Below are 144,179 nucleotides of genomic sequence, written 5' to 3'. Positions count from 1 at the left end.
CTCAGCCCGATCACCATACCCCTCGTAAAGTCGTCTGTCTGCTGGAAATGCCTCCGTTGACGGCGGCCTGGCATTCTTAGCTATACACGTGTCCTGTGGCACACGACAACACGTTCTGCAATGACTGTCGGCTGAGAAATCACGGTACGAAGTGGGCCATTCGCCAACGCCGTGTCCCATTTATCGTTCGCCACGTGCGCAGCACAGCGGCGCATTTCACATCATGAGCATACCTCAGTGACGTCAGTCTACCCTGCAATTGGCATAAAGTTCTGACCACTCCTTCTTGGTGTTGCATTTGCTCTGTCAGTCAGTGTATATCACTATTCCCCCACACCACTGTCAAGTGTCGCCTAATCACAAACGAAAATAAGAGTACGTACAGGGTACCTGAGTAAAAATCAATAAACGGCAAAATTCTCCGCACTGGCGTATCCGCTAGGACACTAACTTCGCGGATATCCGCGGATTTGTTACAACGATGTAGAAGTATAACGGGAATGATATATCAGCACTCTGTTATCTATGAGTATGAGGTGAGGAAGTATCTACGATGAGGAACGTGTGGCTGTTAGTAGTGGCGATCTGATGGAGCGAAGCCTAGCACACCTATTCCCCCCGATCCCCACACCTATCGGACATTCAGCAGCAAGCCGCGTGATGTGGGTTGAGAGGAGAGGGACGCAGAGTCTGGGCTGCGATATCAGTCTCCGATGCCTTGCTCTCAAAAATACGTGCGACGTTTAATCTCATTGCTTTCAAGTTTTGTAAATGGAACAATGTGTCAAATGCTTACACTATAATGTGCTTTAGATTTCTATCGTTCTCATTTCAGGTTTGGGCTTCACCGACAGCCTCGGCAGCCCTCAGTATACGCCACTGGTTCATTTCTTCCTTTAAGATATAGAAAACCCTCTTATGGTGCTGGACTCCACTAGAAAGTTCAACTTTGAACCTCGTTTTCCACAAGTTTACTTCTTTGTCATATAAGGAACATTTTCTCCTAAACTATTAGAGATACAGACCTCAAATTTTCAGGGATTGTAAACAATGCCAATATACCTAAACCTTCTGTCATAGGTCTTTTGTTCCACTTAATTGATGACAGATTTTATTCGAAGATACTGTGTCAAAATGTGTCAATTATTTTCAGTAACGAAATAAATAATAAAATAATTAATATCTTCCCAGAAAATACCAGTACATTGAAATCACTACAGTACATGATGGTAAATAAATGTAATATAATACTGTAAAAGTTCCATTATTCTAGTGTTACTAGTTTAGAAGAAAATGTTCCTTACATTTAACATTGGAAGTGTAGGAAGGTCCGGGCCCTTTTAAATTGTTGTCATTAAGTCAGAAAAGAGATTAATCAATCTTCTTACAAACTCGGAACTGTTTGCAGAGTGTGTGATTTTTACTTGTGGGGTAAAATGAAAGAAAAAGTGTATCGAACAAATCCTCACACATTGGAGGAACAGAAAGAAGACATTTTGAATGAAATCATAAACATTACAGTGGCAGAACACACTCGTATCAGCCAGATACAAGGCTTGTCTAACCCAGCAAGGACGACACTTCCAGCATCTTTTATAAGGTAAAATTCCATATAAGACTGCATACACGCTTAAAGCAGGGCGGCCGCGCGCGATATAAGTTCGGCTGAGGCAGCTACCGTAGCGCAGAGTACTAACACGGTGCGTTCGGTCTTAGTTTATATGAGAGACCCTGTACTGTATACTTTTTGATGCAGTATCCTTGATGTGTTTGAGGAGAGGGGATGAGCATTCCAGCACCCCCAAGGCGGTCACGGTGAGTGATCGATGGCATGTAGTTGTGCGGTGGACAGGCATTTCTATGAGGGGCACTGAGCGAGTATCATGGAGATATAAAGAACCAAGGTGACGAAAATTGCTGGAGAGATAAGCAGGGATATCTTCTGAAAGCACCTGGTACACAAGAATGGTTGAATGTAGCTTACATCTGTCGTCTAGTCTTAACGAATATAATTGTTTATAGTAGGGAGAAACTCGAATATGGCATGAGAGTGAAATGAATTTATTTCTTCTTTCCCCATTCGGAGGCTGCCAAGAAGACAAAGCTTACATAAAGAAATGGATTGACAAGTACAAAGACGTTGTACCACATATTGTCTATAAATGATCAGTATACAACATTATATCTATTGCTCAATAAAAATCGTATCGATCAACAATTTTGAAACCTATGAGGAAATACTTATAGGACAAAAATATAGCTAAGAGAGACTACGTGTGTGTGTGTGTGTGTGTTTAGTCATCAGCCCGAAGGCTGGTTGGATCCTCAACAGTTCCGCCATGAGCTGTCATAGATGGCCTAGGCATCACTGAAGAGGCGTACTAGGGAAATGAGGAGTGAGGTAGTTTCCCGTTGCTTTCCCCACCGAGCCAGAAGTTGCTATTACATATCAGTCTGCCAAGCCCACTGAAATGCATGCACCAACCGACCCTATGAGCAACATTTTCACACCATTCATAGCAGGGACTGGCTGCAGAAGGAATGGCATTACTAGCATCGCTCATACCTTAGTCACTTTCATATTGTCAAAGCCAAGGATAAGACAGAGACAGATCAATGAAAGTAACAAAATTGCTCTACCCCATACCAGAAGACATAGTGCACTGTAAACACTAGGTCCTGTCAGCAAAGGCATAAGAGAGAGAGATAAGGTGTATAAATTAATTCTGACTATTGTTAAATAGCTTTCCAGGGAAGCTAACCCAATGTCCTTAATACATTGATTACCCAAATTAAATTTCTTGCAAAAGTTGTGAAATATGTGAGCAATGGTGCCTCTTGCTCCTATATCATCAATCCTAATTCCTCTATGGAATGCAGATGATATTTCTAAGCGTAATATGGAATTGTAAGTTCATATATATCATATTTCTCCTTGTGTACATCATGTGGTTGAGTAGATGGTGCCTTGATTCTAATTGTGGCATCTAAGCTTATCAGACAGAAAATTAGTCGGCTTAGTGCGCACACACAGATGGATCGTTAAGCCTGTACAGGTGGCGCAGCGAACGAGCCTTGTGCTCAACCGCACACGCACTGCCTGTACGTGAGCATAAGGCAGTAGCGATCAGTGAGACATTGATGTTTCAAGGGGGCTGTGCGTCAACTCCATCAATTCTTCGCAACCCCGTCACCTCTCCTGGCCAGAGAGAGGGCGTCACCCTCTAGGTAGCCCGCCCCTTCCCTTCGGGAAGGGGAATGAAAACATCCCCCTAGGTCCCCAGTGTGCGTCAACACGGGTAGATGTAAGGAGTAACAGAGTGGCAAAAAGAGGCAATCATATTTGGCCGTGCCCATGAGCATACGGTGTGTGAAGTTGCTAGATTTGTTGGTGTTGCGCAGCGGACTGTTCAACGTGTCCACAAGCTGTGGTGTACTACACTGGCCACGAAACACGACGTCAGATCGGGAAAAGATCGTAACGGAAGGGACCGGAGACACATTTCACGGCTTGTGAATCAAAATCGCTTCCAAACCCGACAGGAATTGCTGCAGTCAGTGAATGAAGGTCCATCCCAACTAAAGTGTCTCTCAGATCTTACAATTTGAAAACCCCTGGATTAGAAGGATTCTCCTGTAATAGTTGCAGAGTCATAAAGTTCAGGATTTCTTCTTCTTTTTTTTTTCCTTCATCGCGAATGGGTCTCTTAGTACCACGCGGATTCATTATTTGTTGGCTTTACCTTTTAGCCCATTATTCCTTCATAAATCATATGAAATGGGTGTGTCTTCGTTTCAGGAACCATACATGTCGGTTAGTCTTTCTCTCATAATCCTCAAAACCCCGTGTGAGTGTGATTTTTCTGATTTCGTCTCGGTCCAGTAGATTTGGTGATCCTAAGTGAGTCGATCCGTTTGAGTCCGTTCTTTCTAAGTGCCCCATGAATTGTATTCCTCACATGCGCAATGTGTCTCTAATTTTGAGATTCTTTTATATATTTCCGCATTTGGTTTAGGAAAATGTAGTCCTTCTTTGATTCTCGGACCTAGGATCTTTCTCATTATTTTACTTTTCTTCACTTCTAATTATCCTCTTAGCGTTTTGTGTTAGAGATTGAGAGTTATCATGCGTAGAGAGCTTCGGATTTGTTTACAGTAGTATAGAGTAGGATTTTGTAGTTCTAGGAGAGACTTTTTTGATAACTAAAATGCAGTCTCCCTTTTCTGGAGTCGCGATTCAATAGATTTCTTTTCATTGCAATGTTCAGTAATCCATTTACCTAAATATTTGAATTCTTTCACTCGAGAGATGTGGCAGAAGCTAATTTGGAGTTCAGATGGGAGAATTTTGATGTCTGCCCTTCTTTTTTTTCTTTCTTGCAAATGAAATTTGTACGGCAAACCAATTTTCGCTGCTTGTTCTTGCAGGAGTTTTTATTGGTTTTGTCCATCGGGGATGTTTTGGGCAAATTGTGCCGTGTCGTCTGCAAATGCTAAACAGTCCAATTTTATGCCTTTATGTTTTGTTCCGACTGGGTGTATTGGTGCATCTGTTTTTCGCCTTTCTCTTACGACAGTCAGTCAATCAATCAATACTAATCTGCATTTAGGGCAGTCATCCAGATGGCAGATTCCCAATCTGTTGTTTTTCTAGCCTTTTCTTAAAGATTGCAAGGAAATTGGAAATTCATTGAACATCTCCCTTGGTAAATTATTTCAATCCCTAACTCCCCTAAACCCCTACCTATAAACGAATGTTTGCTCCAATTTTAATTCCAATTTTATCTTCATATTGTGATCTTTCCTACTTTTAAAAACACCACTCAAACTTATTCGTCTATTTATGTCATTCCATGCCACCTCTCCACTGACAATTCGAAACATACCACTTCGTCGAGCAGCTCGTCTCCTTTCTTCCAAATCTTCCCAGTCCAAAATCTGCAACACTTTGGTATCGCTACTCTTTGTCAGAAATCACGCAGACCAAATCGAGCTGCTTTCATTGTTTTGTTTTTTCCAGTTCTTGAATCAAGTAATCCTGGCGAGTGTCCTATACACTGGAACCATACTCTAGTTGGGGTCTTACCAGAGATTTATATGCCCTCTCCTTTATATCTCACTTTTTTGTTGCTGTTTTGCTTTACGTCGCACCGACACACATAGGTCTTATGGCGACGATGGTATAGGAAAGGCCTAGGAGTGGGAAGGAAGCGGCCGTGGCCTTAATTAAGGTACAGTCCCAGCATTTGCCTAGTGTGAAAATGGAAAACCACGGAAAACCATCTTCAGGGCTGCTGACAGTGGGATTCGAACCCACAATTTCCCGGATGCGAACTCACAGTTGCGCGACTCTAATCGCACGGCCAACTCGCCCGGTACATCCTACTACAACCCCTAAATACCCTCACAATCATGTGCAGAGATATGTACCCTTTATTTACAATCCCATTTATGTGATTCCTTATATCAACACCTAGGTGCTTACAGTGATCCCCGTAAGGAACTTCCACCCCATCAACACAGTAATTAAAACTGAGAGGACTTTTCCTAATGCTGGAACTCACAGTCTGACTTTTAAACCCGTTTATCCTCATGCCATTGCCTGCTGTCCATTTCCCAACATTGTCGATGTCTTTTTGCAGTAGCTCACAATCTTGTAACTTATTTATTATTACTCTGTACAGAATAACGACTTCTTCAAGTGCACGATTAAAGAGTAATGGGGATAATGCATCTCCTTGTCGTAACTCCAGTATTTTTGGAAATTCTCCCATCAATTTTACCTCAGATATTTAATATTGCCCTTTTGTTAAAATTATGAACGTCGTCAACAACTTCATTGTCGTCTGATTTTTTGTCCTATACATTACGTCAGCGACACCGGAACTCGGGGAAGAACTGTTATCTGACAGAGCTTTGGCAAGGAACAGATGATTGACGTAATTGAGTGGAACATGTGGCGAGAGATGATAAGAAAAACCAAGCGTTACAAAATACTGTTTCAGCCTGTCATCTTGTTAATATGTGGATCATGCCAGTAATTTTCTCGTACTGGGGGAAGTACCGTACTCACGTAAGCTCATGGCTTTGCAGTGCCCGTATGCCCTTAGTTCATAGACGAATAAATTCCGCGAATGAATAGTTGAGTTTTTATCAAATAGGCCATGAATTTAGTGTCCGGTAGAGTTGTCGTCCTTTAGAGTTCCAAGATAGGGGGTTTAACATTTATTTATTTATTTATTTATTTATTTATTTACTTATTTTACAATTAGCTTTACGTCGCACCGACACAGATAGGTCTTACGGGATAGGAACGGGCTAGGAGCGGGAAGGAAGTGGCCATGGCCTTAATTAAGGTACAGCCCCAGCAGTTGCTGGGGATGAAAATGGGAAACCACGGAAAACCATCTTCAGGGCAGCAGGCAGTGGGGTTCGAACATACTCTCTCCCGAATGCAAGCTCACAGCTGCGTGACCCTAACCGCACGGTCAAATCGCTCGAGTTTAACCTTTCCCATCCCATGTCTGAGTGAACTCAGATGTCAACATGTCTCCCACTGTCCGAAACACGAGTTAAACTCGGATTTCAGGCAATGCGCTCTTACGAGTTCAGTCTGATGTAATTTTGTTGTTCATCACATGCTTTGTTCAGACAACGGACGATTCACAAATCACCGTACCTTCTTCTTCTTTTTTTTTTTTTTTGCAATTGGCTGTACGTCGCACCGGCACAGATAGGTCTTATGGGACAGAACAGGCCTAAGGGGGAGAAGGAAGCGGTCGTAACGTTAATTAAGATACAGCCTAGTGTGAAAATGGGAAACCACGGGAAACCATCTTTAGGGCTGCTGACAGTGGGGTTCGAACCCACTATCTCCCGAATGCAAGCCCACAGCTGCGCACCCCTAACGGCAAGGCCACCTTGTTCGGTAATCACTTTTTTCTGAAAATGACTATCTAATATCTAATATCTCGTTTCCTGTGATACCCAGCTTAGCCATATCCTGTTCAATTTTGAAGAACCATCAGACTTGTGTTTGGTAACTTTTTTTTTTAGAAATTAACAAATATTCCCTTCATTAGCCTCTCTGGATTCATCCCCACCAAATGATACTGTCTAGAAGACCGAGCTCGATAGCTGCAGTCGCTTAAGTGCGGCCAGTATCCAGTATTCGGGAGATAGTGGTTACGGAGTTCATTTCTTTATGCGATTCCTAGAGCTTACCGAGTTTTGTTCTTTGCGTCAAGGGGCTTAAAATGAGCTTTGTCTCGTCCTTGTACGACAAATTCGATATTTCGCCTATAGTATATATTAGCCTAGTATTTTTTTTATCTCCCCACGTTACCCCTCCCCATGAATTGTTTTGAAAATAAAATATAGCCTATAGCACTTAGGGATAATGTATCTTTCTATTAGTGAAATAATTTTTAGAATCAGTCCAGTAGTTCCTGAGATTAGGCATTACATACAAACAAACTTTACCTCTTTATATATTAGTGTACCGGTTGGTACACCCCGACCCCGCAAATTTAAATTGTGCGCCTACAAGTAATCCCCTACAGGAGAAACCCTGAACTTTAATAACTGAAGCAACTCTACAGTTGCCCAGAAGATGTCACCATTGTAAATTTTGTAATTTTGAAGTGTTCTGAACAGTGTCTATTTTGATTTGTGTTTGTTTTGCCCTGTATCAAGAAGTGTGGACATTCTCTTCTAGATGTCTCTACAGAAAAAAGACTACGATTGTGCACTCTGGTGCGAAGTGAAGGGACTGTTTTTGAAGAAACTTTGTATCCATAAGTTTGTTCTTTGTTAAATTTCTTTCTTTCATTTTTTGGGTTGGCAATATTGCTCTCTGTTTCCGCCAGTTTTGAATTCAGCCAATCCCGAATTTTCTAAATTAATTTCCCTCCAGTCCTAGGTTTCTTGTTCATGTTGTGTGTAACTTTTGATGTTAGCCAATAAAGGGAGGGGGTGTGGCGCTTTTATTTCATGAAATGTCTCGAAGCTTCCTTGTGGGTATAAAACTGCTGAGGTTCATGGCTCGTGGCCACTCCATCGACATTTTGCTTAGTGTGTGAATATGTAGCAGGGGGCGGGAAGCGCCTCTTTCTTCGGGCAGCAGTTCATCAACAAGGTAATTACCGTTTAATAACTTTATTTCTTGCTAGCTCAGCAGTTTAACCCACGGGGCGGGTTCGAAACTTTTCTCATGTAACCTACCTTTAAAATGTAAAGACATTTGGTAAAAATTCCGTCTCTTTAACTACAAATTGGGATAGAGAGTGCCTAACCCTCTCGAGCTCCCACTCATATTGTTTTGAGGTGACTACGTTTTTCATTACCGATTTTCTTTTTTCTTAATGTAATAAAGTTTTCTTATACGAGTCACCTCCCTAGTATGGGATTAGCCCTTGTGTAAGCGGCCTAGAGCCGAGTAGGTTTTAATAGTGTAATGTAGGAATGCAAGCTACGCCTCCAGTCATTTTGTATTTTGGGCCATTTAATTATCCTGTTCTTTTTCGGTCGAGGCCCAGTAGATTGGGTACTAATACCCCTGTTTCATTTGGTGCGGTAGCGGCAATTGATTTGTAAGGTCGGGTATGCCTTAAATAGGCTTGACAGATAGAGAGCGGGACAGCTCTTTATAGTGTTGTGGTAAAAGGGCCTTAGAGAAGCTTGAGATGTAAGGTTGGGAGCTAAGGCTCCATGTAATTAAGGGTGTTCTGCCCTTTTGTATTTTTGTTGTTGTGAGCTGAGAGCTCAGAAATTATACTTGGGGCTCGAAGCCCAGATCTTGTAATAACCCCCGAAATCTTGTGATGTCTTTGTACCTGATTTTGGCTTGTTGTTGACTTGTTATGTTTCGAATTCTATGTCGCCAGTGTTAAGTTTTGAAAAATATAACCTTTGTTGAAATTTTAATTCATTTTTCGAACTTGTAGTTAGACCCATTCCAGCCCGCACCTTCTTTCACCTCTGCTGAACCACCAAAATTCCGTAACAATTAGTATAGATGAATTTCATTTAACCCAGTCAAAAGAGTTTTCATTGAAACGTCTAGATGGTTCCGCCGAAACCCCTGTTCAAAACGCGAGCTTTGAGGACAGGCTGTCTGAACCTGCGGCGGCCTTATAGTGGGTGTACTACGAACTAAGGAGGGAGGCTGTCTCCTTCAGAAGCCGTGAGGCGGATTTTCGACATCATGACATCATAAATAAACAACGTATGGCAGTCTGTTTTATTATACAATTTAAACCGTATTTTTTTCTTTCTTAGACCCAGTAGCGTGGGCCGTATGCCTCTGTAAATCTTTTCCATTTTTCGAGAGTAGCTTTCGTATTAGTTGTGTAAGGGTAATTGTACAGCAGTGTACTACTGCTTTCTACTATGGTGATGACCGAGGCGGTCATGGTTGAAGATTCGTAGCCCACAAGGGGCAAACTGTACTGTGATGTAAAGCAAACTCTCGGGTTTAGAAACCCTGCGTATTTTAAATCATGGGGAAGCTAAGGCTTCTATCCTCTGACTGTAAATTCTAGAAGGGGTCACCTCCCTCTTGCAAGTTTCTGAAGACCTGCGGGTCAACGACTTTGACTGTGCCACTCAATTCGAGTTCAGTTTAATTCATTGCACTATTGTAAATCTTTTGAGCCTTCGAGCTTCTCATCTGTACATTTTCCGGATTAACCCACGTGAATTCTAGAGCGGCCCAGCTCTTTTAAGAATAACTGAAGGTACCTTCCAAACTGCAATTATTGTTTAATTTTGTTCAAGATAGTGAAATAAAGAAAATAAACTTCAAATGTTATTTTGTTAACGATACTTAAATTCTGGTAAGTCTTTGTGCAGAAATTCACCCCTTACGCTTTTTTTTCTCTCTGCTCCGCAGAAATAAACCATGTAATTATTATTATTATTATTATTATTATTATTATTATTATTATTATTACTGTTTAATTGCTATAGATTTTAAGACACGCTAGGGGGTCTCGATTTGTTCCCACAAACTTTCCTTTAAAGTGTTCTAATCTATATTCCGCACGGCCTTACTTCTAAATTGAAGTTTCGCAAAACAAATGAGCATCGCCTTCCCTCTGTTGCCAGCGCGCTACGCCTGCGAGAACAGCTGATGCAATACGACCGCGGTAAACAGCCCTTTTAAATTATAATACAGTACTCAGAAAAACGAATGAATATGGATTGAAAACAAATTCACAAGAACTACACTTTCTAACAATATCTGGCACTAAAAGAGAATATATTATTAACAATAAAAGAGAATGAGGAAATAACAACACATCACTAACGGCTTATGGCTGGCACAGAAAGGAGATTATGGCCTACAATGGGAACACTCTACTGATCTGTCACTAGAACCCTCCAACAATATGAAAAACACACTAAATATTGAAGGAAAATGCAAAAGATCGCGAACCGTACCGAATACCATACACGCTGAGCGAGATAGGTTAACCACGTGGCGAATGTAAATATTGGAGTTGGCAACTAGGTTTCGAGATCATGCTCTGCCGATATAAATCAATATGAATGGCAGCATGGGATTGGTCGGATGTCTATGCTTCAGCGCATAACCACCAGACAGAGCCAAAATCTGCTGAAACGACTCAGACCAGAAGAAGAAGAAGAAGAAGAAGGAAACGCCGGTCATCAGCGCCTCAGACTTCTTCAAGCACCGAACCAGCCCCACCGCCTCAACCCTCCCCTCCCCCTCACCCCTCCCTGGTCATCCAATGTTATAACTGCTTGCAGTTACATCACACAGCTGCGACGTGCACCAATTCCACCCGGTGCAATAGGTGTGGTGGTGATCATCACCACACTGTCTGCGAGGTACCTCGTACCCAGGCGAGGTGTGCGAACTGTGAGGGGAATCATGCGGCCTCTTTCCCTGGGTGCCCGTTCATGAAGAAGGCCATACGGTCTCACTACAAGAATGCCAGACACCTCCGCAAACCAAGTTCTCCACCACCACATTTCAATAGCTTCACTCCTCATCTCTCTCAACCAAGCAATAGCAACCCTGCTCTACTCTATCTTCTACTCAACCTTCTCTCTTCCCAACTTTCTCATCTCCCAGCCATGCCCCCACGACAACTCATCGTACCCTAGTCCCCCCCCCCCACCAAGAAATATCGCCTTGCCCTCACTACTTGCCTTCTTCTTCTTGCAATTTAAAATCACATTAATAACTTCCATCTCCTACCTTGCCAACTAGCACTAGCATACTTGACTTTTTAACAGCTAAGCGAAGAGGGGTTTTCATTTCTGACATGGTGGACTTGCTCCACCATAGACAGATCGATTTTTCCCCGCTAGTGACTACTCCCTGCTGTCTTCACGTCATCGTCACCGATAAGTAGAGTGGCCGAAGTGTGCCACGGGACTTCCAATTACTTGATTAAAAAAAAAAAAAAAAAAAAAAAAAAAAAAAAAAAAAAAAAAAAACGTCAATTTAGAAGTAGAGCCGTAGGTACTGAGTTTAACGGTATGAAGGTATCGCATTTAAACTTCTTCAGATGCATTGACTTCGCATGGTATCGTACCCACTCACGCTCTTGTGAACTGAAGGACATCTACTAACCGATTGCGCTAACCCCCTGTGGGTGGGGGACGCAGACGAAAAATACACCCACGGTATCCCCTGCCTGTCGTGAGAGGCGACTAAAAGGAGCGACCAAGGGATGATTGAATTAGAACCATGAAACTGCTTTTGATTCGTACCATCACGCGGGGAACACCATGGGTTGTCTGTACTTGCGAGTAGTACCACTATATTAGGTTCGAAATAGGTTTGTGATTAGTAGCAGCAGAAAGTGGTTCACTGTAGGTTTCCAGTACCCGTGAGCAACACCACGGGTCTGGGCGTTGCCTGCGCTTAGTACCCACTATGTGAGCAACACCACGGGTCTGGGCGTTGCCTGCGCTTAGTACCCACTATGTGAGGAACACCACGGGTCTGGGCGTTGCCTGCGCTTAGTACCCACTATGTGAGGAACACCACGGGTCTGGGCGTTGCCTGCGCTTAGTACCCAATATGTGAGGAACACCCTCGTCCGTGATTAGTACACCTAACTGAAGAACACCATCGGTTTTCGTTGCCTATGTGTGGCGCCATTATGTGAGAAACACCATAGGTCTGCGTTACTTGTACGACGTCCAATACTTGTGAGTAGTACCATCATGTGTGGAACACCGTGAGTCTACGCTACTTTTGAATAGTACCCCAACATGACAAATACCGTGGTTCTACTTTACTAGCGATAAGTACTATTGTGAGGGGCCGTTGACCTGTACTTTGTACCCCTTTAGACAACAAGCATCCTCGATTCAGGATTGTGCTTTAGAAGTGGTCTCTTGGTCAGTTGTACTAATTTTTGTCGTAATTTTTGGGTAGGATCCACTGATTGTTTTAAATTCATATTCATCCATTCATTCTTCATGCCATTTTTTTTATTTTGGTCATTGGATGATTATGAACTTTTAATTTGTCATTTCATTTTGAGCCATCAGGGGCCGATGACCTAGATGTTAGGCCCCTTAAAACTACAAGCATCATCAAGCGATTGCGCTAATGAAGTCAGTTCTGATTGTCAACATTTTAACACTTATTGGAGTATGGTTCATTTGCAATGAAACATAATATCACGATAAGGAAACTCACCAGGTACCGGTATTTTAACATTTGAAGGTTGAGAAACGGTGAAGTGATATTCTTCTTTTTGTCCCACTTGTTCACCGGGAACGGGGACCCTCGGTCTCTTGTCTAGTACATATGTGTTTTGATGACCTCACATGCGTTTAACATTATGTAACTCTGATGATATCCCACGATGTGCGGTAGTGACATTAGGGTATTGCTGTACTTAAGGGCTTCCCCTTAGGAGTAATGTGTGTATAACCCCAACCCGTAACAAACTCATTAGACTATCCCCAAAAAATCAATTAAAAATACGAATATAGTTCCACGGAATCCGTAACCCCCTGTGGGTGGGGGCGGTAGAATAACACCCACGGTATCCCCTGCCTGTCGTAAGAGGCGACTAAAAGGGGCCGCAGGGGCTCTGAACTTTGGAGCGTGGGTTGGCGACCGCGGGGCCCTCAGCTGAGTCCTGGCATTGCTTCCACTTACTTGTGCCAGGCTCCTCACTTTCATCTATCCTTTCCGACCTCCCTTGGTCAACTCTTGTTCTTTTCCGACCCCGACGCTATTAGGCTTGCGAGGGCTAGGGAGTCTTTCATTTTCACGCCCTTCGTGGCCCTTGTCTTCCTTTGGCCGATACCTTCATTTTTCGAAGTGTCGGACCCCTTCCAATTTTCCGTCTGATTAGTGTTATATAGAGGATGGTTGCCTAGTTGTACTTCCTCTTAAAACAATAATCACCACCACCACCACCACGGAATCCGTAATAATAATTGTACCAGGGTTACACCTTCTCCGGCTAGTTAACCTGCACGCCTTCTCTAAGGCCGTCTACGTCAATGGACTTGAACTTGTAAACTTCCAAAGATTTTTCTCGTCTACCGCTAGATGTCTAGACCATCGACTGATAGAGTTATGTTTATTTTGAAGTTTTTTTTTTTTTTTTTTTTTTGCTATTTGCTTTACGTCGCACCGACACAGATATGTCTTACGGCGACGATGGGATAGGAAGGGCCTAGGAATTGGAAGGAAGCGGCCGTGGCCTTAAGTAAGGTACAGCCCCGGCATTTGCCTGGTGTGAAAATGGGAAACCACGGAAAACCATCTTCAGGGCTGCCGACAGTGGGGCTCGAACCCACAATCTACCGATTACTGGATACTGGCCGCACTTAAGCGACTGCAGCTATCGAGTTCGGTTATTTTGAAGTTTGTAAACCTGGTTCTGAGGATTTCTTTTTAAAATGTACCTAAGTTGTCAGCACTTCAGCTGGTTCCTCCTGGATTGTAATCAACCTATCAGATTCTTGGAAATATGTTCTCTAGCCAATTAAAATCGGGCGTGTGTGCAGGAATCCAGCCGGTCAGTAATGTTCTGGAAACTTCCCGTTAGGGTACTATAAAAGCAGGACACTTCAGGGTCGTATTGCCTGAATTGATCCAGTGTCTAGGGAGTGCGTCTTATCCGAAGGGAGGCAGGGGCGAGGCCTGGATGAGGAAGATCCAGCGGCACAAGCTTATGGCAGAATTTACGTAGGCATGTGATAGTTTAAGGGGGGATGGTTTCAACCTCTTTTCATTTAGTGTAATTTTATAAACTGGTGGTTTTAAATGTAGAATTGTTCGGCAAGTCTGAGGACTCTGGTTCTATTCCCTAATGGGAAATATCTAATGAAAGGGAACAAAGAGTGACGACCCTCTGTCGTTTCCCATCCAACCTTGCATTGGGTGACTAAAGCTTTCTACCTCTAAATTTCTTAAATTTTGTCTTGACATTAATGTTTCTTCTTTAGTCATCGCCGGCGTAGCATAGGATTAGCCACTGTATGTTCGGGCCGTAAACCCACTTAGGGTTTTAACAATTTCTAGAAGGAGTGCAGGTGTTACGACTCCTTGGATCTTGTTTATGGCAGTTTGTGTGCAACATTTTCCTTTTTACTATTAAGGCCACGTAGTATGGGCAACTACGTCTCTGTATATCGTGTATTATTAGATTTTCTGTTTTTTACTGTTAAGGCCACGTAGTATGGGCAACTACGTCTCTGTATATCGTGTATTATTAGATTTTCTGTTTTTTACTGTTAAGGCCACGTAGTATGGGCAACTACGTCTCTGTATATCGTGTATTATTAGATTTTCTGTTTTTTACTGTTAAGGCCACGTAGTATGGGCAACTACGTCTCTGTATATCGTGTATTATTAGATTTTCTGTTTTTTCGATTTTGGTTCCCTTTCTGGAACAGTGATCAATGCTAGTGTAGATCAGTTGATGAAATTTTAAAGCGAGGTCACTCGATGTGATCTACTATAGTGTAATTTTCAGTGTATCAAAGGAAACTGATTGCCTCCACGAAGCTAGACTATGGTTTTTCATAGTTCAGACTTCTGATTAATGTACTTTCTTGGAGCAAATCCTGCTCTTATAAACTGTTTGTACCTATCAAGAAGAATAATGCTCTTTTCTGTGTAAATCAATAAATTGATCATTATCTCAAGTTTTGTACCTGATTTTCGGACTTCTAAGACCCTGTTATAGTTAGAGCTGACCAGCTCATTAATAATTAGTTCTATTTGCTTGCTATTCTTTCTCATTCTCTATCTGTCCATTTTATACTAGAAAAAAGAAAAGGAAAGAAAGAAAATTTCCAAATTTGTTGTGTTAAGTTCAGCTCTAGTTAATTCCTTGTCCAGCCATCTAACCTAGACGCTTCTTATCCCTCTGTGAACCACGGAAATCCCGTATCGATAATAATCATAATAATAATAACGGTTACTGATGAAAGCGCTAAAATAGAATTAAAATAAAATATGACGCAGTGTGTCATTGATGTAGCAGAGGAGAGGGGCATGGTATGGCCAAAGTAAGTTAACAGACGGCAAGCTTTTGCACCCACGCCAATGACAGAGAAAAGGTTTTTAAAAAACCTCGCAGTAAATGCTGGAGTACAGTGACAGGAGGACACCATTAAGATAAGTTCCAGATTTCGAGTTCCTAAGTATTAAACAGAAATAAACATAAATATTCTAAATATTTGAATGTGACTTTGTGACGATAGAATCTGAAGATATTCTTCTAAGAACGAAACATGTTAGTCTTTGTTTAATCGTGTGTATTTTTATTCCTTGTTTAATAATGTGTCGCGACCGGGCGAGTTGGCCGTGCGCGTAGAGGCGCGCGGCTGTGTGCTTGCATCCGGGAGATAGTAGGTTCGAATCCCACTGTCGGCAGCCCTGAAAATGGTTTTCCGTGGTTTCCCATTTTCACACCAGGCAAATGCTGGGGCTGTACCTTAATTAAGGCCACGGCCGCTTCCTTCCAACTCCTAGGCCTTTCCTATCCCATCGTCGCCATAAGACCGATCTGTGTCGGTGCGACGTAAAGCCCATAGCAAAAAAAAAAAATAATAATGTGTCGTTTTACCGGTATGTGATAATGTAATAGCTATAGTGCATTTAACTTGTGCTCGACAGACTGAAAAGTTCTTAGGTTATATTTATGTACAGTATATAACGGGCCCTGAGACGAGCTCTTGTGGAACTCCAGGGTTTCCATACCTTTCTTGACAGCCACCATCGGTGACGCAGCCTGTTAATCGTTGGTCCTACGTTAGCGAATTCCAGTAGCTAACCTAACTTTGTGGATAAAGCCTTACATTTTATTCCATTTTAGCCAGCTGAAAGTAGGAATCATACTAATTATTAAAAAAAGGCAATTTGTACTGTCCAAGCCCTGTTGTCTTATGAGGTAATTATTACGTTTAATTTGTTTAATTATTAACAAAATTATCAGCGGAAATACGCACAAAATATCTTTCGCCGTGGCTAACCGATCTGCGGAGACTCGCTAAGCAGCGTATAACATGTTCTGTGCGGAAGGGTAGCAGGGCTGTAATTTTTTTTTTTTTGCCAAGGTCATGGATACTAAGGTGTGATTCACCCGCCTGCCGCGCGCATTCGTCAGTCTGGCAGTTTCTTGGTGTGTAGTCAACTACTAAATGATTTTTTAACTATATGATCACGCCGTAATTATATGATTATACCTTCTCACTCAAGTTGAAATGCGCGCCTTCTAGAAGGCCATCTGTGCTACGATTCTCGAACTAATGTAACTCAAGATACTTGGACCTTTAACCATTGGATGTCTTTACCATCAGCCTATGTGCCCCCCTCTGGCGGGTTTAAGGTCAATTAATTCTGAAGGTAATTTCAAGTTTTGAAGGTGACAAACGTGACAAACCTTAAGTTTTTGTAGACTGTATCTATGTTGTCAACACTCCTACGGCTTCCTTCTTCCTTAAGTTATTAACCAATCAGAAATTTCGTGTATATTTCTCTAGCCAATTAAAATTGGGGGTGTGAACAGGCATTCTGCCTGTATCAAGCGAGTTCTGGAATATTCCCCTCTGTGATGCTATAAAGGCTGGGCTTCTTAGGGCCTTATTATCATCTTCATCACTCCGGTCTAGTGAGTGCGGCGTAATTAGGAGGCAGGGGCAGCCTGCCGTCGTACAGAAGGCCCAACTATTCAAAGTAATGGCAGAAATTTTTTAACATGTGATAACTTCAAACATATAACTTTTTGAGAAGGTATCAAACTTCTTTGATTAATGTAAAGGTCTAAAGTCATTGTTTAAATGTAAACTTTTGGCAAGTCTGAGGACTCTGTTGAAATCCCTGCTGGGAAACATTTAAATTAAGGAAACTAAGCCACCAGCGCAGTAAGTCACTACACTAGCGGTTAGCAAACATGCACCGGTCGGTACTACCTATAAACCGGTGTTAAATAAACAATGTTTATTAAACAAATTAAGGAAATCAGTCACAAGGATAGGAAAATTACATCCAACAGTTACTTACCCAGCAAGGCCCAAATAAAACTCCCAGAGGAAATGGATAAAAATTCCTTGTTTCGGCGCTGAACCACACAGATAATAAAAGGAGACACTGGTTTCAATCAAATAAACTTTTAATTAAAGAATGAAAACTTAACATGAAACCAAAAGAACATCGTCCTATCTGAGGGAATAAAAGTATTTTAAGTAGTTCAAAAAACAATTAGTGAATAATAGAAAATACACAGATGAAACTGAAAAACGTAGTCCTTTTCAGAAAATGATACTGATGGAAATCATTAACTTAAAAACAGAAAATTGTACTAATTAAAGACACTAAATCCATTACCAGAAATAGTACACTTTGATAACATTACCATAATAACAGAAAATGATTCGAATTAAAACTTAAATTGTTCACAGAAGGTTTAAACGGGGCCCGTTTGTTAGACTTACTAAAATGAAATTAAAACTAACGTATTAAACCCAGGGAAAGCCACTCAATTAACGAGTTTCATTGAACTTTCTTAATAAGAGGAGGCTTCGCAGGAGCATAGAACTCTAGCCCAATTAATAAACTACGAGGGGTCAAATAAGATTAGCGAACGGAAAACACACACAGTAAACAGGGGGGAAAAGGAAGAAAACCGTAAGAGATCAAGTGAGGAGCAAAGAAATCTTCCACATAAATCGAAAATTCTTAAGTAAACTCAGGGTCCACAATAAACACGCAAAACCCACAGGCAACAATCACCATCATGCCCCCAAAGGCAAATCGTTACCATAGCAACGAAAACATACGCCCGCAAACCAATCATGGTACAAGGCACAACAAAGGCAAGAAACAAAAAAAATAAAATCAGGAAACACAAAAGTTTAAAATACCAGAAAAATAGAAGCAAGGTTTTTTTTTTTTTAAACCAAGGAAACCAGAATTATATGCTTCTGCGGAACCTCACGCAGTATAAAGGGCACTAAGTGCCCGTCACATTTTGAATTTACATGATCAATGAAGTTCATTAACGGGTGAAAATGATAGTTAATTTAAAAAGGATTTCCTTATTTTCGTAGTCTTTACATACCAATAATTTTGATATATTATTAGAATTAACCACACGTCCGTCCGCTTAGTAATTTCCAAATTAATTATTTTCACGAAATTCCACCTTGAAAGAGTTAATTTTTAAGACACGAATCACACGAATTTCCTTGCAGTTTCATAATCACAGGATATAACTTGCCAAATGATGAAGCCACTTACTTGGGTGAAGCTGACGCTCAGGCATGATGAGCTAGTTCCTCACATACTTACAGATGCTTGCTGATGAGTTTGGTTTCCCTGGTCGGAATTAGTTGAAAATTATCATAATAGGACGATGCAGGAAACAAAGTAATTTGGGTTTAAAACCCACATCTCAAGACCCTCAGCCGGGGTGTATACTCCAACATGACGCCAACATCTTAAGAATCCAATTAACACAACCGCATGCCATGACTTCCCAATGCGTACTGTCGGGGGTCAAAATGGCGAGGTTTGCTCCATCAGGAAGTAGCCGCGCTCTGATAGGTAGAAGAGCGCTTGGGGAGGGGAAACTCATTGTGGGTGTCTGGCGGAAGATTGCAGCACTTATTAGAAGAGAAATGAAACAGTCCGTACAATTCAGAAATGCGATAATCCAAAGACGTTGCCATCAGTCCACAATAAGAAATATAAATAAGTTCGATGAGTATCACCAAAGCACGTAGTAGTACGAGGGAAACCATCCGCTTAGACATATAGAAAGATTAAGATTTTCTACGGCGATATTGCCAGTTCAAAATAGGTTCACAGGGTAGGGTAAATTGCGTTACACCGTAACAGCCCTCTCCCCCCGAAGCCTAGTGTATTCACTGATATAGCTTCCAGTTCAGTTTAGTGGTCAAGAAGTAAGCTAATTTTCAAATCAAGTCCACATTAGATAGAGACCACAAATGACGACTTCATGTATGCATAACAATAACACACCGACCTTGAGTCATATTAATATCACAATCCTCACTTCAGTTCAAGTTTGTGGTGGCAAGAGTTTAGTGAAGAGATCACGCTTCCCTCAACCAGGATTCCATTTACCCAACGTTTAAAACAGCTAGGTTTAGCTGAATTTACACTCTTTAGGCAGCGCGCTTCTAGTAAAGCCTGTTACATATTACAATTCACCCGTTTAAAGAATATTAAGATTAAGTACTTTATTACAGGTTAGGAAATAAATATTCTCTAGATTATCAAGAAATGCAGCCTCTTGTTTCATTAACATAATTAAAATTTACCATAACCGCAAAAGAGCAAAGAAGGAAAACAGAGAAAAGATGGGCTAAATTGGTGACTACGTTCCGACGGATACTAAGATCCAACTGTCAATTAAATTTAAAATCTCAACTACAATCGACTGAGTCAGGGCCAGAGCATACCACTTAAGAGTATCGGTTTGCCGACGGAGCAGTACATGAGTAAACCGCACAAACATGAGCAATACGACAAATACCACCCATACAGAATGAACAACACTTAAAATACGTGCACACGTCCAAGATTTAGAAAATAGAAACTTTGACACCAATTTCAATGAGCAATGTAATAATCAGGTTCAGATTCACCACATAACGGAAGTCCATTACCCGTTAACATCACCACAATATATTAAAAATCCACAACCTCAAGTTAAATAACAGTACCTTACAGAACACTTAACTAGGTAATACACTAAGTTAAGGCATACATCGCATGTACTTACCAAACCAGGTCACGACCAACCACATCACAGTGAACATAAAATAACCCCCGGTATTTTCAGAGGTACAAAATTCCTAACCATAACACATTACAGGAGCGGACATTCCGAAGGTACACTTAATTTCAAATTATTAGAACAAAACCACCTCAATACTACCGCTCGGTGAGCAATTAATGCATTTTAAAATTTCTCAAGACATTATCACAGACATCAAGTAAAATTTGCACCCATTACTGGTTCAACATTCCCAATCACAACACATCACCTGATTGAATAACAGAACTGAGAGGAAACAGAACTTCAACTCAAGAATATCACACACCTACGGCAAGTTTAGGAAAATGAAAATATCCTAGGGTTAGAGGAAAAGTCTTCGAGACAAGATAACGTTGGCAGTACGGAAGGAGACTTCTGATTCAATAAGATGGTGAGGTGCGCAAACGTTTGTCATCAACAACCGAACAAGCGACAACAATACCAAGCCAAGATTAATTTTGGGATGGATAATATTAAATACATAATGGTTGCTTCGATAACACCATTGGAATAACGGAATAGAAAATGGATGAAAGAAATTCAGTAGGGAAAACCAATCCGAAGTCACAAAACCTCAAACTTCATAGAATTCACAACAACATGCTTTCACGCAGGACACCTGATTAAGTAAGAAAAGGCGATGAAATCCACCTCAAACCAAGTGACCATCAGGAAATTAGAGCAATGACCTACGCAACCTAATCTACCGGTTGTCTTTTACAAGACCTCGGAGCTAGCCGGACTAATAATATATGACATCCGCAGATTCATACTGCCGCATTACCGCTAAGCAGGTACCCTTCCATACAACCAGGAAACAAGGTAAAATAAAATATACATGGCAGAAAAGATGGCAGGACGTTAGCAAATGCTCAATGATAATGAAGAATAAAGGAACTCAACACGTAGACCCCATAATCTAACAGTTGGGCGACTTCGGTACCGCCTATGAACTAATAATCCGTCCCATACCAGATTAATAATCCCATAGAACGGCAAGATGACCAAACAACCTTGTCAAAAGACAAATTGGATCCACTGAAGAGAAAAGATGTCAAAGAGAGACAGGTGAACATTAACTGAGCTTTAACAAGAAGTACCAAAAGAACACAAGATAACGTCAGATCAATAGGTAATGCACTGAGACCAAAAGCGAAGAAACCAGGACACACAAAACCAACAAGTTACATAACACAAGTTAAAATCATTCCATCAGAGCAAAAGATCTACACCGAAGGGTATTTCCAAATCTACGAAGACACAAGGTACAATAATAAGACCAACAACCAGTCCATACCTGACATGTCATAATGAGCCAACAACACAACGCAGAAACCATAAAATAACCATGACTACAGCTCCAACATGCATGCGCCAGACCCCGATAGGGAAAAAGGGACACTTGCAACCCTCAACGACATGCTGCGAAACTATCATGCCCACCCCGAAATATAAACCCCAAACAACTAATACTTGGTACCAATATCATCACCCAACACCGATCTGCACCCAATCCTATTAGATTAAGAGGCTTTTCCATCCTCAGGCTACAGACCACATTAGCTCAACAGCAATCCAACACAGTAGAAATGGTAGGGAGGCCGATGGAATCCACAACTCAAAATGGAATGCAATTAAATACAAATAGGTTATAAATTTTCACAACATAGGAATTCCATTAACACAATGACCATGACAGAGTACCACAAACCATACAAGAAACTACTAGCCACCTAAGAATATCCACACATGAACCAGACCTAACCGCAAGGAGGTTAACAGGACAACCTTTTTCAGAAATCATAAGTTAACTAAAGCAAGACCAAAATGTATTGAGCCAGAAACTTGAGGAAAGCCACACACTAACCGACCACACTACAACAAGGGAACAGGTTAAATTAATAGGAGAGCACGGTATCCGTTAGAAATAGAAGACTACCAGCAACCAATAACCAGCACAGATGAACTAGTAAAGACCTGAATAGGTCCTGACACAGGGTCACAAGGCATCCACACAGTTACGGCCTGACAGAATTCAACCATAACGAATGCATACACAATAACCCCACACCAACAGAATCCTTGGTTAAATAACTCGAATGACCCCTGACCAACTCACCAGCCCACACCAACAGCGAGACAGGGTAAGAATAGTACATATTCACGCCATAGGCGAACACCAGTCCCACAATCAGCATAGGCCAGCAATCGCCCAGCAGGCACACGAACACATCACCAACGACAGCCCCCAGAACTCCAGAAAAAAATTATACAGGTGATATAATTTCAATACTCAGTCAAGATATCACCACAAGAAAATATGACCGAACCTCAAGTAGCCCAGAAAGGTTACCAAACAATTTTCAACAGTAGATCTCAATAAATTTTCAAAGGAAGCAAGGCGAGCATAAGAACGATATCAATTAGGCCAAAGGTAGTTTCCAACAGCACATTATCACATACATCGCAGGTAAAAGGTTCACAAGTTAACCGTATACAACCGTAACCAATGCTTTCCCCATAACACATAATATTAAGGACGAGGTGGGTGAATGACTCAAACCTCTGCCCAGCAGTTCGCCAATCCATACCAACCGTGAGACAGGGTAAAAATGAAATACTTCATTCATGCAATTTTGCAAACCCCAACCTCACAGCTAGCACAGATCAGCAAACACGCAACAAAAGCAGAGCCATCACATCAACAGGCCATAAATAATCAAAACAGATGCTACACAGGTTAATACAGGCATTACAGGCTTGCCAAGCTATCACACCAGTAAATGACGTAACTGGCCACAAGACACTGCATGAAAACGTAAAACAATAATGGTTAAATAAGGTTGCCAGGCCAAGGTTACTGATACACAATAGAGCGTATTAAATCCAAAACCAGCATAAATAATTCACCACCGGTTAGGTTTCACTTAATTTAGAAAAATCAGAGCTAGCATGAAAACCGTACGAGCAAGCCCAAGGTCGATATTATACATAAATATGCACAAAGGGCACGGAAAACACGACCACCAGGGAAATCACACTACATCAGAAACAATTAAAATACGTGGCACCAGGTAATAACGATGCTAGGAGAAGATAATTTCCGATATATGATGGTACAATACCAGTGGCACAAATGAATGACACACGATGCTTAGGCCTAAATTTAGGTTAAGTAAAATTTCCGTTCACACGCCAGTACTAGTACAGCAGAACACACTAAGAAACAGTAGTTTCTCATATAAAATGTTGGTACACACCTTGACAAATACACAGGCCAGGGAACAACACTAATTATAATCACCACACTAAATCTGGGAATCAAAACACAATGCTAGGACAAATAATATAATAAAGCGTTCCCAGATCACGAACTATCACATCATACTTTAAACCAAAAACCAACTGCACTTCACACGGAGAATAAAATGACACGAGCTTACCAAGTAGAAATTACAATTAATGCACACCGAAGTAGTATAGAGAACACACACGTTGTTTTTAAAATATCAAAACAGATATGTCACACGAATCACGGAGAGCACACTGCAAACCGTAGCATGCTCAAAGCCCAAGCTCAATCGATTTGTGTCCAAATATAAATACTAGCAACAGTTTCAAGGTTTACAATAATACACCAAATTCCAAATTAAATCAATAATGCCGTACTCACCAATTTATGAAGAAACAAGAGAGGAAAAGATACAGGTCACCTGAGAAGCAGGAAACGAGGAAGCAGCTACACCGGAACCAAACAGCTGGTAGAGGAGAGCTACCAACTGTACACATGACCCGAAACACCAAAACACCACGAAGGCGAAAGACACAGAACTCCATGAAGATAATCACATGAAACAAAAGGTAATACCTTTAAACAAGATGAATGCATTTCTTTTCACAATTATGCATATAATTACCATACTCAGTCATCCTTCATAATCCAGCGCTTCAACGCCATCACAAGTACAATTAACCAGGAAATGGGGGAAAAGGAAAAAATATGGTTACCAACGCGCCTAAGGAAAAAAAAAACAACCACGCTCTGCTACCACTTTACTAAGCCACCAGCGCAGTAAGTCACTACACTAGCGGTTAGCAAACATGCACCGGTCGGTACTACCTATAAACCGGTGTTAAATAAACAATGTTTATTAAACAAATTAAGGAAATCAGTCACAAGGATAGGAAAATTACATCCAACAGTTACTTACCCAGCAAGGCCCAAATAAAACTCCCAGAGGAAATGGATAAAAATTCCTTGTTTCGGCGCTGAACCACACAGATAATAAAAGGAGACACTGGTTTCAATCAAATAAACTTTTAATTAAAGAATGAAAACTTAACATGAAACCAAAAGAACATCGTCCTATCTGAGGGAATAAAAGTATTTTAAGTAGTTCAAAAAACAATTAGTGAATAATAGAAAATACACGGATGAAACTGAAAAACGTAGTCCTTTTCAGAAAATGATACTGATGGAAATCATTAACTTAAAAACAGAAAATTGTACTAATTAAAGACACTAAATCCATTACCAGAAATAGTACACTTTGATAACATTACCATAATAACAGAAAATGATTCGAATTAAAACTTAAATTGTTCACAGAAGGTTTAAACGGGGCCCGTTTGTTAGACTTACTAAAATGAAATTAAAACTAACGTATTAAACCTAGAGAAAGCCACTCAATTAACGAGTTTCATTGAACTTTCTTAATAAGAGGAGGCTTCGCAGGAGCATAGAACTCTAGCCCAATTAATAAACTACGAGGGGTCAAATAAGATTAGCGAACGGAAAACACACACAGTAAACAGGGGGGAAAAGGAAGAAAACCGTAAGAGATCAAGTGAGGAGCAAAGAAATCTTCCACATAAATCGAAAATTCTTAAGTAAACTCAGGGTCCACAATAAACACGCAAAACCCACAGGCAACAATCACCATCATGCCCCCAAAGGCAAATCGTTACCATAGCAACGAAAACATACGCCCGCAAACCAATCATGGTACAAGGCACAACAAAGGCAAGAAACAAAAAAAAAAATCAGGAAACACAAAAGTTTAAAATACCAGAAAAATAGAAGCAAGGTTTTTTTTTTTTAAACCAAGGAAACCAGAATTATATGCTTCTGCGGAACCTCACGCAGTATAAAGGGCACTAAGTGCCCGTCACATTTTGAATTTACATGATCAATGAAGTTCATTAACGGGTGAAAATGATAGTTAATTTAAAAAGGATTTCCTTATTTTCGTAGTCTTTACATACCAATAATTTTGATATATTATTAGAATTAACCACACGTCCGTCCGCTTAGTAATTTCCAAATTAATTATTTTCACGAAATTCCACCTTGAAAGAGTTAATTTTTAAGACACGAATCACACGAATTTCCTTGCAGTTTCATAATCACAGGATATAACTTGCCAAATGATGAAGCCACTTACTTGGGTGAAGCTGACGCTCAGGCACGATGAGCTAGTTCCTCACATACTTACAGATGCTTGCTGATGAGTTTGGTTTCCCTGGTCGGAATTAGTTGAAAATTATCATAATAGGACGATGCAGGAAACAAAGTAATTTGGGTTTAAAACCCACATCTCAAGACCCTCAGCCGGGGTGTATACTCCAACATGACGCCAACATCTTAAGAATCCAATTAACACAACCGCATGCCATGACTTCCCAATGCGTACTGTCGGGGGTCAAAATGGCGAGGTTTGCTCCATCAGGAAGTAGCCGCGCTCTGATAGGTAGAAGAGCGCTTGGGGAGGGGAAACTCATTGTGGGTGTCTGGCGGAAGATTGCAGCACTTATTAGAAGAGAAATGAAACAGTCCGTACAATTCAGAAATGCGATAATCCAAAGACGTTGCCATCAGTCCACAATAAGAAATATAAATAAGTTCGATGAGTATCACCAAAGCACGTAGTAGTACGAGGGAAACCATCCGCTTAGACATATAGAAAGATTAAGATTTTCTACGGCGATATTGCCAGTTCAAAATAGGTTCACAGGGTAGGGTAAATTGCGTTACACCGTAACAGAAACAAAGAGTGTTCACCCTCTGTTGATTCCCATTATACTTGGTATGGGGTGACAAAAATTTTCTAAACCTCTACATTCTTCCCACTCCTTCGGCATTTAATATTTTTCGTTAAGTCACCCCTCTGTAGTATAGGCTTAGCCTATGCAACTTCGGGCCATAAGCCAAATTATGGTTTTAAGTGTTTTTCAAATCCTAGCCTTTTGTCCATAGCCGTTCGTGTTAAACCTTTTATGTTTAACTTAAGGCCATTTAGAATGGACAGTCATTACCGCTGTTTAAATTGCCATTATTTATATACAAGTTTGTAACACCCTGTTGAGCAGAAATTACGGTGGAGACATTATCTGAAATTTGTCAAGCATAATTGTGTAATAAAACTTCTGCCTCTAACAGGTGGGTTTATATTAACTTTTGAAGCTCAAACTACCAGAGGTGAATGGAGCAAAATATATGTTCTTGTAAAATTGTGTACCTTCAGAGTTATATTGCTCACCCCTTGTGAATTATTGTGGCGATAAATGAAATGGCGTATGGCTTTTAGTTCCGGGAGTGTCCGAGGACAAGTTCGGCTCGTCAGATGCAGGTCTTTTGAGTTGACACCCGTAGGCGACCTACGCGTCGTGATGAGGATGGAATGATGATGAAGACGACACATACACACAGTCCCCGTGCTAGCGAAATTAACCAATTATGGTTAAAATTCCCGACCCTGCCGAGAATCGAACCCATGACCCCTGTGACCAAAGGCCAGCACACTAACCATTTAGCCATGGAGCCGGACATTGTGGCGATAATTTATTCTATTATAGCTGATTTTTGGACTTATAGTCCACTGTTGTTATTAGACCTGACGAACTCATCATTATATTGTTGTTATTGTTCATTCAGATTATCTATCACATTTTAAAATAAAAAAGAAGGAAAGAAAATTTCAAAATCTAGTGCTTTAACTTATGCTCTGGTCATTTCCCTGTGTACCCGTTCACTCCGGCACCTTCTTATTATTAATGTCAGGAAAGCTATGGGAAACTACCTCACTCCTCATTTCCCTAGTCCATCCGGGAGATAGTGGGTTCGAACCCCACCATCGGCAGCTCTGAAGATGGTTTTCCGTGGTTTCCTATTTTCACACCAGGCTAATGCTGGGGCTGTACATTAATTAAGGCCACGGCCGCTTCCTTCCCATTCCTAGGCCTTTCCTGTCACATCGTCGCCATAAGACCTATCTGCGTCGGTGCGACCTAAAGCAACTAGCATTTCCCTAGTATGCCTCTTCAGTGATGCCTAGGCTATCTATGACAGCTGTCGGCGGAGCTGTGTAGGTTCAAACCAGCCTTCGGACTGAATACCCAACATACACATTATTATTATTATTATTATTATTATTATTATTATTATTATTATTATTATTATTATTATTATTATTATTATTATTATTATTATTATTTTTGCCACGGGCTTTACGTCGCGCCGACACAGATAGGTCTTATGGCGACGATGGGATAGGAAAGGCCTAGGAGTTGGAAGGAAGCGGCCGTGGCCTTAATTAAGGTACAGCCCCAGCGTTTGCCTGGTGTGAAAATGGGAAACCACGGAAAACCATTTTCAGGGCTGCCGATAGTGGGACTCGAACCTACTATCTCCCGGATGCAAGCTCACAGCCGCGCGCCTCTACGCGCACGGCCAACTCGCCCGGTATTATTATTATTATTATTATTATTATTATTATTATTATTATTATTATTATTATTAGGGGCTGTCTGGCCGAGGCGGTAAAGGCGTGCTCGGTTCGCCCGTAAGGACGTGGGTTTGAATTCCCGTCAGGGAGTCGTAAAACTCCCCTGTGGGTGGGGGCGGTAGAATAACACCCACGGTATCCCCTGCCTGTCGTAAGAGGCGACTAAAAGAGGCCTCAGGGGCTTTGAATTTTGGAGCGTGGGTTGGCGACCACGAGTCCCTCAGCTGAGTCCTGGCATTGCTTCCACTTACTTGTGCCAGGCTCCTCACTTTCATCTATCCTGTCCGACCTCACTTGGTCAACTCTTGTTCTTTTCCGACCCCGACGCTATTAGGTTTGCGAGGGCTAGGGAGTCCTTCATTTTCACGCCTTTCGTGGCCCTTTTGTCTTCCTTTGGCCGATATCTTCATTTTTCGAAGTGACGGATCCCTTCTATTTTTCTCTCTGATTAGTGTTATATAGAGGATGGCTGCCTAGTTGTACTTCCTCTTAAAAGAATAATCACCACCACCACCACCGGAGTCGTAAAATTTAAGAAACGAGATTTCCACTTCTGGAGGTGCATATGGCCCTGAGGTTCACTCAGCCTACACCAACAATGAGTACCAGTTTAATTCCTGGGGGCAAAGGCGGCCGGACGTAGAGCTAACCACTCTACCCCATCACGTGCCGAGGTTGACCATGGTGGACGCCTTTACCTTCCACTCCTCCAAGGGCCTTCATGGCCTGTACGGAGGTGACTTTGCTTTGCTATTATTATTATTATTATTATTATTATTATTATTATTATTATTATTATTATTATTATTATTCAACTTCGCTAATCGGTCAACTAGGGACCACGATAAGCCTGACTTTACATTCTGGTGTTTGTTCATTTTTCGCTTGATCCACATCGTCTTCATTAGCTCACTGTGTTTAGTACGACGTTCTTCTGTCCATTTAGCACCAGTTGCCCGTTTTTCGTCCCGGAAGTCCCAAAGTCTTGATGGATGTTCTGAAAAGATTTCGTCTTCTGCATTTTCTCCTTGTAGGCCCAGTTCTTCAAGATCTTTCTTGACATTAACGTACCATGGCATTGCCGTTTTTTGGTTCTGAGTCAAATATACTAAAGATACGTTTCGTCCATCGAGAGTCGATCATCCGTCGTTTATTATTATTATTATTATTATTATTATTATTATTATTATTATTATTATTATTATTATGTGCGTATGGACCCAAGGGATCATGCAAAGCTCTAATGATTCTGTTTTCTGAGTTGCCAAACAGCTCTCATCCTTTCTCTGTGGATCATTTTTCGTTCTTCTGTCCACTTTGCTCCAGTCTTCTTTTTTCACTTCATTCTCTTGTTGCACTTTCCATCCATTAATTTTTTCCTATAGAGGTTTCTGTCCGCGGTGTCACTTGAGTTAATCTGGGCTTTGCCCAGATCCTTCTTCACTTCTAGTACCCACGGAATATTTTTTAGATGTCCTATGTAGGTGAGAATCTTGTGTGTCAGTCTAATTGCCGGGTCTGCGGACGTGCCCATAAAATTTCAGACGTCTTTTGCGGATGTCTGCTGCAATGTTGGAAAGCTCTTCTGTCACTTTGTGTGACCTCACTCTATGTCCGGCTCCATGGCTAAATGGTTAGCGTGCTGGCCTTTGGTCACAGGGGTCCCGGGTTCGATTCCCAGCAGGGTCGGGAATTTTAACCATCATTAGTTAATTTCCCTTGCACGGGGGCTGGGTGCATGTGTTGTCTTGATCATCATTTCATCCTCATCACGACGCGCGGGTCGCCTACGGGAGTCCAATCAAAAGACCTGCACCTGGCGAGCCGAACCCGTCCTGGGATCTCCCGGCACTAAAAGCCATACGCCATTTCCATTTCACTACCTCATTCTATAACCATCTTCTGTTTTTCGAGGCCGAGAATTTTCCTCAGGATTCTTCTTTCTTCTCTTAAAATGTTTTCTAGATTATTATTATTATTATTATTATTATTATTATTATTATTATTATTATTATTATTATTATTATTATTAGCAGCAGCAGCGAATTCTCCCAGTATTGGAAAACGTTAAGGAAATAACTCAAACAATTCTTCTGTGGGTTCTTGTTCCTATAGGATTTCATTCTTTCTGAGAAGGCTTGATTACGTTCTTCCGACCACTTTGGTCTGTACTATTTTTGTTGTGGTTGCTCTGATGTAGCCTCCCAATTGTTCACTTTGTACCTAAAGATGTCTGTTTCTAGAATGTCTGTTGAATGTTTGCGTTTTTGAGGTCCTTTCAAAGTTCATTAAATCAGGGTGTTGAGTTCGTAAGCGAGGTTGCATAATCTATTATCCCTTTCGACAATCGAGTTTCTGGCAATCTAGTCAGATGGCCGAAGAATTTCATTCGTCTTTTCCTAATGTCAATTTCGATATTTGAGAACTTTTATTTTATTTTGATTGATTGTAACCTGTCTTGGGTGTATCTTGCTCCTAAGATTTTCCTAATGATCTTCCTCTCTTTTTTTATATATATCTTCAAGTTCTTGTTTTCTGTTGCATGCCAATGTTTCGCTTGTGTAAAGAAATGTTGGTTTTATGACTGCATTGAAAAGCCGAAGTTTTGTATGTCTTGACATGGATTCTTTTCGTTGTAAATGTTTTGGACTAACGCTAATGTTTTTCTTAATTTTTTCGAGACGAGTTTGTTGCGAGATCTTTTCAAGGCCTGTCGGCTGTGTCATTGTATTAACAAATAATAATATGTGTGTGGTTAAGTGTAAGAAAGGGCCAAGAGCCCTAACTTCGCCACAGAAAATAAAGGCTGTATCTATGTATGTATGTATGTATGTATGTATGTATGTATGTATGTATCTATCTATCTATCTATCTATCTATCTATCTATCTATCTATCTATCTATCTATCTATCTATCTATCTCAATAAATTATCCGAGGTATTATTATTTTTCTTATTATTAAGAAATACTACATCGCCATGTTTGTATGTAGCATCATACGTATAACCGAGTGCCACATAAAGTAATTTATTCAAGGAAACATACCGGAGACAGCTAATACGTTATATCGAGTGAAAAAAACTACCGTAAGGCAGTGTGATTATGTTGTTTCGTTAATTAATGGTCTTCAGAGACGGGGAAACCTTACGACATTGTGTGAAAACTGTTCACATCATCTGTTTATGGTGCTGCGGGGGCATTACATTGTTTGAATCCTTTCATGTATTGCTTATAACGTACTCTCTGACATCTGCTTCACAATGTTCATTCAAATTTACATTGTTAAGTAGCATTGGGAAACCCTGACCTTTAAATAAATATTTTTTCAAAGCCAGGGCCGCTGCATCATACTTATAGCCGAGTGCCACTCCAAACGCATTATGAAAAAGGTCAAGTGCCTGTCTTGTCATAATGGTTTGAGTGTCTCGGGGAAGTCCAGTCCCTATCAGAACAAGCCATTAGAGGTTCCGGTAGTTAACGGAACTGACCAGTTACCGAACTTCAAAGTAAGATTATCAATCAAACAGTCACCAGTGATCTGCATTTAGAGCTGTCTCCCTGGTGGCAGAATCCCTAGCAGTTCATCACCTGGTCTGTTTTTAAATTATTTCGAAGAAGTTGGAAATTCATCAAACATTCCCCTTCATAAATTATTCCAATCCCTCATTTCTCTTCCTATAAACGAATATTTACCTCGATTTGTCCCCTTAAATTCCAACTTTATCTTCATATTGTGATCCTTCCTACTTTTAAAGACATCGCTCAAGCTTATTCGTCTCATCATCATACACTCCAAATATTCTCCTCTCAATCCTGCTGTTATTTTCACTTCCCTGTAGTTCTTACTGTTACATCCTATCAAGTTCCTCCCTGTTCAGAATTGTTCTGCGTTACCTATGAGTAGTAACAATATATAAAGAACACCACGGGTCTACGTTGCCTGTGATTAGTACCACTATGTGTGGAACATCACGGCTTTGGCTGTTGGCCGTAATTGGTACCACTATATGAGGAACACCACGGCTTTGGCTGTTGCCCGTGATTAGTACCACTATGTGAGGAGCACCACGGCTTTGGCTGTTGCCTGTGATCAGTACCACTATATGAGGAACACCATGGCTTTGGCTGTTGCCCGTGATTGGTACCACTATGTGAGGAACACCACGGGTCTGCGTTGCCTGAGAGTAGTACCATTATGTGAGGAACACCACGGCTTTGGCTGTTGCCCGCGATTAGTACCACTTTGTGAGGAACACCCCGGCTCCGGCTGTTGCTCTTGATTAGTACCTTTGGGCCGATGACCTTCGATGTTAGGCCCCTTAAAACAACAAGCATCATCATGGTTAGTACAACTATGTGAGGAACACCACGGCTTTGGCTGTTGCCCGTGATTGGTACCACTATATGAGGAACACCACGGCTTTGGCTGTTGCCCATGATTAGTACCACTATGTGAGGAACACCACGGCTTTGGCTGTTGCCCATGATTAGTATCACTATGTGAGGAACACCACGCTTTGGCTGTTGCTCTTGATTAGTACCACTATGTGAGGAGCACCACGGTTTTGGCTGTTGCCCATGATTGGTACCACTATGTGAGGAACACCACGGCTTTGGCTGTTGCCCGTGATTAGTACCGCTATGTGAGGAACACCACGGCTTTGGCTGTTGCCCATGATTAGTACCACTATGTGAGGAACACCACGGCTTTGGCTGTTGCCCGTGATTAGTGCCACTATATGAGGAACACCGTGGCTTTGGCTGTTGCCCGCGATAAGTACCACTATGTGAGGAACACCGCGGCTTGGCTGTTGCCCGCGATAAGTACCACTATGTGAGGGACACCACGGCTTTGGCTGTTGCTCTTTGGCTGTTGCCCATGATTGGTACCGCTATGTGAGGAACACCTCGGCTTTGGCTGTTGCCCGTGATTAGTACCGCTATGTGAGGAACACCACGGCTTTGGCTGTTGCTTGCGATTAGTACCACTATGTGAGGAACACCACGGCTTTGGCTGTTGATCTTGATTAGTACTACTATGTGAGGAACACCACGGCTTTGGCTGTTGCTTGCGATTAGTACCACTATGTGAGGAACACCACGGCCTTGGCTGTTGATCTTGATTAGTACTACTATGTGAGGAACACCGTGGCTTTGGCTGTTGCCCATGATTGGTACCACTATGTGAGGAACACCTCGGCTTTGGCTGTTGCCCGTGATTAGTACCGCTATGTGAGGAACACCACGGCTTTGGCTGTTGCTTGCGATTAGTACCACTATGTGAGGAACACCAAGGCTTTGGCTGTTGCTTTCGATTAGTACCACTATGTGAGGAACACCTCGGCTTTGGCTGTTGCTTGCGGTTAGTACCACTATGTGAGGAACACCACGGCTCTGGCTGTTGATCTTGATTAGTACTACTATGTGAGAAACACCACGGCATTGGCTGTTGTTTGCGATTAGTACCACTATGTGAGGAACACCTCGGCTTTGGCTGTTGCTTGCGGTTAGTACCACTATGTGAGGAACACCACGGCTTTGGCTGTTGCTCTTGATTAGTACCACTATGTGAGGAACACCTCGGCTTTGGCTGTTGCCTGCGATTAGTACCACTATGTGAGGAACACCACGGCTTTGGCTGTTGATCTTGATTAGTACTACTATGTGAGGAACACCACGGCTTTGGCTGTTCGCTCTTGATTAGTATCACTATGTGAGGAACACCACGGCTTTGGCTGTTGCTTGCGATTAGTACCACTATGTAAGGAACACCACGGGTTTGGCTGTTGCTTGCGATTAGTACCACTATGTGAGGAACACCACGGCTTTGGCTGTTGCTTGCGGTTAGTACCACTATGTGAGGAACACCACGGCTTTGGCTGTTGCTTGCGATTAGTAAAACTATGTGAGGAACACCTCGGCTTTGCCTGTTGCTTGCGATTAGTACCACTATGTGAGGAACACCTCGGCTTTGGCTGTTGCTTGCGGTTAGTACCACTATGTGAGGAACACCTCGGCTTTGGCTGTTGCTCATGATTGGTACCACTATGTGAGGAACACCACGGCTTTGGCTGTTGCCCTTGATTAGTACCGCTATGTGAGGAACACAACGGCTTTCGCTGTTGCCCATGATTAGTATCACTATGTGAAGAACACCACGGCTTTGGCTCTTGCCCGTGATTAGTACCACTATGTGAGGAACACCGCGGCTTTGGCTGTTGCCCGCAATAAGTACCACTATGTGAGGAACACCGCACCTTGGCTGTTGCCCGCGATAATTACCACTATGTGAGTAACACCTCGGCTTTGGCTGTTGCTTGCGATTAGTACCACTATGTGAGGAACTCCTCGGCTTTGGTTGTTGCTCTTGATTAGTACTACTATGTGAGGAACACCACGGCTTTGGCTGTTGCTTGCGATTAGTACCACTATGTTAGGAACACCTCGGCTTTGGCTGTTGCTCTTGATTAGTATCACTATGTGAGGAACACCACGGCTTTGGCTGCTGCTTGCGATTAGTACCACTATGTGAGGAACACCTCGGCTTTGGCTATTGCTTACGGTTAGTACCACTATGTGAGGAACACCACGGCTTTGGCTGTTGCTTGCGATTAGTACCACTATATGAGGAACACCTCGGCTTTGGCTGTTGCTTGCGATTAGTACCACTATGTGAGGAACACATCGGCTTTTGCTGTTGCTTGCGGTTAGTACCACTATGTGAGGAACACCACGGCTTTGGCTGTTGCTCTTGATTAGTACCACTATGTAAGGAACACCACGGCTTTGGCTGTTGCTCTTGATTAGTACCACTATGTGAGGAACACCACGGCTTTGGCTGTTGCTTGCGATTAGTACCACTATATTGAACCCATAATTCTACGGTGAGAAAATTTTTCATTTTTCTCAAATATTTATTTGGCATTCAGGAACTACTGTATGTTTGAGGGCAGCCATTTTGCGCTCCCAAGAGCCCGATGTTGCGTGGGGAGGTTCTTCCTTCCCGGCGAGCTCGTGGATTGCCGGGACACCTCGGCGGGGCTCGAGTGCCTGACAATTATTTTAATCCATGGAATTCTGCACAATGAGGGATTTTGATAACATAGTAAAGGATGAAATAAATAAGCAAAATTATTCATACACCCTCTGTGAAGACAGAGCCCCCAGGGAAATTTTTAAGTGCAGTTAAGCCCAAGTACATGGTAGCGTGAGACCAGCGAACTAGCTACACGTGCCAAGGTCATGGAAGGAAGAAAACGCGCGAAACGCACGGGCAGAAACAATTTATTCCTCCTGTTGTGAGTGTAGGAAAATTATAAAATTAACATCGAACATAAGTGCAAGTCTGTCCGGAGTTCTGGGACAAATCTTATCAAAATTGGTCTATTAGAAGCAAATTTGGCAGATTTCACAACCAAGCCTCATAGAGGGGATAGCGTCCTTCTGGAAATTATAAAAGAAACCCCCCCACCGTAGATTTTTCAGTGTCGATCTGGAACTTGAAGCCGCGGGAGCTTGTGCCCGCCGTCATTAGAATTTCGCGCCAGATTGACCGACAATAATTCAATACATGTTCGTGGCTAAAGTCCATATATTAGTTAAGAAGAAAAGTGATTGGAGAAACTGTGAACGTTTGCAGACGAACTGGGAAGGTGTAGGCTGGTTGAAAATTACACAGCAGATTTTATTTTTATCATTTCCTGTACTCTTGTAAGTGAAGAAGGTCTGGGGGAAGCGATTCAAAATAGTTCTACTCCCTTATCGGCCGAACACCTGTTCTTGTTGAAACAACGGGGAGAGAAACCACTCTGGGAGGCGCATCAGACAGTTAGAGTCGACTGCAGAACGAGGGAAGTTCGTGGTGCAAGTTACAAAGAAAGTGCATTATTTATGGTAATTTTAATCTCGTGTGTGTGTGAAGGGTAGTGTTTGGATGAGTGAAATGTTGAAAATGACAATGTTGTCTGTGAAAATGAGTGGTTAAGTACGAGGTTGCTGGAGATGATGTAATCAGAATGCTGAGAATGTCACCAATGTGCAGGTCTGTCTATTTTACATTATGTTGTAGTTAGTTAGTTAGTTACTGTCTGTCCTAACAAAATTTCCAGATGATTGTCGGGTGATATTCGAAAATTATCAGGCGAAAGGCGTTGTGAATTTTGGTCAGCGTGTGTAAATTTCAGTGTGTAAATTTCATGTCAAGAACGGTAAAATGCGACGCTTAAAATTTTGTGTCGAGATGAGATATCATTCAAAGTGCGGATTTGTGAACGTTATAAGTGTAAATTTGTCGTGGCGAATATTGTAATTTCAGGTGTCAGTTGCATTTAGAAACGCTGGTTAATAATAATAATAATAATAATAATAATAATAATAATAATGTTTACCGCGGGATAAGGAAATTCTTCTCTGTTAAATTACATTTAACCAGTTATTTCTACAAGGATCGTAAGCATATTTAGATAATGTCAATAAAATTTGTTAGAGTCGCAGTCGTTAATGGGAAGGAAATTGTGAGACATCGTGTATACTTGAATTGCGAAAGGTTGATGTGTGCTCTTGGATTCTTGAGGTCCGAAAGTCTTAATAATAGTAAGGTAAGAGATGTGTTTGATGATGGTTGTCGTTTTCATCAGGGGATCGAAGTATGAAAAAGGGTCGTGAAGGAAAGGGGATTGAGAGCGATGGATTGATATGTACGTGGAGATGAGAGAGAAGTAGTACCGCTGAAATAAAGCGAGGAGAAAGTGTGTTGAGACAAGTTGTATTTTTGTAGAGGAAGTATTTAGAAACAGGCTGTGTGAAACAGGCTGTATTGTTTTCCGCAATCAATCCGAATTTGAGACGACTATGGTGTGAATTTATAGAAAGATTCCAAGTGAAAACGACTCTTGTAAAATGTTACAGTCTGGGTAGTACACATCCAGTGATCTATGTTACGTAAAGCCCGCATGGATGATAAGAGAACGAACGATCTTCAGGATCAGAGAGCATTTTGGACACACGGTTTGGGTTATATTTAATTTGTTCATTGGAGAGGTCATGGATAAGATGGTTGGAATTGATGATAGGCGATCTGAGAATTTCGAATGCGATGGTGATGATTATTATTTTGAAGGCGTCCACTAAAAGGGTACACGTGTGTGGGGAATTTTAATTTGCTTCCCTAATACTTCAGTGCACAGGCTGAGATTGTGTTCGAGGTGGAGAACCGTTCGTCACGTTTATTTATTTTTTTGAGTTCACATATTATAATGAGGTAGACACTTACTGTATTTTTCGAGAGGTAGACACTTGCTGTATTTCGACTTGCATTCATTTGATAATAGAGACGTGGGTTCCGTCGTGCGTATTTGTTTGACGAAATCTAGTGTTAAATATCAGAGTTGTTTGAGAATTGCATTTCGCCTGATATGTTAAGGGAGACGTAGTACGACCCACTTTGACGCCCGACGATAGATTTAGGACGTCACGTGTTTATTCTTGGAGTCATTGATGATGAGACGTCCTAGGTCACGCCCGACGATAGGATTTGGAAGGCATCATGTATATACTGATTAGGTTTAGGGTGTACAGATTTCAAGTGAGCCCGACGATAGGTCTGGGATGGTAGCTGTACACACTCAAGTCTCGGTTAAGAGGTTCGTTTTTCTTTTGTTTGTTCTTTTTGTGAAGTGGCCTGGAGGAAGGTAGCCATTACAGTGCGATATGATTTATTGTAGAGGGTCTATGCGAAGCTCTCATTGAGATAACGGGACTGCTGTTGACAAACGAGGGCTGTCCAAGTGTGGGACATCGACCCGATCTAGATTATATTTTTACTGTGTTTCTTCGTGCGTGTTAAGCTGTATGACTTCGAGATGTTAATTTATTTTTACGGACTTTATTGTTTCCTCGTTTTAACGTCCGTTTTCGTTTGATAGTGTGCATATTGACACCTAGTGTTGTAGAATGAGACTTGAGTTGCGAATGCGGTTTCGATTCGTCAGCCAGTAATTTATATTATTTTCATCTTGTCGTATTTTCATTCTTATTCTTAGTTAGAATAAGTAAGTAATCACTTTACCAGTAGTGTGTTGGGACAGACAGTAAATAGAGAGATCTGTACTGGTAGCATTGTTGTCAAGGGAAAGAATTCCTTAAAATTGTAGTAAATTTTAGCGTGGACTGGTAAATTTATTAAGCATAATAAACCCATTTCTAACCTGAAAATCGATTCAATAATAATATTTTCAAGTGACTTTTCACTTTTTGATTAACTTCAGTGTTTGGCATTTCTTCTAAATGCATGATTAGTAAATGTTTCCTGCATTTCGCAGTTTTGTTCCTTTAGAACGACTTAACGTAAGATCCTCTCGGATCATGTTGTTGTTGGTTCCCTCCGAACAACTGTTTGGGTGATGCACGTTTAGCATCGGGAGTACCTTATCACTTAAGGGTGTCATGAATGACAAATACATGGTGAAATTTTATTTCAATTGTGAATGATGCCATTAACTTGTAGTGAACACCATGCTTTCCCATAATATTTCGCAACCTATCCAAAGCAACTGATAGTCAGTTTGGTTCGATTAAGGGTCCATTCGGCGGATGTTCCGTATCCGTGAAGGGTATTTGACTGGTGGATAACCTTAATTAAGAGAAAATCAGGCGTTCTACTTGTTGAAAGTCAGATTTTCCACGGATCGTGTGGATTAACTCTCAGTTCTCGTTTGGAATGATAGGTGCCCGGTTTTCAGGTCTTCCCTTTTTCAGTTTTCAGTTTCGCTGTCCACTAACATATTAGCTTCTCTGAAGCAACTCTTCGACATTGGAAGAAACGAAGTGACGTTATGTAATGTGACTGTGTTAGGAACTTTTCAAAAATCAATAATTAAATGTTTTTATGTTTTGTGGCAAGAATGCATATTAAATTAACGATGTTATCGTGCTCTTTCAGTTTAAATAAAAGTTAGTAAGCACATTTTTGCTCCTCATTTCAAGTAGTTAGGCTTTCTTCTGAACCCCATCGTTTGGTTAAGATCGTGACCGAATTTATTCCCGCAACGACCCAAGATTTAAGAGTTCTAAATTGTTCTACTATAGCAGCCGTGGCCGACCAACGATGGAATGGTAAGTTCAAGGGTTCAGTAGAAGTGGCTTCCAACGTGGTGGCTTCAGTCACTTAAGACAGGGCCTAAGTACATCGAGAGAAGAACTACAAGTTAAGTTGGTTGACATCAGTGAAACGATGACCAATTGTAGGATTGTTATACGTTGGTGGATCAGTAGAAGTGGCGCCATCAACTTTGGGGCCTTAATGTCACGATAACGATGAGGAGCCCAAAGTCACGATAACGATACGATGCCACGATAACGATAATGAAATTATCCATTGAAAACAAATGTTAGGAAAATATAAAATAATGTTGAGGCCTAAGCCACATTATAAATAATGCAAGCGGGTGAGAACTATGGCCGAGCCACAGTTAAACGAATTATGCCCAATGAGAGTGCTAGATATTATCACGTTTAACGAGGAGCGTAACTACTTGGTAAATAATAATAATAATAACAGTCACAATGCATTTTAGGAAATTAGTATTTAAAGCTATATTGAAGCTTATGTCATGTTGCCAATATAAATTTTGGAAGTGGTAACGCTGAATTACATTCAAAGTTTATGCGTTAACATGTTCGTTATTTACTTAATTTACGGAAGCGAAACCATTTGGGATATTTATCCAGAGTAAATTATTAACTTTAGAATTTTCTTTTTATTAAACAAGTTTGTGATACCAGCCACCTAAACAAAATTTTATGAGACAACTGTTGGAATGTTGTCAGTTTCGGTATTAAATTATAATAGCGTTTGTATGTGAAAACGCAGTAGGTAGTGAATTCTTTCCCTAGTAGTTTGGAGTATTCTGGTTGCATCAACAGCCAGCGTACTCATTATTGTATTCTTTGTGGTATTGTGAGATGGAAGGTCAGGCGACCTTGGAGAAGTTAATGCAGATGATAGAGGACATGAAAGTCCAGAGTGAGAATTTAAATAGTAAGATAGACGGTTTGGATAGTAAGATGGAGGATACGAAAGGGCAAATGTTAGATAGTTTGGATAGTAAGATAGATAGTTTGGATAGTAAGATGGAGGACACGAAAGTCCAGAGTGAGAATTTGAGAGAGGACATGAAGGCTCATAATGAAAGTTTGGATGGTAAGATTGAGGAGTTGCAGTCGAGTTTGAAAGACACTCGGGAGGAGTTACAGTCTAGTTTGAAAGACACTAGTGACGAGTTAAAGAGTAGTATTGAGGATACCCAGGCTAGGTGTAAAGAGTCTAGTGATGAGTTGAAGGCTGGATTGAAGAACGTAGTTCATGAGACATACACTATGTGCACCGAACTTAAAGAGGAAGTCAGGGGTGAGATAGGTAAACTCAACCAGCGTTTTGATGATAGCCGAGTGGAAATTAGGGATGAAATTGACAAACAATTTGCGGAAGTGCAGGTCAATTTAAAGAACGATTTTGATAAACAATTTTCTAAAATCCATGACAGTTTAAAAACCGATATGGATAAGCGTTTTGACGAAAGCCACGACATGTACAGTAGGTTATGCGATAGTCAGGATGAGATGAGAAAGGAACTTGACAAGCATTTACTGGAGAGCCAGGCGGCGCATAAGCAGCTGATCGACAGCCAGGTTGAATTTAAGGACGACATTACACAACAGGTCGTAGAGATGCGGATCTCCAGTGATAAGGAAAAGGGAAAAACGCTAACCATAATAGAGGAACAACGTCAAATATTATCTGCGGACATTCAGTCACTGAATAACAAGGTAGATAAAATTAGTGTGGAATTGGAGAGTCAGGTAATGTCAAAAACCGAAACCATGGAGAAGAAATTGTTGCAAGTTAATGAGGAAGCAATTAGTAAACTCCAAGTGGCTAATGAGGACTCCGAAACTTTAATTAAAGAAATTCAAGAGGAGTTAGTTGAAATGAAAAATGAACATACTAGGGAATTCAACGACAGGCAAATTAGTATAGAACAGGATTTAAGGGAAATCACGTCAGCCCAGGAAGAGACAGACAAGAAAGTTGGGTTCATTAAGAGCGAAGTGAGCAGTTGGATTAGCAGCGTGGTAGATATGCAGTCCAAGGTGGACAAAGTTTTAAGTCAAACCTCGACAGCTGTTAACTCTGACCTCAGTGGTCAATTGCCAAATATCAATCATGTGAATAATAACGGTCAGAGCTCGAATGTAGATACCAGTCGATCTCAAAGCTCAGGGGTCACCAACGTTATTAACATGATCAAGTTACATGAGGACCAGCCTAAGAAATTTAATGGAGGTCCACATACCACGCCGAAGGGATTTCTTAAGGATCTCAGGGAGTACATCCGGGACGCCAAGATTCCTGAGGAACGTCAGTTGAGGGTAGCTGAAAGATATTTAGAGGGGGCACCACTTTTATGGTTTAAAGGCTTCCGATACCACTTTGATACCTTTGATGAATTCCAGAGGGCGTTTCTCAATAAATTTTGGAGTACGGAAATTCAGCAGAGTCTTAGATTAGAGCTATACTCACGTCGGTATACTGCAATAGGCCCTACAAAGTTCAGTGAATACTTTATTGCACAAATGGTAAAGTTCAGAGAACTTGAGGCGCCGCCCTCGGAGCAAGAGTTGGTACAGGCCATCCAGAAGCAGTTACCTCCCGAAGTACAAAGGATGCTCATTGCATCAAAGGTAGAGACCCCCATGCAGGCAGAAATGATCCTTAGGCAGTTGGATCATACCCATAATCAAATAGCACCCAGAGGGGGACGATCGCACGAGCAACATATAAACACTGTTAGCCAGGTTCCAGAGGGAAGTCCAGAGGCACCTGAGCAGGGGAAACCGCAGTCGACTGAGCGGAGGCGTGAGTTTCGCAATAACTGGGAACCCTCGCATCCACGAAATGAGGATTGGAAAAGGCGTAGGGGTAATTGGAATTATCCACAAAGGAGGAACCCTTACTGGAGGCGATACGATGGGGACAGAGAAAACCAGAGGAATTTCAGGAATGGACTTAATAACCGCAGGGACTGGGGAAATAATCGAACCCAGAACTTCCGCCGTGATGAGGATGAACGGTACCGTGAACGTGTTCAGTACACCGACGGGTTAAGGAAGGACCACGAAAGAAAAAAATGGCAGGGGGCTATACAGCGCCAGGACGTCAACACCGATTGTTTCGGGGCTGAAAGTTTGGAATTCCAGAAGGCACATAGGCAAGACCAACGAAACTCCGGTCTGAACCCGTTTGCGCCGAATTTCGAGCAAGAGTCAATGTCGACTCTTGATAGAAAAAAAAACTTCAAATTCCCAGTAGGAGATTTTTCAGAGTCTCTCATCCCAGATTCTGAAGGAGAGACGTCAGATGAGTGGGTGGTCGCACAGATAGATTCGTGGATCATTACCTCTGATGACTTGGTGGAAGACCACTTAAAACAGGAGAGCAATCAAGTAAAGAAACTGCCTTTAATAAATGTCCGCATCTGTAATTTTCATGTCAAAAGTTTGGTAGATACCGGGGCCAGTATCAGCATCATCTCCCAAGCTCTTTTCGACGATTTGAGACAACGAAATAAATTGCCAATTATTCCGGTGTCAAATGTAAAAATTCGAGGGGTCATTCCTGACAAAATTGCTGTTTGTAAGGTACAAACTTATTTGGACGTACAAATTGGAAATTCCACTTTCGCTCATGCATTCGTAGTCATGTCTAAAATGCACTACAATGTAATTTTAGGGGCTGATTTTATCCGTGAGACCAACGCAGTCATTGATTTGAGCAGGAACCAGATAAAGTTCAGGAAAGAAGAGGGAGCAGAAGTCATTACACTAAACGAGGAATTGGGAGAAGATAGAACTTTAGAATATGGCGAAGAGGAGGCCCAATGTGTAGACTTTGTAAATTCATTAGAGGGAGTCGCTGGTGAAATTGACAGTGTAGATGACGAAGGGATTCATCATGAAGAGTTGCATGACGTCTTGGAAGCTGAGGTTGACACTGATTACGAGGCCTTAATTGGGTTAAAGGTCGCGGAATGCCCTGGTACTGTAGAAGAGAAGGAAAAACTTAGAGATCTCTTAATGGAATATATATCTGTGTTCGACTCCAAACCGGGTCTAATCCCTAATTTCACATATGCACTAGCTGTTACGGATTGGACACCGTTTAAGAGGAGACCGTACCCTATACCGGACAAGTATTATGCTCAAGCTGCAAAAATTATTAAGGAAATGGAGGAGAACGGGCTAATTTCCAAGCAGCCCACTCCATATTTGAATCCGTTGGTCGGGGTTCAAAAACCGGACGGGTCTCTGCGCGTGTGTTTGGACGCTCGTGCCCTCAACGAACGCCTAGTCCCCGAGCATGACCATGCCCCTCCTATTAAAGAGGTTATCAAACGTTTCAGAGGAAAATCACGTTTTATTAGCGTTGATTTGACGTCCTCATATCATCATATCGGTTTGGAACTCAAGTCTAAATTGTTTACTGGCTTCCTTTTTGACCAACAGACGTATGTCTTCAATCGTCTCCCATTCGGGTTGAAAAATGCCGGTGCAGCTCTCATACGCGCCCTAGATCGATGTCTAACTGATGAAGTTAAAGCCGCTACAACTCGGTATGTCGATGATATCTTGCTAGCTTCATCAAGTTTTGAGGAAAATATCAGGGATTTGAGGAAACTCCTGGAGAATTTGAGGGCATCAGGTTTCAAAATCAACTTGAAGAAGTCACATTTTTGTCAAAAGGAAGTCCTATTTCTCGGCCATGTCATTGATGGTGAGGGAGTTCGCCCGAACCCGGTGAAGCTCCAAGCCATAGACAAGTTCCCAAGACCGCTCAAAATTAAGAATGTCAGGCAATTCCTTGGAATGTGCAATTTTTTTTCGGACCACTGTATGAATTACACGGAGGTTGTAGCCCCACTTCAGAGCTTGCTTCACAAGAATAACAGGTGGAAATGGAGTCCCGAGCACGAAGAGGCCTTCAGGAAGACCAAAGAGCTCTTGCTAAACAGCGTTAAGCTAGGGTATCCAGATTTCGAGAAACCCTTTATCGTACAGACTGATGCATCGACCGTAGGAATCGGGGCACTCCTATATCAGGAATGTTTGGACCAGCCTCATAATAGGAATTACTTATCCTTCTATAGCCGAAAGTTGAGATCACACGAAGTCAAATACAGCGTGACCGAATTGGAAATGTTGGCTATTGTTCAGGCATTGCAACATTGGAGGAAAATGATTTATGGTTTTCACATAATCATTAAAACCGACCACAAGGCGCTGACCTTTATAATGAAAACAGCTGTCGCTAGTGAACGAGTGGCTAGGTGGGCCTTGTTCATACAACAATTTGACTTTGAAATTGAGCACTGTTCCGGAAAATCGAACATCTTGGCAGACCTGTTAAGCCGAAACCCTAATGAGGAAGAACACGCCGTGAATCATTTGGACTTAGTTCAGGAAGACCACGATTTCCTATCAGAGTTGAGACAACTGGGAGACTTGCAATTGAGAGATCCTTTCTGCGGAAAAATGATTTCTTTCCTCCGAGGGACACTTCCGGCTGACGATCCACGGTACTTTGCCATCCAGAAATTGTCAAATAACTACTTGTACGTGAATAACATGTTGGTAAAATTCGTGGACAGCGATCACGTGAAATCCCGAATTTTGGTACCACCGCAGCTTCGAAAGGGATTAATCTGGCACGTACACAGGGTTATTGGTCATGGAGGGATTGATAAGGTTGTGTCAACCATCCAAGAAACGTTCACCTGGGTAAATCTGAGGGAAAATGTCAGAGACATCATCATCACCTGCGATACATGCCAACGGGTCAAGGCAAACCCTTATCTGATCAGGCAGGCGCCTATTCCTCTCTTACCTTCACAACCTAAAGAGCTGTTCGCGATGGATATCTATGGGCCGCTCGTGAAAGGAAAGCGTGGGAACAAGTTCGTGCTGGTAACCATCGATGTTTTCTCCAAGTATACGACTCTGTTTCCCATGCAAAAAGCTAACACCAAGCTAGTCTTGAGGTGTATTTCCCGAAATATCATTCCGGAAATGGGCACACCGAAATTCCTTCTAACAGATCATGGTCCCCAGTTCACCTCTGCACAGTTCAAAACTGCCCTTCAGAATATGGAAATTCACCACATCCTGAGCAGCGTGAGACATCCTGAGGGAAATCCTAGCGAAAGGGTAATGCAAGTAATTGCAAAATTCTGTAGAATTTATTGCGCCCAAGAACATTTCAAGTGGGTTGATGTGCTACCCCTGATAGTGACTTGTGTAAACAACACCATACACGAATCTATTGGGAGGATTCCCTCTATCGTGCACTTCAATAGGTATCCTGTGAGATCCTGGCATGGTGTCATCCAGTGTCCCATCGATCCCCGCCCGTCACAGGAATTATGCATTCAAAGTACGGCAGAACATCTACGTCGGCAGGCAGACCGCCGGTTGCGCAGGGTGAGGAACCGGAGATTCCACCGTCCCTTAGAGGAAGGCGAATTGGTGCTTGTTAGGAGACCCATGATGTCAAAACCGCAGGAAAACATCTATGCTAAATTTGCTCCCTTATATGTTGGGCCTTTCAAGGTGGTCAAAAGTTTCAGGAATAATTCCTACAGAATTCAGAGTCTGGATGGCAGCAGCGAAGCTATATTCAATGCCGCCAACTTAAAGGTTTATCATAGAGCCGAAGAAAGAATTCCACTACAGGATGACGCAGCCTTACCAGCTGGGGAAATGGTCACCGAAGAAGAAGAAGAAGAAGAAGAAGAAGAAGTACAACCCGTAAATATGATCGTCACGTCGAGAGAAAGACAGGTCGAGGCACCACTCCAAGGACAGGCAAGCAGTGGGAGTAAAGAAGAGGAAGACGCTGAATGTTTACAATGTTCATTCTTAAGAGAAGACTTTGTTGATGACATCTGTAACGCAATCCTATTGTTGGAAGAAGAAAACAGGGAAATACGTGAAAGTAACAGAGCCCTACGTCAAGAGTGAGATCGGCTGGGAAATTTTACGTAGAATCATGGTTCATTTGTATCAAAATTCCCATGTACAATTCAGAATTTTGAAGGAATATATCTGTTTAAATATTTCCCCTTTCTGGGTAAACATTTCGTCGTTGTAGGTGGATTATGAACCCATAATTCTACGGTGAGAAAATTTTTCATTTTTCTCAAATATTTATTTGGCATTCAGGAACTACTGTATGTTTGAGGGCAGCCATTTTGCGCTCCCAAGAGCCCGATGTTGCGTGGGGAGGTTCTTCCTTCCCGGCGAGCTCGTGGATTGCCGGGACACCTCGGCGGGGCTCGAGTGCCTGACAATTATTTTAATCCATGGAATTCTGCACAATGAGGGATTTTGATAACATAGTAAAGGATGAAATAAATAAGCAAAATTATTCATACACCCTCTGTGAAGACAGAGCCCCCAGGGAAATTTTTAAGTGCAGTTAAGCCCAAGTACATGGTAGCGTGAGACCAGCGAACTAGCTACACGTGCCAAGGTCATGGAAGGAAGAAAACGCGCGAAACGCACGGGCAGAAACAATTTATTCCTCCTGTTGTGAGTGTAGGAAAATTATAAAATTAACATCGAACATAAGTGCAAGTCTGTCCGGAGTTCTGGGACAAATCTTATCAAAATTGGTCTATTAGAAGCAAATTTGGCAGATTTCACAACCAAGCCTCATAGAGGGGATAGCGTCCTTCTGGAAATTATAAAAGAAACCCCCCCACCGTAGATTTTTCAGTGTCGATCTGGAACTTGAAGCCGCGGGAGCTTGTGCCCGCCGTCATTAGAATTTCGCGCCAGATTGACCGACAATAATTCAATACATGTTCGTGGCTAAAGTCCATATATTAGTTAAGAAGAAAAGTGATTGGAGAAACTGTGAACGTTTGCAGACGAACTGGGAAGGTGTAGGCTGGTTGAAAATTACACAGCAGATTTTATTTTTATCATTTCCTGTACTCTTGTAAGTGAAGAAGGTCTGGGGGAAGCGATTCAAAATAGTTCTACTCCCTTATCGGCCGAACACCTGTTCTTGTTGAAACAACGGGGAGAGAAACCACTCTGGGAGGCGCATCAGACAGTTAGAGTCGACTGCAGAACGAGGGAAGTTCGTGGTGCAAGTTACAAAGAAAGTGCATTATTTATGGTAATTTTAATCTCGTGTGTGTGTGAAGGGTAGTGTTTGGATGAGTGAAATGTTGAAAATGACAATGTTGTCTGTGAAAATGAGTGGTTAAGTACGAGGTTGCTGGAGATGATGTAATCAGAATGCTGAGAATGTCACCAATGTGCAGGTCTGTCTATTTTACATTATGTTGTAGTTAGTTAGTTAGTTACTGTCTGTCCTAACAAAATTTCCAGATGATTGTCGGGTGATATTCGAAAATTATCAGGCGAAAGGCGTTGTGAATTTTGGTCAGCGTGTGTAAATTTCAGTGTGTAAATTTCATGTCAAGAACGGTAAAATGCGACGCTTAAAATTTTGTGTCGAGATGAGATATCATTCAAAGTGCGGATTTGTGAACGTTATAAGTGTAAATTTGTCGTGGCGAATATTGTAATTTCAGGTGTCAGTTGCATTTAGAAACGCTGGTTAATAATAATAATAATAATAATAATAATAATAATAATGTTTACCGCGGGATAAGGAAATTCTTCTCTGTTAAATTACATTTAACCAGTTATTTCTACAAGGATCGTAAGCATATTTAGATAATGTCAATAAAATTTGTTAGAGTCGCAGTCGTTAATGGGAAGGAAATTGTGAGACATCGTGTATACTTGAATTGCGAAAGGTTGATGTGTGCTCTTGGATTCTTGAGGTCCGAAAGTCTTAATAATAGTAAGGTAAGAGATGTGTTTGATGATGGTTGTCGTTTTCATCAGGGGATCGAAGTATGAAAAAGGGTCGTGAAGGAAAGGGGATTGAGAGCGATGGATTGATATGTACGTGGAGATGAGAGAGAAGTAGTACCGCTGAAATAAAGCGAGGAGAAAGTGTGTTGAGACAAGTTGTATTTTTGTAGAGGAAGTATTTAGAAACAGGCTGTGTGAAACAGGCTGTATTGTTTTCCGCAATCAATCCGAATTTGAGACGACTATGGTGTGAATTTATAGAAAGATTCCAAGTGAAAACGACTCTTGTAAAATGTTACAGTCTGGGTAGTACACATCCAGTGATCTATGTTACGTAAAGCCCGCATGGATGATAAGAGAACGAACGATCTTCAGGATCAGAGAGCATTTTGGACACACGGTTTGGGTTATATTTAATTTGTTCATTGGAGAGGTCATGGATAAGATGGTTGGAATTGATGATAGGCGATCTGAGAATTTCGAATGCGATGGTGATGATTATTATTTTGAAGGCGTCCACTAAAAGGGTACACGTGTGTGGGGAATTTTAATTTGCTTCCCTAATACTTCAGTGCACAGGCTGAGATTGTGTTCGAGGTGGAGAACCGTTCGTCACGTTTATTTATTTTTTTGAGTTCACATATTATAATGAGGTAGACACTTACTGTATTTTTCGAGAGGTAGACACTTGCTGTATTTCGACTTGCATTCATTTGATAATAGAGACGTGGGTTCCGTCGTGCGTATTTGTTTGACGAAATCTAGTGTTAAATATCAGAGTTGTTTGAGAATTGCATTTCGCCTGATATGTTAAGGGAGACGTAGTACGACCCACTTTGACGCCCGACGATAGATTTAGGACGTCACGTGTTTATTCTTGGAGTCATTGATGATGAGACGTCCTAGGTCACGCCCGACGATAGGATTTGGAAGGCATCATGTATATACTGATTAGGTTTAGGGTGTACAGATTTCAAGTGAGCCCGACGATAGGTCTGGGATGGTAGCTGTACACACTCAAGTCTCGGTTAAGAGGTTCGTTTTTCTTTTGTTTGTTCTTTTTGTGAAGTGGCCTGGAGGAAGGTAGCCATTACAGTGCGATATGATTTATTGTAGAGGGTCTATGCGAAGCTCTCATTGAGATAACGGGACTGCTGTTGACAAACGAGGGCTGTCCAAGTGTGGGACATCGACCCGATCTAGATTATATTTTTACTGTGTTTCTTCGTGCGTGTTAAGCTGTATGACTTCGAGATGTTAATTTATTTTTACGGACTTTATTGTTTCCTCGTTTTAACGTCCGTTTTCGTTTGATAGTGTGCATATTGACACCTAGTGTTGTAGAATGAGACTTGAGTTGCGAATGCGGTTTCGATTCGTCAGCCAGTAATTTATATTATTTTCATCTTGTCGTATTTTCATTCTTATTCTTAGTTAGAATAAGTAAGTAATCACTTTACCAGTAGTGTGTTGGGACAGACAGTAAATAGAGAGATCTGTACTGGTAGCATTGTTGTCAAGGGAAAGAATTCCTTAAAATTGTAGTAAATTTTAGCGTGGACTGGTAAATTTATTAAGCATAATAAACCCATTTCTAACCTGAAAATCGATTCAATAATAATATTTTCAAGTGACTTTTCACTTTTTGATTAACTTCAGTGTTTGGCATTTCTTCTAAATGCATGATTAGTAAATGTTTCCTGCATTTCGCAGTTTTGTTCCTTTAGAACGACTTAACGTAAGATCCTCTCGGATCATGTTGTTGTTGGTTCCCTCCGAACAACTGTTTGGGTGATGCACGTTTAGCATCGGGAGTACCTTATCACTTAAGGGTGTCATGAATGACAAATACATGGTGAAATTTTATTTCAATTGTGAATGATGCCATTAACTTGTAGTGAACACCATGCTTTCCCATAATATTTCGCAACCTATCCAAAGCAACTGATAGTCAGTTTGGTTCGATTAAGGGTCCATTCGGCGGATGTTCCGTATCCGTGAAGGGTATTTGACTGGTGGATAACCTTAATTAAGAGAAAATCAGGCGTTCTACTTGTTGAAAGTCAGATTTTCCACGGATCGTGTGGATTAACTCTCAGTTCTCGTTTGGAATGATAGGTGCCCGGTTTTCAGGTCTTCCCTTTTTCAGTTTTCAGTTTCGCTGTCCACTAACATATTAGCTTCTCTGAAGCAACTCTTCGACATTGGAAGAAACGAAGTGACGTTATGTAATGTGACTGTGTTAGGAACTTTTCAAAAATCAATAATTAAATGTTTTTATGTTTTGTGGCAAGAATGCATATTAAATTAACGATGTTATCGTGCTCTTACAGTTTAAATAAAAGTTAGTAAGCACATTTTTGCTCCTCATTTCAAGTAGTTAGGCTTTCTTCTGAACCCCATCGTTTGGTTAAGATCGTGACCGAATTTATTCCCGCAACGACCCAAGATTTAAGAGTTCTAAATTGTTCTACTATAGCAGCCGTGGCCGACCAACGATGGAATGGTAAGTTCAAGGGTTCAATATGAGGAACACCTCGGCTTTGGCTGTTGCCCGCGATTAGTACCACTATGTGAGGAACACAACGGCTTTGGCTGTTGCCCGTGATTAGTACCACTATGTGAGGAACACCACGGCTTTGTCTGTTGCCCGTGATTAGTACCTCTATGTGAGGAACATCACGGCTTTGGCTGTTGCCCGCGATAAGTACCACTATGTGAGGAACACCGCGGCTTTGGCTGTTGCCCGTGATTAGTACCACTGTGTGAGGAACACCACGGTTTTGGCTGTTGCTTGCGATTAGTACCACTATGCGAGGAACACCTCGGCTTTGGCTGTTGCTCTTGATTAGTACCACTATGTGAGGAACACCACGGCTTTGGCTGTTGCTCTTGATTAGTACCACTATGTGAGGAACACCACGGCTTTGGCTGTTGCTTGCGATTAGTACCACTATATGAGGAACACCTCGGCTTTGGCTGTTGCCCGCGATTAGTACCACTATGTGAGGAACACAACGGCTTTGGCTGTTGCCCGCGATAAGTACCACTATGTGAGGAACACCTCGGCTTTGGCTGTTGCTTGCGATTAGTACCACTATGTGAGAAACACCTCGGCTTTGGCTGTTGCTCTTGATTAGTACCACTATGTGAGGAACACCACGGCTTTGGCTGTTGCTCTTGATTAGTACCACTATGTGAGGAACACCACGGCTTTGGCTGTTGCTTGCGATTAGTACCACTATATGAGGAACACCTCGGCTTTGGCTGTTGCTCTTGATTAGTACCACTATGTGAGGAACATCACGGCTTTGGCTGTTGCTTGCGATAAGTACCACTATGTGAGGAACACCGCAGCTTGGCTGTTGCCCGCGATAATTACCACTATGTGAGTAACACCTCGGCGTTGGCTGTTGCTTGCGATTAGTACCGCTATGTGAGGAACACCACGGCTTTGGTTGTTGCTCTTGATTAGTACAACTATGTGAGGAAGACCTCGGCTTTGGCTGTTGCTCTTGATTTGTACCACTATGTGAGGAACACCACGGCTTTGGCTGTTGCTTGCGATTAGTACCACTATATGAGGAACACCTCGGCTTTGGCTGTTGCCCGCGATTAGTACCACTATGTGAGGAACACAACGGCTTTGGCTGTTGCCCGTGATTAGTACCACTATGTGAGGAACACCACGGCTTTGTCTGTTGCCCGTGATTAGTACCACTATGTGAGGAACATCACGGCTTTGGCTGTTGCCCGCGATAAGTACCACTATGTGAGGAACACCGCGGCTTTGGCTGTTGCCCGTGATTAGTACCACTGTGTGAGGAACACCACGGTTTTGGCTGTTGCTTGCGATTAGTACCACTATGCGAGGAACACCTCGGCTTTGGCTGTTGCTCTTGATTAGTACCACTATGTGAGGAACACCACGGCTTTGGCTGTTGCTTGCGATTAGTACCACTATATGAGGAACACCTCGGCTTTGGCTGTTGCCCGCGATTAGTACCACTATGTGAGGAACACAACGGCTTTGGCTGTTGCCCGTGATTAGTACCACTATGTGAAGAACACCACGGCTTTGTGTGTTGCCCGTGATTAGTACCACTATGTGAGGAACATCCCGGCTTTGGCTGTTGCCCGCGATAAGTACCACTATGTGAGGAACACCGCGGCTTTGGCTGTTGCCCGTGATTAGTACCACTGTGTGAGGAACACCACGGTTTTGGCTGTTGCTTGCGATTAGTACCACTATGCGAGGAACACCTCGGCTTTGGCTGTTGCTCTTGATTAGTACCACTATGTGAGGAACACCACGGCTTTGGCTGTTGCTCTTGATTAGTACCACTATGTGAGGAACACCACGGCTTTGGCTGTTGCTCGTGATTAGTACCACTATGTGAGGAACACCACGGCTTTGGCTGTTGCTCTTGATTAGTACTACTATGTGAGGAACACCACGGCTTTGGCTGTTGCTCGTGATTAGTACCACTATGTGAGGAACACCACGGCTTTGGCTGTTGCTCTTGATTAGTACCACTATGTGAGGAACACCACGGCTTTGGCTGTTGCTCGTGATTAGTACCACTATGTGAGGAACACCACGGCTTTGGCTGTTGCCCGCGATAAGTACCACTATGTGAGGAACACCTCGGCTTTGGCTGTTGCTTGCGATTAGTACCACTATGTGAGGAACACCTCGGCTTTGGCTGTTGCTCTTGATTAGTACCACTATGTGAGGAACACCACGGCTTTGGCTGTTGCTCTTGATTAGTACCACTATGTGAGGGAAACCACGGCTTTGGCTGTTGCTTGCGATTAGTACCACTATATGAGGAACACCTCGGCTTTGGCTGTTGCTCTTGATTAGTACCACTATGTGAGGAACATCACGGCTTTGGCTGTTGCTTGCGATAAGTACCACTATGTGAGGAACACCGCAGCTTGGCTGTTGCCCGCGATAATTACCGCTATGTGAGTAACACCTCGGCTTTGGCTGTTGCTTGCGATTAGTACCACTATGTGAGGAACACCTCGGCTTTGGCTGTTGCTCTTGATTAGTACCACTATGTGAGGAACACCTCGGCTTTGGCTGTTGCTTGCGATTAGTACCACTATGTGAGGAACACCGCAGCTTGGCTGTTGCCCGCGATAATTACCGCTATGTGAGTAACACCGCAGCTTGGCTGTTGCCCGCGATAATTACCGCTATGTGAGTAACACCTCGGATTTGGCTGTTGCCCGTGATTAGTACCACTGTGTGAGGAACACCACGGTTTTGGCTGTTGCTTGCGATTAGTACCACTATGCGAGGAACACCTCGGCTTTGGCTGTTGCTTGCGATTAGTACCACTATGTGAGGAACACCACGGCTTTGGCTGTTGCTTGCGATTAGTACCACTATGTGAGGAACACCACGGCTTTGGCTGTTGCTCTTGATTAGTACCACTATGTGAGGAACACCTCGGATTTGGCTGTTGCTTGCGGTTAGTACCACTATGTGAGGAACACCACGGCTTTGGCTGTTGCTCTTGATTAGTACCACTATGTGAGGAACACCACGGCTTTGGCTGTTGCCCGTGATTAGTACCGCTATGTGAGGAACACCACGGCTTTGGCTGTTGCTCTTGATTAGTACCACTATGTGAGGAACACCACGGGTTTGGCTGTTGCCCATGATTGGTACCACTATGTGAGGAACACCACGGCTTTGGCTGTTGCTCGTGATTAGTACCACTATGTGAGGAACACCACGGATTTGGCTGTTGCCCGTGATTAGTACCACTATGTGAGGAACATTACGGCTTTGGCTGTTGCCCGCGATAAGTACCACTATGTGAGGAACACCTCGGCTTTGGCTGTTGCTTGCGGTTAGTACCGCTATGTGAGGAACACCTCGGCTTTGGCTGTTGCTTGCGGTTAGTACCACTATGTGAGGAACACCTCGGCTTTGGCTGTTGCCCGCGATAAGTACCACTATGTGAGGAACACCTCGGCTTTGGCTGTTGCCCGCGATAAGTACCACTATGTGAGGAACACCACGGCTTTGGCTGTTGCCCGTGATTAGTACCACTGTGTGAGAAACCCCACGGCTTTGGCTGTTGCTTGCGATTAGTACCACTATGTGAGGAACTCCTCGGCTTTGGCTGTTGTTTGCGATTAGTACCACTATGTGAGGAACACCTCGGCTTTGGCTGTTGCCCGCGATAAGTACCACTATGTGAGGAACACCTCGGCTTTGGCTGTCGCTTGCGATTAGTACCACTATGTGAGGAACACCTCGGCTTTGGCTGTCGCTTGCGATTAGTACCACTATATGAGGAACACCTCGGCTTTGGCTGTTGCTTGCGGTTAGTACCACTATGTGAAGAACACCTCGGCTTTGGCTGTTGCTTGCGATTAGTACTACTATGTGAGGAACACCTCGGCTTTGGCTCTTGCACCTCAAATAGCGGAACTAATCTCAGGCCACGTAACGCCCACTGGCAACGCAGATCCATGGTTTTCCTCACATAATGGTACCACTCTCGGGCAACGCAGACCCATGGTGTTCCTCACATAGTGGTACTAATCACGGGCAACAGCCAAAGCCGTGCTGTTTCTCACACAGTGGTACTATTACCCCCATCAACATACAATGGCAGTCCCTCGTGACAAGAACACTAAATGATTGGGGCGATACCTTTCAAGTAGATATTAGTGAAGAAGTTGCTATGGCATGGGAGAGTGGAAAGATTCAAAAAGAAGACCGGCAATCCTAGCTTCTGTAGTCTCCACTTCACCAAGCAGTAGTAATTGTTTTCACTGACTGAGATGCTGAACCTACAGTTGTTGCCTCCAGCTACGGGGTGGATGTGTGCTAGGCCTTCGTACAGCACCGGTCAAAAGTTTCGGACCACATTATTAAATTATTCATGAAGTGCCATCTAGAACCTAAAATTGTGCTACTAGACCTCTGTATTTTTTTCCTGAGCTCTTGCATCTTATGATATACGTCGCCTGATTTCATTTATTTACACCAAGTATTGTATAATTTATACATTTTTAACTGTTGGAAATATTGTGTACTATATACTCTAATTGGTTGCAAGTATTACCACCAAGATTATTTTGCTATACATTGTATCTTGTTGTTTCGTGATGAATTTATGTTTTATTCTTCACTTGAAACATACAAGCATTGTGGGTATTGTCTTTAATATTATTTCTTTTTTTCTTTTCTTTTTTCAGAGCGCTTCGGCTGACAATTGGAGGTATGTTTTTTCCTTGTTAAAATACGTAAATGAGTTCAGTGAAGGTTTGCGAGGGTTGTACATAAAATAGTAGCAATATTAATAGAACGCAGTATTTGATGAACTAACAAGTACATTTACATTACGTTCCTTTAATATAGTTCCCCGCAAAGTCTATTAACTTTTGTCAAATGCCGGGAAACCGTTGGGGACCGTTGGCGAAGCGTTTACTGTTGATGACAGGAAGGGAGCGCCCTTCTGGGGAGAGTACAGATGCCTCGTCAGGAAATCGGCGGCTTCGGAGAGGTTCCTTCAACTTCGGAAACAGCTCTCATATCTGGTGAGTACGGAGGGTGTTCCAAGACCTCACTCCGACCCGCACGAATCGCCTTGATCCATCGTACAACCGTCCTATATGGCAATGCATTCTGGCCACAGGCTTCGTGTAATCCTCAATAACATTCTGATGTAGTTTTAGCCACGGACGCTGATCATCTTTTCAAAATATGATTTAGGGCGGTGAAATTGACACTCTTCACTTCAACGCCACACAGCAACACACTCTCAACAGGATGCTCGTCAATTGCACACTACACATCGACAACCAGCGCCATATCCTATTTGCGCATGCCCGATCTCCTGCGAGTGTCTGGACTACGTTGCCAATACTGTATTTTCAGTCCTCGTATTTGTGGTTGTTAAGTAGTATTTCCGTATTGCATAATTCTGTAATAATTATAAGCTATAAATTTCATTTTTGTTCCATATTGAAGTGCAATTATAAGAATAAATTGACAAGAGGGTCCACCTTTTCAATACAATATATCAAGTAAATGATATTACATAAGTCTTGGGCCTAGTTTCAGCCACTTAATGACCATCTTCAGCCAAACAAAAATTAAATAGATTATCTGATAACTAAAACATATTTACAACAGGCGAAGACAATGTTGCAGGAATAATTATAACATTGAATTTATTTTATTTTTTGTCATGACCGAGCGAGTTTGCTGTGCGGTTAAGGGCGCGCAGCTATGAGCTGGCATTCAGGAGATAGTGGGTTCGAACCTCACTGTCGGTAGCCCTGAACATGGTTTTCCGTGGTTTCCCGTTTTCACACCAGCAAATGCTGGGGATGTACCTTAATAATCAATCAATCACTACTGATCTGCATTTAGGGCAGGCGCCCAGGTGGCAGATTCCCTACCCGTTGTTTCCTTAGCCTTTTCTTAAATGATTGCAAAGAAATTGGAAATTTATTGAACAACCCCATTGGTAAGTTAATCCAATCCCTAACTCCCCTTCATATAAACGAATATTTGCCCCAATTTGTCCTCTTGAATTCCAACTTTATCTTTATATTGTGATCTTTCCTACTTTTTTACAGACGCCACTCAAATTTATTCGTCTACTAATGTCATTCCACGCCATCTCTCCACTGACAGCTCGGAACATACCACTTAGTTGAGCAGCTCGTCTTCTTTCTCCCAAGTCTTCCCAGCCCAAACTTTGCAACATTTTTGTAACGCTACTCTTTTGTCGAAAATCGCCCAGAACAAAACCGAGCTGATTTCTTTGGATTTTTTCCAGTTCTTGAATCATATAATCCTGGCGATGGTCCCATACACTGGAACCATACTCTATTTGGGGTCTTACCAGAGACTTGTATACCCTCTCCTTTACATCCTTACACAACCCCTAAATACCCTCATAACCATGTGCAGAGATCTGTACCCTTTATTTACAATCCCATTTTTGTGATTACCCCAATGAAGATCTTTCCTTATATTAAGACCTAGTTATTTACAATGAGTCCCAAAGGGAACTTTCACCCCATCAACGCAGTAATTAAAACTGAGAGGACTTTTCCTATTTGTGAAGCGCACAACCTGACTTTTGTCCCCGTTTATCATCATACCATTGCCTACTGTCCATCTCACACGAGGTCATTTTGCAGTTGCTCACAATTAAGGCCACGGCCGGTTCCTTCCCACTCCTAACCCTTTCCGATCCATCGTCGCCAAAATAACTGTATGTGTTGTGCGACGTAAAGCCAATAATTGTATTTTTGTCATATTTATTTTTACTATTTGTTTAACGTCGCACCGACACAGATAGGTCTTACGGCGACGATGGAACAGGAATGGGCTAGGAATGGTAAGGAAGCGGCCGTGGCCTTAATTAAGGTACAGCCCCAGCATTTTCCTGGTGTCAAAATGGGAAACCACGGAAAACCAACTTCAGGGCTGCCGACAGTGGGATTCGAACCTACCACCTCCCGGATGCGAGCTCACAGCTGCGCGCTCCTAATCGCACGGCTAACTCGCCCGGTGTCATATTTATGCCTTGGTCTACCCTTACCGTACTTACCCTCTACTCTTCCCTCAACAGCAATATGGGCGGTTTAAAATTGTTCCCAGCGAGTTGGCTACGTGGTTTGAGTCACGTAGCTGTGAGCTTGCATCAGGAGATAGTGGGTTCGAATCCTACTGTCAGCAGCCCTGAAGGTGGTTTCCCATTGTCATACAAAGCTGTACCTTAATAAAAATCCCCCTGTAGATGGGAGCAGTAGAATAACACTCACGGTATCCCCTGCCAGTCGTAAGAGGCGACTAAAATGGGCTCTTAACTTGGGACCTTGGTCTCGCGACCGCGGGGCTCTTAGCTGAGTCCTGCCATTGTTTCCATTTACTTGTGCTAGGCTCCTCACGTTCGTCTATCCTATCCGACCTCCGTTGTTCAATTCTTGTTCTTTTCTGACCCCGAAAGTATTGTGTGTCGAGACGTACAGAGTCTTTCATTTCCACTCCCCTCGTGGCCCTTGTCTTTCTTTGGCCGATACCTTCAATTTTCGAAATGTCAGACCCCTCCTTTTTTCTCTCTGATTAGTGTTAATAGAGGATGGTTGCCCAACTGTACTTATTTAAAACAGTAATCACAACCATCGCCTTAATTCAATTCCTTCCCAGTCCTAATCATTTTCCTGTTCTATCGTCGCCATAAGACCTGTCTAATGTTCTATAAATAAATAAATAAAATAAATAAATAAATAAATAAATAAATAAATAAATAAATAAATAAATAAATAAATAAATAAATAAACAAATAAATCGCACGAATGTCGGATAATGAGATGAACTCTCCACATATTAAGTGCTACTCTTCATCTTATTTTTAAATGCATCATTTTATTACTTGTAAATACATATAAAACAGATAATACTGATACAACATTAACGATCGCTGTCCAGGTAACAACTGGCAAAAACAACACATATACAAATATGAACTTTACTGGAGGAATAATAAACTGTTTAAATATATTACAATGAAACCAGGCAAAATTTTAATACATGTATTCATAAGAAGGAAACGAGTTTGTTGAAGGTTTTGATGATGGAAGTTCGCGTGAAATTGTCACGACAGAAACGTAATATCCCTCACATTCTGCTTTTGATGCAGCAGAATGTTTCCTTGCACATGCATATTAAAGGCAATGGCAATACTATCACAGTTTATTCAACAAAACTTTATGATAGTCTGTTATACATTTTTGGCCGTTTTTCTTACTTTTTTACATCATGTAGAATTGAAAAAGGATCAAGAGAATAACACGATAATGTCATGGTTCACTAGAACGTTTTCACTCGGTGCATCCATCACTGTTTTCATCCAAATAAATATATCACCAGCGCACTCGAACTGAGCGACTGACCAGAAACTGCCTTCCCCAGCAAACACTCGAACTGAACAAAATTAGGTTATGTGTTTTCCATTTTTTAACACCAGGCAAATGCTGGGGCTATGAATTAATTAAGGCCATGGCCGCTTCCTTCCAACTCCCAGCCGTTTCCTATCCCATCGTCTCCATAAGACATATCTGTGTCGATGCGACGTAAATCCAATTGTAAAAAAGTTGGGTTAGGCGAAGTTAGGTTAGGTTAGATTAGGTTAGGTGAAGTAGGTTAGAATAGGTTAGGTTAGGTTAGGCGAAGTTAGGTTAAGTGAAGTGAGGTGAGGTTAGGTTACGTTAGGTTAGATTAGATTAGGTGAGGAATTTAGGTTAGGTTAGGAGACGTTAGGTTAGATTCGGTTAGTTTAGATTAGGTTAGGTTAGGTGAAGTAGGTTAGATTAGGTTAGGTTAGATGAAGTTAGGTTAGGTGAAGTAGGTTAGATTAGGTTAGATTTGATTAGGCGAGGGAGTTAGGTTAGGTTAGGTGAAGTTAGGTTAGATTAGGTTAAGTGAAGTTAGGTTGGGTTAGATTAGGTTAGGTGAAGTAGGTTAGATTAGATTAGGTTAGGTTAGGCGAAGTTAGGTTAGGTAGGTGAAATAGGTTAGGTTAGGTGAAGTTAGGTTGGATTAGATTAGGTTAGGTTAGGCGAAGTTAGGTTAGGTGAAGTGAGATGAGATTAGGTTAGGTTAGATTAAGTTAGGATAGATCAGATTAGGTGAGGAAGTTAGGTTAGGTTAGGTTAGATTAGGTTAGGCTAGATTAGATTAGGTGAGGAAGTTAGGTTAGGTTAAATTAGTTTAGGTTACGTTACTTTACCTGGGCAGCAAGTCGCTCAATTCGAATATTGTAGTTTTGCTGAGGAAGGTGGATTTCACTCAGTTTGTGTGCGCCCTTAAAATATTTCGCTCAGTTCGCGTGCACACATTAACACCGCAGTAATAAGTTCTGGACTCTCTTTTAGCTGTGTGTAGAACAGTCTACCTTCTGGATTCTGAAGGAATGCACTCTCTCGTTTTAAGACCTCCAACATTGCTGGTGGAAGAGGAATGTGACTTCCAGAAACTCCCTTCCCAAACAAACACTCGAACTGAACAAAATTAGGTTATGTGTTTTCCTATTTTAACATTAGCCACGGGCGCTTCCTTCCAACTCATAGCCCTTTCCTATGCCATCGTCTCCATAAGATCTATCTGTGTCGATGCAACGAGCATTAGTGTGTGGTCATACTATGCTGCACTCAGGATCCGTCTCAATTTTCGACATACTGCAACAGTAACAATTGATAGTCCGGTTGAAAATGTTATGGTTTTGCAAGCAAAAACAACCAGTGACATTTCACTATGCTTATTCTTTCTGGAAACCCGACTGACAATTATAGTTTTTTCACCAATATTCCATGTCCCTCTAACTTGGTGATTGTGGTTGATTTTGCAGAATACGTGATGTGCAATGGAGAGCACCCTGTTATTCCCATGATACTATTTTTTTGTACTTTATGACATTGGTTATTTTTGCCAAAAACCCTTCAGTTTCCTTGAGGACACGAATGAATCTTCGTCCAATGAAACTTTCTGACTAAAGGTGTCTGCGGCAGTTTCGGAAGAAAATACTCCAGTTTCCAGTAATCAGCATCCTTAAATGCTTGTAATAAAATTATTAATACCTACTAAAATTAACAAAGAAGATAGGATTTTGTCTCATTAATTTTATCACACATTTTACTTTAATATAGTGTATGCGAAAGTCGGTTCTCAGAAGAAATATAGGATTCTTCATCTACTGTATATCGGTCATAGGATCCCAGTGTGGCCATGTCTGGATGACATCGTAGAAAGCTTGTCCCGGACATTCGGTATTTCTAACTTGTCTGTGTCCTAATAATTTGTAGTCTGGACTGATCATGCCCTTCTGTACTCCACAAGCGATCAGCTCCTGTCCTACACTCATCATGATGGGCGTGGGAACTTCAGCTGAAACAGAAAGGTGATACATTAGTACAAGAAAATTTCTCAGGATGAAGTATCGGGTGGCAAAAATACTGTAAAGGATATTAGAGAGGAGAATGAGAAGAAAGGTACAAGGAGAGTTGCAAAACGAACTGTGTGGCTTTAGAAGTGGAAGGTCTACAGTGGACTCAATCCTCAGCGTGAAGGAATTAATGGAAAAGAATTGGGAATATGTGAATGATCTGGTCTTGACATTCATACATCTAACAAAGGCATATGATAATGTTCCCAAGGAGAAGGTTTGGGAAACCATGGTCAGAAAGAGACTGGTACACAAACTGTAGAAATGGTGCAAACAATGTACACAACTGTGTTAGCAGTGTACAGATTTCTTTTGGAAAGACAGCATGGTTTAGAAATGAAACTGGACTAAGACAGGCGAGTGTGTTGTCACCTTTTTTGTTTCTAATGTTTATGGACAAAACTGTAGAGGAGAGAAAGGAAGCATATGCGAGTAGGGTGTTGCAGAAGATATTGTGGTCTTTGGAAACGAACAGCAAGGAGTACAAGAAGATCTTGCTTCACTGAACGAGAAAAGTGTGATATGAAAATCAGCGCAAAGTAAATGAAAACCATGGCGATATCAAGATTAGACAGACATGGAAAAGACCCTGAGCTAGGGAGTGAATTAATGCAAAATGCAAGGCTGGACATAGAGATTAGCAAGGGGGTGAAACAGAACAATGTACTCCACCAGAGTGTAAGAAACCTTGTCTGGAATAAGGAAGTGTAAAGAGATAATGTACAAAATATATTATGTATCCTTATGTGGTTGAGATCTGGACAGCGACAAGTAGGGAGGAGAGTAGAATTCAGGCCAGTGAAATGAAATACCTAAGAAGTATGAGAGGAAAGACAGAGTCAGAAACGAAAGGAGATCAAAACGGAAAACCCAAATGAGAGAATTGATAGGAGTCATCGAAGATGATTTGGGCGTGTAAAGGGGAATGAGGAGAAATAATGCCAAAACAGATGGAGATAAAGTTCGAGGGGAAAGAGAGCGAGAGGGATACCTACAACAAGGCGCATCGATTCAATCAAAAGGAGTGCAAAGAAAGGAGACCTGGATTGGGACAAAATGATCAGTAGCGGCCAGCCCTTAAGGACTCCCGGACAGTGCCCTCCCTAGAGAACGAAAAGGTTCTTTTATATTCTCTCGCCATTTAAAGTCAAATACTGGACTCAAATAATGCTAAGAAAATTACATTTCATTGTAAAACTGTAAATTCTCATCAATAAGGAAGAGTGCTCGGCAATATCAAACTTAGGTGACTAACTTTCAGCGCGCAGTTCACTGGTGAATGTTCTCAGGTTGAAGATAAGGCACGGACTCTTGAGCGTCCGTCCGAGGATATAGTGTGGGTAAGGGGGATGAGATCAGTAGCAGCGATTAGGGGGGGGGGGGCTAGGGGAAGGGAGGCAGTTGGCCACCCCACTTTCTGGAGAACATATTAAATTATTATTTCATTTTAATCGGCTGAAACTAGGAATTATTTAAATCTGTACAAGTCCTGTTGTCTTATCAACTAATCCTTTCCTTTATTTTCTTTAATTATTAACAAAATTATTAGCGGAAATGCGCTCAAAATGTCGTTCGTCCCGGTTAATCGATTTGTATAGTTCCACAGCAAGTAGTGCATGTGCTGTGAGGAAGGGTAGCAGGGGTGTGTATATATATATTTGCCAAGGTCATCAACGCTGAGGTAGTCAGTCAGTCAGTCTGTCAGTCTCTTTGGTGTATGTTAGTTTCTTAGTGTATAGTCAAATATTAGATGATTTTTATTGTATAATTACACCGTGCTTCTTTTTAATTTAATAAATGTGTAATATTGTTTCTTTGGTGAAAGTTTTGTTCTATAGTATTGAATCAAAATCTCAAAAAACTATTATTACCGCATTTAAATTGGTATAATGTCAACCTTTACCTCTCTGCCGAAATTCGCTCAGAGAGCATTAAATAAACTTCCCCTTTGTAGCTTTTCTTTTTCAGTTTTGATGTATACCCCCCACCCCCACCCCGGCCGTCATATCCCACAAACCCGGGAATTGTTTGTTGTCTGTATATTATTTTCTTTGCCCCCGCACTTTTAATTCTCAATCGCCGCTGTTGGCTGAGATGTGAGGGGGGAAACTCGCTGATGGACCGTTTCGGGGGGAAGAAGGGTGTGGGAAGAGGTTTTCGACTTGGGCAGAGTCCGTAGATATCCTCACAAACCCCTATACGAGCATGTGCCAGCCAAATCTCCATGGTCGCATGCAATAAAATTAAATAATAATGAATGACCTTGTTTGCTCTATTAATTTTTATACTTTAAGAAGGAAAGTTATAAATAATTGATATGTAACATTTGAAACCAATAATTTTGATTTAAATTGCGCCTCTGGTTTGCATCCCGCGTTTTGTGAGCGTTGGCAGCAGTGAATTACTTTGTTTTCGCGCGGAAGACTTGAATGAGTGCGGTGGTACTGGTCTGTAGCAAAGAAAGAATTGTGGGAAAAATATACTGTGACCGCCCACCCGATCTGAAAGACCACCGGCCGCCACTGAAAGTGATGGAAGAGGGATGGTGGAAGGAGAGGGGAAGGTGGAGAAGTTACATAAATGCCACCATCCAGCAGGAGCTGGATAAGGGGAAAGGAGGATGATGATTACTAGTATTTTTGTAAAATTTGCTTTACGTCGCACCAGCGTTGCCAACCGTACGATCTGGATCGTACATATACGATAATTCGATGTTGCGCACTGTTATACGATCCTATGATGTATCGTAAATTTTGTCTTGTTTTCCCTTTAAAATGCGTAGATTTTTGTTCCTTCTTTTATTTGTGCATTTTCTATCATAGACGACAAGTTAGAAAAAGATAGAGAGACTTTTTGAATAATGAAATTCCCAAAGGGAAGTTTCTCCACGGTCTCGCGCCTGTACTCTAATCAGTGGATCATAGCACTCGCCCTCAGCAAACTGACAATTGCTGGAGGAAATTACCCTTTGCCAACGTCTGTAAAGAGACTTAAATAGCGAATATTTTAATGGTTATTTTAAGTCGTACTATCCTCTCTTGAAAAAATAGGATCTTTTCGGGATTATTGTACAATCCTGACCATCTCAGAGGTTGGCAAAGCTGTGTCGCACCGACACAAATAGGTCGTATGGCGACGGTGGAATAGGAAGGGCCTAGGGGTGGGAAGGATGCGGTCGTGGCCTAATTAAGGTACAGCCACAGTCTAATATATACAGTCGCGAAGCTCTAATAAGAGGGAGGTTCATCCACTTGACAGCTGGAGCGACACTAGCACCTCTAGCGGCGAGGTAGAGGCAACTTGCTAGCAGACAACAGGGCACGAATTACCACTACAGTCTTAAATGGTGATAAGTTCTGAACCATTCATGCAAATAATGTCCTGACAAGGTTATTGTAATTCTTATGAAATAGTGGAGGAGGTCAAACAATTTATTTCGATGATGAGTTCGAGGATACTATCGAAATATTTATTCAATATTAAGGAGTTATGTTTTTTTTACCGCGGACTAGGACATAAAATCGCGTCTAGAGGGCAACCAGTTCGAATTAGGTGTATACCATCGCGGACTTTTTGTAGAGGTTTTTAGGCTGTACAATTCGTACGCTTACACTTGGGGTTTATCGTTGACGGTTCAGACAGCGTAAGCCAAGAAAGCAAGTGACCGACCATGGTAGGGCGCTAGCCTTCTTAGTCCAACTTGGCAGGTTCGATGTCCGTCGGTCGGTCACTTGCTTTCTTGGCTTACGCTGCGTGAACCGTCAACGATAGACCCCAAGAGTAAGCGTAGGAATTGTGGAACACAGAAACCTCTACAAAAAAGTCCGTGATGGTATGTACCTATTACGAACCGGTTACCCTCTAGAATCGATTTTATGTTATTGTCCGCGGTAAAGAAAAATAACTCCTTAAGATTAAATAAATATTTCGATATTATCCTCGATCCCCTCATCGAAATAAATTATTTGACCTCCTCCACTATTTCATAAGGATTACAGTAACATTCTCAGGACATTATTTGCATGAACGGTTCAGAAGTTATCACCATTTTAGACTGTAGTGGTAATTCGTTCCCTGTTGTCTGCTAGCAAGTTGCCTCTACCTCGCCGCTTGGAGCGCTGTAATCACCTCGGATGAAAAATATCAGAGCTTCGCGACTGTATATATTAGACTGTGGTATAGCCCCAGCGTTTGCACGGTGTGGAAATGGAAAACCACCTTCTGGGCTGCCGGCAGAGGGGTTCGAACCACTAGGTATTAGTGAGATAAGTAAACTGCAGGACATTTTTTTATAGCTGCATTGTAGTGGTCTGATCACATAATGGGCACGTTAGAAGACATAAGTACGAAAAAGAGCATGAGAGAATTATTGAAATAAGTGCCAGGAACGCGGTGGTTTACCTATCGACCAGTACGATAATCGTTGCCGTGCGTTATCTGAAGTCAGCGGCGGTGATGCAACAGTACCAGGAAAGAAATTTGTCATTGAGTAGCATTATAAAAGGAGCAATTGAAACAGCTCACTCTGAATGTCCGCAAAATATTGCTACTTCTTTAACTCATTTTGGTGTACATTTTGAAATTGGTAGATACCAGTCAGTTAGATCTGGGATTTCTTCAGGCTTTTCAAACTTTCCTTTTTCTCTGCAACTTTTAAATCAATGGCGTCGCATTCTTAAAATCTCCGGGTGTTCACACAGAGCTGACAGTAGATTTTTAAAAATCCGATGTACTGGCCTAAGTTGCTTCTCAAATATCCTGTGGTTTGCTTATTATCCCAGTGCCGGTTTCGCTTTAGCGATCCTTATCTGGGCTGTAGTGGAAAATAAGTATTAAAAACGATAAATATAATTTTAGTTGATATTAATAATAATAATAATAATAATAATAATAATAATAATAGGTATGGTTGTTGGCTGTCATTTATATGGAGTGCGTTATTATTATTGTTGCGTATTTGGGGAGCATGATTGACTTCCCTCGTGCCATGGCTGGTGGGATAGTTCCTGTTAATTTATGTTTCAAGGACAGGCGGCAGGGTCACCCATCCGGGTACTAGCCATGCCCAATGTTGCTTCACTGTTGAATTTGTCAGTGTAAGCGCCAGAGGGCCCTGTCGTTGTTGTGTACGCAACTTAATTTATTGCGTGTGCTAGTTGTTAGCTGCACTGTAAATTTTGAACTAAATTGTACGTTTGACAGGTATTAAAGCATCGTTAATTGGCAGCATATAGCAGTGCACCGCCTCGTCTCCCGCGACCAGTGCTTCATCTTAAGATGTTGTGTTGCAGTTTAGGAAGTGAGGGCTTTAGCTGGGTAGTTCTTGCTCTTGGTTTGGGCTTGGGAGGGTTTGCGGGGGGGGGGGTCTGTTTAGGGCTTTTCAGGGTCTCGGCTACTCGGTCCACAGAGGGGGCCCTGAATTTGTCTGGATATGATAGTGGAGTAGCCTAAGTTGCTTCTCACTCGGTCGATGCGTTAACAGGAGCTCAGTTAGCCGATATTGTGTCGCCTATTTGGTCCGTTAACCAATATTATGTTACACTTGTCACTATCAACAGCGCCATGCGGTTAGTCAGTTAACCAATCCGGGGTAACAGCTCTGTGTATTACCCACTGCCACGGACTACGCGATACGTGCTGCCATCTTTGGGATTTGAAAATAATTTTCATAAAAGGCATTGGAGGCAGGTCAGCGGTCCGAAATCCACTGCCTGATATGGAGCAGCCGTCGGATGCATATCGAGCAGGCAGTGCCGCCATACCCACAGCATCGCTCCTTCAAGCTCTAGCTGTGCAATACGCAGGGGCGGCCGTACCTTATGTGCTGAAGTGCTGCAGCACACTGTCAGTTGGAAAAATAAATTAGTTTAAAACTATTATCTACAATCAAATACAGTGCATTGAAAAAGACGTCAGCCAAAGAATAAGAAATTATTGAACTCCCCTCACAACCAGGTAACTACTAGTGCACTCCACGCCGGGTGCTGTGTGGTTGTTACAGCTCAGCGAGAGCTAAGCTTTTAGCCAGAAACCAGGAGCTCTGCCTTTTGCGCATGCGTGCCCAACGTTTCCGATACAGAGAGATAGGCTGTGGAAACAACAGCCGCCAAGACATCACTTCACAGCGATTCTTTCGTTCGACCACAGACAGGCAGCACTAGCACTAGTCACACTTGCATTACGACCAATATGAGAAGGTGGCAGCTGGCACCCTCTTTACTCAGCGATAGTATCTATGAGGGAATTGCTCAATGCAAACAGGAAAACAAAATACTGTCGAGCTGTTCCCGCCAGGTCTTTTAATACCAAAAAGGATAGAATACCACCGACTTGCCTATTCCATAGCCACATTTATAAATCGATGAACTATAAAAATTGTACTTTTTATGTTGTCAAAATAAGGACATGATATTGTTATTTTCTTTAATTTAAAATGTCTAGTTTATAAATGTCACTATAAAAACATAACATGTAATTTTGTAATACGCCGTTGCTGGTTTTATTTCAATGATGTTGGTGGCATGGGGAAGTTCTGTTTTTGCGCGCTCACACCAAGTATTTGAGTTCGTGAATATTTTGCCATTGCAGGTGTTATTGTGTGTTTAATTTATAATTTTATAGTATTTCTATGAGGAATGTGTATATGTGTTGGGGTTGTTTGCGTGTTTGTTCAGTGTGGAAAACTAAGTGGAGAGCCTCTTGAAAACCTCATACCGATATGTTTCTAAATATTTTTATTTTTTGGAGTGCGGATGGGTTACAGCACACAGCTGATTTTCTGCACCAGCCGCCACTGGCAATACGCCGAAGTTTGTAGTTCAAAATGGGGTTGTGATCGGCTGGCGTGGCGCGTGCTTCAAATGGAAACGTAAAGTGAATCGCCACTTACAACTTCGTTCTCAACGGACAGAAATCTTGCTCTCATCATACTGAGCCCATACTTTTACCTTGCTGAAATTTCAACTACAAGATGAAGTGCATCCATATTTTTATTATTGCAAGCTCATCTCGCGTTCTGTGGCGTGACAACTCACAGCGGGAAGCGGCTCACCAAACATCGAACGAGGTCGGAACATTTCGGATAATTAATAAGGAAATTCTGGTTAATAGCCCTCATTGCGAGAGATTTCGGCACTGTCATTAACAAAGAAATGAGTTATTAAGAATATTTGGGAAATATTTGATAAAGCTGGGAAATGTATGTAATTAGACTTGGAGAGAATGTAGCACCTATCTTGGCCGAGATGGCAACACGTGCCAAGGACATGCAATCAAAATGCGCGGGAACTCTCGTGCAAGAAATTAATTACGCCCGTTAAGGAAACGGGAAAAATTAGCAAACAACATCATGACTGGAAAATTAGGTGGAATCTCTGGAGATGAGTCTCGAAGAAATCGGTCCAGTGGTCATCAAATGGAATGATTGCACCACAGTGGATAACGCCAAGCAGAGTGTCCCTTCTACATGCATAAATACCCCCTCCTCAGGCAAGAGCGTCAGTCACCATTCAATTGTCCGAGAGTGTGAATCTGCGCCAGGCGACATGAAGAAGAAGGCTTAAAGTGGGCGAAATAGACTTGTAGAATTTCTAAAGCCAGTTGGCTTTAGGGAGGAATATATTATCAAGTGGTGAATGGTGAACGGAGGCAAATAAGATATTGATAACATTGTATCCACGATATCCATCCCGGTCGGGGAAGAAAATCATAAGTTAAATAATTGTAGGATTCCTGAACTTCTGCACAGGGAGACAGCAGACTCATAGAGAGCTCTTGTGAATTACTGCGGACGATGCTATTTTGGTAATCGGTAAGGGAGGACTGTGGTAGTCTGGTGGAGATAGGCTTTTGTCTCATGGTCAGTCACACCTGTAAAACACCTGGACAGGAAGGAGCTGGAGGTCTCCGCAAACTGTATTAGTTGAGTTCTCGACACGAAGCGGGGCGGTTTAACTGTTATATGTATACAGAGAAAAGTTTATGGTAAAATGTTATATAAAAAATAATTTAATGTGTGTTGCTTCAAGCCGAGTGCAGAATCAGTGTATTTATAAGGTGGTATTTAAGCGAAAAATGTGTCCTGCAATTTGAGAGGCTAAGTCCGAGGTGGCTTGGCATACAATGAAGCCAATATAACGCCATGCCAATGAATCAATTACAGGTCTGTCTAATTTAAATATCATGTTTTGTAGTTAGAAATGTAAATACTTGTCCCTTTAAATTAATTAATGAATCATAACATCGCATTGTATATGTGGCGTGTGTAAAATTTAAGTTGCAACAACGAGGATATGTCTTGTCGTTATTCTAGTGTGGAGGCGAATTGTCTATTATTTATGTACACTGATTGACAGAGCAAATGCGACACCAAGGAGGAGTGGTTCGAAAGGGATGAAAGTTGGGGGAAAAACAGAGACGGCACGGACGAATAATTGATGTTTATTTCAAACCGATATGCAGGTTACACAATGCGCACGGCATCGACTCAGTAGGATGTAGGACCACCGCGAGCGGCGATGCACGCAGAAACACGTCGAGGTACAGAGTCAATAAGAGTGCGGATGGTGTCCTGAGGGATGGTTCTCCATTATTTGTCAACCATTTGCCACAGTTGGTCGTCCGTACGAGGCTGGGGCAGAGTTTGCAAACGGCGTCCAATGAGACCCCACACGTGTTCGATTGGTGAGAGATCCGGAGAGTACGCTGGCCACGGAAGCATCTGTACACCTCGTAGAGCCTGTTGGGAGATGCGAGCAGTGTGTGGGCGGGCATTATCCTGCTGAAACAGAGCATTGGGCAGCCCCTGAAGGTATACGGGAGTGCCACCGGCCGCAGCACATGCTGCACGTAGCGGTGGGCATTTAACGTGCCTTGAATACGCACTAGAGGTGACGTGGAATCATACGCAATAGCGCCCCAAACCATGATGCCACGTTGTCTAGCGGTAGGGTGCTCCACAGTTACTGCCGGATTTGACCTTTCTCCACGCCGACGCCACACTCGTCTGCGGTGACTATTACTGACAGAACAGAAGCGTGACTCATCGGAGAACACGACGTTCCGCCATTCCCTCATCCAAGTCGCTCTAGCCCGGCACCATGCCAGGCGTGCACGTCTATGCTGTGGAGTCAATGGTAGTCTTCTGAGCAGACGCCGGGAGTGCAGGCCTCCTTCAACCAATCGACGGGAAATTGTTCTGGTCGATATTGGAACAGCCAGGGTGTCTTGCACATGCTGAAGAATGGCTGTTGACGTGGCGTGCGGGGCTGCCACCGCTTGGCGGCGGATGCGCCGATCCTCGCGTGCTGACGTCACTCGGGCTGCGCCTGGATCCCTCGCACGTGCCACATGTCCCTGCGCCAACCATCTTCGCCACAGGCGCTGCACCGTGGACACATCCCTATGGGTATCGGCTGCGATTTGACGAAGCGACCAACCTGCCCTTCTCAGCCCGATCACCATACCCCTCGTAAAGTCGTCTGTCTGCTGGAAATGCCTCCGTTGACGGCGGCCTGGCATTCTTAACTATACACGTGTCCTGTGGCACACGACAACACGTTCTACAATGACTGTCGGCTGAGAAATCACGGTACGAAGTGGGCCATTCGCCAACGCCGTGTCCCATTTATCGTTCGCTACGTGCGCAGCACAGCGGCGCATTTCACATCATGAGCATACCTCAGTGACGTCAGTCTACCCTGCAATTGGCATAAAGTTCTGACCACTCCTTCTTGGTGTTGCATTTGCTCTGTCAGTCAGTGTATATACATGCTAATACAAGCAAGTACTCACTGCTGTAATCTCCGATGAAGGCTATCCCGATGCTTTTCTTGTTGTAATGGTACGCATGCGCTCCCAAGATGGTCCATCCTCTTCCTTCGTACGCTCGACCATCCCCTCCTATGCAGAAACTGTAAAGAACGAATACAGGTTTTCAATAAAACGGACACACTTGAAAGATATGACATTAATTTATCAACAGATTGAGTTGTGTGTGTACCATCAGTCTCATTGCTGATGTTCGGGGCAGTGGCGTTTCCTGGGCCAGAAGTTCAGGCGTTGTCATAGATGCAATTAATGGATTAAATATAAACCCGGACATCCCACGCCCCCATTTATTTTACCAGATTATTCAGATCAAGAAATGAATGAATGTAATAAAATGATAAAAAGAGAAAGTCTGCAGAAAATTACTATTTTCTTTCCAAGGCAAAATACGTACTTTGGCCATTTCAGTCACGTTACCATTGTAAAATTTTAGCTTATATACTGTAATAATATAACGTTGCAAAATTACCGTCTTACTAATAAAAAGTCCTTATACAGTTGTTTAACACTTGTATTATTATGCAGTGAATAAACCCTGTATAAGCGTTGAACATTTTTCTTACTAATAAACGTGGTATAAGCATTGTATTACTATACAGGACGTATACACTCGTTCCAAGTCGTAGGAATCTCTTCCTGCAGTTCACTGACGTATCTCGCAAGTTCACCGCCTTTATGATTGCTTCTGCTTGTTATCTACGAGCAAAACTCTCCGGAAAGTCGCACACTAGCACGGCATATCGAAAAGGCAGTGGCAACACAAAGTGAGACAGCTGGAAACTGGTTTATATTGATATCTACATTTCTTCAGCTTGCTTGTGTAATGAACACCACGAAAGAAATGGAAAAGCTTACGAAAAGATCAAGAGCTCCTAACTGGGGTAGTACGCAAAACGAGAGCAATTGTAATTGAATCGGTGAGTTGAAAAGGGTACACATTCCAAAATCCTTACTTTTCAGGAGAAAGGAAAAACCATTTTGTAGCTAAAAGAAAGGTTTAATCAAAAAACAGTTTCTATTAGGCATTTGTACATCATATATCTGCGTATTCAACTACAAAGTATGGAAATCATATTACGTACGGTTTTCAAATTATACCATTTTTATGTCAAGGAGTATGTCCCTTTTTATACTCAAATTTGAAAAGGATCTTTGTAGAGGCAGATAATGCATAATAAACTCATAATTTCAAAAGTATGTTAAGCAGTAATACATTATTACACAAAAATTCGCCCAACCATAATTTCTTTTATAGTTATTCATTGTCATTCCGTCGCGTTAAAAGTGTCTTACTTTACGAAGACGTCTAGCTTCCATAACCCCTAAATGGTGTAGGGCCTATGTCGTCTGTGTTTAAAACATCGTGAAGATCATCAACATTATCGTCCATTCCTTCAATGTTGAATGGACAAGTCGAATATTTCACCGCGATTATATTACTGCAGACAGTAAATACCACGAAAATAAACTGCTCACTCGTTTCTTTTTCCGCTACTCGCTGCTATACAGCGCTTATACAGGGACCTGGTCTGTATAAGCAATTCAATGAATAACTATAACCGATGTATACAGAGGAGGTTTATACACGGTTTATTAGTAACGAATTTCACATGAACGGTGTATAAACTTTGTATAAAAGTTATATACCGTTTAGTAGTAAGACAGTTAAAGTACAGACAATTAACTAACCACCATCGGCAGGTCTGGAAATGGCTGTTTCTTTTCACTGTAAGAAAATGATGAAAAGGTGTTTAATATTTGGTTTACTATGCTTTCATTAAAAGATTTAAACCTCCAACGTGGTTGCGTAAGGAATAAATCACTCGCCCGGAACTCGAAAACTAAAATCAACACAAAACGTTGGGAACTGAAACAACGCCTTGGTCAGGTTCAGCAAGCACGAGGCAAGGGGAGTGAGAACGTTTGTACGCATGCGCGATTCCAGGGAGTGAGGCTGGCGAGCCGTTGGAAAGAGATCCAACGCCTTCGTGGCGTGGCAGACTGGTCCGGATGGTAATGAGAGTAACTAGAGTATATGGAGCGCAACAACGAACGACAATGAAAGAAAAAACACACTGTAATGTAACATTACATTTAAGGAAATGTAATGTAATGATGTATTATTTTCCTTTCGATTTTATTTGGGCGTTGACACACAACTTACACACCCTGAGAAAACGCCACTGGTTCGGAGTTAAGCACATGTCTGGTTGTGGGCTCCGTAAATCTTATACTGTATACAGTAGTAAGTAGGTGTCAGGATTGTGGGCGACCACAAATACAGTACAGACAATACGCGACAGTCTGCGAGATATCGAGGAACAGCGATTAAAGCTCTGTCTAGCGGAGTGACCTGAGAGTTACTGATTCTGTCATAAGAGCACGTGTATTTGTTGGGGATTATTTATGCGTTTGCATTAAGTTGACATAAGTAAATAGTAGCGTGTGTCATTGCTTTATATCTCTTGTCAATATGAGTGGAAAGATATGTGCTGCATTTGGCTGCAATAACTATGAAGTGCAGAAGAATTCGCAGTCTTCCGTTTCCCTCGTGACAAGAAAATGCAAGTAAATACTGTGTTTGCATATATATTCTACCAGTTGCAAAGATATTCTTATAGAAGGCCTACTTCCTAAACTTCTGACCTGCGCGATCCATATTTTAACTGGCTTAAAATATAATTAAGCTTATTTTATTGTATTAGAGCAGCAGTTAACCTTCAATACCGATGTGTTGTTGTAGGCGTGATCTGTGCGTTTTGATAGGAAAATGCATATGTGTGTGTGGCTGGTTGTGTTCCAAGTTACCTCATTTGGAATGCCGTAATGCGTTGTCAAGCACTGAAGAAAATATGGGTGATTTAAGAAAGGTGATGATGACGACGCAAATTTGCTTTACTCTAATGTAATGGCAAGTATTGCTTAAAGGGAAATTTTGAATGTTTTTGCGGCTAAATTTATAGATTTTCTTTCTGTTAGTAGGCTTCAAGTTAAAAGGAAAATTGTCCAGCTCTTAAATGTAAATTCTTTGAATCATGTGTGTAAGGAATGTGCCGATATTTTTATTGTCAAGTGTCCTAATGTGATGTACAATGCTTTTAAATGAGAAAAAAATGACAAATCAAGCCGTGAAAGTTCAGGCAGGAATGCTAAGGCTAGGAAAGATCAAGCCCTTTCACAGCAGTCCATTTCACATCTTGATTATATGTCTAATTTCAGTCTTTAAATAATAACTTGTTAAATAATTCTTCATGCATGTATCCAGAATTACTTCAGCAACTTTGAAGTTAATATTTTAGCAACACTTTCTTTCTAGACGTTATTTATTTATCCATTTCCGTATATACATTTCCATTGATATTTGAATTTAGCGCGAATTTTCAGGTTAATTAAGTACCATTTCTCAACCACTTCCGTATTCACCCGATTTGGCTCGAGTGACTTTCTTTTATTCCCGAAAATAAAAATTCACGTGAAGAGTCACCGTCTTGGCGACAACCGACATTCAAGCGCCACTTGCGACTTGTCTCTCATTTTAACAAGGCTAAATCCGGAAGTGTCGAGTATTGTCTCTACTGTATTTGGCGACGACAAAAGGACCTAGACAATGTTGTGAGATGGACAGCAGACAATGGTATATTCGTAAATGGGTTGAAAAGTTAGGTTGTAAGTTTTACCATGAGGAGAAGTCCAGTTAGGTTTAATTATTGTGTAGATGGAGTGGTAATTCCTCATGGGGATCACTGTAAGTTCTTAGGTGTTAATGTAAGGACAGATATTCATTGTGGTAATCACATTAATAAGGTCGTAAATAAAGGGTAGACATACTCTTCATGATCCTTGTTTTGTACCATCTAGCACTCCTTTAATTTACGAAGCGAAGTTTTTCTGCATCCCATAGAGAGAAGAAATAAAGGTGAAAACAATTCAGTTCTCAATGCTGTGATGAACTTTTTGAGAACCGCGGAAATAAGAATTTGACTTTGTGCTCTTCGCATTGTCGCGAGTGTTAAGTGTTTTGTGTTGTGTTTTGTTTTGTTTGTTCTCCCCCTCTTCTCCCGGAAGAGAGATTCAGTGTAGTGTTCTCTACTTGAAGACTGTGGCAATTTGGTTTTCATTCTTATATGTACTTTGCACTGACGATTTATATTTTTTGTATATGTGCTGTGAGTGTTCCTTGTACATGAAGATGACCAAATGTTGTACCAACAAACGCCAATTAAATAAAATAACTAAAAAAGAAATAAAGGATGTGACAACATGGATTCGGAAATGCTTAATTACAGAGTTCTCTGAAAGACTATTTACTGAGTACACACCGACACGCCCTGGTTGCTAGAATAAAATGCGAGGCAACAGTTACACAAGTAATAGTGTTGCGAATAAATTTGATGTGGGTCTGCCCTACCTCTATTCCCCCGCGTTGTACTGTAGTAACCTGCAATAAAAACTTTTCAGTTTATTAGTGTGTATTTTACAGGTATGTTTATAGTGTTATAATTTATTTTGTAATTGCTGTGTGTTTGACAGACTGAAAAGTTCTTATTGCATTTAACTAAGTTGACACTGGAAAATATGGCTTCATTCTTAACAAACTGTAGTAACCTGTCGGACAGTTCGCACTACACTAGACATTTTTCATCGTCTTCGGCTCTCAGTGTGAAGATGGGCAGACCTGTACAGTATTCAGAGAGGAGGACACTTGGAACATTTTATCTGATACGTGTACAGATTTTTCTAGCTCGCTTTACAGACGTATTCAGTGTAACAGTGTTGGCAGAGTCAGATTGGACTAATGTTACTAAAGATCGGATTTCCGGACCCAAGTTGTCATACCCTTTTCCCTCCATATACATACCGTCCGTCCTAAAAGTTCCGAGACTGATTTTATTTCTGGTGTACAAGCGATGTCAGCGCAGTAACTACTGCGGCTGCTTCAACTAACAGCTGTGAACAACAGACGTGCATTCGATCAGTCAGTTGTGAGTAGGCAGTGTTAAATAGCGAATATGAGGCCGAAGTGTGTCAACGTTGTTCCGTCACAAAGCGCAATGGAGCAGTACTGTCAATTCCCAGTTTATCTGGGTGCCATGTATCGATTGTGCAAGAGGATTCAGAGGGTTCGTCCGCAAAAATGGAAGGAGAGGGATTTCTTTTTGCTGCACGACAATGCGTGTGCTCACATGACTGGAGTTGTCATGCAGTTTCTAACGAAAAATTGAGTACCAATTCTCAACCACTTCCGTATTCACCCGATTTGGCTCGAGTGACTTCAAAATAAAAATTCACATGAAGAGTCACCGTCTTGACGACAATCGACATTCAAGTCCCTGTGACACGCGAGTTGAACAACACCCCAAACAAGGATTTTTCTGACAGTTTCACATAGTTATATGAACGTTCTGAGCGTTGTACTCAAGTGGGGGAGCCCTATGTATAGGTAGAATACCTGAATAAAAACACATCATCTTAAGTTTTCTCTATTTTTATTAATCGAGTCTTGAACCTTTTTGGACGGACGGTGTATATACACAAAGTGCCTCGCCTAAGAGTCGTTAGGTGCCTTGACTCTGGTAGTTTGGAAGATATTTTCAATTTCGGTTTTGCAATGTGTGGGTAGAGTCAGCCAAAATAAAGGCTTCTCATCAGGTACATCATATTCTAAACCATTGCTGGAAAGTAGGATATTTACGAATGGCGAAGTTTAGATGGCAATGCACGCCAGAAAATAATTCACATCTCATAATATTTTACAAAAATCTTCATATTTTTTATGAAAATCTCGATATTGCTCCATATTTGGTAAGGTTTACAAAATTTCCATCAGTTAATATTTCTATTACCTATTCATATTTTCTTTTATTTACACTTTTCCTACATTCATAGAGAATTAAATTATTGAAACATGGAATATTTAAATGAATATTTTGTTGTGATTATTATTTTTTGTGCAGGTAATTGATAGATTTCACTCTGTCAAGTAATTGCAAGCATAGAATGCGATGTGTTGAAAACTCCGTTGGTTTGTCATTGGCACGATTACAACTGGCTAGCCAGTTCATTGACCTTTCGCTACGCCAGGCTCTCTGCCCTGGCGAAGTCCGTCACACGCTGCATTTTACTTTAAGGTGTTTAATGTTTAGTGTTCCCCTTATTAATGATTATTATTATTATTATTTGTATTATTTTTAAGTAAACTATGTAAGGGTCTTTATGAGCATCTAATTGGCTTATACCGATAATTTTCTGTTATATCATTTTTTAAGAACTAAACATGTTATTCTATTTTGTTTACGTTGTTTCTTTTTCAAGGATAACATTCTTACCAAATGTTTTTTCAGGTTGTTTTCAGGTGTATTATCCAAAATTAGTTTAGGCAGACTGAAGAGGTTGACAGTTATTAACGGAGTCGAGACTGAACAAGGATGGCTTCAGATATTAGAGAAGAAGTTCAGTATGGATACACTCCGTATAACGGCTTCGGTACTGTGGTTGTGTAAGACAGATGACGAAAGGTTAATAGGATTTTGATTGGTTATTTATTTGTTCTTGTTAATTATTCACTGAGAAACATTTCTACTGACTTGTAACCGATGTCGCTCCAGTTGCGGACGTACTGGTGGAACAGCTGAATCTTGCGCATGTCTTCTTCACATTGCTCACTGCTGCTGCTATATTTCGGACTGTGGGTGTGATGGATTACCACGTACGGAACTGGTACTGTCAGAGGGTCCGTCTCCTTGGGAGGGAGGGCCGCCCACTGTTCTCGAGTCACGATCTCCAGACACTTATCTGTGAAAAATAACAATAATTTATGATTAGTTATCACATCACTACTTCATTACCCTCTGGCAAAAATGTGCATCTTATAATAATAGGGAGTGATCTGGCTAGCTGACTTGTGACAATACTGTGTTAATAAATCCACGTAAAAGTTGAATTTCGAGGCTAAAAGTGACCATCAAGGCTTGTATCCCCGTTCCTATTTTATTCCTACTGCTGAAATACCGATTATATGGTAAACAGACCTCATAAATCCAAACATGTTGGTGGAAGATTAAATGAGATATCTCCATACGTTCAAGAGATACGCACCCAACAAGGTTATCATTAGAGCCCGGATTTCCATGCAAATGCACGTTTTTAAATAAGCTAGCTACACTTCTCAAACTTTGCAAATATTCTTTTTACGGCTTAACAATTCCAAATAACCGTTCTTTTTCCGTGCATGTTTGCATGTTTTGGCATTTTTCGGAGAAAATTCATGCATAATGCATATTTGGAAGATTTTGGATTTAATAGCGCATATTTGGACGTTTAATATTGCATAATATGACTTTTATTCTGACTTTGACGCATATATATTGTTAACTTGAATCATAGTGCATTTTCTGAATGTTAGTTTGCAGAATTTGGGACAATTTTTCACGTTGTAGGCTACAGTATGTCTATTATTGAGAGACGGAGAGAATGTATTCCTGGCATCCTATGTGACAACCATAGTTAGTAGCCTACATACGGTACAGGTCCTACAGTATAATGCAATTAACCAAACACTTTCTTATCTGTTGCTTGAGTAAACAATGACGTAAGTCGGAAGGCCCCACGTCGAATTCTAATTCTTAGGAATAAGGTGTCCCAGTTTTACAGTTGTACATTGCTATAAATTGAACCGTAAATTGTGCATTAATCATTGACGGCTCATTTTTCGTCTGTTAGACGAACAAAAGAAACCTTGTATCGCACTTCTGTGGCGCCGCGTTACTGGGATAGCAGCTTACAAATTCTGGTTTTTCATTGAACCCTCTACCGTTGTTATCCTGGATTGTCCTACCCGGAACTCTCAATCGTCACACGTCTGTGTTATCGCAGCAAGCAATCGTTACCACTTATTGAGGACATTCAAATGTGTCGCCAATCATCGCATGGAGAAGCAGCAGCCGCAGATAGAGATAAGTTGAACACACTAATTCGTTTGAATTCGTCAAGCTTATAAAGGACGTATTGTGGTGAAAATGCAAAAGACGTACAATTTGACCTCACTTTGTCCGAATGTCTTCATTGAATTATGCATCTATCACTTCTCGCGACATAAAAAGATAATTTTCTGTGCTTAAGTATGTGCTGAATGATAAACGGATGAGCTTAAATCAAGATAATTTGGAGAAATTAGGGTAGTTTTTGTTCATGTTTCAAAAGGAAGTGAATTTTGATAGTGCATATTTTCCAGTTTATTGTGCATGTTTTGCCATATGATAGTGCATGAATGCATGCATATTTTGAGATTTGATAGTGCATGGAAATCCGGGCTCTAGTCATCATAGTACGTCCGACGCTGACATCTTGTGACAAGCCTCACTCGTCCAGTGAGGCCGCAGTATGCGGCGATATAGAGAAAACACATTGCGTTTCTTTGAGTGGATTCCGTGTCTTAAGGACGCGTTTGTTACATTCGATAGCCTCCATATATTTCATTGTAATCGACTCGAGCACGATGTCCTCGTCCTCTTAAATTTGCACTCCTGAACAATACACAGCCTATGCGATGTTTTACTGTTGCAGTAATGCCAACTAGCAGATCTAAGACAAGCATAGTTCAACTAACAATACTCAGACGTGGTAGACCATCACAATCCCTCTTGGCAATGTTAAAGCATTCGAAGTCAAGACTTTCAGCCCCCGCCCCTACCGAGGAATTTGGCCGCGTAGCTTTGAGACTGAATTAGGGAGATTGTGCGTGCGAACCCCACTGTCGACAGCTCTGAAGGTGCTTTTCCGTGGGTTCCCACTTTCACACCAAGCAAATTATGGGGCTGTACCTTAATTAAGGCTACGGTCACTTCCTTCCCAGTCCTAATCTTTTCGTATCCCATCGCCGCCATAAAACTTGTCTCTGTCGGGGCAACATAAAACAAATAGCAAAAAAAGTTCACATCCCCCCTTTATGATTCGCCCCCCTTTCCACTTCGAGTAATCGTTTCTGCACGCTTTTTTTTGTCATAAATATGTCTTAAGGCTGGAGGTCATTTAATATTAGCGATACAAAGTGTGGGACATGATGTTACCTAGCAACCGTGCAGGCTGTTATGTGAAGTATTGATGGGTGACCATGACTGAGAGACATGTACTGTAGAAGGCTCTGCACCTATCTTTGTGAAACGATCAAAATACGAGTACATTAATCGATATCAACTTGAGTTTGACATATTGAAAGATATACAGTATTTACGATCATTTGATTTTCCGAACGGGAACTTGACACCATTATTTTTTTTCAATTCGATAGCCATCTTCACAGTCTTCCTGATCTATAGGATATATATTAGATATTTATTGAACATAACAGGCGAATTTGCCCCGATACATCTTCACATGAACAGCTCGATATTAAGACACAAAATAAAATGAACAATAAAGGATAATAAAATAAAGCAAGACATAATAATAATAATTGTACCGGGCGGTACACCCCTACGCCGCAGTTTTAAACCTTGCGCCAATAAATCCTCCTCTACAGGAGAAACTCAGAACTTTAAAAACTGGATCAACTCATAAGTTTCTCAGAAGATGTCACTACCGTAAATTTTGTGATTACGAAGTTGTCAATACTGTGTGGATTTCAACTTGTTTTGTTTTCCATTGATCAAGAAGTGTGGACATTCTCTTATAGATGTCTCTACTAAAAAAACTATGATCATGCACCCTGGTGCGAAGTGAAGGAACTTTTTTGAAGAAATTTTGTATTCATAAGTTTTCTCTTTGCTAAATTTCGTTCATTCATTTGTGGGTTGGCAATATTAATCTTTTCTTTCCGCCTGTTTTGAATTGAGCCAATCCAGAATTTATGTAATTAATTTTTGACCAATCATGGCTTTCTTCTTCGATTTTGAGTGTACTGTCTACACTGACCAATAAAATTGAGTGGGTGTGGCTGTTTTATTCATGAAAAGTCTCGAATTTTCCCCGAGGGTATAAAAACTGCTGATTTTCTTGTCTCTCGGCCACTTCATCAACATCTAAGTGTATGGACATCTATCAGGAGGCGGGAAGCGCCTCCTTCATCAGGCAGCAGCTCTTCAGTAAGGTAATGGCCGTTTAACATCTTTATTTCTTGCTAGCTCAGTAGTTTAACCCTCGGCAAAGGTCCGAATCCCTTTACAATGTAAACTATCTTTTCGACATGTAATTTTTTGCCGTTTGATGTAAAAATTTCATTAAATCTGTAACTGCAATTCGGGGATAGAGAGTGCTTGACCCTCTCGAGCTCCCCTTCCTATTGGTTTGAGGTGACTACGTTTTGTAACTGGTTTTCTTCCCTTCTGTAATACCTTAAAATTTTTCTTTTACGAGTCACCTCCATCGTTTGGGAATAGCCCCTGTTTCATCGGCCTAGTGCCTCTTATGTTTTAAGAAGTTTCATATAGGAGTGCAAGTACACGCCTCCATTCATCTTTGTATTTTGGGCCATTTAACCTGTTCTTTTCTGCTAAGGCCCAGTAGGTTGGGTACAAGATACCGCTGTTTCCTTGTAAGTGTGCCTTGAGGGCAGTTTAAAGTCTGTTGTGGCCTTTAATAGGCTCAGAAAATTGAGAGCGGGTCAGCTCTTTTAATTGTGGTAAAAGTGCCTCAGAGAGGCTTGATACTAAAAGTTGGGAGTAAGTGCTCCATGTGTGGAGGGGATTTCTGCCCTTTGGTAAATATGTGTAGTGTGAGCTGAGAGCTCAGGAAATGTAAAGTGAGGGCTTGAAGCCCAAGTTCTGTTTATACCACCAATCTTGTCTTTCCTAGACTTAAATTTTTGTTACTGGTACCTTGTTACTTGTTTTTTTTTAAGAGAGAGAAACATATAACCTTTGTTATAGTTTTAAATTAACTTTGATTTTGTAGTTAGACCCGTTCACCCCGGCACCTTCTTTCACCTCTGCTAATCCACCAAACCACGGTAACAATAATAATAATAACCCAAACAAAAATCTACCTCAAAACAACTAATCTGGCCCTACCCTGACCTTGCATTCACCACATGACTGTACACTCCACATGACCTTCATAACAGATTATGCTGCAAGAACCGCTGACTGTGCTTTTCGGCTCACTCCCTTGTAATCACTACTCCTTACTCCGCATGCATTGTTCCATAACCTAATTCCTCTGGATTCAAGTAAACCAAATGACAACAATTGCGTACAATCCTCAATATCGCAGTCGGTAAGGCATCTACATTCCAAGATACCAAAACATTCACTCACTCACTCACTACCTCGCCACCTCAACAACCTTTGTTATCACTTGGTCTTACTTAGCCTCCAGGCTCGAATTCAAACTACTTCACTATATCCACATCACCCACACTTCTAAATTTTCCAACAAAATCCAACGACTGAATATCCTCATACTCTTAACCACTTCTCCCTTACATCCTGACATATCGTCCTATGCCCCTTCCTCTTCCATTTCTTCACACAGGAATTTTTTACCGCACATAAATACCTGTTCAGTTCTCCTCTGTTTTCCCATTCCTTAATAATCCACCTTATAGCATCCTGCTTATCCCCTTTATCTAAAATTTTCCGATGTTTGGCACTCAGTAAACTATTTCTAATCTTATTTGTTTCTTCACACTTACCTAATAAGTGAAAATCACCGTTCTGATCTGTAGGAGATAATGGCCACGCAGTTTTGCAGCTTATAAAAACGACAATAGCAATAACTACCTCAAAAAAATCCTATGGTGTAACAGCCCCGAAGAGTCATGGCCTATAGAGCGACCACCGCTGTCCGAACGCCTGCAGATTATGAGGTGTCGTGTCGTCAGCACGACGAGTCCTCTCGGCCATTATTATTGGCATCGTAGATCGGGGCCACTAGTTCACCGCCAGACAGCTCCTCAACTGTAATTACGTAGGCTGAGCGGTCTTCGAACCTGCCCTCAGATCCAAGTGAATTCCCTGAACTTGCATGGATTCCAACCCGGAGCCTCCGGGTAAGAGGCAACTAACCACCATCACCGCCAGCAACACAGGCTGAAAGGGGATGTTGTTCTACAATCATACGGAATGGCTGAGATTGATATTTGCAGTTTATACGTGAAAACCAGTTTTATTTTTCGGACATACTGTAGGTACTTACTTTTTATTTTCGTGTGGCTATTTCTAGCCGTGTGCAGCCCTTGTAAGACAGACCCTCCGATGAGGGTGGGCGGCACCTGCCATATGTAGGGAACTGCGTGTTATTGTGGTGGAGGATAGTGTTATGTGTGGTGTGTGAGTCGCAGGGATGTTGGTGACAGCACAAACACCCAGCCCCCGGGCCATTGGAATTAACCAATGAATGTTAAAATCCCCGACCCGGCCGGGAATCGAACCCGGGACCCTTTGAACCGAAGGCCAGTACGCTCACCATTCAGCCGACGAGTCGGACACTGTAGGTACTGTGAGGGTACATTGTAAAACACAACATAAATCAGTCATAATTGATCTGCATTTAGGACTGTTGCCCAAGTGGCAGATTCTTTATCGGGTGTATACCTAGACTTTTCTTAAATGCTTTCGCAGAACTTTGAAACGTATCTAATATTCCCCTTGATAAATTATTCCAGTTCCTAATCCCTCGTCCTATTAATGAATATTTGCTCCAATACATCCTCTTGAATTTCAGTTTTTTCCTCATATTGTACTCTTTCCTACCTTAAGCTCCACTCAAAATTATGCGTTTAGTCGAGGAGCTCGTCTCCTTTCTCCCAAGTCTTCCCAGCCCAAATTTTGCAACATTTTCGTAACGCTAGTCTTCTGTCGGAAATTACCCGGAAGAAATCGTGCTGCTTGCCTTTGGATCTTTTCCAGTTTTCGCATTAAGTAGTCCTGGTTTGGGTCCCAACACTGGAACCAAACTCTAATTGGGTTCTTACCTTTACATCCTTACTACAACCCCTAAATACTCTCATAACCATGTGAAGAGATCTGTAACCTTTCTTAACTACCTCGTTAATATGGTTACCCCAATGAAGACCATTCCTTGTATTGATACCTAGATATTGTTGGGAGATCAGAAGACTGCACATGCCCGGTGAGGCACGGGGCGAAGGGGTTTTCACTACCTGAGCCAGTGACGCAATGGTTACCATAGCAACTCCGCTACTACCCAGGCGATTTTATATTATCTTCTACTGGCAGCTCTTCGCTCTAGTCAGTTGTAATCCAGCAAACTTGTAACTGTTCGCTCTCCTAATCTTCACACTTGAGGAGACGAAAGTTAATAGCTGAGGACACATGAATATAAATATAAACTATATGTGGCTTGCCCGGAAATTGCCACGCAAATAAAATCAATTATCACTCCATGGTTTCCATTTCTCAATGTATTGTTTGGGCGCCACCTTTACAGTTTTAAACAAAACTGTACAGCAAAATTTATATTTAATAGCATAGAGACTTATACTTAAATCACAGGGGTAGGATTTTAAATAATTAACCATTAAGTATCCCTTTGAGAAAGAAAATTAACGCAATATCTGGTCAAATGAATTTATTAAACAAAAAAATGAGATGAGTCGGAAAATTACCTTTTAGCTTGGAGGGAATTAAGAATATAACGTTACTGTAATTTAATGTTGCTTGCATTATCTAATTGTGGCTCACCAATTGTAGCTTCCGTTGAGGACATCTGTATTCCGTGGTTACTCGTTCCCCTTTTCTCGTTGCAGACTGGCTCCATGGACATCCTTCCTTCCTTCTGCGATATGGTTTCGGCTATCTGGACAAGCACTCCCTAATTGCCCAGTCTTTAAATTAGACATTGGCCCTATGCTTGTGAAAATTGATCACCGTTGATCGTATGAGTGTTGTGAATTTGTCCATGTTATCAGAAATCTTAATCCAACTTAGCTATTCTACTGATAAAATACAGACTTGTACCAAGTTCCGTGGACTTGAACTAACGTAGTTCTTCGTCCCGAATAATTACAGAATATATCACAAGCCGTATGCTTGTTTCGTCTCACCCTGATCCGACAACATCACTGCAGCTACGTACCTTGTCTTGAAGCAACAACTCACTGCCCCGAAAATAATTGTGTCTCGAAGCGACCACTCACTGTTCCAAAATAATAAAGTAGTTGTGTTTTGAGAATTGCTCCGCGCAAGATAATATACAGGAGCACTCCCCACTCTTGGTAACTGCTCCATGCCAAATCTCTTTACATCGTAGCATCGGATTCGTTGATCTCATATCTTCCCTCTCTTCATTCTTCACCCGTAACCAGTAGGCGTGTCGATGATGTAGTCTCCTAGCTTGCTAGCCTTGCACGCGGGTCGCTGTATAATACAGTACTCATGAGTTAAACCCAATGACTCATCATAAATTCATCGCTTCAAGAATAACTTTTCCGTGTACACAATGTGAGATGAAATGGCACAAACTCAGACTCAACATATTGACCATATTTATAGTACATAATGAATTCCTATCTTATAATTTAAATAATAAATGATGTTCTAATATATACAATATGATTCCCAAAGCCTTATTTACAATTGATTGAAGTTAAATTAATATGTGTTAATGAATAATTTCCGACGAAGGATAATCTTGATATCGAGTGATATCACGTAATAGGACTGTACAATAAATTAGTATGGCTGGAGAAGCCTGGACAGTTACAAACTGCAAAGTGTGAGTCAATGTTTTCGTGTAGCAGATAAGAGCAGCTAGGAGCTGATCTGCCTGGGCAGAACAGAAGTTCGTGCTTGCAGGCAACATTCCTCATTCTTGCATTCTTCTCATCTCCACACAGTACTTGGAGTGTTCTCCGTGAGGTACTATCACCCCATAAACACAGTGACTAAAACTAAGTGGACTTTTCCTCTTTATGAAGTTCACAACCTGACTTTTCATCACGTTCATCATCATACCATAGTCCGCTGTCCATCTCACAACATTGTCCTACCTGCCAACTTTACAAAACAAAAATCAGGACATTTTGATTTGAAAATCAGAAAAAATCACGAGATGAAATTGGTCAAAACTGCTTATTCTACATGTCTTGTGCAATACAGGAATACTACGGTATATATTATAACACTTATTGTCTCAAAACCCGACTGTTACTATACGAGACTACAAGGCTAAAAATTACACATCTCTATTCCCTCACAGGAAGTATGCGAGTGAGATGGTCGGTCTCTGATAAGCCTTCCGAAAATAGTACGAACTCATTCTCCACATGTGCGAATCAGCCATGCACTCAGATGCCATTACTTAGGAAATGCATAGATTAATACATTGTAACACGCACCCGCGCGATTATGCGAAGCGCAATACTATTTTAATCGATTCAATCACGCAAGTAATAAATTAAAATTCGTCAGAATTGTCTCCAAATGGCTCCTAAAATCTCCAGAAGTCACTAGTCACTATCTTTGTAATTCTGTCACTAAAGTACTAAAACAGACTCCAAATCTAGCAACTAGTCTCTAGAATCGACTAGACTGATGTGAACGAACACGAACATAGCACGCGAGAACGAGAGATTGACAATCGATATGCGCGTTGCGATATAGAAGTTTCAGTAAACATCGCACATTCGCGTGCAATTCTCGTATTGATAAACGTCGATATGTCATTTGAAAGCGGCCAATGAGCGAAGGACATCTGGCCACTGAGGTACAATGCTGAAATGGCAGATTTGAACACAAATATTTGAAGTTCACCAGAAAATAAGCTAAAATCGGGAGAAATAATAGAATAATCGGGAGGCGGGTAAAACTGACGAAAATCGAGAGTCTCCCGCCTAGATCGAGAAAGTTGGCAGGTATGCATTGTCGATGCCCTTTTGTAGTCGCTCTTAACCCTGTAACGCGTTCACTGCTCGATACAGAATAACATCACCGGTAGTGATTCTAGTTATTTACTCATATCATTTATATAATCCGGCTCCATGGCTAAATGGTTAGCGTGCTGGTCTTTGGTCACAGGAGTCCCAGGTTCGATTCCCAGCAGGGTCCGGAATATTAACCATCATTGGTTAATTTCGCTGGCACGGGGGCTGGGTGAATGTGTCGTCTTCGTCATCATTCCATCCTCATCACGACGGGCAGGTCGCCTACGGGAGTCAAATCAAAAGACCTGCACCTGGCGAGCCGAACATGTCCTCGGACACTCCCGGCTCTAAAAGCCATACGTTATTTCATTTCATTTCATTTATCTATAAGGAATTATAAAGGTCCAACATGAGTGCCTTGCGGGTTCCTCTTCTTAATCATTACAGGATCAGAAAATGCTTCACCTACTCTGCAGTGGGTAAGAACAGAGGTGCTCACAATGGGAATTTCGTCCCGTGGGCACAGAGTAGGCCTACTGTAAGCGAGGAGGCAGGGAGGTGATTAACGTATGCTATTCAGCCTTAGTGACGTTGTGGTTACGTTGGTTAGGTTGGGTGAAGTTCTCCCAGATACACTCGATCACTGCGGCGAAATGGAGGCAGAACATAATGGAAGAAAGAGGGCAGAAATCCACGTCATTTTCATTTTACGTTGTAAGAAATAAGTTATTTACTAGGGGACCCGTGCGAGAAAACTCGCATATTCAAAAAGGACGTGGTGGAGCAGTCCCCTGGTGAACTAAGGAATGCACAGATCAGTACAATATTAGACAGTCTTACGTACCACTTAATGTAATCTTTGATTTTTTAACATTCATGGTATCCATTTGAACGGAAGCAAACGCAAGTTCATTATTATACTGACGAATGTTCCGGAAATAATTTTTGGTTTTACTCACATTCTTTTCTTAACTGACAATTACAACATATTATAATGACATAAAAGAGGCGTCCCCGCGGCCAAAATGTGAAGTGGACAGTGATGGCACACATTTTCCTAAAGCAACAGTATTTGCAAATCGCACACTTCGTACAATTATTTAAACTCATTTTAAAAAGAAATTATCGATATTCATGAAATGGGAGTGCAATTCGTCACTGCTAATGTCTATTGTCTGTTTTTTTATGCACATTTGTCACGATCGGTTATTAGTGAGCGCCACAAAAGAGATCTATGCTACTGAAATAATATATAAGATGTTCATTGCAGTTTATGTAAGGTCTATTTTGACCAGATACAATAAAGAGTTAGGCCAACAAACTCAAATAATATTGTACTGTATGTAATGAATTAACATTTTCACTATTATATTTTAAGAGGTTCTTTAGACACATTTCTAATATAATACGGAGTTATGACGGATAAGCTGTGGCTTGTGGTTGCTTGGGTTTAAATTATCTTATCAACTCACCCACAGTCCAATTAATTATTGCTTACCGGGAGTAACATCAGTTAGGTTATTTATTTGAAGGCATACTGTACATCTGCCGGCCCCGTGGTGTAGGGGGTAGCGTGCCTGTCTCTCGCCCGGAGGCCCCGGGTTCGATTCCCGGTCAGATCAGGGACTTGTCTCTCGACCTGAGGGCTGGTTCGAGGACCACTCAGCCTAAATGATTAGAATTGAGGAGCTATCTGACGGTGAGATGGCGGCCCCGATCTCGAAAGCCCGGGCCGAGAGGATGCGATGTGCTGATCACACGGCCCCTCGTAATCTGCAGGCCTTTGGGCTGAGCAGCGGTCGCTGGACAGGCCAAAGCCCTTTCAAGGGCGTTAAGTGCCGTGGGGTTTGGTTTGGGTTTGATTTTATACTGTACATTCATCTGGTAGATGCATTTACATTGTTGTTATTGTTGTTATTGAATATTGAATAGTAAAATCTGTATGTCCTCACTCGCGAGGCTAGCTATTAACATCGGACACCTAAGGTTTAAATAATACCGTATTTATAGAAATTCAGTGAACCGGGAAAGTCACATAACATCACAACACTGTGCAAATTGAAGCAGTAAACGTGTTGAATTATGTAAATATATTGCGTTCTGCTGAATGAATAACAGGAATGTTCCTTCTTAAGGGGAGAGACCTAGCTTAACACGGGGAAAATAGGCCAATATTCATTCGATTGTTATAAATGCTACAAACGTTGTTGACAAATAGTGCACATATCCCAATATTGGCATGCTTCAGAGCAATCAGAAGCAACTTCAATAATGTCAAAATTCTAATTATAACATTTTCAAATAAAATGTTCAAAATTTCCCGCCTTTTTAACAATATATCACGGTTTCCTTCATAACCCTCTTACTGATTCACGGATAATTATGAATTTTTCAGAGTTTCCTCCCATAGTGTTGTACTATAATCTGTACCTTGTTCAGATCAATAGGATTTAAATTAGATTTTATATAACATTTTTATTTAAAAAACTATAAATATTTTCTGGTGCTCGGAATAAAAGCGCGACAAAAAATCCAAATCACAATCTATGTTAATGATTGAGGTTCATTTTGTAGCTGGAGTTTTGATACACACTTTAAAAAAGGAAAAGTACGAAAATCCTTATAAACTTGGAATTTATAAGGGGAACAGTGATAGGTCTATATTGTTAAAAAGGCGGGAAATTTTGAACATTTCATTTTAAAATATTAAAATTATTAAAATTCTGACATTATTAAAGTTGCTTCTGGTTGCCAGGAAGCATGCCAATACTAGGATATGTGCAGCAATTGTTAACAACAATTGTAGCATATTTAACAATGGAATGAGTATTAACCTATTTTTCCTTTGTTAAGCTGGGTCACCCCCCTTAAATGGAAATACTGTCATTCCCATCCAAGGAATTGTAAATCGTAGCTTGTACGCTTAAATCATGTATCTTTGCAAATTGTAACACAAAACATGTAATGTACCAGTTTTCTTTTAAAGTATAAATATAAGAAAATAAAACTGACTGTTTATATCGAGCGCACTGTACGTAAGGCTGGAATATGTTGCAAAGGTCGGTTTCCTTGCGATTATAGCGTCTTTTTATCATTATTTTGTTTTTGATACTGTTCACCAATCAATATTTCGCTGAGTAATAGAGAAGAGCTTCGTAGTCACAATCGAAGTTACCGCTGCCTTCCCTGAAAAGTGTGTTCGCTCTCTCGCTTCACTGTGACGTATGCTTGCTACGTAAGCTGCCCGCATTTACGTCACGCCAGCCCGGCCGCACTGGACTGGCCTCAACGGGAACCCAGCTGAGCACCTCAGGGGAAGAATATGTGCCGCAGTACAGTATGCTATGCCACTCCAGTCTCAAGTGCAAGTGATCTGTTGTGATAAACAACACAGCTGGACGATGGTCAGAATGTGGAGATATCGCATTGTTTACATCTTTAACTACTACAATTAAGCACCTCAAGACACGTCACGTAGACGTGATCTTAATTGGATGAACTGCAGTTAACCATTGTCCTACACAAGAAGAAACTACTACGTTTTAACATCGCATGTTTCATTAATGTTTAAGATTAGGGGCTGAATTAATAGACAGCTCTTATACATAAATGGAACACTTAAGTAGTAAGGGATCACTTATTGTAAGTATTCACTTGTACTTAAGAGTTTACATTTCATAGACAACACTTAAAGTGCACACACATTAATACAGTAAATATTCACTGTAGATGTGGCAATGCTGTATATTATACCCATGCCTCCTGGATCGTATAGGTCTGACTACCGAATGGTGGGATGATCTATTTGATTTTGTTTATCGAAGGACATTGCGCGACATTTGTTGCCATTTTTGAGGCCAGAAGATCGTCTATATTGTATTTGGTTATCAGAATGCCCAAAGGCAATACAGCGAGCTGAGACGGCACCTGCAAGAACTTGTGCCGAAGTACATCCACATAATACAGAACAAGCAGACCGACGCAGTTTCTCAGTAGAATATGAATGACTTGATGTTCATATAATTACATCAGTAATAAAAGTGTATCGAATCTTTTCATTTTGTATTACTATCCGGAACAAACAAGCAAGCAAACAAACAAACATCATCTCATTTTTATTAATAATACCCTATAGCTAGATAGCATCAGCAACGTGTACCTTATCCGATATCATATTAAGATACCATCCTATTGAAATGCACGCGTGATCAAATGGCTGAAGTTGATAAGATTCTTTAAGGTTTGAAATGACACAGTGATATATTACTGTAGATATTGTGGCAAGACAAATATTAGTAACTGCTGGCGTCAGATAACGATGAACCTCGCTGCAATGGGGAGAAATGGCGGTAGAATGATACTACGCGCATACTCTGAGAGTCTATTATAATAGTAGAAAACATTTGGCTGAACGTGTGCCTCAATGACTGCCACTACGATGGAGCGGGTGGATGGATAGCTCGACGCTATAGTCTTAATATTGAAAGATGCGTTATGACAGTTTTTTAGAGGTGATCTGTAGAGATGGGAATTATAGGCACGAATAGGTTAGAATGTAAATGTATTTGAGCAAGACGCAAGTGTATGTTACCCGCATGACGGCTCTGCGCTGAGATTTGTATAAATATTATCGATCTGAACTATCAGAACCCCTAAAATTCATGCAACTCCCTGACATATCTGTAGAGCGCCTAGATTTCACTTGCGCCTTGTTCAAATACGTTTGCATTCTAACCTATTCGTGCCTATAATTCCCATCTCTAGTGATCTGTTTACTGCCTGGCTGCTGGCCTGGAGGGCATGGCTGGTCAGCTGACTTACCTCGTGAATATTCTGGTTCAAATCACCAGAGCTATAAAAAGGGTGGCTAGCCACAGGCCGCCAGTCCATTACCAAACTAATGGTCGTAAGTAAATATTTCATTCAACCTGTTAACTTGACAAGAGCTGGCACATGAATGGAGCCAAGTCCAACGCTTTAAGTACCTCGGCAGCGTACTTGATCATAGCTCGAACAATGTAGTTGAAATTAGGTCCGGGATTTAACAGACAAGGACTGCAATGGAACATCCTGAGTAACTAAGACGTTGTTTAAGGCTTAAAACTAGTCATGGTTTCTACAACCGGCCCTATTTTCGTTACAAAGCTTAAGGAGGGGTTTCTTGTAGCTTTTAAGCAGCCGTTTAGTGAGAAATCGTATTGTACTGTTGGCAACACTGCTTGCAATGTTGACACCAGATTTTTTTTTTTTTTTTTTACAAATGGCTTTACGTCGCACCGACACAGATAGGTCTTATGGCGACGATGGGATAGGACAGGGCTAGGACTGGGAAGGAAGCGGCCGTGACCTTAAGTTACAGCGCCAGCATTTGGCTGGTGTGAAAATGGGAAACCATATTCAGGTCTACCGACAGTGGTATTCGAACCCACTATCTCGCGGATGCAAGCTCACAGCTGCGCGCCCCTAAACTCACGGCCAGCTTGCTCGGTACATCAGAAATCATTGAAACTCCGTAAGCATATACGCTGTCCAGACATTTCGTACCATTTGATTTTTGAGGACATTTCGTACCATCTAGGTCGTTATCTACCTACGAATGGTTTCCCCGTAATACCCAAATATTTACGCCAGGGCGATCAGTACCACTTGGTGTGAGATTGAAATTCCATTTCGACGCAGCGGGCATAATGAGCCTGATAGACACCCTTCACAAATCAGACATTTACAATATTTGCTGAAGATAACTTCTATATTATTTTAGTAATTGCCCTTTAAACTATACTTATCACTTATTTTTATGTAAATATTATCATAAGAAAGACGATTTTTGAAGTATAAACTGTGAAACAAAAGAGTACAACACAAATATACGTCGTGTTCGGGCGCAATGTAGGCTACCTAACGAGCACAAGGATGGATAATATTACTATTACTGTCCGGCTCCATGGCTAAATGGTTAGCGTGCTGGCCTTTGGCCACAGGGGTCCCGGGTTCGATTCCCGGCAGGGTCGGGAATTTTAACCTTAATTGGTTAATTTCGCCGGCACGGAGGCTGGGTGTATGTGTCGTCTTCATCATCATTTCATCCTCATCATGACGCGCAGGTCGCCTACGGGAGTCAAATCAAAAGACCTGCATCTGGCGAGCCGAACTTGTCCTCGGACACTCCCGGCACTAAAAGCCGTACGCCATTTCATTTCATTACTATTACTGTGAATATTTATAAACTACTGCATTATTTCATTATCAAGTAAGTAAAATAAAAGATTCTGATGAACTGGCCGATATAGGCTTGAAGGTCACGCGGAAGCAGAAACGGTGTCCGGACATTTGCGGTCACTGCAGCAGGGGGGGGGGGGGGTCTCATTAGTTTAACCTCGGAATATCCCCGCTAACCTGCCTGATCTCCTGCTCGCTCCTTGCAGATCAACATTCTTCTCTCGCGGGCATTATTTGGAGACTGATACCTTCACACACAAACACAATTCTATATCTAAACTTTCTGGTGTAATTATTTACTGTTGCGTGATGTAATGGATTTTACAGTTACTAAGAAGGCAAATGGTTATGCACACGAAGTATAGGGAAAGTCAACATGAAATCGTCACCTGGGTGTGTTTGAAGGAGAAGAACAAGTCATGCCATGTTTTTGGTAACATACGATTCTGTAGATGATAAATAAATATATTCTGTTATAATCTATTTTATTTTATTTTATTTTATTTTATTTTATTTTATTTTATTTTATTTTATTTTATTTTATTTCCTATCCGACCTCCCTTGGTCAAATCTTGTTCTCTTCCGACTCCCACGGCAGTCTTTCATTTTCACGTTCTTCGTGGCTTTTCTCTTCATTTTCCCTAAAAGAGAGTCGGATCTATTCGACTTTTCCTCTGGTTATTTTTAAGGGAGGGTCGTGGAACCGTTCTACTTTCTCACAAAAACAGTAAACACCACCATCACGAAAAGATCCTGTGGCAAGCACGATATAAACATTCTCGCAGATATACAAGCTCGTATATTTTTCATTTAAACTCTAATACAACAAAAAGTGAATTTTTATATACAAATATCAGAGGCCAATTAAAAAAAATAAGTTTCCTATTTATTTATCGTGGAATAATTAAAGGTAGGCCAGGGTAAAGGACACTGTTTTATTCTGCACCAGTCCTTTATTTTTAGAAAAACTTAAGTTAATCCATCGTTAATTAATTTAAATTTATTTATTTATTTATTATAATATATTTTTTCGGAGAAAATGGGATGGGAAAGAATTAGAAATGCCGGACTCAGTGGCTCACACGGTTGAGGCGCTGGCCTTCTGGCCCCTACTTGGCAGGTTCGATCCTGCCAACCCACGCTTCCAAGTTGTGAGCTCCGGAGACCCGTTTAGTCACCTCTTACGACAGGCAGGGGATACCGTGGTTGTATTCTTCGTCTGTGCCCCCCATCCACAGGGGGTAAAAACCTTCAAACTCGAGTACATACAATAATTTGGTCGACAGTAAATTATATGTTTTAAAATGCTGATTACCGGGCGAGTTGGCCGCGCGGTTAGGAGCGCACAGCTGTGAGCTCGCATTCGAGAGAATGTGGGTTCGAACCCCACTGTCGGCAGTTCTGAAGATGGCTTTCCGTGGTTTCCCATTTTCACACCAGGCAAATGCTGGGGCTGTACCTTAATTAACCCTGAAGTGGTCGCATGGGTTTTGTCAATATTAATGGTCGCACCGGGTGTCTCAGACTCATTCTTTCTCAGTGTCTTACTATTAGATTTTTATACTTTATTTCCAATTACAGTATTACAGGACATGATCTTGTTTATTTTAATGCAGTTTACATGACTACAATATTTAACTATCCCGTTTCTTAACCAAAAAGTGTATTTTTATAATTACACTGAAAAACTGAATATTTTCTGTTGACTTTTGAAAGGTAAAATATGGTAACATTAAAATGTATTTTACAACATTTTTTTTTTTCACTTTTCCTGCATCTACATGCACAAAGCAACACTTTCATATATTTTCTACACAGTCTTAATAAAACATATTTTTGAGATTTTCACACTTGAACTATTGGTACAAAAATATGGATTTTTTTAGGTATATGTGAATTATGTGTCATAATTCATAAAATAAAAATCAAATTAGTTTTAGAAACACATCCAAGTACAGAGAAACATCACTTTTATCAATTTCTATGCACATTCTGCAGCCAAGTTGTCCATGTTCTCCGCAAATGAAATTTTGGCACTTGTGGCAGATGAAGGATGTCTTCCTGTCTTTGTTTGTTGGGTAGAAATGATAAATCTTTCCTTTCCTGGGAACTTCTGTGGCAGGTGCTTGCACAGGGTAGTTATACCCAGAATTAGCTTCATCCATTGTTACACGGAAGAAAAAGTGTACTAAGCTAACAATGCGAAGTTTGACAAAAAAGACCAACGTTAACAGTCGCACCGGGTCTGCGAGACCCTGAACAACCTGTACACTCAAAGTTTCCAAGGCAAGTGAGAGCGGGCTACTGTGTTCGGTCGAAGGTCGGGAGCCAAGAAGCTACCAGGGAGGGGAAAGCGCTCGGTACATTCCAACAACAGGAACACCACTAAGTACTGTATGTCTGCCCGGGTCTCGCAGACCCATCGCGACCTCTCCAGGGTTAAGGCCACGGCCGCTTCCTTCCCATTCCTAGGCCTTTCCTGTCCCATCGTCGCCATAAGACCTATCTGTGTCGGTGCGACGTAAAGCAACTAGCAAAATAAAATGCTGATTAACATCACACTCTATCTAGGCTTTGGACTGGTATAATGTTTGTATTAAAAGTCACTTTGACGTGTTTAAAATCAGTTGTAGGTTAGCGGGGATACCCCGAAATTAAGCTGATGAGGCCCACCGCCTTCTGCAGTGACCGCAAATGTCCGACGACCGCAGATGTCCGTGACCGCAATTGTCCGGCAACCACAGAAACTACTGGAAGGTGGAAGTAGGTAGGTCCCTGCGAGTGATGAATACGAGATAAGAATTGACACGTGCACCAATCAGGTCAGTTGCGGCCCACGGAAAGTTAACATCAGTATTCACTAGTGGTCACACCGTACGAAGACTCCTGCGCCAGTAGTGGACAATGGATATGCAAATGAATACATTAATTAGGATATCGTTTTAACTTAGCAATACTTCCCACTTTACCAAGTGGTACGGAATGTTCCCTCCTAAATATTTTAAAGTCATTAGCTGACACTTCGCAGTAATCAGCTGGTCAACTGGTACAAAATGTCCTAGAACCAGCATATACTTCCCTCTCTCTGCGGTGGACAGGAAGTTACGTAACAATTATCTCTTGATTCATTCATGAGTTTCAGTTTACTGCGAATATGACACTCCGCTTTATCAGCTGTGGGATATCCATCGCGCAAGTTGGCAGAGAGGCCGCGTCAGGGATGAATAAGCTACATTATGTCGTCCGCCAGCCAAGTGCACAATCTTCCTCAACAAGTTGCTTTTACATCGTCCAACTCATTGGCTGAATGATCAGCTTCGAGACATTCCGTTCAGAGGGTCCCGGGTTCGATTCCCTACCGAGTCGGGGATTTTAATCGCCCTTGATTAATTCTTCTGACCTGGGGACTGGGTGTTTGTGTTTGTCCCAACACTCTCCTCTTCATATTCACACAACACACTACACTACTAACCACCACAGAAACACGCAATAGTGATTACATCCCTCCATATAGGGTTGGTGTCAGGAAGGGCATCCGGGCCTAAAACAGGGCCAAATCCACATGTGCGACACAGTTCGCACCCGCGACCCCAAGGGTGTGGGTAAAGCGGTAGAAAAAGGAGAAGAATAAGTTGCTTTTACGTCGCACCGACACAGATAGGTCTCACGGCGACCATGGGACTGGAAATGGGTAGGAGTGCGAAGGAAGTGGCCGTGGCCTTAATTAAAGTACAGCCCCAGCATTTGCCTGGTGTGAAAATGGGAATTCATGGAAAACCATCTTCAGGGCTGCCGACAGTGGGGTTCGAACCCACTATCTCCCGAATACTGGATACTGGCCGCACTTAAGCGACTGCAGCTATCGAGCTCGGTACTGCACAATCTTGCCAATTCCTAGGTTATAAAGGTTCTATCCACATTAGAATACGAAAGTGAACATTCCTATTTTAGTGATTTCAAGAATAATGGTGATCGTAATGAGTGATTATATTGAAAGTGAAGATGTTGATCAATCATGGGCGCGAAGTCTGAGAACCTTTTCTCCAATATTCTAATGGCAGGGTATTGAGTTTACTCGAATTGTGCACGATTTTGCTGACATAAATATTGTTGTTATTACTCTAGTTATGTCACAGAACGAAACAACGACTTTGGACATTTTTGACATGAGTATGTCCTGTGCCTGAGAGCCAACCGAAAATATTAATGTGGAAAACACTTCTTAGGGTACTGACAAGGGTTAGACACCTTTACCTTCACCTTTGCTGTTCGTAGTTTACATGGACCATCTGCTGAAAGGTATAAAATGGCAGGGAGGGATTCAGTTAGGTGGAAATGTAGTAAGCAGTTTGACCTATGCTGACGACTTGGTATTAATGGCAGATTGTGCCGAAAGCCTGCAGTCTAATATCTTGGAACTTGAAAATAGGTGCAATGAGTATGGTATGAAAATTAGCATCTTGAAGACTAAATTGATGTCAGTAGATAAGAAATTCAACAGAATTGAATGTCAGATTGGTGATACAAAACTAGAACAGGTCGATAATTTCAAGTATTTAGGTTTGTGTTCTCCCAGGATGGTAATATAATAAGTGAGATTGAATCAAGGTGTAGTAAAGCCAATGCATTGAGCTCGCAGTTGCGATCAGCAGTATTCTGTAAGAAGGAAGTCAGCCCCCAGACGAAACTATCTTTACATCGGTCTGTTTTCAGACCAACTTTACTTTACGGGAGCGAAAGCTGGGTGGACTCAGGATATCTTATTCATAAGTTAGAAGTAACAGACATGAAAGTAGCAAGAATGATTGCTGGTACAAACAGGTGGGAACAATTGCAGGAGGGTAGTCGGAATGAGGAGATAAAGGCTAATTTAGGAATTAACTCGATGGATGAAGCTGTACGCGTAAACCGGTTTCCGTGGTGGCGTCATGTGAGGCGGATGGAGGAGGATACGTTACCTAGGAGAATAATGGACTCTGCTATGGAGGGTAAGAGAAGTAGAGGGAGACCAAGACGACGATGGTTAGACTCGGTTTCTAACGATTTAAAGATAAGAGGTATAGAACTAAATGAGGCCACAACACTAGTTGCAAATCGAGGTTTGTGGCGACGTTTAGTAAATTCACAGAGGCTTGCAGACTGAACGCTGAAAGGCATAACAGTCTATAATGATAATGTATGTAATGTATGTACATTTCTTGGCAGACACAATAGAGGTCCTCATACTACGAAAAAAGTAAAATTAAGCAATTTCCTCAATTGTGCCAAACGTTGAAGGGGTGAAGGACCCGGAAAGTTTTTAAATTGTAAGTCTTGGATAGCTCTAGCAAATTTCGAAAATCACTTGCAGTCTAAATGCAGTTCCGAAAAAAAACAGTGTAAAAAATCGCTTGTTTTTTTTTACTCGTTTTCTTTTGTGTTCAAATCCTAGCCAAATTAACTTATTTACATAATTCTTTCTGTAAAGTGTTCCTTGGTTCAATACCCTCAGGCGGGTTGCGATTTTTTGAAAAAAATGCCCACACCGAATGTAGTTATAATAGCTTAAGTGAAACTCTGCATTGACACACATTAGCGCTCCTAGTGGTAGAAAAAGGTAAACTGCTAATCCAAACGACCGGATAACGATTAAGAAATTAATTGTAATTTTTAGAAAATAAAGAATATAATTCTGATACTTGATTATATTTTATTTACATAAAATTCGTAGCTCATATAACTTACCTAGGATGTTTTCAACATTGAGTTGCTTGCCTGAAGTGCTAGAACTCTGGACTTTTTGTAACGTGCCGCGACAAAATGTGTGGCGGAAGTGACGTCATATTGGTCGTAAGCGTAGGTCTAGGTCGCCAAAGACGCTGTGAATTTGTATTTTTTTAAATGTGTGTTGAAATAGAAAGTGTACGTCAGTGACGTCACATTGGTTGTTACCGTAGGCCTTGGTCACCAAAGATACTCTTGTGAAATGATGCACATAAATCGTTCCTTATCAATATTGGAGTTTCATTTTTTGAAAAAATATATTCAAGATCATTAGCTTTTCGCAAAGGAAAACGTTTCTTTCCCCCCCCCCCACTTTTACGATTTTTGTTACCATGGAAACAACCTCTATATGAGGGCACTTCAAAAAGAAACGAGCCGGAGGCTATAGAATGAAAACCACTGAAAGGTTAGTAATGCAATTGCCTGCGGAAGGAAGTGCTGAGCTACTAAACTCGCCGCTGGACGGACATGGGTGCACACCACGTGACGACAGATGGTGGAGGTGGTGGTGAATATTGTTTTAAGAGGAAATACAACTAGGCAACCATCCTCTATATAACACTAATCAGAGAGAAAGAACGGAAGGGGTCCGACACTTCGAAAAATGAAGGTATCGGCCAAAGGAAGACAAGGGCCACGGAGGGCATGAAGATGAAAGACTCCCTAGCCCTCGCAAACCTAATAGCGTCGGGGTCGGAAAAGAACAAGAGTTGACCAAGGGAGGTCGGATAGGATAGACGAAAGTGAGGAGCCTGGCACAAGTAAGTGGAAGCAATGCCAGGACTCAGCTGAGGGCCCCGTGGTCACCAACCCACGCTCCAAAGTTCAGAGACCCTGGGACCTTTTTTAGTCGCCTCTTACGACAGGCATGGGATACCGTGGGTGTTATTCTACCGCCCCCACCTACAGGGGGACGTGACGACAGAGGAGCACGCTCACCCATTGATCCTCCACTGCACCCAGCGATACTGACAGCAGTGAAATGGAGGCTTCAAAAGAAGATCAAAGGGTTATAGAGCATTTCCTGGCATTGGAAGGATTGAGGGGAACGAAAATTCATCGATGAATGACATAAGTGTACGGAGAACACTGCATGTCCCTTGCGAGCGTCAAGGCGTGGCACAAGCGATTCAGGGAATGACGGGTGTCGTTGGCCGATGATGCACGGTCTGGAGCGCCACACCACATTACCGATGCCATTGTCCAGCAGGTGGACGCCCTCATTATGCAAGACTGGCAAGTTACTGTAGCAGCCATTGCCTCGGAGGTCGGAGTGAGAGTCAGAAGTGTTCACGCCATCATTAAGGACGGGTTGAAATTTCACCAAAAGTGCGCCCAAAGGGTGCCTCACAGTATTCAACCAACACAGGAAGCATGTCGAATGGACCTCTCTCTTGAACTTCTGCTGTGCTTTGCCAAGGAAGGGGATGAGTTCCTGTCACGAGAGGTCGCTGGAGACGAGACATGGTGCCATCACTACGAACCCGAGTCAAAACGACAAAAACCTCTAGTGAAAGCATGCAGGGTTCGCCGCGACCCAAAAATTCGAAAGTGAGGTAAAGAAGGCTCTGAGAGGCAAACGATTTAAGTCTGACGACGACGTCAAGCAGCACATTCGGAACTGGTCCACAACGCAGCCCCAGGAATTTCACGAGACGGTCATTCACCGCCTTATGTCGCAGTGGGATAATTGCCTCAACAGCGCTGAGCAATACTTTTGAAACAACAGTACAGGTTTTAATTTTATAGGCTCCGGCTCATTTCTTTTTGAATGTTCCTTATACGTGGGTGATCTTAAACGCGCCTAGAGACAATGTCTACGTGCCTTGAGTGACGACAAAATATTTCAACATTTATACGCAGATCCATTATCTGATGCACCACATGGGAGACCAACCCCAAGAATTATCGTAGTTTCTCAGCTGACAGTAGGTGACGGGCTGTGAGGATTCTCGATTTTATGCACCTCGTATTTCCTCGATCATTGCTGCAATTGTGGGCGAGATTATGAGTTCCAAGTGGTGTAGTCATGGAATATAAAATTATCGCTATCGCTGGATCTTTCTTTCTTTAAACCTTCTTGAATTTGAGAAAATAATACCGGATATGTTCAGCAATTCAGTCATTATTTTCACCCGTTCTTATGCAAGAAATAGCAAGTGAAACAAATACATATTACAAGTTTACCTTGGAGAAAACGTCGCCGAGTTCAGAATTGCGTTTACAACAGTTAACTCCAAACACTTACAAAGAAGACGAGCATTTTGAAACAAATAACCAGCAATGGAATTACCAGTTTTGTACAACCCCTGATTAACCGTTTTGGACACTGTTTGATTATTACTCATTGAGGGACTGGATAACCGAGTGGTCTGGTATGTACATTGAGCCTGTTAGGTTGACTCACACTGCTCAATGTTCAAACGTCGACCATTTCGACTGAGCAGCATTGAGTCTAGAACAGGCAAAGGAGTTCAACAAGGAAGTGTACTTTCACCAGTGCTCTTTAATATGATGATGGACAACGTTATGAGGAAAGTTTGCCAAGGGTCAACAGCAAATTATATGAAAGTCATAGCATATACAGATGTTGTGATGAAATGGGAAGAAAATGAACAACAATTGGAAGAACAACTAAATACCTAGAAGAGAACAATTGAAGAAGCAGGCATGGAAATAAGTTTAACGAAAAGTGAGGTTAATGAAAATTAGAAGAGAAAACAGAAAAATGAAGAATGTTAAGTGTAATGTAAAAATTATTAAAACCGGGGGAGTTGGCTGTGTAGTTAGGGGCGCGCAGATGTTCGATTGCATCCGCGAGATAGTGGGTTCAACCTCACTGTCGACAGCCCTGAAAATGGTTTTCCGTGGTTTCCCATTTTCACACCAGGCAAATGCTGGCGCTGTACCTAATTTAAGGCCACGACTGCTTCCTTCCCACTCCTAGGCTTTCCCTATCCTATCGTCGCCGTAAGACCTATCTGTGTCGATGCGACGTAAAGCAGATCGCATCCTTCTCATTCCTAGCTTTTTCCTATCCCATCGTCGCCATAAGACCTATCTGAGTCGATGCGACGTACAGCAACTTGTAAAATAAAAAACAAAAAAATACATTTGCGGCTCACTATACGGAACAGCCAGCCATGTTTGTCAGATCGCGCCACAATTCAGCGTGGAGCAGCAGAAATGTGTATTATCGGCACACTTTATCTTGGTGCATTAGTGTACCGAGGTGAGGAGTAAGGAGGGAGCTGTCCCAGTCCCAGTAGTGCTGCCAACTGAATGAAAATGAAATCTGAATTGAATCGAGAATATGATCGATCGATATGAAGTTTCTAAACCATTATTATCTTAAGCGAACAAGTGTGTTACATACACATTATATAACATTGTATAACATTTCTCGATGCGAATCTTGTTCCTAGCATGAATTCTATATTTTCGCTTTGCTGTGTAAACAACAACGGTACTAGTACGTAAAGTGTACGCCAGATGTCGCACAACGATGCTTAAGCGATTCATAGTTCGTGTTTCAAACGTTGCCAGTACGAATCTCGAAGATTGCCGAGGTCGAACGACTCAGCACTAGGGTGTAAATGCAACAAGATAAAGTGTGCCGATAATACAGTAGTCAACACGTGGTGTGACTCAATTTAACTACTGCGAATTGTAATTTGTGAGGCCAGCATTATGTTTCCCGTGTTGCATCTGTCACACGTATTACACTGATTCCTTATGTAACAGAGATATTCGTCAGACTGAAGTGATCGTCTTTCTGGGGTGCATAGTGTTTCGCTGATTATGGCTGATTATATTAAAAGGAGAAGCGGTGTGAAGTTCTCAGGAGAAAGGAACCTTTCCATATTTGAAAACAAAACATCCAGGACAAACTGTAAGCTCACTCTACAATAGAGCTACACAAGTCTCTACTGTCCTTTCTAACAAACTCCAAATCCCCACCCCCCACCCCAGCGAGAAATCTGCCTCCTCTGACACCTCTACCCTTCAAATACTGCATGCCTAAAACATCACCACAACAAAAACAGTTGTTATGGGAAACCTTGTATATAAATAATGTAAATAGACATTTAAACCAAATAGGTATTATGTACAACATCTTGATAAAACATAAATAGTAAATATCCCTAAATATGAACTTTGAATAACAGAAACTTTAAGAAATAATTACAGAAAAAAGCAAAAAAGAACAAATACGATTAGCCTATAGGGCAAACAGCTCCATTCTCCTTTATTTTCACATATCTCTAACTCAACTCCTAAATCCCTCCCTTCAGCTTTAACCCGCCTGAAACTCCTGGCCAGAGAGGAGGCGTTACCTTCTAGGTGGCCCACCCCACCCCTTCAGGGGAGGAATGATAATTTGCTTAATGAATAACATAGTCGCATCCCATCTTCGTAGTCCTCGTAAGCGTGTCAGTACGGATGACAGTTGTCTTTCCGTAAGCTCTAGTAGTCCTATCTTCCTACAATCGCTACTTCGACACACAGACACTTCGTCAACACCAATATTTCAATAACTCCATTACATTTTCGCACCAACCGTTCCTGAAACACTGTAAATTAAGGGTCTATAATTGTCGCAACGATGTCTGCACGTCTTTGAAATCGCCAATCAACAAAAGACCTAATCAAGCCATTTAACAACCAGTTGTCATGCGACATAGGACCTAACGGTTGGTGGTCTCCCTTTTTCGTTATCCATTTGCGTGCCCTGTCGGGAGCACACAAGGGAGTCGTATATGCCTATTCGTGTCGGCGCGACATTAAAGCCGATGTTTTAAATATAAAAGAAACAAGACAAGACACAATCATTTGGGGTTCTGGACAAATGAATGAAAACGAAAATCCACAGGCTGTTTCCAGTCTCTTGACTGGGTCAGGAATGGAATGAAAGTAGCTCCCATTTAGCGGCGATGATACGAACTCTGCCGGCTGCCGAAGGCTTCGCACTTGTCCGGAGCAATGATTAATGAGTGGTAGATGAAATGATATCGGAGAGTGTTGCTTGAATGAAAGATGGCAGGGAAAACTGGAGTACCCGGAGAAAAACCTGTCCCGTCAGCACAAATCTCACATGGAGTGACCGGGATTTGAACCACGCAACCCAGCGGTGAGAGGACGGCGCTCTACCGCCTGAGCTACGGAGGCTCCCCGGGTTCTGGATACGCATATGAAGTCCTATCAAAATATATGATTTTCCTTGTGAAACAAGCATTGGTTGTGGTGACATACGACTCTGAACACTCCTTGAGTTTATCCTTTTAAATATTACATACGAGCGATATGACCGTACGGTGAGAGGCGCGCAGCTGTGAGCTTGCATTCGGGAGATAGCAGGTTCGAATCCCACTGTCGGCAGCCCTGAAGGTGGTTTTCCGTGGTTTCCCATTTTCACACCAGGCAAATGCTGGGGCTGTACCTTAATTAAGGCCATGGCCGCTTCCTTCCCACTCCTAGTCCTTTCCTCTCCCATCGTCACTGTAAGACCTATCTGTGTTGGTGCGACGTAAAGCCACTAGCAAATAAAAAAAGACCTCTGAATTCAGTTCTTTACTCATATCATTTACATACAGGGTTGTCAGATACCTGAAATTAAAATACGGGACAGATACGCGATCGAGTAGATCAACAACCTCGTATTCTGCAAGTTATAAACTTGGTTTCGAAATGATATGCTTATTATTATGTTGACGTCATAGTGCAGTTTATTAATGCACGCCTTAATATTTATACACAGACTGAATTTTACAGTACTGAGCAAGTTGGTTGCGCGGTTAGGGTCATGAAGCTATGAGCTTGTATTCGGGAGATGATGGGTTCGAACCCCACTGTCGGCAGCCCAGAAGATGGTTTTCCGTGATTTCCCATTTTACACCAAGCAAATGCTGGGACTGTAGCCTGTCTTTAAGGCCATGTTGAATTCCAATCCTAGCCCCATTTCTGTCCCACCGTCACTGTGAGACCAGACTGTCGGTGCGACGTAAAACAAATAGGAAAAAACTTAGTTTATTTAATTATTTAATTTCACTATAATTTCACTTCCCTGAAGTGCTGTTAACAGGTTTTTTTTTATCATTCTTAGAAATTTCATACGAATCTCTGCATGTCATTGAAGAAATGAACAGTTCAGAAGTAATCAAGTCAACAGAACATAATATTTCTCACAGCTGACAATTTCACACGAACATACGGTGGACTCGGGTATTGTTGCTAGGTCTCCCGAAATTTCAGGAGATCTCCCACTTTTTTTTTTTGCAACACGCCAGAAAAGCTGAAAAAAAAAATTCTCCCGATATTTCTTCTAATCCAAATTTAAGGAAAATGAATATTAATGATTAGTGGGGCATAACATATTTGTGCCGAAAAACTCTCCTCATCTCACTGTGTGACGTTTTATTGATAATATCACTCGTCAGGTACTTCCCCGCATATAGAATACAAAATCTGCGTCCTGCTACGACGTCGAAATTGGCATATTTCTACGCCTGATGAATAAGTACATCTACAGGAAGATTGGAGAGAAGAAGAAGAAGAAGAAGAAGAAGAGGCATAGAATGGCCAGAGTAAGGGTGAGTGAAATTGTATATTTTTCTCATAATAACTTCAAATTATTATTGCATTCTTTAATTTAGTTACAACATTTCAGTGCTCGAAAAACTACCGAAATTTTCATTACAGCTCCCGAAATTTTTACGTTCAATCTCTACCGAAGCTTTATTTGTAGACCTGGCGACACTGCCTCAGGCATAGAGTTAGTAAATGAAACACTAGAGGTAGCATTGGCGCTGCAGTCGCGTGCGAAGTTGTACGAGCGCGCTGTTTGGCAAAAGCTGGATTGTTTGGCACTGTCACTACTGGAGCTTCCCGATAAACTGAAGTATAGACTTCTTTGAAGGAAAATGTCAGTCTCCTGTGCAGCTTATGGCTGCGTAGAGAGGTTCACAAAGGGCCACAGCATATCATTTCACAGGTATTTTCCTTGAAATTCATTTCCGTACGTATAAAATAATACTTTGCATGACACACATTGTCATGTGAATTGGCCTACTTGGGCTGACTTCGCGACTGATTCCCCTTTCGGCGTGAATTAGATTCTTTGAATCTTACCTAGAAGACTGAAAGTTATGTTTTACGAAATATAAGGGGTGACATTTTCCTTTCACTGAATGGCGATGTGCATGATACCGAGCGAGTGGCTGCAGGCTTTAGGTCACGTAGCTGTCAGTTTACATTCAGGACATAGTGGGTTTGAACCCCACTGTCGGCAGCCCTGAAGATGGTTTCCAATTCTCACACCAGGCAAATGCTGGAGCTGTACCTTAATTAAGGCCACGGTCGTTTTCTTCCCACTCCTAGCCCTTTCCTGTCCCATAGTCATCGTAAGACCTATGTGTGTCGGTGCGACGTAAAGCAAATTGGTACAAAAAAGAAAATAAGGAAAGATGTGCATGATAACCTGGATTTGGGGTCCGTTTTTCACTTTTTGTGTGTATTTATAGTAGGCCTATCAAAAGCTATTGAATATATTTTCTGTATATACGGTTTTTTGCTTTCCCTTCATACAATACGTGTAGCAGTCCCCATTCACACCTTACCACATTTTACAATTTAGAGACAAGATGTGCCACACCGTGTGAACATCTGAGTCCTTTACTTTCGTCAATATTATTATTCCTTTAAATGTCACATAGGACTATATACAAGCATAATGTATTATTGACTGAACGAGTTGGCGGTGTGGTTAGGACCACGCAGCTGTAAGCTTGCTTTCGGGAAATAGCGGGTTCAAACCCCACTCTCGGCAGCCCATAAGATGGTTTTCCGTGATTTCCCATTTTCACACCAGGCAATTCTCTTCAATCATATAATTTAACCACTCTTCCTTTCCATTAACAGAAATCATTTTACAAGTTAAAATCTTAAAGCAAATCATACATTCAGGAAAAGCTAAATAAAAACTCCATAATAGGCCAAAACCACAACCGAGTGTCATATTTTCACTTTTAATCGCGTTTAGAAAACACCAATAAGGCTCGAACCTGCCAACTTGGGTTCAGAAAGCTAGGGTCTAAACCGGCGACGATAATATTTTGTCTACTTTACCCCAAAATCTTGCCAACGTTTTTAGGCCTAAAATCTCGCTCTTCCGCTTCGTACGAGATAGGACATTTTAGGTTTTTGGGCAGAATTATACCAAATTTCTGGTCATTTAGACAAAAAATAGCGAAATATACGAGCCCTCCTTCTAAACGTATGTTGTTACAAGACTTAATATGAACAGTACATTGATTTTTGTTACTTAACTGCACCTGAACACCGTCCTCTTTTATTACGCATTTAATCCTGTATTCATGCTTTTTGGGCTTTCTTTTTTACTGGAGAGAAGCATCACAAGTATACTATAGTATCTGAGAATATTTACATGTAAGAATTTTAAACCGTATGTATATCCACACAGTTTTGAAAGGCCCCAATTTACATTGATAAGTACGGCGGAATGAGTTTTTTGGCAAACAGCTGCGATTTCAACATGCTCCGCTCGCTACACCAGGGGGGTGACAGTCGCATAAACCCTACGCTTCCGAGGGCTAAGCCCAGACTGAGTAATTTTTCCCTACGACCAACATGCTTCGAGGTTGTACCTGACGTCACTTCACCAAACTTCACTTGACAAATACGGGAGCTCCTATTGGTAGAAACAACTCCCGATTGCTATTGGTCGATTTCGAGTTGAGAATTCCCGGTCGATGGGGCAGTTTGTCGCTGTCGTAGTTTGTAATTATGTGTTTTGAAGTTGCCAACCCGTTTTTAATTTCGTTTTCACTATATGCGGGTATGTTATTAATAACAATAACATGCGTAACACATATTTATGTCACGTTATGGTCTTTCGGCTGAAATAAATTCGTAATTATTGCTTTGATAACCACGTGTGAGACCAGTCTACTTTGTCATCTTTGTTTATCTTTATTTTCGTTTTCATGCTCTGCGGGTGTTTTTCAGTGAAATTCTGAGTGGAATTTCTTGTTTGAAGAAGGAGAAGATATTTGAGGTAAGAATTCCTTATTATTCTTGTTTTATTAACCTCCTGAGGCCGGAATATAAAATGCATATCACACCAATTAAAATGAAATTCCAATAAATATAACACCAACTTTTCGGCCTACTCAGAGTTATATTTAGTTTATTGTTTAAAATATTTTTTGCGGGATATTTGATTCTATTTTAAACAGTGTCCTCTTAAAAGAACACTAGGCCACAGGAGGTTATGTAAGTTATTAAGTTGATGATTGATAGCTGTTTCTGTTCCCAAAAATATCTTTTTTTAAAGTATTTTTTCGTGGTGGTTGTTATTAATAACAATAACATGTGTATCATACTTATTTATGTCATGTTGTGGCCTTTCGGCTGCAATAAATTCTTAATTTATTAAATTCAGTTGATGTAGTCCTATTATTTCTGATAAGCCACTGTCGTTTTGATGGTATTGAATTTAGCAGTAAAAGTATAAACTGTAGATAGTGCTCTTAATTATTTCCTTCTATTTCTTTTTATTCCTTAGATCATGCATGGAAAGTGCCAAATTTGTGGGATATACACCAATAGCGAAGAGTTCTGGCAGCAGGGAATCTTATCTTATTTCACCATTTCCCTGTTCCTAGACGTGATATTTGCAAAAAGTGGCTGGACATTGTGGGAATCCGAAAGTTGCGGCAGCTTTCTTCAAAGCAGCTGAGGAACCACACTGTGTGTTTGAGACATTTTCGCTGCTCCAGCTATCCAGGACCTCTATCGAAGATACTGTCTCAGATAGAAGTAAGTAATTATTATCATTATTAATATTATTAATGGTCACAGTACTGTGACATATCAAATTTTCCTGTTGTTTATTTCAAATTGCTCTCTGGAGGTAATTATGGTAAATTCAACAGTGGCAGACAAGGTTGAACCTCGTTTCTCATAATGAAAGTCACTGTAATGTCCGTCATACCTAGTCTTGCCTTACCTAGCAAGTTGAAAAGAGCAAAATCAGTCCTTTAATACCCCTCAATACAGTCAAGTGCTTAACGAATTTTGGTGGACAGCATGCTCAGTGTAATTTTATTCCTGTTATTCCTACCTTAAGAACTGTAGGAAGACCATAATAACTATAGATATATTTATAAATGAATGATGATTGCATTCACTGTAGTAGGGGAGAAAAAAATTCATATCTTAGTGATTTTTTTTTTTTTCCATATAGATGTGCCTCGACATAAGTCTGGACGTCGGTCAGGTCCTTCGGCTGCTATGAGTTCCGCTGCTGCTGCTCCCACTGCCTCCACTCCTGTTACCGGTACTGCTGCTACTTCTACCACTGTTACTATCACTTGTAGTATTGCTGTTTCTACTACTACAGCCAATAGTGATACTGTTGAACCCTTACCAAAATGCTTAATTCCTTTTCATTTCCTACAGGCATTGGCACGGCTTTCTTCTAAGTGTTAGAATCTCGAGTCAGAACTGTGAGTAGGCTAGTGATCAAAAAGTTTGGTCCCTCATTTGTAATGAAGTTTCTTTGTCTTCTAGACTTCATTACAATGTTACTTTGGATTAAATTGGTGGGTACAAAGGCTATGGACACCTAGGATGTACCAATGAATTTGCTGTCATGCCACCGGGCGAGTTGGCCGTGCAGTTAGGAGTGCGCAGCTATGAGCTCGCATCCAGGAGGTAGTGGGTTCGAACCCTACTGTCGGCAGCCCTGAAGATGGTTTTCCGTGGTTTCCCATTTTCACACCAAGCAAATGCTGGGGATGTACCTTAATTAAGGCCACGGCCGCTTCCTTCCCACTCCTAGCCCTCTCCTGCCCCATCGTTGCCATAAGACCTCTCTGTGTCGGTGTGACGTAAAGCAACTTACAAAAAAAAGTTACGTCCCGCGAAATCGACTGCTTGCATGCTATTCCACGCTAATCCAGACACTGCTCGCGCACGACACTACCGATGTAACTCGTGCAATTATGCTGACAATGATGAAGATTTTTCATTTAAATAAACAGTTTTACAGTGTTTACATTTTAATTTGGAACACATAATGACTGAAATATGTGTAGCCTCTGTAGCTCAGGTAGCAGCGCGGTGGCTTCTCACCGCTGGGTTCCGTGGCTCAAATCCCGGCCACTCCATGTTAGATTTGTGCTGGACAGGGCGGAGACGGGACAGGTTTTCTCCGGGTACTCTGGTTTTCCCTGTTATCTTTCATTCCAACAACATTCTCCACTGTCATTTAATCTGTCAGTCATTAATCATTGCCCCAGAGGAGTGCGACAGGCTTTGACAGCCGGCACAATTCCTATCCTCGCCACAAGATTGGGCCTCATTCATTCCATACCTGGCCAGCCCCGTGGTGTAGGGGTAACGTGCCTGCCTCTTACCCGGAGGCCCCAGGTTCGATTCCCAGCCAGGTCAGGGATTTTTACCTGGACCTGAGGGCTGGTTCGAGGTCCACTCAGCCTACGTGATTAGAATTGAGGAGTTATCTGACGGTGAGATAGCGGCCCCGGTCTAAGAAGCCAAGAATAACGGCCAAGAGGATTCGTTGTGCTGACCACTGACACCTCGTAATCTGCAGGCCTTCGGGCTGAGCAGGGGTCGCTTGGTAGGCCAAGGCCCTTCAAGGGCTGTAGTGCCGTTTGGTTTGGTTCATTCCATACCTGACCCGGTCACTGACTGGAAAATAGGTTGTAGGTTTTCAATGACTGAAATATGTATTAATATTATGTAAACCAAGTGAGTTAGGAGCACGCAGCTGTGAGCTTGTTTTTTGGGAAATAGTGGGTTCAAGCCCCACTGTACCGGGCGAGTTGGCCATGTGGTCAGAAGCACGTGGCTGTAAGCTTGCATCCAGAATCCGACTGTCGGCAGCCCTGAAAATGTTTTTCCGTGGTTTCCCATTTTCACACCAGGCAAATGCTGGGGCTGTACCTTGATTAAGGCCACGGCCACATCCCTCCAATTCCTAGGCCTTTCCTATCCCATCGTTGCCATAAGACCTATCTGTGACGGTGCAACGTAAAGCAACTAGCAAAAAAAAAAAAAGAAAAAAACATTGTCGACAGCACTGAAGATGGTTACCGTGGTTTCCCATTTTCACAGCAGGTAAATGCTGGGGCTGTACTTTAATTAATGGCCATGCCTGCTTTCTTTCCACTCCTAGCACTTTCCTTTCCCATCATCGCCATATGATCTATCTGTGTCGGTGTGATGTAAATTAACCTGAAATATTGTATAATTAGCAGATATCTAGGTTATGATAGCCGGGCGGTCCGTGAAAGGTCCTAGGGAGAGCACTGTGTATGGGTTCAATATTGTTGAAGACTTAAAATTAAACAATTTCAATTTGCAAAATCGTAATGATTGGGTATTAAAGTTTTTAATTTTGTATTACAAAACACCCAGCACGTAGGCTACACAGTGTGGTCACATATCTGTGAGATTGCACTTGGGCAGTGGTGTGTTCGAGTCCCACTGGCGGCAACAGTGAAGATGGTTTCCCTTCTTTGCAATAGGCAGGCAGATATACTAAGGCCGTACCTTAATTAAGGCCACAGCTGCTTCCTTCTGAGACCCATTCCATCGTTGCCATCAATCGGTGCTATATAAAACTCATAGCCAAAAAAATGAGACATCGTTATGAAGCCCATAACATGATTATAATTGTTCATAAAGGTGGAAAACAAGTATATTCATGTTCTGTGTTCTTATTCAAAATATGCCAAACATCTGCATGTTTCGGGCTCCATTTGTCTTAATTGCATTCATAATGACTTTTGTAAATTCCTGCCGTAGAGTTGTATAATCGAACATTTTATTTAAACTTCATGGGACTTTTTTTTATTATTATTAATATTATAAGGAGCATTAAGCATATCTGCTAAATGGGAAGTGAAAAACTGTGACGTTATTTTTCAGAACAATGAAAGTTTCAAACGTGTGGTTTACTGTCCTCATAGTCTGTTCCTTTATATGAGCTCATAATTTCTGTAGAATTGTGTGATAATGATCAAATACTCAAGTGGAAGTGTCATGTGGTATTGTCTGGATGAATTTTATAAAGAAGTCGTAGTTTTGGTTTAAGCATCCATTTCTAACAAAGGTATTTTCACTGAAAATTTTGTATTTTGGAAACAATTTCTCATCAGAACACAGGAAATATTTTATGATCTCTCTCCTCTCTTATTTGCAATTTGTATGCACATCTTCCTCAACTGAAATGTGTACTGGTATGTATTCAGTGTGCAAGTAACTAAATTAGTATTTGTGAATTTTGTGATGTTGGTAACTCATTTGATGTGATGGTAACAATTGTGCAAACTTTCCTTACCGTAGTTCTCCCCCTGTGAGTGGGGGCAGTAGAATAATACCCACGGCATCCCCTGCCTGATGTAAGAGGCAACTATAAAGGGTGCCATGGGAGCTCCGAGCTTGGGTAGGCATCCGTGGAGCCCTTAGGTGAATCCTGGCATTGCTTCCACTTGTGCCAGGCTCCTCACTTTCATCTACCAAAATCCCATCTACCTCGGTCACCACCTGTTCTTTTCTGACCCTGACTGTATTACGTATGGAAGCCTAGAGAGTCTTATTTTCACGCCCTTCATGGCCCTGGTCTTTCTTAGGCCAATACCTCCATTTTTTCGTAGTGTCGACCCCCTTCGATTTCTTCTCTCCGATTAATATATAGAGGATTGTTGCCTAGTTGTACTTCCTCTTGAAATAATAATCACCACCACCACCACTCTTATCGTAGTCGGTGCGATAAAACTGATTAAGACATAAATGATCGGAAATTGCATTCTTTATAACTTTTGTTATGTAGTTCTTTTCAATAGGACCAATCATCCAGGGTGAATAAAATTATTTATAGCCTACATTGTAGTGGCATATTCCCCGACATAAAATACCAATTTTCAATGAATTCTGTTCAGCCATTTTCTTGTGACAGAAATTATGAAAATTTAACACCCGGATAGTACGAGTCCCTGTGATTAGTACACCTAGGTAAGGAACACCATAGGTTTGCGTTGCCTGTAAATGGCGCCGCAATGTGAGAAACGCCATGGGTGTGTGTTACATGTGCGCATTACATTACCTGTGAGTAGTACCATCCGCGAGTCTACGCTACTTTTGATTAGTATCGCAACATGACAAATACCGTGGTTGTACTTTCCCAGCGATAAATACCATTATGAGGGGCAGATGACCTGGTTTTTGGACCCCTTTAGATTACAAGCATCATCGATTCAGGATTGTGCTTTAGAAGCAGTCCCTTGGTCAGTAATACTTCTGCTTAACGCTAGTTGCTGGCAATGTGGGGCATTACAGGTCGAATCCACTGATTGTTCTAAATTCATATCCATCCATTCATTCTTCGTCATTGTGTTTTGAACTTATTCTCTTTGCGCTACACTGTTTCTCTCGTAGACGGTGGCGCCAATGCTACCTCTAGTGAATCATGTACTATATGATTTTTCACGAGAGTTTAATCCTGATGTAAACAAATAGGCGGAGCACCTTGGCTTTGCACGTGGACACAGACGTAGTTGATTGGAGAAGCAACCGTCGCACTCACTGGACTGTATGCGAGCTCGAAGAAAATTAATACGTGGCATTAATTTAATTTTATCTTAGTTTATTACATTTAGATAGTCTGAAAGAGTACGTAATCAAATTAAAATATGGTTGTCATATATACCGGTGTGTATCTATAATTTTTTTAAATAAAACAGTGATGAAATAACGAGATATGAAGGCAGAAGGCGTGGTGTAATGCAGGAAGTCTTCTCATAGCGAGGGAAAGTCCCAAGCTGTACAGTGTGGAGATAAGGTGTTGCATCTTGCAGCAGCTGTCAGTGCCAGTATTCACAGTGAGAGAAATGGAGCAAGAGGTGCTCTAGCCTACGATAGCTTTCTTTAATATTCAGAAATGAATAAATAAATAACGTAGGCCCTAATCTTCAGCAGTACATCTCCCTTTAGACCCCTCTGTTTAGTTTCGCACAGCTCAAAAACTGTTCCTCGTCTATGTTAGGTAATATGCGCAGCACTGTATGTCCGAACACGAGACGTTGACGGGGCGGAGGTCGATACTACACGCTCAGCGAATCACAACTCTTTCTTTGGCTGAGGCGTGGACATGCCTTGTTTACATCAGGATTAAACTCTCGTGAAAAACCATATAACTCTATGGCCTCAGGCAGCTGTCCGCGATTCCGCGTGTTATCCGCCAGGATGGACAACCCGAGAAATGGAAACAATAAAATAAAAAAAAAACAATTTAAAGAATTTGCGAACTCACACCAGATAAAGAAACCAAGGAGTGAAGAAATATATCCCCTTCGAAAGAAAGAAGAACAGCTCTTGGTACTTATCAGAGGTGGAACCACTGGCGTAATTCTCTCGAGGTTCAAAATACGAGACAATTGCCGTCCCGGATAGAAACTGTCCGGGACGCGAGACATTTAACATGAATACGGTACTGTCCCATAGAATCCGGGATGTCTGGCAACCCTGTTCATATACTGTAATTATACGAAAAAATTAATGTCCAACAATACGGCCTTGAGGAATTCCCTTCTTAATGATTACAGGATCAGGTAGTGCTTTACCTACTCTATTCTCTGAGTTCTATTTTCTAGAAATAAAGCCACCCATTCAGTCACTCTTTTCTCTAGTCTGAAATGGCTTTCAATAATCGAAAGCACTGTCGGCAGCCCTGAATGTGGTTTTCCGTGGTTTCCCATTTTCACACCAGGCAAAATGCTGGGGCTCGACCTTAATTAAGGCTACGGCCACTTCCTTCCCACTCCTAGCCCCTTCCTGTCCCATCGTCGCCATAAGACCTATCTGTGTCGGTGCGACGTAAAGCAACTAGAAAAAAATCGAAAGTTCCTACGAAAAGATTGGATCCCGGAACTTTTAGAACAAAAGGCAATGATATTACGCGGCCGGTTCATAACATAGATTACAGAATGGTATACGGTACTTACCGGAGGCCATAGCTGTTCTGATGTGCGGAACCTTCAACTACACTGCTGTGACTGGTGCGAACTTCCTCTCCAACCTTGGCCCACTTATACCCGGGGAGTTCCACACCGGTGCTGCTTTTATGCAACATTCATACGTCACTGTGCGCTTGGTGATTATTCCGCAAGCGAGAGACAAGCGCTGCCCGTCTTCCAGAGTCCGTGGATATAGAACTCGGCACGTGAGGCTGTACAATACACTGTGGCGTTTGCTGGGATCAAGACGTGAGTTTAGGTTACCCCTTTTCGATAGCTAGTTTAGTGAACTTCAAACCTTAATTAAGCGTTGCAGCCAATAGCCAACGGAGAAGCCTGCCGTGTCGTCAAGGCTGCTGCACAAACTACTGCCCTGGCCTCTTCTACTGCCAATAATCAACACCCGATCAGTGGAGATGGTAGTCTAAGGTTTAACAAATTAAAGTCCGGCTTTGTGGCAAAATGGATATAATGCTTGCCTTTGGGCCGTTGGGCCCGCTTCAATTCTCAGAATCAAACCACTTGTACTCCTAATTTCCCTGGCTTGGGGACTGGGGTTTATCGCTTCTTCGCCATTCATTTCATCCTTATTAGGCCACCACCAAGCCTATACATATGCCATGCACTATTATTGTTATTATTATTATTATTATTATTATTATTATTATTATTATTATTATTACATTAAAATGCTGAATTTGACAGCATTGGTACCCATCGTTCACTGGTTTATTAGCTTCCTCGGAAATGTCCGCCCCACGATCACAGGTTCGATTCCAACCAACCAAAGAGAATACTAACCCTGAAAGATAGCATTTCATTTTAGCAGATCTACCTATAAAAATAAAACTATATTACTTCCATGACAGCAGCCTTACAGTGTCTTCGTACAAGGATGTAGAAGCAAAAGGAAGTGAAATACCAGCAGAATTGCGTCAGAAGTATGAGGTGAGGAAGTACACTGACTGACAGAGCAAATGCAACACCAAGAAGGAGTGGTCAGAACTTTATGCCAATTGCAGGGTAGACTGACGTCACTGAGGTATGCTCATGATGTGAAATGCGCCGCTGTGCTGCGCACGTAGCGAACGATAAATGGGACACGGCGTTGGCGAATGGCCCACTTCGTACCGTGATTTCTCAGCCGACAGTCATTGTAGAACGTGTTGTCGTGTGCCACAGGACACGTGTATAGCTAAGAATGCCAGGCCGCCGTCAACGGAGGCATTTCCAGCAGACAGACGACTTTACGAGGGGTATGATGATCGGGCTGAGAAGGGCAGGTTGGTCGCTTCGTCAAATCGCAGCCGATACCCATAGGGATGTGTCCACGGTGCAGCGCCTGTGGCGAAGATGGTTGGCGCAGGGACATGTGGCACGTGCGAGGGGTCCAGGCGCAGCCCGAGTGACGTCAGCACGCGAGGATCGGCGCATCCGCCGCCAAGCGGTGGCAGCCCCGCACGCCACGTCAACCGCCATTCTTCAGCATGTGCAAGACACCCTGGCTATTCCAATATCGACCAGAACAATTTCCCGTCGATTGGTTGAAGGAGGCCTGCACTCCCGGCGTCCGCTCAGAAGACTACCATTGACTCCACAGCATAGACGTGCACGCCTGGCATGGTGCCGGGCTAGAGCGACTTGGATGAGGGAATGGCGGAACGTCGTGTTCTCCGATGAGTCACGCTTCTGTCCTGTCAGTGATAGTCACCGCAGACGAGTGTGGCGTCGGCGTGGAGAAAGGTCAAATCCGGCAGTAACTGTGGAGCGCCCTACCGCTAGACAACGCGGCATCATGGTTTGGGGCGCTATTGCGTATGATTCCACGTCACCTCTAGTGCGTATTCAAGGCACGTTAAATGCCCACCGCTACGTGCAGCATGTGCTGCGGCCGGTGGCACTCCCGTACCTTCAGGGGCTGCCCAATGCTCTGTTTCAGCTGGATAATGCCCGCCCACACACTGCTCGCATCTCCCAACAGGCTCTACGAGGTGTACAGATGCTTCCGTGGCCAGCGTACTCTCCGGATCTCTCACCAATCGAACACGTGTGGGATCTCATTGGACGCCGTTTGCAAACTCTGCCCCAGCCTCGTACGGACGACCAACTGTGGCAAATGGTTGACAGAGAATGGAGAACCATCCCTCAGGACACCATCCGCACTCTTATTGACTCTGTACCTCGACGTGTTTCTGCGTGCATCGCCGCTCGCGGTGGTCCTACATCCTACTGAGTCGATGCCGTGCGCATTGTGTAACCTGCATATCGGTTTGAAATAAACATCAATTATTCGTCCGTGCCGTCTCTGTTTTTTCCCCAACTTTCATCCCTTTCGAACCACTCCTCCTTGGTGTTGCATTTGCTCTGTCAGTTAGTGTATATACGGTGAGGAATGCATGTGTCAGTTCGGAAACTTCCGGAGAACTTCGAGTTTTTGGCTATCTCTCTTTCGTTAGCAGTGACGATCTGATGGAAGAATCAAAGCACCAAATCATTTTGCATCTAGATCATCATCATGGCAGAACACCTTCCACTACTTCATGCTGGCACTCAGCTCTTAATCGCATCTCTGAGAGAAACATTTTGGATTCAATAAGCAAGACGAATGGGAAATATGTTAAGAGTTCGTGTAACCCTAGCACGCCCATTCCTTAACACTAGAATAGATTATTCTGGCCCAGTTCTCATAAAAACTCGTGTGAGATCGAACAAAACTAGACTGAAGACATTTGTTGGAATATTCGTTTGCCTAACTACCAAGGTTGTCCACATAGAGATGATATTTGATCTCACCACAACTGCGTCCGGCTCCATGGCTAAGGCCCGGTTTCACAGTATACGCTTAAGCCTTGGATCGGGCTTAAGCGGGAGCTTAAACTCTGGACGAGTTTCACAGTGGGGAGTGCAAGTGGTAAGCCGAGCTTATCTGTGACTGGCTTAAGCTGTATGAAACTGAGGTTTAAGCTAAGGATTCAGTTCAGATGGTAGAGCGCTGCCTTCTTATAGCCCAACTTGGCAGGTTCGATCCTATCTCAGTCCTGTGGTGAAGGTGCTCAAATTCATAGTTAATGGGACGTAAAACCAATAACATTAACATTAAATAACTTATATTTCTGAATATATTTCGAGGCATGTGAAATAATACAGTTTCCGTGTTCCGATATACAGTAAAAGAGACAAAAATGTCAGTCGGTCACTTGCTTTCTTGGCTTACGCTGCGTGAACCATCAACGATAGACCCCAAGTGTAAGTATACGAATTGTAGAGCATAGAAACCTCTACAAAAAATGTCCGCGATGGTATATACCTATTTCCAACCGTTTGCCCTCTAGAAGCCATTTTATGCTATACTCAGCGGTAAAAAATATAACTCCTTAACATTAAATAAATATTTCGATATTATTCTCCAATTCCTCATCGAAATAAATTGTTTGACCTCCTCCAGTATTTTTTTAGGATTACAATAACCTTGTCAGGACATTATTTGCATGAATGGTTCAGAAGTTATGGCCATTTTGGACTGTAGTAGTAATACGTGTCAGCAGGACGGGCGAGTGACCTTTTTTAAACTTTATTTTTGTTACTATTATTGGAATCACATTTTCCGTTCATTTTTCTAAATTATCTTGTCTGATAAACGATGTATAACCTACAAGTCAATCAATCATAGGCTACGGATGTAAACAAAGATGAGAATTGAATCATTGCGCATGCGCAAGCATTACCAACTTCGGAGATGTTCAGCTTAGTAAAGCTGCACATGGTCCCCCTACTGTGAAACTCGTAGTGTTTAAGCCAAAGAGTAAGCCTTGCTTAAGCGGCGTGCGTGGCTTACTAAAGCTTCGGCTTAAACTCAAACTGTGAAACCGGGCCTAAATGGTTAGCGTGCTAGCCTTAAGTGATACGTTTAATTTTCTAGATAGTGCATACCTTCCCATTGTGTGAGCCCCTCATATGGAACAAGATATTTCATATTTTACTACTACTGTAATACTAAAGTTGTTTTCACCAGTGGCGGCTGGTGTATAAATTCAGTTCTGTGCTATAACCCATCCCCCCTTCAAAAAAAAATATTTAGAAACATATGTGGTTTTCAAGAAGCTCTCCACTGAGTTTTCAATACTGAACAAACACGCGAACAACCCCGACACAAATACACATTCCTCGTACAAAACTAGTTAAACAAACAATAACACTTGCAATGACAAAACATCCACGAACTCAGAAACACTTGGTGAGAGCGCGCAGAAACAGAATTTCTCAATGTTGCGAAAATCATTTAAATAAAACCAGCAACGTCGTAATGGAACATTACATGTTATGTTGTTATAGTGAAATTTATAAACTAGACATTTTATAATTAAAGAAAATAACAATATCATGTCCTTATTTTGGCAACATAAAAAGTACAATTTTATAGTTCATCGATTTACAAATGTGGCTATGGAATAGGCAAGTTGGGAATATTACAGGAGCTGGCAGGAACAGCTGATGGCTTCCTCTACAGTATTTTGCGTTGAGCGATCCCCTCTTAAATACTACCGCTGAGTCAAGAGGGTGCCTGTCACATGCCACGTGCTCATTTCGGTCGAAATGCAAGTGTGACCAGTGCTGCCTCTCTGTGGTCGAATGAAGACTCGCTATGAAGTGATGTCTTGGGCTGTTGTTTCCACAGCACATCGGAAAAGTTGAACACACATGCGCAAAAGGCAGAGTTCATGCTTTCTAGTTAAATGCTTAGAAATTCTCGCTGAGCTGTGATCTGCTCAGCACCCGGCGTCGAGTGCACGATTATTTACCTGGTTGTGAGGGGAGTTGAATGATGTCCTATTCTTTGATTGACGTCTTTTTTTTTTCAGTGTAATGTATTTGATTGTAGATAATATTTTTAAAGTACTTTATCAAATAGAGAATGTTCTGCAGCACTTAAGCACATAAGGTACGGACGCCCCTGGTTTTCATCCCGTACCCTGAAGGGGTACGGCGGGCCTCTTAGAAGGTGACGACTTCTCTCAGGCCTAGGACATTTGAATTAGTAAATGTGTGGTGAAGGTGAGGGAATTGGCGGCCGTCGCCTATACTAGGAACTGTCTTGGCATTCACCTTAGTACAGGAGAAGGAAAAACTATTCTCATGTCAACCGACGGTGAAGATCAGCCCCTTTCCGTCTTCCGAACGCAGAGCTGTAGAACCAAGATAGAAAAAAAATAGAGCCGTGGCCGCCGGTTCTCTGCACGGTTGGTCGGTCAGAGTGCAGAGCTCTCTCCAAATGTTCAGGATAGTTGGAGATTACTGTGGCGGAGGACAACTCAGAATTCAATGATTTGCAAGTATGTAAAATTAAATAAGTTCAGGAGAATAAATAAATAAATATACCGTAATTAACTGGATTAAAACCACTTATTTATCACTAAAACAAACCTATTTATTATTAAAACAAAGCCGAGCTTTCCGCCAAATTATATTGGCCTTCATCAGGGCATGTTCTGCTTCTGGCCGTGATCATAGAAATTCTTAAAAGAACGTGGAAGTCACGACCATACTATCCATGGCCTCGCCACTAACTGCGCTCAGGTATCATCGCACTGTGCTGGGGTTGGGTGTGAAGTTACTGATTCACCGCCCTCTGTCGACAGATCCTGGAGTGCGTCGCGCTGTGCCATGGTGGTGTTATGCATGTATTTCTGGATACAGGTCTGCGTGTATTTGATGATCAGAAGCCGACTTCCCTGTTGAAGTTATTTGGGCGCAGCTCTATCTCTATGGCTTCCCTCACAAGTCGAGCATAGAAGTCTTTTACAGGCGCGGTGACCCTCGCCTGGTCAAAGAGGATTTGATGGTCTGTATTGTAGAAGTGTTATGCTGCCGCAGACTGGTTTTTAGGATGAAAGGGTAACTTTCTTGACTGACCTGATGTGTTCTTTCACCCTGGTGCTAACAAGCCTTTTTGTCATGCCAATGCATGAGAGGCCATAACCACATGGAACATCATAGACGGCCGATGTTTCAAGAGCTGGCTTTTCTTTAACTGGTCTAAGCAGGGATTTGTTCTTCCGGTCTGTGGTGAAAACTGGAATTATATGTCAGAATGTTATGGGCATTATTTACGAAGAACTTATTGCGCAAAACTTTGGGTTCATGTGGGTAAGACAATCAGTCGCACTACAAGATAATTCCTCACCTACTACTATCGGAAAGCTGCTGAGACAGGTGTGCATGAGGTCAAATTGGCCTTTGGTCGCACGAGATAAACAAGGCATACCCATAACAATTATAACGCGTAACTTATCAGTGCATTAGATTACTGAAAGACAATAGAGCTGACCGTACTTTTACATGTGTCACTGTGATTCCGTTATCTACCTGAGTTTGTACACAACGCAGTATTGGTCCAAAGATAAACTGATACAAACTACAGAGTGGTCCATATGTCTTTTGCTAGTTGCTTTACGTTGCACCGACACAGATAGGTCTAAGGCTGATGACACACGGAGCGGTTTTCGCCGAGTCGGCAGCCGAGTCGGCGCATGTTTCTATTGTATCAGATGGGATGAAACAGACAGAGCGGTGCTCGCCGACAGGCGGCAGATTTGCCGACTCGGCCTGTCGTGTAGCTGGCGGTGCAGCGAGCGTTTTGAAAACTTTGTGCGCGCTCTAGCGCCATAGATTTAATACATTCAGCTGAATCACGGCCGACTTGATGCTTCGCTCTAGTCGGGCGTGGCTGAATTTACGCGGCGATTGCATCATTGGTAGGTATTCTTGTATTAGATATCATGAAGTATCTTTGAAATTCAATAATATACACGTAAAAGGACATATAGAGTAAGTAGACTTTTGGAATAAGAATAAGAACAATCCTTTATTTTTCGGTAATTTTAGCTAGCTTCCTCACCTAACGTCACGCTCGCTAATGTGTTTTGTCCACTGCCTGCTCGATACGCACCCGATGACTGCTTATAAGCAGTCATTTTAGATGCAGTTCGAGCAGGCAGTGGTTTCGTCACAGTCGGCAAAAACCGCTCTGTGTATCAATCACAGGCGGTGGCCGACGCGGCTGCCGACTCGGCAGAAACCGCTCCGTGTGTCATCAGCCTTATGGCGACGGTGGGACGGGGAAGGGCTAGGAAAGGGAAGGAAGCGGCCGTGGCCTTAATTAAGGTACAGCCCCAGCATTTGCCTGGTGTGGAAATGGGAAACCACGGAAACCCATTTTCAGGGCTGCCGACAGTGGGGTTCGAACCTACTATCTCCCGAATACTGGATACTGGCCGCACTTAAGTGACTGCAGCTATCGAGCTCGGTGGTCCATATGTCTTGTTACCCCCATAACCTTGCATGGCTTTATAATAATGTAGTATAATATCAGGTAGTATGGATTCAACGTCAACCAAGCTTGTTTCTTTTCGTGGCACAAAATGATGCAGCACCATGACCTGCGTGATATTTTACGAAGTACAGAGGCAGCCCTAACAGAATCCTTCAATTGTTCTGGTGTTTGGCGTCGTTGTTGTGATACATTCGCCTTAATAATGCCCCGAGGGCATTGTCACAAGACCAGAGATCAGGGCTTTTGGAAGGCCAATCCAGGAGTGCCGGGAAGATGTACCGATCTGCAACCTCCCCACTTAAGAAAAAACTAATTTAAATATTCCCTGACAGCGATGGAATAGTGTGGCGGTGCTCCATCCTGCTGAAACCAGGAATGTCCAAGGAGATTCAGTCTTTGGAGCTCTGGCGAGATAGGAGTGTTGATGGACTACGCCATCAAAGAAATAGGGGCCTCTCAAGTGTTTAGCGGACAGAGCGGCCCAAAGCATCACATTTGGGGGTTATATTTCAGCTCTTCGTAATAATGAGGATTTTCCTTGGACCTGATATAAACATTTCTCGCACGTGCACATTCATCGGAGAAGAAAAGTTCAGCCCGCTGCGGAAGTATCTTGCGCATGTCATAATCACTGAGCTCGTCGACGGCTGCTGGTTTAAAGGATTTCAATCCAAGATCCTTCTTCATGTGTCGTAACATTGTTGTTTTCGGAACGGCTTGTTTGGTGACCGGAGCACAGATGCACGTGTGGTATATCGTTTGGTTGGTGCTCGGTTTGTCTCTGATTCATCCCAATAAAAACAGTTTATTTTCCCAACGCAGTACTGTCACTGTAGGAGGTGCGGTTTTGTGTAATCGTCTCGTGAAATTTTGTTGCACATCCCCCGTGGTCTTGCCAGTATGTGGACGTTCATGAGCAAAAATACTGATAACAAGGCGCTCTTCCACACTATAGGAGCTTATGTCAGCCATCTCTCAGTTCCTCCAATGTGCGAGGATTTGTTCGATACACTTTTTCTTTCAGTTTGCTCCACAAGTAAAAACCACACACTGTTAGATCTGGAGAACGAGGGAGGAAACTGACCAGCGCTGATCACTCTGTCTATAAACACTTCCGAGATTGTAAGAATGGAATCTACTGCTCTATGAGCAGGGGCTGAATCTTTATAAAATCACTCACGCGATATTTCTTCTTCCGTTAACTGATGGAAAAACGACATCAAAATGTCATCTTGGTACCTCTGTGCACTTACTGTCATCTCGAAAACTGTAGGCCCAATTATTCGCCTTGCACTAACAGCACATCAAACACAAATCTTCCTTCCTATCATAATAAGGGATTTCATAAACACCATTAGGATTTTCTGCACATCACTAGAGAGAGTTACGACTGTTCACACAACCATTACGACGAAACCTAAATTTTACCTAAAAAAGTACTGTGTTGCAATGTTAATTGTCTCACCATGTTAAAAGTTGAGATTCAGACTGGCAACTGATGCTTACAAGGTCGAACAGGCTGCTTGTAAGATCAAGACGTATGCGCGCGCTTGCCGTACTACAGATTACGGATCGTAGAGTAAAACCGCCGCTTCGACGGTCTTAATTTATATGAAAGTCCCTGTATGGAGATGGATGCGGCTAGCAATGACTCTCGATCAATATTTTTGAACTGGATTCAGGCCGAGTGCTGTCGGCATCTTAATAATAATAACAATAATAATGAAATTCCACAGCCTGTTTCCAGTCATTCGACCGGATCAGGAATGGAATGAATGAAGCCCAATCTAGCGGGAAGGATAGGAATTGTGCCGGCTGCCGAAGCCTGTCTCACTCCCGTGGGGCAATGATTAATGACTGGCAGATGAAATGAAATTGGGAAGTGTTGCTGGAATGATTGATGACAGGGAAAACCGGAGTACCCGGAGAAAAACCTGGTCTACCTCCGCTTTGTCCAGCACAAATCTCACATGGAGTGACCGGGATTTGAACCACGGAACGCTGCGGAGAGAAGCCGGTCCGCTGCTGCTTGAGCCACGCAGGCTTTACTAAATAATAATAATAATAATAATAATAATAATAATAATAATAATAATAATAATAATAATAATAATAATAATAATAATAATAATAATAATAATTGTACCGGGCGGTACACCTCCACGCCGCTAATTTAAAATGTGCGCCCGTTGAAACTCCTCTGCTGGAGGAAGTCTGAACTTTATTGACGGTATTAATTTTCAAGTTTCTCAGAAGATGTCACTACCTGGACATTTTAGAGTTTTTGAACTGTGTCATTTTCGACGTATTTTTGTTTTGCTTGAAGTAAGAAGTGTGAACTTTCTCTTCTAGAGGACACTACTGAAGATCAACAATAGTGCACCCTGGTGGGAAGTGAAAGAACTGTTTTTTTTTGGAGAAAATGTAATTTCAAAAGTTTGTTCTTTGCTAAATTTCTTTCAGTCATTGGTTAAGTTGGCAATATTAACCCTTTCTTTCCCCTTGTTTTAAATCTAGCCAATCCCGAATTTCTTAACTTAATTTTCCACCAATAATGTGTTTCTTCTTCATTTTGTGTCGGGGTTTCTCTTTTTTCTCCAATAAAGTGATTGTGGGCGGGTGTTCTCATTCCCCTAACGCCTAGAACCTTCCGCGAGAGTATATAAACTGCTGATTTTTGGGTCTCTGCGCCACTTCTGTTCCATCTTTCAGTGTGTAAAGTACCTAGCAGGGGGCGGGAAGCGCCTCTTTCTTCGGCGGCGGTCAACAACCAGGTAATGGCCGATTAATTACTTCTTTTCTTGCTTGCTCAGCAGTTTAACTCTCGGGGCGGGTCCGAAGTTTTTCCATTATGTAACCTTCCTTAAAATGTAAAGAAACTGGTATCTATTCCATCTTTTAAACTGCATATCGGGATAGAGAGTGCTTAACCCTCTCGAGCTCCCAATCATATTGTTTTGAGGTGAACTTATTTTTCTCAACCTATTCTTCGTTAATGTAATGTAAATTGGTCTTCTCTAAGTCACCTCTGTAGTATGGGATTAGCCCTTGTATTAGCGGCCTAGAGCCCGATCAGGTTTTGAACGAATGTATTAGGAGAGCAGATCGCCTCCTCCCAAATTGTTATTTTAGAGGCCATGTAATTTTCCTTTTTTTTAATTAATAGGCCTCAGTAGGTTGGGTATTTTACCCCTGTGTCTAGGTCCGTAGAGGACAACTTGAAGGTGGAGTTTGGTGTGGCCTTTGATAGGCTTAAAGTTGAGAGCGAGTGGCTCTTTTTTGAAAACTGAGTGTTGTATGCCTCGAGGAGGCTTTACTGTGTAATTTGGAGCAAGTGCTCCAGGGTTCGATTGGGGTCTTCTGCCCCGTTGTTGAAATTTATATATCGTAAAGTTGGGCTAGTTGCTCAAGAATTGTGTTTTCAGGGCTCGAAGCCCAAATCCTGTAAATACTGTACTTGTACTTTGTTGCCTTGCTACTCCGTACCTGCCATTCTTGTTATTTCTGAATTTTGAAAAGAAAATATAACCTTGTTAAATTTGTAAACAATTTTACTTTAGTAGCTTGAGACCTGTTCACCACCCCGCACCTTCTTCCACCTCTAACTACCGCTAAAACACGGTAACAATAATAATAATAATTTTTCGTTTACGGCCGTTAGAGACCACATTAGGTAACAGTAACATGTTTCTGGAAGCCTTCTTCACAGCCCAAAACTTTAGCATCCTTTCTCTGGCAATCTGTCTTCTTTCTTCCCTCCCCCACGGTTAAGTTTTGGTTCGTCATGGAATCCATGAAATCTGTCGATCACTGACCTAAACTTTGTTCGGTTTGAGATGTCTTCTGAATTTAGTCCCACCTGTTCGAGATCCTTTCTCCCCTCCCTGAACCATTTGTGCGACACTTTAGGTTTGCTGTCTAATATTGTGAAAATCGTTTTCGTTAGTCTATTTTCATCCATTCTAAATAAATGGCCATAGAATTTAAGTCTCCGTTTTCTCATGGACTCAGTTAGCCTTTCATTGCCTTTGTGAATCATCTTTATGGCGTAAGATTTTGCTTGTTTAGAATTTTTGTCCGGCTTAACGGCTAAATGGTTAGCACATGTTGGCCTTCAGTTCGAAGGGTCACGATCGGGTCGGCGATTTTAATTTTCGTTGATTAATTCCGACAGTTCGGGGGCTGTGTGTGTGCGCGCAGACTTACGCATTAGGATTCATCTTAGGTAGAGCCACATTTTCATTGTATCACGCGGCAACTCGAAAGATCTGCAGCCGGCTTCGGAGGCCACACGCCATTATTATATTTACATGACGAAAAATGCCCAAATACAGTACCCATATTTTATTATTTCGCTTTCCCCCTATTTTATATGACACCCACATTCATCGTTTTCCCGCATTCATTGTCCTTTTCCCCTTCCCCTTGATAAACAATGCATCGAGATTTTACTGTACAATGCTTAACTTTTAAGATGTTTGATGAACAAAATTTGCACGTGACAATTGAAAACCTACAACCTTCTTTCCAGTCATTGACCGGGTCAGGGATTTAATGAATGAATCATATATAGGCTATTAGTACGATGGGGTCGCCACTCCCAAAGTGATTTCATGAATGACTGATAGATGCTATGAAATGAGAATGGAGAGTGTTGCTGGAATGAAAGATGACAGGGAAAACTGGAGTACCCAGAGAAAAACCTGTCCCCCCTCCGCTTTGTCCAGCACAAATCTCACATAGAGTGACCGGGATCCAGCGGTGAGAGGCCGACGCTCTGCCGTCTGAGCCACGGAGGCTCTACGTGACAATTATCCGATTAAAATTTAAAAATAAATTTTTGTATTGGAAATAAAAGATGCGACGATTACGCGGTGAAATACGGTACCCGACTTATTAGTGCACCGCTTCAACTCTAGTGTCCATTTCACTTGGCAGATCTCCCCCATATCTCTCACTTTCCTTGACGTTAACCTTCATCTGCAGGACGGCAAAATCAACACATCTGTACATGTCTAACCACTAACAGTCAGCAGTATCTCCATTACAACGATTTTCACAGTCACACAAAACAATCTGTACCATTCAGCCTTGCCATCCAGAGCAAACATACTCGTTAAGCCTCTAAAGCCAGTGCTGCGTGTGCCCAAATTCATCCATCATCATCATCTATCAGCTTAGGTGCAGACTCTGCCCAGCTTTCCACACTGGGTAAACTAGCAATACACTAGCTGCACCTTCTTGTCCCCGTTCACAATATCTAACTTCCCTCTCTATTGCCCTTAGGGATGTTAACCGGTGCTCAGGTCCGGGTAAGCACCCGGCTTTAATATTAGATACTGTCCGTCCACAATCTTTGGACCCATTATTTTGCGAAGGATCTTTCTTTTGAATTTCTCAGCTTTTCTCAGTCCCGCTTTTCCCGTCTTTTGGAAGCATTCACTAGCGTACAGACATTCCGTTTTAATCACTGTATTGTAGTGCCTCCGTTTAGCTCGTCTGGAGATGGTTTTATTCTTCTATATAGGATATGTCCTACGAAAACCCGCAGCCATCTTCTCCCGTCTGGTGTTGCTTCCTTCTCTTTCATTAGTTTTCAATTGCACTATTTCAAGTACTTAAAGCTATAGAGAAGCATCCGTGGCTTAGGCGGCAGCGCGTCGGCCTCTCACCGCTGGGTTCCGTGGTTCAAATCCCGGTCACTCCATGTGAGATTTGTGCTGGAGAAAACGGAGAGAAGACAGGTTTTTCTCCGGGTACTCCAGGTTTCCCTTTCATCTTTCATGCCAGTAACACTCTACATTATCATTTCATTTCATCTGCCAGTCATTAATCATTGCCCCAGAGGCGTGCGACAGGCTTCGGCAGCCGGCACAATTCCTATCCTCGCCGCAAGGCGAGGGCTTCATTCATTCCATCCCTGACCCGGTCAATGACTGCAAAACAAGTAGGTTTTCATTCTTTCACTTAAAGCTATTAACTCTTTCTATTTTACCATGTTCTGTCTTCAGGTACCGAGGGGCTATCTTGATGTTTGTTATATATTTAGTTTTTTCGAAAGAAAGATAATAATAATAATAATAATAATAATAATAATAATAATAATAATAATAATAATAATAATAATAATAATAATAATAATAATAATAATAATAATAATTTTTCGTCCAAATAATTATAACGCCACAAGAAATAAATTCTCCCATATGCTTGGAAAAGAAAGCCGCCTACTCAGTATCCTAGCTGAAATCAGCAGTCTTTCCTGAAGCTTGTAGTATAATTTGTTTTTCAACATTGTAAGAGGTAACCTCAGGAGCCTGGGAGAGAACAAACTGCTTCGCGCTCCGAAAAGATGTGTTCAGTTAGACATTTCTTCGCCAGTAGCTACATAATCTTGGCGACAGCGTAATTTCTCTGACCCGCCTAATTTGGTGACCGCGACAATAGTGCGTTCATTGACCCCAGCTGGCAGCCTAATCAAGCTTTAAGTATGTCAAGGTTACGAGCTGACTGACCACTCTGTATGCACGAGAAACAGGAGTTAGACCCGCCGCAAAATGAGACAGCGTACAGCTTCATACATCGAGTTCATTCCTAACTCATCCTTTATCTCCTCTACTTCTCTTTAACAATTGGCTTTACGTCGCACCAACACAGATAGGTCTTATGGCGACGATGGGACAGGAAAGGCCTAGGAATGGGAAGGAAGCGGCCGTGGCCTTAACTAAGGTACAGCCCTAGCATTTGCCTGGTGTGAAAATGGGAAACAACGAAAACCATCTTCAGGGCTGCCGACAGTGGGGTTCGAATCCACTATATCCCGGATGCGAGCTCACAGCTGCACGCTCCAAACCGCACGGCCAACTCGCCCGGTATTTCCGATTTTCACACCAAGCAAATGCTGGGGCTGTACCTTAATTAAGGCCACGAATGCTTCCTTCCCACTCCTAGCCCTTTTCTGTCCCATCGTCGCCATAAGACCTATCTGTGTCGGTACGACGTATAGTAACTTGCAAAAAAACAACAACAAAAAAAGTCCCATCATTTGCCTGGTGAGAAAATGGGGAAACAAGGAAAACCATCTTCAGGGCTTCCGACGGTGGGGTTCGAACTCACCATCTTCCGGATGCAAGCTCACAGCTGCGTGACCCTATCCGCACGGCCAACTCACCCGGTCTACTTCTCATACCCTCCATAATAGAGTCCATTACTTTCCTAGGTAACCTATCTTCCTCCATTCGCCTCACATGACCCCATCACCGAAGCCGGTTTATGCGTACAGCTTCATCCATCGAGTTCATTCCTAACTCACCCTTTATCTCCTCATTCCGAGTACCCTCCTGCCATTGTTCCTACCTGTTTGTACCAACAATCATTCTCGCTACTATCATGTCTGTTACTTCTAACTTATGAATAAGATACTGTACCCTATAGGGCACATTAATACTGCAGGATGATACCTACCTGCTCTTCTATTCTTGCATACGGGCACCAGCTCAGCTACAATCGGCAGAAAAGGGTCGATAATATTGGGTTCTTATGACGAGAGGATCATGGGGGACTCAATACTACATTAAACTACCAAATGAGGAACACTTTCGCTATGATCAGAGTTTTGAGCATAAGTTTGTATTCATAACATAAGTTAATTACAAGGATTGCACCTGTAGTGCCAAAATACGTGCGCCGAAGGCTCACCTCTACAAATTAAAAAGACAACAAAGCAAATACAGTCTGGATGATGACGTTATGCTGAGATTTGTCGATCTGTGAACCAAGGAAAAGAAAACCGGATGTGTTCTAGGAAACTACATCCCTATGTCTGCGACATAAAATGATATAATGATAGAACTAAGGATACCTGCAGAGATTTCCGCTATTATGAAAGTTCCTCCCATACCGGGATATTTATATACACAAAGAATTAGCAGCACAATAGGTGAATAAAAATAAACTAAGATAACCTACTCTAGCGCCCTCAACATTATATATGTACACGGATATGAACCCACGTCCACTAGGCAGAAACGTGTGCCAACAGAGCAGTCATACCATTGGCATAGTGCCAAGATCACGTTAGTAGACTACACAACCCTAATAATACGAATCAAACGAGAAAGGAATACAGGTGAAATGGATAAAACTAAATGACGCATAGCTTGGCAAAATACTCCCTGCCAAAGGAGAATGACCGACCTCCAGAGCACTTTGAAAATGGCCGAGCTCACCCCAATACAGAGCAGGCGAACGTTGACCTGAAGTCAGGTCTGGAGCCCCCTTCCACACACAAAAAAATACGTAAACAAGCTCCCGCTAGACGTCTTACCCTACATTCTTTCACAAAGGGACTTTCAAGCTTCTACACATACCATCCAATGGCATAAAATAAGTGAGGAAAACACACCTCACATCGCTCCTGACTTCAATTAACCACCCACTCGGGTCGCAGTCGAATCACATGAAGTGTTCTACAATTCAATCATATCAAACCATCACCGCCAATATGCGGCGTGCCAACAGTAACCTCGGGAGTCAGAGGTTCAAATCCCACATTTGGCAGAGTAGCACAGAGTCGAATAGCGTTAAAACCTGCACCTCCGCTATAGTTTACGCCCATCTAACACACGTACGTAGAGCCCCTTAACTAAATAAATGTCAACAGCCTGCATACCTTACACAACGCAGGTATATCTGCCCTTCCTCTGGAATATAATGGGAATTACATATATTGCCAAATCCTACAAGTAAAATGTATTTCACGATCGACCCCAAAGGAAAATTATCCAGTCTATAGTGCGCAAACCAATATGTATCACAAGGCACACTACGTCTTGCCGCGATAACAAATATTACCTCATTGTCCGCTTTATATAAAGATACAAGAAAACACATCTAACTACTCTTACCCGTAGATATCAAACAATCTTAATATGCAGCCTGATGGGCCACCATCAAATCCTATATGAATATTTACACGTTTAATTCTACTATCTCTGCGTGATACCTTAACTCTACCATGCATCTAATAATTCATTGGTCCACTTATCTTAAATAATCTCCTCGTCTCTCCCTCCGGGTACGGCTAGCATGATTTAGCACATCATGATATGTGTCTCATCCAGGTTCGATTCTTGTAGTCCATTCTTCATGCCCCTCTGGTCCATAGTGCCGCCTTCTTCTTGAGGGATGCCTCGTTCAAGGTGACGTCTTCGAAGCCACGTTCTGAAGTTCTAGCCTCTCACTCCCCTCAGAATATCTCGACTTCTTACTATAATGAGAGATTCACTTTACCCACTACACCACATTCTGGACATTTACTTATGTTGAGCTAGCACACAGCGCTAACACTTTGCAATGCACACTCCTCGTCCTCCCTTCATATATATCTGCACACTCGCTAATTTGTGTACTGTACCACAAGCTATTTTCTGCTCTAGGACTTATCCACTCAGTTATTGTTTTACGCCCGCTTAATTTGGATTCAACATTCTATCAGAGAATAAATATAGACCTCCTCAGTCTATTGTCTACACTTCCTCGGCACCTCGGGAGCTTCGCCCCTACCGCTATTTAGTCGAGTCTGCAAGTACAGCTTTCTATGGTTACTGATAGCATTAAGCACACGCGATCTCATTGATATGTATCTGAATATATCGCCACTTACAGATCCACACCTGTCTCCGTAAGTCTCCTATCCACTGGATCAAAGTTATCGCACTGTAACAATTAACCGCACTGTAATAATTACACACTGTCTTTGTTCTGAACAAAGGGTTTCTGGAGCAATCTAGGCAGACGTGCGACGCGTGCCGGCAGCAATATGATAGTCGACTGGATGATCTCCCCCCATATCACTCAGCTTTTATATGAGGCCGCACACCTAAGGACGCCAGGGGAAGTCCCGAGAAACAACTTGAGTCTGGAATGTGGCCACTACAGAGTTTCCCACGGTGGTTCTGCTTGGAACATATTTATTGATCTAATCCTATGTTAATAGCCTTAGAGGTATCTCCCGCTTCGTAAAATTCTAGTAACCATTTCCATCTTTTTATTTTTTTGAAAAACCTTCAATTACGGGACTTACGGCTCAATTTCCATAATGTGGTGGGCCTGTCTGCTCCCGCTAAAATCTCTGTTAAGATGGCAGGTCTCTCCCTCCGACAAAATCCCATCTCTCTTTCTCTCTTCCTCACATATTCTTTCTTTGTCACACCTGACGCCGCCTTGCCTCGGGAAATCACCTTCTCGATTCCCGCGCTCTGTATAGCATCACGCCCTCACAAACTGCGCCCTACTGCAAAATTATTACTGCGTTAAATATCCATGCTTGCGGTCAGCTATAATGGTACATTTGCCTCCCTACACACCAAAGAAAAATATGAAAAAATTCTTATTTTTTTGTATTTTTCTTTGCGTCTGATATTTAACGCTCGCGTGGCATTCTCTTTCATTCCGAGCCATCCGGCGGTTCTTCCGGAACTTGCTCCAGTAGTTCCTCACGTTCCTTCCTCACTCCATAGTAGGCATCCAACAAAGCCAAGAATTTTCTATGATTCCCCGAACATTCATTGCATTCCACAGCAGCCCTTCCTGTTATTGCGCTGCTCTGCGGTGAAACATTTTCTATCTTTCCTACATTTAGGGATACTTCATTCGGATCGTGGTCAAGGGTTTCATTTTCATCGTCGTGCGTCTCCGGTACTTCGTCTGCGCATACCACGTCTTCTTCTTCTTCTTCTTCTTCATCATCTTCTACCACATCGTCCTCTTCTCCCTCCATCTCTTCATTCTCGATGCTGTCCTCGATTGGCATTTGTCCTCTGGGTACATAAATTTTAAGATTGGCTGCATTGAATACCTTCTCAGTCCTACCGTCCAGGCTTCGTACTCTGTATGCATTGTTATCGTAACACTGAATTATACGATAAGGTCCCACATATAGTTCGGCAAACTTGTGATAAAATCTAGCTGACGGTTGACTGGGAGCAGGGCGACGAATGAGCACTAATTCATTCACTCGCAATGGGCGGTGGAAACGCCTCTTTCTGGTTCGCCTCATTCTACGTTCCGCCTGCGCCCTCAGCTGTTCGGCCGCCCTCCTCACACACATCTCTTGTGACATCCTTGTGTCGGTGGGGCACGGAATAACACTTTGCCACGGGCGACAAGGATAAATGTTGTGATGTAAAACTGAAGGAATTTGTGCCGTGGATTCGTGTCGTGTCGAATTGATGGACTCGGTTATGATAGGTATCACACTTAACCATTTATAATGTTCTCGCGGACAGTAGATACGACAGTACTTAGCAATCTCTCGCATTATTCTTTCACTTGGGTTTGCTTCCGGATGCCGTATGCTGGATAGCACGTGTTTGATTCCCAGGCGTTCCAATTCCCTTTTAAACGTCTCAGACGTGAACTGCGCACCATGGTCCGATAACAAATTCTCAGGTTTCCCCATGGAAGGAATTATCTTGTTTTTCAGCTGATTTAGCGCCGTCCGGGTATTCGCCTTCCGTACTGGACACAGTGTTACGTACTTACTGAAAACATCCATGCATACTAATATGTATTTCAAGCCTCTGCTCGCTGCCGGAATTGGCCCATACCAATCTATTGCGAAGAGTTTTCTTGGCTCCGTAGGGAGTAACGGTTTCGGTTTTTGCTTTAATAGGTAGGGGTTTGGTTTCACCCGCTGGCATATATCGCAGGTCTTAAGTAACTGTTGAACTGTAGTTCTCAACTTAGGCCAAACGAAGGTTTCTTGTAGCGTCGCAGTAACCTTATCAATACCGGCATGTCCTGTGGCATGATGTGTAAGCCAAATTAATCCTGTCTGTAAATTAGAAGGTACCACTATCCGTAGCCGGGTGTGTTCTTCGTCCACAAATTTGTGCAACATGCCATTAAGGAAATGGTAGGATGCAGCCTTCTTCTCTGCCTCAATGTATTCTGGGGTTCCTTGTTGCAATTCTTTCTTAAAATGCTTCACCATGAGACTAGTGGCAGGGTCTTCTAATTGCTCATGCCCTATGTTTCGCAGCTGGTCTAAGACTTCCTGATCTTCCTGTCCCAGTGTTGTCAAGTTTATTGAGACTTCATCCGGATTCGGATTACGGCTCAACGCATCTGCCAGTACATTCATTTTCCCCGGGCAGTGCTCAAAGATTAAGTCAAATTGCTGGACATAAAGCGCCCATCTAGTAACGCGCCCACTCGCTAGATTTGTCTTTAATACAAACGTGAGAGCCTTATGGTCTGTTCGGATTGTGACAGGAAAACCATAAACATATTTCCTCCAATAATTCAGAGCAGTGACTATTGACAACATTTCCAACTCTGTCGTGGTGTACTTCATTTCATGAGACCGTAATTTTCGGCTCATGAAGAAGAGATACGTTATTGGGTTATCTTTCTCTGGGGTTTCTTGATATAATACAGCACCTATCCCCACTTCTGATGCATCTGTCTGTATTACGAACTTGCGAGTGTAATCGGGATATCCTAGCTTCACAGACTTTGCCAGCAGTCGTTTAGTATTCTGAAATGCTTGTTCATGTATCTTATCCCACTTCCAACGATTATTTACTTTCAATCTGTCTTGTAGTGGAGTGATTTCTAAGTTTCTTGCATCCAATTATAGAGTATTTACAGGTACTTATAACAATGGTAAAATTTCATTTACATATGATACACCCTAGCCTCGATCCCAGTGCTCTTGGTCTAATCCGTCTCTGATTCACCTTGTGGCACTTCATGACGAGGGCTATAATTTAACATTCATGGCTTCCTTTTCTTGAGCTTAGAGTTCACAGTTCCTTCTTTCTTCTTCCGCTTTCTACCGGAATTCCCATAATAATATCGGCCTTTCTTGTTCCGTAACTTGGTCCTACGTCTCGCGCGCGGTACCAGTAGCCATCTGCTTCTTCTTCTTCTATATAGCCGGTTTCTTCTTCTTCGTCGTCCCCTCTTCTTACTTGACCATCGGTACGATTCGGAATAGCACCCTTTCATCGTAAGTTGCAGACCTTTCTTCCTTTTCTTCCGTCGTCTAGCATTTTTGTGTAGTGTGGGTTGTTTTGGATTTGCTTTAAAGCCTGCTGTCATCTCTTGGGTACGCTGTTCAGCTGGACTTCTTTCACGCCTTAAATTAACTCTGTCGGCCTTCAACTTCCCTTCCAATTCTGCTCCGTGGAGGCTGTTACCTTCATCTGTCATCGTTGCAGCATTAGTCGCCTCAGACCTACTGGCGCTGTTCTCCCCCTCGTTGGTTATCTGAGAAGCTAGGGTCGCTTCGCCTTGCCTTTCTACCTCAACAGTGTTCTCTACGTTCTCCAAACTAGCCATGTAGCTGGGGTGTGTATTTTCAACTTTCTGACCTGCTGGTAGTTCCGATCCTGACGTCCTGGCAGTTATCTTCATCTCCTTTTGTTCTACCCGAGCTTTCAAACTAGCCACCTCTGCCTTAGCCCCTTCAATTGCAATTTCATTAGTCATCGTCCTTTCTTCTAACACTTCAACTGCCTTCTTTAGTGCAACGACTTGCTCTCCTGTTTCCTCTTTCAAGTTTGACACTTGCCTCTTCAACTCTTCTGTATTTTTCCGACAGCAATTGCGTACATTCTCTAATTTCTCACTCAATTTTCCGAGCCGCGTCTGCGTCTGCTGATTGTCCGCCATTAACCGGTCTAATTTAGCATTAGTGTGTTCTTCTAAAGCCGTTAATTGTTCTTTCGTACGGGCCTCTATTCCTATTAACTGCTCCTCAGTTTTATTTATCTGTTTTTCACTTACGTCAATAACCTGTGATTTTATCGCAGCTACCTGAGTCTCTAACTCGACTTTCTGCTCCTCAATTTTACTCATCTGTTTTTCACTTGCATCATTAACCTGTGATTTTATCGCAGCTATCTGAGTTGTTAACTCCACCTTCTGCTCTTCCCTAACTTCAGCGATCTGCGCTTTGACTTGTCCTAACTCCTCCATCAATAACTCCCGAAAACTTTCAAATGTCAGCGACATTTCTATTACAATGAGAATACGCCAACCCGTCAAGAGAGACTTAGAGGTCTTACCCGCACACCGTCATCACCCTAGGTTTCGTTAAATTTCTACCTATACGCTTATGCTCTGTCTGATCATATATGACCATAAATGTCAGACATTTTGACAAAAAAAAATGACATAACACATTATAGTTTAAAATCTAAATAACAGTGTGTTGCATAGCAATGGTTAATTACCATATCACAGTCCTGAAAGAGATCATCTTCACCATGATTACGAAATATAAGACAGAATATCGACACCAAGACACGTACAATATTCACTGTTAAACATACCGCCCTAAAATTTGAACAGATTTACTGCCAAACTACTGGCTTCTCTGTTTCCGTTCCTCATTTATCAAAGAAAACTCCTAACTAATAATCCACCTTCATTCAGACACGTTTTTGTATCCTATCTTGGATATTCATAGCGTCTGCATCTATACTCACGTCATACACAATTAAAGGCAGATTACTATATTATGGTGGATATTATTATCCTTCCCCATGGACACTCTCGCCACACGCCTTTGGGGACCATTTTTATGTACCCTATAGGGCACATTAATACTGCAGGATGATACCTACCTGCTCTTCTATTCTTGCATACGGGCACCAGCTCAGCTACAATCGGCAGAAAAGGGTCGATAATATTGGGTTCTTATGACGAGAGGATCATGGGGGACTCAATACTACATTAAACTACCAAATGAGGAACACTTTCGCTATGATCAGAGTTTTGAGCATAAGTTTGTATTCATAACATAAGTTAATTACAAGGATTGCACCTGTAGTGCCAAAATACGTGCGCCGAAGGCTCACCTCTACAAATTAAAAAGACAACAAAGCAAATACAGTCTGGATGATGACGTTATGCTGAGATTTGTCGATCTGTGAACCAAGGAAAAGAAAACCGGATGTGTTCTAGGAAACTACATCCCTATGTCTGCGACATAAAATGATATAATGATAGAACTAAGGATACCTGCAGAGATTTCCGCTATTATGAAAGTTCCTCCCATACCGGGATATTTATATACACAAAGAATTAGCAGCACAATAGGTGAATAAAAATAAACTAAGATAACCTACTCTAGCGCCCTCAACATTATATATGTACACGGATATGAACCCACGTCCACTAGGCAGAAACGTGTGCCAACAGAGCAGTCATACCATTGGCATAGTGCCAAGATCACGTTAGTAGACTACACAACCCTAATAATACGAATCAAACGAGAAAGGAATACAGGTGAAATGGATAAAACTAAATGACGCATAGCTTGGCAAAATACTCCCTGCCAAAGGAGAATGACCGACCTCCAGAGCACTTTGAAAATGGCCGAGCTCACCCCAATACAGAGCAGGCGAACGTTGACCTGAAGTCAGGTCTGGAGCCCCCTTCCACACACAAAAAATACGTAAACAAGCTCCCGCTAGACGTCTTACCCTACATTCTTTCACAAAGGGACTTTCAAGCTTCTACACATACCATCCAATGGCATAAAATAAGTGAGGAAAACACATCTCACATCGCTCCTGACTTCAATTAACCACCCACTCGGGTCGCAGTCGAATCACATGAAGTGTTCTACAATTCAATCATATCAAACCATCACCGCCAATATGCGGCGTGCCAACAGTAACCTCGGGAGTCAGAGGTTCAAATCCCACATTTGGCAGAGTAGCACAGAGTCGAATAGCGTTAAAACCTGCACCTCCGCTATAGTTTACGCCCATCTAACACACGTACGTAGAGCCCCTTAACTAAATAAATGTCAACAGCCTGCATACCTTACACAACGCAGGTATATCTGCCCTTCCTCTGGAATATAATGGGAATTACATATATTGCCAAATCCTACAAGTAAAATGTATTTCACGATCGACCCCAAAGGAAAATTATCCAGTCTATAGTGCGCAAACCAATATGTATCACAAGGCACACTACGTCTTGCCGCGATAACAAATATTACCTCATTGTCCGCTTTATATAAAGATACAAGAAAACACATCTAACTACTCTTACCCGTAGATATCAAACAATCTTAATATGCAGCCTGATGGGCCACCATCAAATCCTATATGAATATTTACACGTTTAATTCTACTATCTCTGCGTGATACCTTAACTCTACCATGCATCTAATAATTCATTGGTCCACTTATCTTAAATAATCTCCTCGTCTCTCCCTCCGGGTACGGCTAGCATGATTTAGCACATCATGATAGGTGTCTCATCCAGGTTCGATTCTTGTAGTCCATTCTTCATGCCCCTCTGGTCCATAGCTCCGCCTTCTTCTTGAGGGATGCCTCGTTCAAGGTGACGTCTTCGAAGCCACGTTCTGAAGTTCTAGCCTCTCACTCCCCTCAGAATATCTCGACTTCTTACTATAATGAGAGATTCACGTTACCCACTACACCACATTCTGGACATTTACTTATGTTGAGCTAGCACACAGCGCTAACACTTTGCAATGCACACTCCTCGTCCTCCCTTCATATATATCTGCACACTCGCTAATTTGTGTACTGTACCACAAGCTATTTTCTGCTCTAGGACTTATCCACTCAGTTATTGTTTTACGCCCGCTTAATTTGGATTCAACATTCTATCAGAGAATAAATATAGACCTCCTCAGTCTATTGTCTACACTTCCTCGGCACCTCGGGAGCTTCGCCCCTACCGCTATTTAGTCGAGTCTGCAAGTACAGCTTTCTATGGTTACTGATAGCATTAAGCACACGCGATCTCATTGATATGTATCTGAATATATCGCCACTTACAGATCCACACCTGTCTCCGTAAGTCTCCTATCCACTGGATCAAAGTTATCGCACTGTAACAATTAACCGCACTGTAATAATTACACACTGTCTTTGTTCTGAACAAAGGGTTTCTGGAGCAATCTAGGCAGACGTGCGACGCGTGCCGGCAGCAATATGATAGTCGACTGGATGATCTCCCCCCATATCACTCAGCTTTTATATGAGGCCGCACACCTAAGGACGCCAGGGGAAGTCCCGAGAAACAACTTGAGTCTGGAATGTGGCCACTACAGAGTTTCCCACGGTGGTTCTGCTTGGAACATATTTATTGATCTAATCCTATGTTAATAGCCTTAGAGGTATCTCCCGCTTCGTAAAATTCTAGTAACCATTTCCATCTTTTTATTTTTTTGAAAAACCTTCAATTACGGGACTTACGGCTCAATTTCCATAATGTGGTGGGCCTGTCTGCTCCCGCTAAAATCTCTGTTAAGATGGCAGGTCTCTCCCTCCGACAAAATCCCATCTCTCTTTCTCTCTTCCTCACATATTCTTTCTTCGTCACACCTGACGCCGCCTTGCCTCGGGAAATCACCTTCTCGATTCCCGCGCTCTGTATAGCATCACGCCCTCACAAACTGCGCCCTACTGCAAAATTATTACTGCGTTAAATATCCATGCTTGCGGTCAGCTATAATGGTACAATACCATGAGTCCACCCAGCTTTCACTCCCGTAAAGCAAAGTTGGTCTGAAAACAGACCGATGTAAGGATACGTTTGTCCGGGAGCTGACTTCCTTCTTACAGAATACTGTTGATCGCAACTGCGAGCTCACTGCGTTAGCTTTACTGCACCTAGATTCAATCTCACTTAATATACAGTACTACCATCCTGGGAGAACACACATTCTAAATACTTGAAATCTTCTACCTATTCCAGCTTTGTGTCCCCAGTCCGACATTCAGTTCTCTTGGATTTTTTACCTACTGACATCAATTTAGTCTTGGAAAGGCTAATTTTCATATGATAGGCTACTCATTTTACTTAAAATAAAATACATCCAAAAACTGGTATTAGCACATCACATGGGCCTACCCTACACAAATAAAATTTAAATACCGCATTTACGCGAATAATACCCGCATATTTAAACAATTGACACACGAAATTGGGGTGTAGGTTTTATTTGAGTCAATGTTGGCATTTTTTCAAAATCAGCCTTCCTAAAGTTAGGTCGCGGGGATTATTCGCGTAAATACGGTATATTGTGGCCAGTATCTAGCCAATTCGCACGCTTCCTTGGTGGCATCAATCAGGTTCTGAAAAGAATGTATAGTTGGGCATAATTTGCAGACCAGGAGATGGCTCAAGGTCTACTCTTCACAGCATTCGCATAGTGTAGAGTCGCAAGGTATCCGCCCTTTCTCACGTTGGCCTTCGATTTGCCAACTCCAATGCGCAGCCCGTTCAGTGCCGTTCATGTTGGCCAACTTTCCTCATGAACTGAAGGGAGGCTTTCAGAACGTACCATCCATTCTGCGAAGTGATGATGATGCTTGTTCTTTAAAGGGACCTAACAGCTAAGATCATCAGCTAAATATTTTAATGTTGAAAACATTTCTTAACAGACAAAATTTTCCGTGGTTTCCCATTTTCACACCAGGCAAATGCTGGGGCTGAACCTTGATTAAGGCAACGGGCGCTTCCTTCCAATTCCTAGGCCTTTTCTATCCCATCGTCGCCATAAGACCTATCTGTGTCAGTGCGACGTAAAGCAAATAGCAGTAGTAGTAACAAAGTAGGGGTCCCCATACTACCAAAGACGTAAAATTAAGCAATTTCCTCAATTGTGCCGAAAGTTGAAGGTGCCCGGAAATGTTTTAAATTGCGAGTCTTGGATAGCTCTATCAAAAATAAAGAAACAAATTTTGAAAATCACGTCCGGACTAAATGCATTTCCGAAAAAATACCATAAAATCGCTTGTTTCATTACTCGTTTCCTTTTAAAAAATTCAAATCCTAGCCAAATTAACATATTTACGTAATTATTTCAGCAGTATTTTCGTTGGTTCAACACCCTCAGCTGTCTTTTGATTTTTGAAAAATGTCCACACCGAATGAAGTTATAATGGCTTAAGTGAAAATCTGCATTGACTCACATTAGCGCTCGTAGTGGTGCTTAAGTGAAACTCTGCATTGACCCACATTAGCACTCGTAGTGGTGCTTAAGTGAAACTCTGCATTGACTCACATTAGCGCTCGTAGTGGTGCTTAAGTGAAACTCTGTATTGACTTACATTACCGCTCGTAGTGTTAGTAAAGGCATACTGCTAATCTAATCGACTAGATAACGATGATTAAGAAAAGGACTGCATTTGTTAGGAATCAATAAAGAATATATTCTCAAAACTTCATTTTATTTTATTTATCTGAAATTCGTAGTCCAAATCCCTTGGATGTTTCCAATATTGAATTACTTGCCTGAAGGGCTAGAACTGGATTTTTAAAACAAGTTTGTATTCCTTCCCTGAAGGGGGAGACGGGCCGCCTGAAGGTAACGCCTCTGTGGCCGAGAGATGCAGGGGAGTTAAAGCTGAAGTGAAGGATTTAGGAGTTGGGTAAGGGATTTGTGGAAATAAAGAGATGGAAGGGGCTTGGCCTATCGGCTAGTCGCATTTGTTCTTTCTTAATTTTTTTAATCTACATTTTTAATTTTTATTATTTAATCATTATTCTAAGCACATAGTTTGAGATATTTACAATTTCAGTTTATCAATATGTTGTATATAATACATAAATATTTGGTTTTGTTGGATTAAATCGAGGCATACATTCATAGAATGATTAATTTGTACAGAAAATCCTATAGCTAGATTGTGTTTACAATAGACTAGATGTTAAATTTTCTAATTAATGCTGAAAGTGTATATTTACATTATTTAAGATATACAAAGTTTTTCATAGCTACTGTTATTGAGGGTCATATTGTCGAATTTCATTACTTTATTTTGGTGTCAGATGGGGGGTCAAACAGTTGAGGGCCTTCCGTCACAGGTCACAGTTAAGCATCACCTTAGAGTGGGGGAACGGACCGATAGAGATGTACAGGAGTTTGGTTAAAGTGTAGGGAAGGGGAATGTGGATCACGGAAGAGTTAGTTGAGGACAGGGTGGTCTCGGCTGAGGGTTCGAAGGAATGCACGTTGGAAGTGGACATAGGAATCGATTTTGGAACTCCATGAATTTACCCGAAATTTTGAAGGTGGTTCATTGATGCTTTCTCTTGAATGAAGGAAGCATACTGTCAAATAATAATAATATAAATAATAATAATAATAATAAAAGGCGAAGTATATGGAAGGGACTAGATCAGGCTTCAACAGTCAAGCGTTAATAACCAAATATGGAAATATCGCTCAAGTAGACAAATTTAAGTATCTAGGTGAAATTATTGAACGAGCAGAGTTAAATCAGCAAGCTAACAAAGAAAGAACTGCAAAAGTTTCAAAGCGCATACACAGTTATTGGAACAGATACAATCAAATAACTACACCAAAAAGGCAAAATTATGACATTATAACACAGCAGTTAAAACAGAAGCACTTCATGCATCTGAAACTTATAACTGGTGGCAAATCTCGAATAAAGATGATCGAAAAACAAGAAAGAAAAATCTTCAGGCAATTCATAGGACCAAAATACGGAAACGGAATTTGGATGAAAAAGAAATAAAATGAAATCTATCAAGTTACAGAAAAAATCACAGATACAATCGGGTAACAATTTTGTGTTCACTTATAGAATGGATAATAACAGGTTCACAAAGGATATTTTGAACTTAGCCTTATCAATGAAAAATCGTAATAATTGGCAAAAGGAAATCAGTGAAGACACAAATTAAATTGGCATTAATGAAGAAACCCTTCAGGAAAGAATGAAATTCAGGACTTTAATTCACATATTTTCTGTTAAGTCCAGCTGACTAAATATGGAATGGACTGAACAACGTTAAAAAGGAACCCAGCGAGAGGATGAGGAGATATTGGGAATAGAAGAAGAAAAACAAAAAGTGCTAATGTTCAAACACGCTCCTTAATTGGGCATAGCGAAGTTATAATAATAATAATAATAATAATAATAATAATAATAATAATAATAATAATAATAATAATAATAATAATAATATAATATGGCCTCAGCTACCGTGTACAGACATTTCAATTTGTCGTCATCTGGCTGTCTGCTCGTTAATTTCGACGTTCCGTTTTACTCTAGGCCTACTAGAGGGCAGAGTAAACAGCATGTCTGTTGGGCGTCTTTGGCTGAGTTTTAATGAATTTTGTGGGGTAAACACCAAATGTGTCACCAGAGATCTTTTACATGCCGACATCGTACGACATGGAGTGTCGAATAGACCTATTTCCGCGCTTCAAAAATCCGACTACCTCTATCGCGTTTGAACCCACTCTCTTGGGATCTGGAGGCCGACAATCTACCACTTCTCCCTATCAGCTGCTGTACCCTCTATGAGAAAATAGGAACCTAGACTCCGACTTGACCCAGGGTGGATGATTGGCCGCGCTGACCCGTCTGACTCATTGTCTGAGGAACAACATTTTCTCTCGTGCTTCACGACTCTAATCCACGTCCGTCGGGGTTAGGGATCCAGTGTGGCCATCGCTGTATGAGCTCGTAGAAAGCATCTCCCGGACATGCAGTTTCTCTCACTTGCCTGTGTCCTAGCAGTTTGTAATGGGGCGAGACAATCCCTTTAGCTACTCCACAAGCGATCAACCGTTGTCCTACACTCAACATGGTAGCCGTTGGGACATCACCTGCAACAAAGTAATAGAACAAAGATGAACATACAAGAAATGATCTGCATTATACAATACACTGAATGGCCAAAAGTCACGGGAAGGGGTGTCCCATTAGAAAATGTACCGTGTATGACCCCTGAGCGTTGCGGCTAGCTGTAGCGTAGATGAGCAGTCTGTCACAGACACCAGTGTCGTGAAGATGGCAACACGTCCTGTGTGGGATGAACGTACGGCGCATGCGTCATAGCATAGCGGAATTACACGGAAATTTGTGTTTCCGAGGTTGACGGTGTCGAAGGTGGATCTTCAATATAGCAGAGAGAATGTTACCACCCGAGTAAACCGGCGCAGATGTTTAACGAATGGGCATTACGCCGCCTCCGCAGAATCATACTGGGAGCTCGACGGGCTACTTCTGAGTCAGATCACCGCCCAGTTGAATGTTGCAAGTCAGGAATCCATTTCTACCAGGACTGTAAGGAGGCAACTGCACCGCATAG

The 144,179-nt window shown here is 42.0% G+C and overlaps 1 protein-coding gene and 1 long non-coding RNA gene across 2 annotated transcripts; one reads left to right on the top strand and one right to left on the bottom strand.

The window, feature by feature from the left end:
- Positions 1–59,704: 59,704 nt before the first annotated feature.
- LOC136886195 (peptidoglycan-recognition protein LB) lies at positions 59,705–114,794 on the bottom strand. Its single transcript, XM_068230733.1, has 4 exons — positions 114,701–114,794; positions 77,437–77,644; positions 70,817–70,935; positions 59,705–60,966 (listed from the first exon to the last, which is right to left on the bottom strand). Exons 1-4 carry the CDS (start codon positions 114,708–114,710, stop codon positions 60,773–60,775), a joined length of 531 nt encoding a protein of 176 aa, XP_068086834.1. The 5' UTR covers positions 114,711–114,794; the 3' UTR covers positions 59,705–60,772.
- Positions 107,770–109,291, top strand: LOC137503117 (uncharacterized). Its single transcript, XR_011019060.1, has 3 exons — positions 107,770–107,942; positions 108,235–108,488; positions 108,916–109,291. It is a non-coding gene; the product is annotated as an uncharacterized lncRNA (long non-coding RNA).
- Positions 114,795–144,179: the final 29,385 nt, after the last annotated feature.

The sequence above is a fragment of the Anabrus simplex genome, chromosome X (genome assembly GCF_040414725.1).
Source record: "Anabrus simplex isolate iqAnaSimp1 chromosome X, ASM4041472v1, whole genome shotgun sequence".
Taxonomy (NCBI): Eukaryota; Metazoa; Arthropoda; class Insecta; order Orthoptera; family Tettigoniidae; genus Anabrus; species Anabrus simplex.
Note: the sequence above shows the minus strand (reverse complement) of the source record. Positions and strands in the feature narration are given on the sequence as shown.

Coding starts and splice junctions, on each gene's coding strand:
- LOC136886195 (XM_068230733.1), bottom strand. Junction 70,936..77,436: donor TGGAGCGACATCGGTTACAA/GTCAGTAGAAAT, acceptor CGTTCTTTACAG/TTTCTGCATAGGAGGGGATG. Junction 60,967..70,816: donor CTTCATCGGAGATTACAGCA/GTGAGTACTTGC, acceptor TTTCTGTTTCAG/CTGAAGTTCCCACGCCCATC.